Here is a 110,052-nt window from a genome sequence, read left to right on the forward strand (position 1 = left end):
AGGACTGTTGAGATGAAGTAACTTCAGTTGGGGGAAACAGTTAGCAGACTTTTCTGCTTAAGGTATGACTAGCCATATTTCTAACAAGACTGTGTAATGCTGGAAGGCTGTCATTTCCCCTCATGGGGACCGGTAAGCCATTTTCTTAGTCAAACAGAATAAAGGGCTTATTATGGGCTAAAAAACTGGTAGACATTTTTATGGGCTAAATCGATTGCTTTATTTGGGCATTTTATTCATATTTATGCTGACAATTTGCATTTATAAACTTGGGGAACGTTTATTAAACGGCAGGCACTGTGTTAGACACCTTTTCCAGTCAGGGGGCCTTCCTAGTTGTAGACTGAGCCTCATTTTCGCGCCATTACTGCGCAGTTGTTTTTTGAGAGCAGGGCATGCAGATGCATGTGTGAGGATCTAAAAATTGCTGGAAAAGCTTCTAGAAGGCGTCAATTGGTTAAATTTATAAACGGCTCTGGTTCCGTTATTTTAAGGGTTAAAGCTCTGAAATTTGGTGTGCAATACTATTAATGCTTTAAGACACTGTGGTGAAATTTATGGTAATTTTTGAACAATTCTTTAAATTTTAAACAGAAAACACTATTACTGAATATGTGAAAAAAGTATGAAGAGACAGTAACGGTTTTATTTTAAAACGTTTTTTGTGCTTTGTTGACAAGTTTAACATGTCTGTACCTTCAGATAAGCTATGTTCTATATGTATGAAAGCCAATGTGTCTCCCCATTTAAATTTATGTGATAATTGTGCCATAGCGTCCAAACAAAGTAAGGACAGTACTGCCACAGATAATGAAATTGCCCAAGATTCCTCAGATGAGGGGAGTAAACATGATACTACATCATCTCCTACTGTGTCTACACCAGTTTTGCCCACGCAGGAGGCCCCTAGTACATCTAGTGCGCCAATGCTTATTACCATGCAACAATTAACGGCTGTAATGGATAACTCCATAGCAAATATTTTATCCAAAATGCCTACTTATCAGAGAAAGCACGATTGCTCTGTTTTAAACACTGAAGAGCAAGAGGGCGCTGATGATAACTGTTCTGTCATACCCTCACACCAATCTGAAGGGGCCATGAGGGAGGTTTTGTCGGATGAGAAATTTTTCCTGAATCTGAAATTTCTCCAACAAGCTGAACCTGATGTTGTGACATTTAAATTTAAATTAGAACATCTCCGCGCACTGCTTAAGGAGGTGTTATCTACTCTGGATGATTGAGACAACTTGGTCATTCCAGAGAAATTATGCAAGATGGACAAGTTCCTAGAGGTTCCGGTGCACCCCGACGCTTTTCCTATACCCAAGCGGGTGGCGGACATAGTAAATACCTTTTTGTTCCCCCCCTATATTTAAGAAATTATTTCCTATGGTCGACCCCAGAAAGGACTTATGGCAGACAGTCCCTAAGGTCGAGGGGGCAGTTTCTACTCTAAACAAACTTACTACTATTCCTATCGAAGATAGTTGTGCTTTCAAAGATCCTATGGATAACAAATTGGAAGGTTTGCTTAAAAAGATTTTTGTACAGCAAGGTTACCTTCTACAACCAATTTCGTGCATTGTTCCTGTCACTACAGCAGCGTGGTTCTGGTTCGAGGAACTAGAAAAGTCGCTCAGTAGAGAGACTCCATATGAGGCGGTTATGGACAGAGTTCACGCACTTAAATTGACTAACTCTTTTATTTTAGATGCCGCTTTGCAATTAGCTAGATTAGCGGCGAAAAATTCAGGGTTTGCTATCGTGGCGCGCAGAGCGCTTTGGCTAAAGTCTTGGTCAGCGGATGTGTCATCCAAGACAAAATTGCTTAACATCCCTTTCAAAGGTAACTCTATTTGGACCAGAATTGAAAGATTATTTCAGACATCACTGGGGGAAAGGGCCACGCCCTTCCACAAGATAGGCCTTTCAAGGCCAAGAATAAGTCTAATTTTCGTTCCTTTCGCAATTTCAGGAACGGACCGGCCTCTAATTCTGCATCCTCTAAGCAAGAGGGTAATGCCTCACAACCCAAACCAGCCTGGAAACCGATGCAAGGCTGGAACAAGGGTAAGCAGGCCAAGAAGCCTGCCGCTGCTAACAAAACGGCATGAAGGAGTAGCCCCCGATCCGGGACCGGATCTAGTGGGGGGCAGACTCTCTCTCTTTGCTCAGGCTTGGGCAAGAGATGTTCAGGATCCCTGGGCGCTAGAAATAGTTTCTCAAGGTTATCTCCTGGAATTCAAGGAACTACCCCCAAGGGGAAGGTTCCACATGTCTCACTTATCCTCAAACCAAATAAAGAGACAGGCATTCTTACATTGTGTAGAAGACCTGTTAAAGATGGGAGTGATACACCCAGTTCCAATAAAGGAACAAGGAATGGGATTTTATTCCAATCTGTTCGTAGTTCCCAAAAAAGAGGGAACTTTCAGACCAATTTTGGATTTGAAGATCCTAAACAAATTTCTCAGGGTACCATCGTTCAAGATGGAAACCATTCGAACGATTCTACCCACTATCCAGGAAAGTCAATTTATGACTACCGTGGATCTAAAGGATGCGTACCTACATATTCCTATCCACAAAGATCATCATCAGTTCCTAAGGTTCGCCTTTCTGGACAAGCATTACCAGTTTGTGGCCCTCCCATTTGGGTTAGCCACTGCTCCAAGGATTTTCACAAAGGTGCTAGGGTCCCTTCTAGCGGTTCTAAGACCGAGGGGCATTGCAGTAGTACCTTACTTGGACAACATTCTAATACAAGCGTCGTCCCTGTCAAAAGCAAAGGCTCATACAGACATCGTTCTGGCCTTTCTCAGATCACACGGATGGAAGGTGAACATAGAAAAAAGTTCTCTGTCTCCGTCAACAAGAGTTCCCTTCTTGGGAACAATAATAGATTCCTTAGAAATGAGGATTTTTCTGACAGAGGTCAGAAAATCAAAACTTCTAAGCTCTTGTCAAGTGCTTCATTCTGTTCCTCGTCCTTCCATAGCGCAGTGCATGGAAGTAGTAGGGTTGATGGTTGCAGCAATGGACATAGTTCCTTTTGCACTAATTCATCTAAGACCATTACAACTGTGCATGCTCAAACAGTGGAATGGGGACTATACAGACTTATCTCCAATGATTCAAGTAGATCAGAAGACCAGAGATTTACTCCGTTGGTGGCTGACCCTGGACCATCTGTCCCAGGGAATGAGCTTCCGCAGACCAGAGTGGGTCATTGTCACGACCGACGCCAGTCTAGTGGGCTGGGGCGCGGTCTGGGAATCCCTGAAAGCTCAGGGTCTATGGTCTCGGGAAGAGTCTCTTCTCCCGATAAACATTCTGGAACTGAGAGCGATATTCAATGCTCTCAGGGCTTGGCCTCAGCTAGCAAAGGCCAGATTCATAAGGTTCCAATCAGACAACATGACGACTGTTGCGTATATCAATCATCAGGGGGGAACAAGGAGTTCCCTGGCGATGAAAGTGAGCAAAATAATTCAATGGGCGGAGGATCACTCCTGCCACCTGTCTGCAATCCACATCCCAGGTGTGGAAAACTGGGAGGCGGATTTTCTGAGTCGTCAGACACTCCATCCGGAGATCTTTGCCCAAATAACTCAATTATGGGGCATTCCAGACATGGATCTGATGGCGTCTCGTCAGAACTTCAAGGTTCCTTGCTACGGGTCCAGATCCAGGGATCCCAAGGCGACTCTAGTAGATGCACTAGTAGCACCTTGGACCTTCAACCTAGCTTATATATTTCCACCGTTTCCTCTCATTCCCAGGCTGGTAGCCAGGATCAATCAGGAGAGGGCCTCTGTGATCTTGATAGCTCCTGCGTTGCCACGCAGGACTTGGTATGCAGACCTGGTGAATATGTCATCGGCTCCACCATGGAAGCTACCTTTGAGACAGGACCTTCTTGGTCAGGGTCCATTCGAACATCCAAATCTGGTCTCCCTCCAGCTGACGGCTTGGAGATTGAACGCTTGATTCTATCGAAGCGTGGGTTTTCAGATTCTGTGATAGATACTCTGGTTCAGGCCAGAAAACCGTTAACTAGAAAGATTTACCATAAAATATGGAAAAGATATATCTGTTGGTGTGAATCCAAAGGATTCCCATGGAATAAGATAAAAATTTATAAGATTCTCTCCTTTCTACAAGAAGGTTTGGAGAGAGGATTATCTGCAAGTTCTCTAAAGGGACAGATCTCTGCTTTATCTGTCTTACTACACAAGACTGGCAGCTGTGCCAGATGTTCAAGCATTTGTTCAGGCTCTGGTTAGGATCAAGCCTGTTTACAGACCTTTGACTCCTCCCTGGAGTCTAAATCTAGTTCTTTCAGTTCTTCAAGGGGTTCCATTTGAACCTTTACATTCCATAGATATTAAGTTACTATCTTGGAAAGTTTTGTTTTTGGTTGCTATTTCTTCTGCTAGAAGAGTTTCAGAGTTATCTGCTCTGCAGTGTTCTCCGCCCTATCTGGTGTTCCATGCAGATAAGGTGGTTTTGCGTACTAAGCCTGGTTTTCTTCCTAAGGTTTTCTAACAAATATTAACCAGGAGATAGTTGTACCTTCTTTGTGTCCGAATCCAGTTTCAAAGAAGGAACGTTTGTTACACAATTTGGACGTAGTCCGTGCTCTAAAATTCTATTTAGAGGCTACAAAAGATTTCAGACAAACATCTTCTTTGTTTGTTGTCTATTCTGGTAAAAGGAGAGGTCAAAAAGCGACTTCTACCTCTCTTGCCTTTTGGCTTAAAAGCATCATCCGATTGGCTTATGAGACTGCCGGACGGCAGCCTCCTGAAAGAATCACAGCTCACTCCACTAGGGCTGTGGCTTCCACATGGGCCTTCAAGAACGAGGCTTCTATTGACCAGATATGTAAGGCAGCGACTTGGTCTTCACTGCACACTTTTGCCAAATTTTACAAATTTGATACTTTTGCTTCTTTGGAGGCTATTTTTGGGGGAGGGGTTTTGCAAGCTGTGGTGCCTTCCGTTTAGGTAACCTGATTTGCTCCCTCCCTTCATCCGTGTCCTAAAGCTTTGGTATTGGTTCCCACAAGTAAGGATGGCGCCGTGGACTGGACACACCGTTGGAGAAAGTAATTTATCTGGTAAGCATAAATTCTGTTTTCTCCAACATAGGTGTGTCCGGTCCATGGCCCGCCCTGGTTTTTTAATCAGGTCTGATGAATTATTTTCTCTAACTACAGTCACCACGGTACCATATGGTTTCTCCTATATATTTCCTCCTGTCCGTCGGTCGAATGACTGGGGTGGGCGGAGCCTAGGAGGGACTATATGGCCAGCTTTGCTGGGACTCTTTGCCATTTCCTGTTGGGGAAGAGATATCCCACAAGTAAGGATAACGCCGTGGACCAGACACACCGTTGGAGAAATTAATTTATCAGGTAAGCATAAATTCTGTTTTTTTAATCCTGAATGCCGCTCCAGCGATTTTCCTGGCCGTCGGAAGCCTCTTCTTACGTCCAGAAATAATAAATCTGGATTCCAATCACATCTCCCCCTGGGGTGGAGGATCATGGCCTGATGCAATGCCGTGATTGGAGGTAGCCGGATTCATCATTTTGGACTCGCAAAGAGGGCTTGTAACGGTAGGAGGAAGCGCTGCAGCGGCTCACAAGATTAAAAGGTAAGATTTTTGAAGAAAAGGAGTGATGTCAATTTTTATGAATTAAAGTGCTCTTGTTTTTAATGGGTTTATCAAAAACCGTGCACTAATTCATCCAAATTGATCTTCACTTTAAAGGGACACTGAACCAAGTTTTTTTTTTTTTTTTCCTCGTGATTCAGAGCATGCAACTTTCTAATTTACTCCTATATTTTTCTTTGTTCTCTTGCTATCTTTATTTGAATAAGCATCTAAGCTTTTTTTTATCCAAAAAAAGCTTAGATGCCTTTTACTTAAAATGGAATGCTCCAATTTACTCCTATTTTTCTTTGTTCTCTTGCTATCTTTATTTGAAAAAGGCATCTAAGCTTTTTTTTATCCAAAAAAAGCTTAGATGCCTTTTTCAAATAAAGATAGCAAGAGAACAAAGAAAAATAGGAGTAAATTGGAGCATTCAATTTTAAGTAACTTTCTATCTGAATCCCAAAAGAGAAATTTGGGGTTTAGTGTCCCTTTAACAATAGTATTACAAAATAAAGATCAACATATGTACAGTATATACACAAGTGTTACCCAGATGCTGACCCAAAAATTGAGTCTCCTATGGCTTACATTCTTGCTTTTCAAATAAAGATATTAAGATACTAAGAAATTAATAGGAGTAAATTAGAAAGTTTCTTAAAATTATATGCATCTGAATCACGAAAGGGGAAAAAATGGGTTTAATATCCCTTTTAATTGGGGTAATTGTACAGCTGTGCTAAAATGCAGGAAAGTTTTTCTCGATGGGAGATCTCCAGCACTGTGTGTAACACAGAAGGGGACTGGTCTGTGTACACATCCTATAACCCTGCAACATGCACAGCCCTGGGTGCTAATTAGCACTCACAGGTAGCCGTACCATCTCAGGCAGTTAACCCCCATACAAGCCTGGGTGCAAGGCCCATAGGGATAATTACAAAGCAAATTTAATACAATACACAAAGGAAGTATAGCACTCGGCTAAGTTTAAAAGCAAAAATGGAAGTTGGTTACTGCATCTGGCCAAATGGGACAAGCCTAGGTACCATGTCAAGGTCTCTACCAATACCTGGGTCCATAATGCAGCTATAGGCTGCGCCACAAGACTCTACCCTAGTTTTGAAAGCTTCAAGTGCTCCCTAAAACTAACCTTTCCTAATCCCAGTTCCTCTCATCCATTGCTATCCCCTTGAACCCCCTTAGCATATAAGACTAACCTCCCTACTGTTTGGAGGTCACCTTCATAAGAGCTGACTAAAACAGTACAACTCTTGGCAGGGCCTTCTACCCATTTTATCCCTATAAATGTTAACTTGTATATTGTCTGTTTTATAGCGCTGCGGAATCTGTTGGTGCTTATCAAATAAATGAGGTGTGTGTTATTACTCTTTAAAATAGTAATACTCCAAAAGAAACTTTAATAGTTGCTTGTTTTTCTGTCCATTTATTATTGCCTCAGCCTATATATGAGGACATTGGAAAGAATAGAGTCCTATTACTACTCTTATAATAACCAAATAAAATATAGAAAAATTTGAAAAGTATCAAAATACATAACATTTTCTTTGTACCATGGCATATTATATTCACAATATAAAAGTAGTCCCCTCTGATATAATAGTTTCCCAGTGGCTGCTATAAATACAGTTATTTAGTCCATGTCAGCTGAGGGATGTGAGCTGTGCTAGTGAAGGTAGAAATTATTAGTGGTAGGTATAAGTAGAGAATAGGCAAAGGTTAGAAGTGGCTAAAATGGGAAAATAACTTAGACCCTCGCATCCCAGTGTTTTTTATATTGTATAAAACCTAGATCTTTGTTAATTTGAAATTGTGCAGCCTTACGCTTTTATTGGGATTAATTCATAGACTATCATGTGAAACACTGGTGTTTTATTCAGTTTCCTATAGGAGTATTCCTCTGATAGTAGTTCTGTGATGCTATTGATTAACATCTCCTTGTTGGAGTGGGATGTCTTCCAATTTTGTGCTATGATAAATTTAGCACTATTCAGTATGACCATAATAAGTTTAGCTCTAATTTTGCAAATATGACTTATTGGCTTGTTCAGGAGGGCTGTGAATATATCTAATTGAAAATCTCTCTTAGTATAGTTTGAATGCATAGGGTAACTTCTGACCATATATTAATTATAGGACAGTCCCACCATATGTGTTTCATTGTTCGTGTCATATAATATATCTCCTCAAACACTGGTTAGATGCTGTTGGCTAGCTGTGTATTCTAGATGGGCTAAGGTACTATCTGGTGAGCATTTTGTAATTGTATGCTGGAGGAGGCAGATGACTTTGCATATCTACACAAGTGAGATTGGGTCCCACATCTCCATTACTGCAAAGTTTTTAGGATCATCTGGGATAGTTATAAATTTATAGCTAAATTAAATTGTGCATCTTAAAGAGCTTCCTAACAAGCAAAGGTTCTCAAAGAGGGTTAGTTGTCAGGTCAGACTGAGTCTCCGTGGATGGTGATCCAAGAAATCATGAAGTAAGTATTTTAACCATTTTGAGAGTGCCCCCCGGCCAGATCAGAAATATTTTGTTGTGGCTTTAGTGTTCCCTGATGTCATGTGAGTGGTGTGACCCATAGTATCCAGGGATAAGAACTCCTTGAAACACGGCGTTCACGGGGATCGGGATAAGTATTAGGCCAGAGGCAAACTTCAGTCTAGGGGATTAGGGATAGGCCAAGGTCAGGAGCCAGGGAAATAAATCGGTTCCAAATCAGAATGCAGTCTAAAAGGTCAAAGGACATGCAGCAAAAAGCAGTGGTCCAAATTCAGGCAAAGGTCAGCAACAGTATAAGAGAAAAGTAATAGCACACCCAGGAACAGATCTAGTCCTATACACGGGTACTGGCAGGAAGCTGAATTTTATGGAATGTGGATTAGGTAACTGCCTGCAGCTGACAGGCATGTAGAGCTAAAGAGCCAGCCAGTAGGATTTGATCATCCTCACAAAGAACCAGTGGCTCAAGGGAATAAGCCAATGGCCAGAGACTGGAGGTTGCAGGATCAATGTCGCTCAAGCTCTGACAGGGCCCCTCCGGGGAGCACATGGTTTTCCAGGATTGTTACGATAGAAGCCTTTTACCAGAGAGGGTGCGTGTAAATATTTGACTGCTACCCAAGCAGCGTTCAGTAATGGGGTACCCTTTCCAGTGGATGAGAAAAGAGTCCCTGACGCTTACTTTCCACAATACGCTCTACTTCTTATTCTGGGGTACCGGCTACTCTTACCGGTGTTGGTCGATGCACTCTGGGGGTAAAACGGTTAAAAATGTATGGTCGTAGCAGAGACACATGGAAAACTGGGTGTACCAAAAGATACTTGAAATTGACAGCTAAATCTTGGGCACAACTTAGAGGAAACTTTACGTAACCGTAAGTTTTTACTTGATAAACAACCATACTTTGTCTCCGATATGGAACCTTGGGGTCTGACGTCTGTTGATCAGCAGTCTTTTTATAAGAGTTAATCAAAGCCCGTAGAGTCCAACGTATTCGGTTCCAATGTTGAGTGAGTACTGTAAAACGATGATTGGCAGCAGGAGATAAGATCAAAGGACAATTCTATGGAATGTATGATCCCTGTTTTGCACAAGAGAGGAACTGTCTGGGGATCGATAATCCCTGGACCCAGAGGTTGCCCACTTATTGTAGTTACTCTGTAAGGTTGTTACTTTTTTTTAAAGTAGAAATTGATAGATTTTCAGATAAGGTGGCATCCATAAAGATTTCGGCAGCCTCAGGACCAGTAAGGGCCAGAAAAGTATAAGTATTCTCTGCTATGGTAATTGATATGGGTACGAAGAGGTTTTTTTGTTTTGTAAGAGGCAAATTCAGGTATTTGGCTTAATCTTGTTCCTCCAACCAAGATTAAGCCCAATCTTCTAATGGTCTAGTTTGGCAAGTACGCAACAGATGTCCCTTTTAACCCACAATGCAAGCATATTCCTAGGGAATGCCTCCTCTGTCGTTCTGCCTCTTATAGGCAAATAACTCCCAGTTCCATTGGTTCTTCGGTAGTTGTAGTGGAATCTGACGGAGGAGACGGAAACTGTGGAGCAAACCGTATTTGTGGTTTAACAGTTCTTCTTGCTCTTTCCTTTTCTGATTGCCTTTCTAAAAAGCGGACACCCAGTTGAATACAGAGCTTGATAAAACTTTCTAAGGATTCCAGAATATCCAGATGAGTTCATCCTTAATTCTGTCACCTAATTCTTTATGGAAGGCTGCTTTCAGAGCCCCAGGATTCCACTTGGTCTCAGTAGCACAGTATGCTATAGATTTCCACACAATTGCTGCAGATTGAGACTCTTGACGTAGATATAAAAGATGTCTCTGACGCTCTTCCAGGTTTATCGAAGACAGTTTGTGGCCTAGCGACCCAATATTTAACTATACCAAGATATGGAAGTGTTGCTTACCGTTAAGGCCTGCCCCAGTCTCAGCAATACAGGGACAATCTGCTTAATTGCTATCCTCAGGTAGGCTCCAGTATTGTCAAAAACACGGGGAAGAGGACTGTTTGGCTGTAAACGAAAGCTTAGGTACTGATTATGGCGCAGTTTATAGCGCTTCAGTGTCTAGGACCAGAGCTGGGTCCTGTGATGTGCTCCGTAGTGTCGCTGAGTGTCTATCCCATGCATGGGAAACTCTGCCGGTCACAGAGCCTCCGGTAGTACTGGAGAGCAAAAAAATATGTATGAGCAGTTAATGATTTGTTGCATCTGTGGGTACTCTTCCTTATTAGGCTGCGTGTCGGTCCTCTCAGTGGTAGTTTCACCCCTCAAATTGTGACCCACATTAGCATGAAGGGATCCCAGTCACTTCCCACAGCTGTGAGGTTTAAATTGTGGATTTAAAAGTATGTTAGGCTGTTTACGGGAGGTTGGTCAGACAGGAGCTTCAGATATGTGCAGCCGGCTCCGCTCCCCTCCCCAGGAGTGTTTTGTTTTTTTATCACCTACCCTCCTATTTACCAGACCAGAATAATTGTCACACATTTTCATATATTAAATGTTTTCTCAGCTCTGTATCTCCATCCCCATATGTTTCAATTTCAAATGTGAATTCAAGTCCCCTACCCTTCAGTGGAGGAACTATCTTCCATCTAACAAGGCATGTTCTACTCTATAAATCTCCCAGGGAGACATTCTACATCTTTGAAAAAAAAAAAAAAAAAAGCTGACCCTCTCAAAAAGGTGTTTCAATAGTCAAATGCCCCAACATGATTTTCTGACCTAACTTGATAATGGCAGTAAGAGACAAATGCATTCTGTATATGGTATTGATAATGTGCCTTGGAAGTGGCCACAAATCTGAAATGTCCTTTGTTTTTTTTAGATCTGTGCAGTTTGTAAATAATACCAGATAGTGCTTACAATTAATAGACATGGACATGCAAAGGAAAAATCTAACTGTAGCAGTTAGAATCATCATGCCAACAAGTTAGAGTTTCAGGACTTCTTTATATGATGCTGGTAAAAATGAACTAGATAAACTAGACTGTATTTGCTTTTATTTATTTTTTATAACATAGCCTGTAAGTGATGGTTGTGAAACAATTCTCACTTAAAGGGATAGAAAAGGCAAAATTAAACTTGCATGATTCAGATAGAACACATAATTTTAACACACTTCTAAATTCACTTCTATTTTCAAACGTGCTTCATTCTCTTGTTATCCCTTTTTGAAAAAGACTACACACATATCTTGCACTAGAGGGAGCTGATTCTGATTGGTGCCCACACATTTGTTTCTTCTGATTGGCTAACTAGATGTATTCCTTCAGCAAAAGATAACAAGAGAATTAAGCCATTTTGATTATAGAAGTAAATGTGAAGTAAATGTTGTTTAAAATTGTGTGTTCTATTCAAATCATGAAAGAAAATGTTGGGGTTTCCGGTCCCTTTTGGTTGTTATGCCCTTAAGGACCACCCTGTATGTCGCTGCACTCCTGGACTTTTCTCTGCCGCAATATCGCTCAAAAGAGTGAGATTGCGCTATTTCTGCATGCCCGTTGGTGGGTGGGAGCAGCTGCAGGGAGGCCCATCGCTGGACTATTTCCAGTTACTGTGTCGGGAAGGGGGGCGGGAGCACGCATGCGACCAGTCTGCTGAGTCTGGCAGTCCCAAGTACTGCGTGAGGGAGAGGGGAAATAATTGATTTAAAATCGATCTGGGAGGGGGTAGGATATTGAGGGGGGGGGAGGCAGCTACACTATGGGAAAAAAGGGGTACAAAAATTAGCACATTTTTAAGAAACTGGGTACTGGCAGACAGCTGCCACTACCTAGATGGACACAAAAAGGAAGAGGGGAGATGTTAAGAGAGCTGTTTGGGGGGGGGGGATCTAGAGGTTGGGGGAAATCTACACTGCAGAAATATATATATATATCTTTTTATTTTAGTACGGGAGGACTTTCTGCCAGTACTTAAGATGGCGGTGACAATTGTGGGATGGGGGAGGGAAGAGAGCTGTTTGAGAGTGGTCAGAGAGGGATCAGGTGGGAGGCTGATCTCTACACTAAAGTTAAAATTTACCCTACAAGCTACCTAATTAACCCCTTAACTGCTGGACATAATACAAGTGTGGTGCGTAGCAGCATTTAGCTGCCTTCTAATTACCAGAAAGCAATGCCAAAGCCATATATGTCTGCTAGTTCTAAACGAAGGGGATCACAGAGAAGCATTTACAACCATTTGTGCCATGATTGCCCTGTTTGTTCACTTTTTTACAATAATTCACGTGTGGTGCGCAGCGGCATTTAGCGGCCTTCTAATTACCAGAAAGCAATGCCAAAGCCATATATGTCTGCTAGTTCTGAACAAAGGAGATCCCAGAGAAGTATTTACAACCATCTGTAATTGCACAAGCTGTTTGTAAATAATTTCAGTGAGAAACCTAAAGTTTGTGAAAAAGTGAACGATTTATTAATTTGATTGCATTTGGCGTTGAATTGGTGGCATGAAATATACCAAAATGGGCCTAGATCAATACTTTGGGTTGTCTACTAAAAAAAAAAATATAAACATGTCAAGGGATATTTAGGGATTCCTGACAGATATCAGTGTTCTAATGTAACTAGTGCTAATTTTGAAACCAAAAAATGGTTTGGAAATAGCAAAGTGCTACTTGTATTTATGGCCCTATAAGTTACAAAAAAAGCAAAGAAGATGTAAACATTGGGTATTTCTAAACTCAGGACAAAATTTAGAAACAATTTAGCATGGATATTTTTGGGTGGTTGTAGATGTGTAACAGATTTTGGGGGTCAAAGTTAGAAAAAGTGTGGTTTTTTTTCAATCATATTTTATAAAAAAAAATGTTATTGTAAATTATAGGATATGATGAAAATAAAGTTATCTTTAGAAATACAATTTAATAGCGATAAAAACTGTATATAATATGTGTGGGTACAGTAAATGAGTAAGAGGGAAAATTACAGCTAAACACAAACAGCGCAGAAATGTAAAAATAGCCCTGGTCCTTAAAGGAAAGAAATTGAAAAATGGCCGTTTCCTTAAGGGGTTAAGTTGTTATTAGTGAGTTCTGGCTTCCATTTAGCTCAAAGGGACATGAAACCCAATTGTTTCCCATGATTTAGATAGAACACACAATATAAAGAACTGTACTTAAAGGGATAGTCTAGTCAAAATGTAACTTTTATGATTCAGATAGGGCATGTAATTTTAAACAACTTTCCAATTTACTTTTATCATAAAATTTGCTTTGTAATCTTGGTATTCTTTGTTGAAAGCTAGACCTAGGTAGGCTCATATGCAAATTTCTAAGACCTTGAAGGCAGCCTTTTGACAGGTTTTTCACAGCTAGATCTTGCTAGTTCATGTGTGCCATATAGATAACACTGTGCTCACTCCCATGGAGTTATTTATGAGTCAGTTATGATTGGCTAAAATGCAAGTCTGTCAAAAGAACTGAAATAAGGGGGCTATATGCAGAGGCTTAGATAAAAGGTAATCACAGAGGTAAAAAGTATATTAACCCCTTTGCAACCTTAGGGCGTTCTATGCCATCCTAACCGCACTGGACTTTAAAGCCCTTAGGACAGTATAGAACGTCCTAGCAGTTTGATTGTACTAAAGCCAAAGGCTCTTCCTAAATGAGATCATGAGCGGGAGTGCGTTAGATCATGAACGGGAGGGCATGCCTAGCGTCATAGGCACTACCCCCTGACCCGAACACCCATCATTGAAATCACGTGATCGCATGATTTCCTTTTTTATACTTATTTGTTTATTTCAGAAATTTGTTCCGATGTAGACAAGCAAGTACAGGCGGGAGGGGGTAATATAACCGTGTTGGTTATGTAAAACTGGGGAACAGGTAATACAGTGATTATCTATCTTTTGAAACAATAAAAATTCTGAAGTAAACTGATCCTTTAATTCTCCTGGTATCTAATGCTGAATGAGCAGCAGTGCACTAATGGAACACATTGGGTGAGCCAATAAAAAGAGGTATATATGTGCAGTCACCAATAAGCAGCTAGATCTCAGTGCATTGCTGCTACCTGAGCTTATCTAGGTATGCTTATCTACAAAGAATACTAATAGAAACATAGATTTTAAAGGCAGCTAAGAACCATAGGCCAGTGGCGGACCTAATGAACAGAGGGCCCTGGTGCAAGATTTTTTTTTTGGGCCCCTCTATAAAAAAGGTAACTCAATAGTGCATCAGCATACCCACGCCTGCAAGCACACATATACACATGGAAATACACAAACACATACTGTATATTACTATTATTTAGTTTATTATAAATGTTAAACTTTACCATTTATAAAATTATAAGTAACTGTTAATAAAATAATTATTATAAAAACATACACATTTATTTACAATTACACTATCATATACAAACACGCACACACTATAACTATATTTTTATATATATATATATATTTATGTACACACACACCAGCTAGCACATGCAGTTCATTTGTTACCCCACATGCATACAGAAGATCTCTCTTAACCAAAGTTTCAGTGCGTCCACTGTAAAATGCAACAAAGCCGTATTAAAATAAAGTTCAGCTAGAGCATAAACGGCACTCTTCCTGATATGTATATCTAACTGGATCTTATGAAGGAAAGTTCACAGTGGTACAGAGCATGTTTGCAGGTGTTCAAATAACACTGTCGGGGCAGACTTATGTATCAATGTCCCTGTAAAAAAAAAAATCCCCTTTACTCACTCTACACGAGAGAGCTGAACAAATGCCAGAGGGGCCGAGCGTTTCACTCAGCAGGGATTACGGCGTCCTATTCCGTATCAGGTGTACCGCTAAGCCACTGAGCGTAACCAATATTACCTGAGTCCTGCAATGGTTCTTCACCCCCGTGTTATCGTTGGAACAAGATAACCACCGCTCACCACCTTTCCAAGGATATCCACAGTGAAAAAGATCCGGTCAGAGGTAACCATAACCATCTTTAGACTGGGTATTGATTCATTCAGCTTGAGAAAGCCCTCTGTGACGTAGGGTGAAACACGTGTAGCAACAGTCAATATCGGCTTGCTGCCGATTTCCACGCTGTTTGGAATTACAGCGTTTGAATTTAATTGAACTCAGGAAATTACAAGATGAAATTAAATCTAGAAAAAGGAGAAAGTTTTTGAGGGACTTATTGGATTATAAGGAGGGTGTGGTATATGATTATGCTGGACAGAAGTCTGGTACATCCGACTCTGATAAAGCAGGTTCAGAAACAGAAACTAGCAAGTCACCTAGACGTAATAGAGGTAGAAGAAGTGGTAATTTTTTAGGCAACAGGAGAGCAATAGACAAAAGAAGAGAAGAAGGGGTGGCAGGAAACATAGTAAATACTGGTCAAAAACCAACTACTTATGCCCTGAGGAGTCAACAGAGCAACAAAACTCCAAAGTGATACATTCTAATGAGCAGGGTCTTGAGATAGTGAATCTGTCCAATAAAATGTTAAATCAATCACATATTGAAGTTTTGAGTAAGGTCCTTACGTTCTGCCCCAACAATAATTTGGATAAATTCACTGCCAGAAAGGTAGTCCTTAGTACACTTAATATGGGTAGAGCAAAGATAACCAGTTTAAATATGCATGATAGAATAGCTTTGGATTATCTTAATACCCTGTCTGATGAAATATTAGGAGAAGATACTATGGGAATAGGGTTCAGTGATCTTAAGCCCAAATCCTCTTATATGCCGTCATTATCTATGGCAGTGATTTTCAACCTTTTTTTTGCCGTGGCACACTTTTTTCATTAAAAAATCTTGCGGCACACCACCATCCCAAAATTTTACAAAATAACACATTGTAGCTTAATACAGTGTGTGTATAAATATATATATATATATATATATATATATATACACACAAACATACACACATACACACACACTGTACTGTGCTGTCATGCCATGCCTCCAACAAACTATACATGACATATTGACATTCATTCACAAACAATCATAATGATTGTCTGTGAATGAATGTCAATGTCATGGTTGTAAATGATGCCTGATGAGCCTGTCGCATACCTAACAATATTTCAAAATTTGAAAGAGGGAGACCCCCGCACTGGGAAAAGCCCCCCCCCCCCCCCATCAGTCATCATCTCACTTAAAATAAAAAAACGGCCCAGAAAAAAAAAACAAGCAAAATTTAAAAAATATGTCACATTGTTGTCAGTCTGCCGTGGCACACCTGAGGATCTCTCACGGCACACTAGTGTGCCACGGCACACTGGTTGAAAAACACTGTGTTAATAGTTCATGTAATATCGATGATATTCACAAGATTATTTTACTTGGTTGATGTACTGCCATGTCTATTGTCGTCTGCTTCTGGAGAATATTTGAAATTGAAATTGCACTTTCAATTTAAACTGTATGTTTTAAATACCTCAATAAAGAATATATATATTTAAAAAAAGCCCCCCCAAATAAAAAAAACCCTAGCCTAAACTAAACTGCCAATAGCCCTTAAAAGAAATCAGCTCTTTTACCTGTATAAAAAAAATACAAACAACCCCCCAACAGTAAAACCCACCACCCACACAACCAAATCCCCCAAATAAAAACCTATCTAAAAAACCTAAGCTCCTCATTGCCCTGAAAAGGGCATTTGGATGGGCATTGCCCTTAAAAGGGCATTTAGCTCTTTTTTAAGTGCCCAAACCCTAATCTAACAATAAAACCCACCCAATAAACCCTTAAAAAACCTAACACTAACCCCCGAAGATCCACTTACAGTTTTTGAAGACCGGACATCCATCCTCAACGAAGCGGCAGAAGTCTTCATCCAAGCGGCAAGAAGTCCTCAATGAAGCCGGGAGAAGTCTTCATCCAAGCGGGCCGAAGTCTTCATCCAGACGGCATCTTCTACTGGGCTGGGGTGCAGTCTGCAATTCCCTGAAGGTTCAGGGTGTTTGGACTCAGGTGGAGTCTCTACTTCCAATCAATATTCTGGAACTGAGAGCAATATTCAATGCGCTTCAGGCGTGGCCTCAGTTGGCTTTGGCCAAATTCATCAGATTTCAGTCGGACAATATCACGACTGTGGCGTATATCAATCATCAGACTTTTCATCCGGGGAGTGGGAACTCCTCCCGGAGGTGTTTGCCTCATTGATTCGCCAATGGGGCAGACCAGAATTAGATCTGATGGCATCTCGTCAGAATGCCAAGCTTCCACGTTACGGATCTAGGTCGAGGGATCCTCAGGCCGAACTGATAGATGCCTTGGCAGTACCTTGGTCATTCAGACTAGCTTATGTGTTTCCACCGGTTCCTCTCCTTCCACGCGTGATTGCTCGGATCAAACAGGAGAGATCTTCAGTAATCTTGATAGCGCGTGCGTGGCTACGCAGGACTTGGTATGCGGATCTAGTGGACATGTCCTCTCTGCCACCGTGGAAACTTCCTTTGAGGCAGGACCTTCTCATTCAAGGTCCTTTCCAACATCCAAATCTAAATTCTCTGCAGCTGACTGCTTGGAGATTGAACGCTTGGTTTTATCTAAGCAGGGTTTCTCTGATTCACTCATCAATACTTTTATACAGGCTCGTAAGCCTGTCTCTAGAAAAATCTATCATAAGATATGGCGTAAATATCTTTATTGGTGTGAATCCAAGGGTTACTCATGGAGTAAAGAGGATTCCCAGGATTCTGTCTTTTCTCCAAGAAGGATTGGAGAAAGGGTTGTCCGCAGGTTCCTTAAAGGGACAGATTTCTGCTTTGTCAATTTTGCTTCACAAACGTTTGGCAGATGTGCCAGATGTTCAGTCTTTTTGTCAGGCTCTATCCAGAATTAAGCCTGTATTTAGACCAATTACTCCTCCCTGGAGTTTGAATTTAGTTCCTCGAGTTCTTCAAGGGGTTCCGTTTGAACCCATGCATTCCTTAGATATTAAATTGTTATTTTGGAAAGTTTTGTTTTTGGTTGCTATTTCTTCTGCTCGAAGAGTTTCGGAGCTTTCAGCGTTACAATGTGATTCGCCTTATCTTATATTTCATTCTGATAAGGTGGTTTTGCGTACCAAACCTGGATTTCTTCCTAAGGTTGTATCAAATAAGAATATTAATCAGGAAATTGTTGTTCCTTCCTTGTGTCCTAATCCTTCTTCTAAGAAGGAGCGTCTGTTACATAATCTGGACGTGGTCCGTGCCTTGAAGTTTTACTTACAGGCAACCAAGGATTTCCGTCAATCATCTTCATTATTCATTGTTTTTTCTGGAAAGCGTAGGGATCAGAAAGCTACGGCTACCTCTCTTTCTTTTTGGCTGAGGAGTATCATCCGCCTGGCATATGAGACTGCTGGACAGCAGCCTCCAGAAAGAATTACGGCTCATTCTACTAGGGCTGTGGCTTCCACATGGGCCTTTAAAAATGATGCTTCTGTTGAACAGATTTGTGAGGGTGCGACTTGGTCGTCCCTTCATACTTTTTCCAAATTTTCCAAATTTGATACTTTTGCTTCTTCTGAGGCTGTTTTTGGGAGAAAGATTTTTCAAGCAGTGGTGCCTTCCGTTTAGGTCTCTGTCTTGTCCCTCCCTTTCATCCGTGTCCTGTAGCTCTGGTATTGTATCCCACAAGTAAGGATGAAATCCGTGGTCTTGTCGTATCTGGTAGAAGAAAAGGAAATTTATGCTTACCTGATAAATTGATTTCTTCTACGATACGCCGAGTCCACGGCCCTCCCTGTCATTTTAAGACAGATTATATTTTATTTTTACAACTTCAGTCACCTCTGCACCTTTAGCTTTTCCTTTCCCTTCCTAAACCTTCAATCAAATGACTAGGGTTGGAGGGAAGGGAGGAGCTATATATACAGCTCTGCCGTGGACTCGTCGTATCATAGAAGAAATCAATTTATCAGGTAAGCATCAATTTCCTTTTTTAGGTTTCCAGATAGATTCAGTGTCCATGACTCTGTCTTTAATAACAAGAAATATACGGCTAGATTTAGAGTTCTGCGGCCAAAGGGGTGTGTTAGCTACGCATGCTTTTTTCCCCCGCACCTTTTAAATACCGCTGGTATTTAGAGTTCACAGAATGGCTGCGTTAGGCTCCAAAAAAGGGAGCGTAGAGCATATTTACCGCCACTGCAACTCTAAATACCAGCGTTGCTTACGGACGCGTCCAGCTTCAAAAACGTGCTCATGCACGATTCCCCCATAGAAAACAATGGGGCAGTTTGAGCTGAAAAAAACCCTAACACCTGCAAAAAAGCAGCGTTCAGCTCCTAACGCAGCCCCATTGTTTACTATGGGGAAACACTTCCTACGTCTGCACCTAACACCCTAACATGTACCCCGTGTCTAAACACCCCTAACCTTACACTTATTAACCCCTAATCTGCCGCCCACGCTATCGCTGACACCTGCATATTTTTTTTAACCCCTAATCTGCCGCTCCGTATACCGCCGCAACCTACATTATACCTATGTACCCCTAATCTGCTGCCCCTAACACCGCCGACCCCTATATTATATTTATTAACCCCTAATCTGCCCCCCACAACGTCGCCGCCAGCTACCTACAATAAGTAACCCCTAATCTGCCGATCGGATCTCGCCGCTAGTCTAATAAATGGATTAACCCCTAAAGCTAAGTATAACACTAACACCCCCCTAAGTTAAATATAATTTAAATCTAACGAAATAAATGAACTCTTATTATATAAATTATTCCTATTTAAAGCTAAATACGACTGGGAGAGAGACTGGGGGGTGGATTTACCGACAGAGGTGTGGTCAGAAGCAATCCAACACACTAAGTCATCCATTCACTGTATAACACTCTTTGAATTGTTCTACAAGCTGATGACTAGATGGCATTATGTTCCCTCAAAGATACATAAAACTGCCCCATCATTGCCCCTCTGTGGCGTAAATTGGAGGTTCTGTGCCGTCATCTGGGCCTTCTTATGTCCCTGCCCCCAGAATGGCCCTGATCCATGCCGGTCTACGGTCACTCTCTGCATCAAACCGCATTTTGCTGATAACAATCATGATGGCTGCAAAGCTATTAATCGCTAGAAATTGGAAGAAACCTGATTGTCCTAACTGGCAGGCCTTGATTCAACTCATTTCCTATTTTCGCTCCATGGAAAACTATGTATATAACACCCGCCAACTAATAGACCTACATGCTATGACTTGGGGTCCCTGGGACTCACTGGGAGAGGGCAAGATTCTTTCCATTTGAGGGAAGATAGCTGATACCAATTTCAATATGTATTCTGTGGGAGGGGACTGTACTACTCTCCCCCCCTCCCTGTGTCTGGCTTTATTAACTACCCCCCCTTTTTTTTTTCCTCTCTTCTCTTTCTCCTCTTCTTCCCCTCCCCCACTACCCTTCCTGCTCTGTTCTTCTAAGATATTTTCTACCTGAAAAATGCTTATACTGTTCTCTGTCTGCAAACGCCCTACGTCACTCACCTAGAACTAATTTCTGTACCCTAGATACTCGTTGAATATTTATATCTCTAATGTTTATCAACATAGTTAAAAATGTTAAAGTCCTCTTAAAAGGTAAATGAAGATCCATTATGCCCAGGTGCATTACATACTTCAGATAGTTTTTGCCATAAAAATCTACCAATATGTGCCTTAGATGTACAAACTAATTTTCTACCCTAGTCACCGTTGTTGCACGTTATGGTTTGAATCACACAAAAATAGACGTGGGTGTTAGATGATCATTTATCTGTTTTGTATATTTCTCTTACCTATAGTTAGTACCCAAGGCCCAAAAGAGGCCATTTTTATCTTTTCATCTCCATTCTCCTTTATATTGTTTTATTTAAGCAACGGGGTCCTTGAGGGACCTTATTTGAGTTCAGGGGATTATATTTTACAGAAGTTAAATAAAAAATGAGGTATCACTATTACAATTTCATTTATATGTTAATACAGTGATTTTCAACCTTTTTTTTGCCGTGGCACACTTTTTTCATTAAAAAATCTTGCGGCACACCACCATCCCAAAATTTTACAAAATAACACATTGTAGCTTAATACAGTGTGTGTATAAATATATATATATATATATATATATATATATATATATATATATATATATATATATATATATACACACAAACATACACACATACACACACACTGTACTGTGCTGTCATGCCATGCCTCCAACAAACTATACATGACATATTGACATTCATTCACAAACAATCATAATGATTGTCTGTGAATGAATGTCAATATGTCATGGTTGAAAAAAATGACGCCTGATGAGCCTGTTACATACCTCCCAATATTTCAAAATTTGAAAGAGGGAGACCCCTGCACTGGGAAAAGCCCCCCCCATCAGTCATCATCTCACTTAAAATAAAAAAACGGCCCAGAATAAAAAAACAAGCAAAATTTAAAAAATATGTCACATTGTTGTCAGTCTGCCGTGGCACACCTGAGGATCTCTCACGGCACACTGGTTGAAAAACACTGATCTATGGTACCCAGTGTCATGACATTTGTTAAACTAGTGGAGAAAGATCTACAGTTATTATCGACTAAGAAAAATAAAAGGGATAATTTGACTAAAGAACAACAGATGGCGCTGAGTGATCTGATCATGGACCAAAACATTGAGGTGAAACCGTCAGACAAGCGGGGCAACGTTGTTATCCCTAACAAACAGGATTACAGATTAGAGTGTATTAGACAACTTAATAATACTACACAATATGAAAAAATAAAAAACAATCCTATGAGTGAATATAAAGATGAACTTGATAACATTCTTAACAAAGCCCTATTGGATGGTCTGATAAATAAAAAAGAACTATCCTACATGCAGGTTAAATTCCCAGTAACTCCCACTTTTTACACTACACCAAAGATACACAAACAGAAAGTGCCCCCTCCGGGAAGACCAATAGTGTCGGGCCTGGGGGGCCTTACTGAAGGTGTAACTAAATACTTAGACTGGTGCATACGCCCCTACCTTACCTCCTTACCCTCCTACGTCAAAGACACCACTGAAGTCTTGAAAAAGCTGGATGATGTAATATTAACCCTTTAAGGACACAGCTTTCAGTTTGCTCAATTGTTTTATGACGGAAAAATTCTGTCATATGTCCTTAAGAGGTTAACACCAGAAACTATTTTGGTGTCGATTGACGTAGAAGCACTATACTCTTCTATACCCCACACAAAAGGTATTGATACCATCAAAGACATTTTAAACCAAAGAGGCCCTAAATTTACTGATCATACTAATCTTGTAGTGGATCTACTGAGCTTTGTTCTTAATAGGAATTATTTTAAATTTGACGGTAAATTTTACAGACAAATTAGGGGCACAGCAATGGGCGCTTGCTGTGCCCCTACTTATGCGTGTCTGTACTTAGGGAGATGGGAGAATGAAAGTATCTTGGATATTGCCACATAATTTGACCAATTGATCCTATTATGGATTTGCTATATCGATGATGTCCTCCTACTATGGGAGGGCACATCAGATAAGCTGGTTAAATTCATGGAACAATTAAATATCAATGAATGGAACTTGAAATTTACTTATGAATGGAGTTATGAGTCTTTGTCCTTCTTGGACTTAAAAATATCTAAGAGGGACAACAGATTAATAACTGAAACATTTAGGAAAAGTACATAAGCTAATACACTTCTTGAAGCCTCTAGTCATCATCCCCAACACCAAATTAATGCTATTCTCATTGAACAATATTTGAGACAAAAAAAGAAATTGTTCTTCTGATGAATCATTTAAACAGTATGCAGATGATCTAAAATTGAGATTTAAAGCTAGGGGGTACCATAATAAAATTATTAAAAAGGGATACCATAGAGCTAGAGATACCCCACGTGAAAAAATACTGTATGATAAAGTGGACAAACAGACTAGTGCCGAAGTTAGATTCATCAGTACTTTTAATTCTGAATGGGGTGAACTAAGAACATTTTTATATAAACACTGGGACATTCTTACCACAGACTCTGATATACATAAAATTGTCGGGGATCACCCTTCGATGACGGCCAGTCGTGCCCCCTCTATTCAAGATAAATTGGTTCATAGCCATTATAAAGGCAATACTGATTGGTTAGGTAAACACCAAAAGAAAGATGGTTGCTATAAATGTGGCAAGTGCAAAATGTGTAAACACATCTCCAAGGGCCAGGTAATGATTGATACTAGGGGTCACCCACATAAAATTAAAGGCCATATCACCTGCCGCAGTGAGGGGGTAGTCTATGTTGCCATTTGCTCCTGCCCAAGATTCTACGTAGGTAAAACCTATCGTGAGTTTAGGGAACGCATGAAGGAACATAGGAGAGATATACTCAACAAAAAAATTAAAGACAGTGGTGTTGCAAGAGACTTTTTTGAGGTGCATCAAAGCAAAGTGCATGATCTAAAATGTATGGGTCTAGAACTAATTGACATCAATGATAGAGGGGGCGATTGGGATAATCTTTTATTAAAATCGTAGTGTAAATGGATATACAATCTATACTCGTTGCAGCCCAATGGTCTTAATGAAGAATTAAATTTCACCCCTTTTCTAAGTAATTAAATATGGCATATAGAGTATAGTATAGAGTTAAAAGTGGTTAGGATTTACAACCCCCTCTCTATAATGCTATACTGATGTTCTATTGTTAATTATATAGGCTATTATCCCTATGTTTGGATGTCATAAAATTAATGTGTATATACCTTTAAGCATTTTTTTTGCCATTATTATGAGATTAGGCAAGTCAAATACACTTGGAATTACTTTTGCCCATCACGGTTGTCATATGTAGCAACATGTTATATTGTTTAATTCATTATTTTGTTCCTGCCAAGGAGGCTATAATTCTTGAGTTTATATATACTGTTTTATTTCACCTGTTCGGTCTGTGCTTAAATAGGAGCTGAATCTTTAGACCGCATATTGATTCATTCAGCTTGAGAAAGCCCTCTGTGACGTAGGGTGAAACATGTGTAGCAACAGTCAATATCGGCTTGCTGACGATTTCCACGCTGTTTGGAACTACAGCGTTTGAATTTATGGTTACCTCTGACCAGATCTTTTTCACTGTGGATATCCTTCGAAAGGTGGTGAGCGGTGGTTATCTTGTTCCAACGATAACACAGGGGTGAAAAACCATTGCAGGACTCAGGTAATATTGGTAACGCTCAGTGGCTTAGCGGTACACCTGATACGGAATAGGACGCTGTCATCCCTGCTGAGTGAAACGCTCGGCCCCTCTGGCATTTGTTCAGCTCTCTCTTGTGTAGAGTGAGTAAAGGGGATTTTTTACAGGGACATTGATACATAAGTCTGCCCCGACAGTGTTATTTGAACACCTGCAAACATGCTCTGTACCACTGTGAACTTTCCTTCATAAGATCCAGTTAGACATACATATCAGGAAGAGTGCCGTTTATGCTCTAGCTGAACTTTATTTTAATACGGCTTTGTTCCATTTTACAGTGGACGCACTGAAACTTTGGTTAAGAGAGATCTTCTGTATGTGTGTGGGGTAACGAATGAACTGCATATGCTTAATATGGGATTTTTTGGATGATGAATTGTATCATTTTTTGCAAATTATTTTCTAATTTCACAGCAATAAATTACTTTGTTGCATTATCGTTGACAACCGTGTATGAGTGTTTAGTTTTGAGATGCTCACAGTTTCTTCTTTATAGTTATTTATGACTTTATGTGTAGTGCTGGATAAGGTTTACTTTTCTATTCTTCATATTATTCAATATATATATATATATATATATATATATTTTTTTTTGTGTATCTGTGCCTCAAATCAGAGGTAAATTTATGAGTTAAAAAATGAAAATAATAGTATGGGGTATTAACCCCTATAACAAAGCACTTACTTCCGATTACCTCAAACAATCAGTATGAGGTAAGTAGCTGCTGTAAAAGAATAGAGCACTGCTCCCTCTGGTATCCAGACTGTCCAATGTATACGAAGGCAGGGGATCTGGACTGGTCTGCTGTGCTACTCCTGAGGTATGGTAGTATACTTTTCCACTGTACATCCACACTTTAGCCTCTTCTGCGACATCAGCAGTCTTGCTACAGAAGTGGAACTAGCTTTTATCGTCTGACATCAAAATGTTTTCACATAAACGCACTACATCTGGAGAGGCTAAAGTGTCTGCTGTGTTTAAAATTCTGGTGCACGGTGCATACTTAAATACACTTTTGAAACAGCTATAGCTTTTATTTTAAGCATTTTGCTAATGCATGTATATTACAAAATTGCTTTTGTTCAATAATGAAATGCAACTATGTGGTTTCCAATTTTGGCTGAAATATTCCTGGACCCTGGAGGTACTAATGGCAGAACATGCTTGCAGAAAGCCATTTTTTATTACAGGGCAGGGAGGAATCGTAGGCCATATGTAACCCCTTTCCCCTGGGTGCCGCCAAATAAATTCAATCTGTTAAGCAATTTTTTGTGGTGAGCAGGGTGGGTGCCGCAATACCTTCACATTATGCCTGTGCGTCCATTTTGAGTAAGGGTGCTCAATTCAATATATTATGTAGGGAGTTCAATGCACATGCATGATATAGAAGTGGGCGGGGTGATGAGCAGACCGGACAGCAGCTAGAGATAAAAAAAAAAAAAGCAGTACATTTTTAAAAAATGTTCATTAAAACTCTCTGTGGGCCCCTTCCAGCCCTCGGACCCTGGTGCAGTGGCACCGCCTGCACCACTGGTAGGTCCGCCCCTGCCATAGGCCCAACAAGTCTGTCCAAAATGTCATAATAATGTAAACTTATCTATTTTATATGATATCTTTATGTTTATCCCATGCATTCTTGAAGTCCCCCCACAGTGTTTTTCTCATTACCAACCTTTAATGTAAGTTTATTCCATTAATCAATTACCCTTTTTGTGAAGTGCTTCCTCAAATTACTCCTAAACATACTACCCTTCAGCTTGAGATCATGACTCTATGGGGTCAATTGCTTGTGCACATTCGCGGCAAATCGGGCGCTAGCAGGGGGTGCCAATCATCCCAATCGTATCCGATCAGGATGATTGCTGTCTGCCACCTCAGAGGAGAGTGAGTTATGAACGCTGCTTCTTAACTTTTGTTTCCGGCAAGCCTTAAGGCTCGTGCGGAAACTGCTGCATTCGCAGCATGATAAATCCGCCCTTAAGAATGAAATAGCTGTTTAAAATTTCATGCGCTATCTTAATCATTGAAGTTTAATTTTTAATGTCCCATTTGACCCTGGTAAATCATAAATCAGGACAATTTTTCAAGATAGAGGATGTATTAACAGAAACCATAGCCTTGATACACTAGATCAGGGGTTATCAATTGTGGAAATATATTTCCCATGATGCATTTCAGCTGTCTGAGCATCATGGGAAATGTAGTTCCAAAACCTTTGGAAGGCCACACTTGATGATCCCTGCACTAGATTAGTGGTGGGAGCTGTATGAGGCCCATTTAACCCTCCCCCTTGGTTCTCAGCTCTTGCCACACTTTACATACAGAAAACAGTGATCCTTTTCTTTATATGCCAAAATGCTGCACTGTCTGTCCTCTCACCATCCTCTTTTTAATCCAATCTTCAAAGCAGTAATTATAAATGTTAAAAGTACCATATGGCCCTCTCTAGGACTCAGGTGTGCTATGTAGAACCCATTCATTTGTATTGATTACCTATTATTGTAGACCACTTCCTCTAAAACTCATCCTACCCAGATGGGGATTAGGTCGGATAATAATGGATGTGAAGAAAAATAGTGTAAACTTTATTGTCATCTAGGAATACACACAAGTACAACCCCATAGCATGGTGTGAGTGTGATATATTTGTGTGGATACATATTGTGTAAGGTTATGCTGCATTGCTAAACACTATGCACAGCACTTACATTTTCCAATGGCTGGCACTACTCTGTAAATTAATATTTATACATTTTATAGAATCTGTGTATTCTAGATTTTAGACTAACACTTTTTAAATAGAGCAGCCAGCAAACATACTGTAATTTCATGCATACAATATGCTGTCAGAATACTTCTGGCTGTAATGATTCATTCACATTATGCTTGTGCTGATAGGAAACAATCACAAAAAAGCACAATAATGCAAACAGTAAAATCCCCAAAAATATTAACCAAAATTGTTGGAGAGTTTGCATCATATTACATTTTTCTATGTGTTTTACATTTAAATATATGCAAATGTTAGAGAAGTCATTTCTAAGCTCAATATTCAAACTAGAATGGTACAGTAGTTCTATCCTATAACTGTGAGAGTCAAGAATTTCACCGAATTTTTTCAGGAATTAAATTTTATTGTGGGTATTGTAACATCAATTCAGATATAAATGTGTCTGTCTTCCTGTGCCTTTAAAAGTTATCACGTTATCACAGTTAATTAAAGTGACGGTAAACTTTACATCAGGGGTTCCCACACTTTTTTGTGTTGGGATCTACTTTTCAAATGACCAGTTCAACGAGATCTACCGACTAAAAATGTGCTGGCTCCTAAGCTTACATCCCTGCCTTTTCAAAGATATCAAGAGAATGAAGAAAAATTGATAATAGGAGTAAATTAGAAAGCTGTTTTAAATTGCATGTTCTATCTCTAAATCATGGAAAAAAATAAAATGTGTGTTTCATATCCCTTTAAGGTTGCATGATTTAGCAACACATGGATGTGCAAAAGCATAAAGATACAACAGATTAATCCTGACTATAATTCAGGTTAATAGGAGCTCCGAGCAACCTCTTGTGCCATGTTGCAAAACACTCCATTAAATAACAAAGAGGTTAGTGTGAAAACTGCCCTGTAGGAACAGACAATGGCTAAACCCAAAATATCTTTATCCACGGGGGAAGACAGCACACTCTCCAGAGTGGGGCAAGGAAAGAGACTAGCCAGGTCTCCACTGAGCTGCAAACAATCAAATTTTCCAGTCACCAAGTATCTTTTTTTAAAATACCTTTATTTTCTTAAAGGGACACTGAACCCAAATTTTTTCTTTCGTGATTTAGATAGAGCATGAAATTTTAAGCAACTTTCTAATTTACTCCTATTATCAAATTTTCTTTATTCTCTTGGTATTGTTATTTGAAATGCAAGAATGTAAGTTTAGATGCCGGCCCATTTTTGGTGAACAACCTGGGCTGTCCTTGCTGATTGGTGGATAAATTCATCCACCAATAAAGAAGTGCTGTCCAGAGCTCTGAACCAAGAAAAAAAGCTTAGATGCCTTCTTTTTCAAATAAAGATAGCAAGAGAACGAAGAAAAATTGATAATAGGAGTAAATTAGAAAGTTGCTTAAAATTACATGCTCTATCTGAACCATGAAAGAAAAAAAATTGGGTTCAGTGTCCCTTTAAGGCAGGGTCCATCAGTAAGAAAATAAAGGTCTTTTAAAAAAAAATACTTAGTGGCTGGAAAATTTGATTGTTTAAACCCAAAATATATCACACAAATCTCTCAAATGTGTGATCATAAAAACATGAGAAACGGCAGATGAGGGATGGATCAGCGCTCCATAAAAATAGGAGCGGTCTGTGAAACAGATATATTTAAGTGATTAACTATCAGATAAAATGTATTAAAATATGGTTTATTTCACAACGTGACCTAACATACATATACGTGCCTGCACAAACATACAGTGTTAAAAGTTAAATGACAATATACAAAATGCAGTTCATATGTTAAATAACAATATTCATAGGCTAAAATGTCAGAAATGAAAACTTTTGAGAGTGAATGGGAAAGTCAAATTTGGCGATCTCTATTGCAGAATGACCTATGTTCTATTTAAAGGGACAGTCTAGTCCAAAATAAACTTTCAAGATTCAGATAGGGCATGCAATTTTAAACAATTTTCCAATTTAATTTTATCACCAATTTTGATTTGTTCTCTTGGTATTCTTAGTTGAAAGCTAAACCTAGGAGGTTTATATGCTAATTTCGAAGCCCTTGAAGGCCGCCTCTTCTCTCAGGGCATTTTGACAGTTTTTCACCACTAGATGGTGTTAGTTCATGTGTGTCATATAGATAACACTGTGCTTACGCACGTGGAGTTCCTATGAGCCAGCACTGATTGGCTAAAATGCATGTCTGTCAAAAGAACTGAAATAAGTGGGCAGTTTGCAGAGGCCTAGATACAAGGTAATCACAGAGGTAAAAAGTATATTAATATAACTGTGTTGGTTATGCAAAACTAGGAGGATGGGTAATAAAGGGATTATCTATCTTTTAAAACAATAACAATTCTGGTGTAGACTGTCCCTTTAAACTAATTGAGACTTTTTTTAAAGGATCCTATTAAACAGAGGACCAAACAGCTGTAGCGGTGGTACCTTAGAGTGATTAATCTTCGGTTATTTTTTCCTGTTACAGTCTGTGTGACCGAATGTAGGCAAACCTCCTTTTTTGACTAGTTTGCTCTTGTTGCAGTCTTTTGGGATGAGTAAAGGTAATCCTCCTGCTTGTTTTCCAAACTTTATGAATAACAGGTTAGTTTCTGGGCTCTCTGTTGCACCAAAAAACACTTCCGGATTGCAGTATACACAAAGGGACCTTTGTACACCCGTTCTGTCTAGTATACCTTTCCCCATAAGTTGGTTGTACAATTAACTTGGAGAGTAATCATTGGCATAATTAACTGACCATCATATGAACACCACGCATTGAAAGCTATAAATTGGGATCTAAAAACACAGGTTTATCTTGATAAAGGCTGATTCACAGCCGAAACGCGTAGATGCACTTCACCCTATCACCTGTAACCAACTTACGTGGAAAGGTATACTAGAACATAGGTCATTCTGCAATAGAAATTACCAAATTTTGACTTTCCTATTCACTCTCAAACATTTTAGCCTATGAATATTGTTATTTAACATATGAACTGCATTTTGTATATTGTCATTTAACTTTTAACATTGTATGTTTGTGCTGGCACGTATATGTATGTTAGGTCTACTTTGTGAAATAAACCATATTTTAATAAATTTTATCTGATAGTTAATCACACAAAACACTGCATTCAAATGACTGCCACTGACCCCCTTTACTTTGCGCTGCGGGCTTGGCCTGATATGACCCAGTGAGGCTTACACAAATAAATTTCAATAGCGCGCCATGCAGACCATTTCTTACCGGGTCAACACGTTCATTCAGACTTGTTCCTTTAGCATGCACAGCAGCCTCCACCTTTACTTTTTCTATCTATTGATGCTTACCCTCCTAACTATACTATACCGTCATATACATTGAGAGAGTACTCTTTCAACCATGCTTTTGATAGGCCAATTGTGTTGTCGTTCAAATATCATCTACAATGATTGGTTGAAATCAATGTCCCTCAAGATCCAATCCTGTAGCACTTTTCGTGTCCGACCATCAGACTGTTAATGACCTGCCCCTTCACATACTGCGAGAGATAAAGCGGTATCCCTAGCAACCATATTCTACTCAAGCCCCAGTGTTGAGATTGCGTGACTTGACCACATAATTTTGATCACATCGGCCACGATCTACCAGCAGCGCCTTCGGGATCTACTGGTAGATCCGATCTACCTATTGGGCACCCGTGCTTTACATGTTTTAAAGTCAGATCCGGAATCTAAGTAATATTTTACAGGGATTTTAAAGGGATAGTCTAGTCAAAATAAAACTTTTATGATTCAGATAGAGCATGCAATTTTAAGCAACTTTGTAATTTACTCCTATTATCAATTTTTCTTTGTTCTCTTGGTATGTTTACTTTAAAAAGCTGGAATGTGAGTTTAGTAGCCAGACCATTTTTGGTTCAGGACACTGGGTAGCGCTTGTTGATTAGTAGCTACATTTAGACTTCAATCAGCAAGCGCTACCCAGGTTCTGAACCAAAAAGGGGCCGGCTCCTAAGCTTACATTCAAATAAAGATACCAAGAGAACTAAAAAAGATTGATAATAAGAGTAAATTAGAAGTTGCTTAAAATTACATGCTCTATCGGAATCATGAAAGTTAATTTTGACTAGACTATACGGTATAGTCTATACCTTTAATGACGATGCCATTGTAATACTCTGTGCTCAGGCCACCCACATTAAAACTCATATTTTTTGGTGAGCTAACGGTTTGAACTGTTCTCTAATTGACGTTCTAGCCGTGCTGAACTTTTTTTTGTAGCTAGAGGGCTGATTGGAGAATGGTTAAAACTGTTAGCTCAACAAAAATATGAGTTTTGACGTGAGTGGCAGGAGCGCGGGGTATTAGATTTAAAAAGTAAGTTACAGAGCATCTTTATTCAAAGTGATCAATTAACTTAAGTTTTGCTTAGATTCCGTACCTGATTTTAAAACATGTAAAGTTTATAATCACAAATTTTAGGAGGCTTCTAACCTATATGTAAGAAGTGTTTATTAAACTTCACCCATTGATGTGCCAGGTGAGTGATTTGTCTTTTTTTTTTTATGGGTGATTATGCTATAATGACAATGTGACACACTATTTGAACTTTGTTCTCCAGATCACAGCAATGATCAGTAAAATTCCAATATGAAATTAAAAAAAGTTTACAACTCTTCCTTGGTGATCACCCAGATGCTAAAATCTTCAAAGGTTTTACATTTGTAATACATAAAACCTAGTGTGCATTTTACAAATTAAACTGGTATGCGATAGATTTATAATAGTACAAAATCTAGATTTTATAAACAATATCTTGTAGCTATATACAAAATTTACTCTATTTTTTAAGATCAGTTAATGTAAAGTAGATTATCTTCATCATGTATATTTAAAATCGTATAACAACAATCAGTTAAAGGGACAGTCAACACCAGAATTTTTATTGTTTAAAAAGATAGATAATCCCTTTATTACCCATTCCCCAGTTTTGCAAAACCAACACTGTTATATTAATACACTTTTTACTTCTGTGACTATCTTGTATCTAAGCATCTCCTGACCGCCCCTAATCACATGACTTTTAGTTATTATCTATTGACTTGCATTTTAGCCAATTAGTGCAGTGTCTGCCACTAGGCACGGGTGTGATCACAATGCTATCTATATCATGGCCTACATGAGCTTGCTCTCCCCTGCTGTGAAAAGTAAATAAAATAGAGGAGGCCTTCAAGGGCTTAGAAATTATCATATGAGCCTTCCTAGGTTTGCTTTCAACTAGAATACCAAGAGAACAAAGCAAAATTGTTGATAAATGTAAATTGGATAGTTGTTTAAAATTACATGCCCTATTTGAAAAATGAAAGTTTTTTTTGGATTTGACTGTCCCTTTAATTTTTCAGACTGACACCGTTTTAAAACAAAAAATATCGTAAACACTAAGACTTAGTAAATTCAATAAATTCGAAAAACTTGTTATATTAAAACAAACTTCTACCAACCGTAAAATGTAAATGAAAATGTTCTCGCATTATCAGAGATGCAAATGAGTGCACACAAAGAAATACTTTGTCAAAATTGTCAGGTCTGTTGTATGTTAGCAAACAGGAGATTGTTGCGTCTATATTTTAACTTTTTTAAAAAAAATCAAAGTAACTATAACAATTTCGTTGTTGTTTTTGTTAAATGGTCCATAACATGGATGGCCTTTATGAATAATAAACTCTGATTGATACAGCAGTCGGTAAATCACTTTCTAGTTTCCAAATGCCTTGCGCAGGAGGAGAGGAACTCGGATCCCATTGAACTACGTATCCCAGAATGATGTGCGATGTGGATCACGTGTCAGGAGTGGTCGTCACGTGGTGTATGAGTGCAAGCTGCGACTGATCAGGTGAGTGTAATGAAAACCTTTGGTTATACATACCTGCACCGCATACAGGAATAAACACATCGGCACATTATAGACAAAGAAACTGACCCGCAATACCGGTGCACACAGTGACACTTTATGTATAGTCTGTGACTCAACCTTAAAATAGGGAATATAGTACCCACACTATAGCCGGTTCATACACATAGAGGAACACTGTGTGTGTACGCGCTCAACTAAACATGAATTTGCCAAGCAATCAATATACACAATGAAATGAGAATACGCATTAAAAAAAAATCTGATATGCAAAATATACAGAAATAGATAAATACGTTTTGATGTACTATTTGTCCCAAGCAGGAGCTATACACCGAGAAACAAGATGTATACACACAGAGATCCTGGAGAATACAGGAAGATCCTGTATATAGTTAGTCACATAATACCTAAAGACCCGAGACAAAAAAATACCCTTAAACACGTTTAGCAGTTTATCAAAACACTTATCAACAAATGCAATTAAATTTAGTTCATTATTTATTTTGCCACAATTATCTGTGATTTGCAGTTTTTTTCAAATCCTGTGAGAATTGAAAGTGCCTACTCCAAATGTATCACTCTCTAACCCTGTTGATTTCTACATTGTAATTAATCAATGTAGTAACTATGTATATCTCTTCCTTTTGTGACTCCTCGCAGAGGAGGTAAGCAAAGCACATGCTAACAAAAAAACAGCAAAAATGCATTTGAAATGTAGAGTTTGTATGCATAATGTAGAGAAAATGTGTTTTAAATGAGTATTCTGTACTAAACACTGATGTTGAAATGTTTATACCTATTTGAATAGATTTGTATATTTGGCTGCAATTTGGAACTTTTGTATTACTACAAAACTAAACATTTGAAATAAATGGATTCATACAGTTTTTCTTTTAAACATGTTGCTTGTGCATGAACTATAGAAAAAAAAATGCAGATAACATTTTTAATATCAGCTCAAATAACTGTGTGTGCTGGATTTGCAAGTTATGATGATCTGAGAAAATAAATGGAATTTGCTGTACAAATTAATGATGATAATAATAATAGTGATATTCAGCTTACGGTCATGCCATTGTTTAAAGGAACAGTGTGCTGTAACATTGTTTCCCCCTTAATAAGTTTCCAGTGACTAGTGGTACCAGCTGCAGAGTTTACAATGTATGGGACATTGCTCCTTTAGGTATATTTATGTATACGTTTCTGCTAATTAAAACCACAACTAAATTAAATGGGCTGGGTTTGTAGAGAGAGCAGATCTGATTAGATTATCTGTCTTATTATGTACACAATCGCCCTTATCTTTTTTCTCACTGTTTTCTCAAACACCAAATACATAGAGAAAACAATGGAAAATTAACATTTTAGTATCTATATGTCATACATCCACTGGGTGCATAATTTAATTCAAACCTATAGTTTTTCTATAACCAGTACTTAAAGGGACACTGAAGACAATTTTTTTTATTTCGTGATTCAGATAGAGCATGCAATCTTAAGCAACTTTCTAATTTACTCCTATTATCAATTCTACTTCGTTCTCTTTCTATCTTTACTTGAAAAATAAGGCATCTAAGATAAGGAGCCAGCCAATTTTTGGTTCAGTCTCTGGACAGCACTTGTTTATTGGTGGGTGAATTTATCCACCAATCAGCAAGAACAACCCAGGTTGTTCACCAAAAATGGTCTGCATCTAAACTTACATTCTTGCTTTTCAAATAAAGATACCAAGAGAATGAAGAACATTTGATATTAGGGGTAAATTTAGAAAGTTGCTTAAAATTGCATGCTCTATCTGAATCACGAAAGAAAAATTTGGGTTCAGTGTCCCTTTAACTTACTGAAATGTTCCGTATAGGCGGGGATACAACAGGCAAAATCAGCTATTTCAAATTAAAATTAAAACCAAAATAGTATTTTTAAAACTATTTAATACATTTTTGCAGATAAAATACATAGTTGGAAAAATCAAAGTATACTGTATCTTTTAAGTTCTTACTTAAAAGGGACACTGAACCCAATTTTTTTCTTTCATGATTCAGATAGAGCATGCTATTGTAAGCAACTTTCGAATTTACTCCTATTATCAATTTTTCTTCATTCTCTTGGTATCTTTATTTGAAAATCAAGAATGTAAGATTAGATGTCGGCCCATTTTTGGTGAACAACCTGGGTTGTCCTTGCTGATTGGACAGCACCAATAAACAAGTGCTGTCCAGGGTACTAAACCACAAATTGTCTGGTTCCTTAGCTTAGGTGCCTTCTTTTTCAAATAAAGATAGCAAGAGAACGAAGAAAAATTGCTAATAGGAGTAAATTAGAAAGTTGCTTAAAATTGCATGCTCTATATGAATCACAGAAGAAAAAAATTGGGTTCTGTGTCCCTTTAAAGGGACATTTCAGTCAAAATTGAAATGCACATAGATGAATTATATATTTGAAGAAACATATTTGCAATGTACATATATTCTCAAAAATGCATCTAGTAAAAGTTATCACTGTTTTATTGTTTGCTTTTTTCTCTGCACGTGCATGTGAAGCATAGCTAGATATTCTCAGTGCACTAGCACTGTACATACTGCCGCTGTTCAGAGTGCCATTGGGGCTTTTATCATCTCAGCAAATAACAAATTGAATCATTACCAGATGGTACAAACACCTTTGTATCGCTAAGCGAGTGCTGTGTTTAAAATGCTGGTGCACGGTGCATACTTAAATACACTTTTGAAACGGCTATAGCTTTTGTTAGAAGCATTTTTGCTAACACATGTATATTACTGAAATGCATCCATGTGGTTTGCAATTTTGACTGGAATGTCCCTTTAATATTGGCTTAATTTTAGTAGGGTGGTCAGTAAAAATCTGCTGAGTGGTGTGCTCATTAAAAAGGTCCTGGGGGAACATTGCATATACGTAATCCCAAGATAATGATACACACAAACCAAAGAGAGAGATCCAAGAATAAATGCACCTTGTTTCACTTGCACATACGCCTTAGAGCAGTGTTTTTCAACCAGTGTGCCGTGGCACACTAGTGTGCCGTGAGAGATCCTCAGGTGTGCCACGGCAGACTGACAACAGTGTGACATCTTTTAAACTTTGCTTGTTTTTTACTCCCAGTGCAGGGGTAGTTTGTAGGAGGCATGGCATAACAGCACAATACATACAGTATGTGTGTGTTTTTGTGTATGTGTATATATATATGCTGTATTAGGCTACAATGTGTGATTTTTTTTAAAATTTTGGGATGGTGGTGTGCCACAGGATTTTTTTAATGTAAAAAAGTGTGCCACGGCAAAAAAAAGGTTAAAAATCACTGCCTTAGAGATACACACAGATAAGAGGTGCCTCTAATGAGAGTGAAACACACACAGAAGAATCCAGGATTGAAAGAAACAAACACTCACTATTCTAGGACAGACACAGGGCAAGTAACATACATAATACAGATTCCTGGATATTTTTTTCTCACATATATGGTAACTAAACTCTCAGACTTATTAAGAGCCTTCATTTAGTTTTGTTTAGCGTTTTGTTGATTTTGTCATTATTAAAGGGTTAGTCAGCTCCAAAATTGTTGTTGTTTAAAAAAGATAGATAATCTCTTTATTGCCCATTCCCCAGTTTTACACAGCCAACAAAGTTATAGTAAAATACTTTTTACCTCTGTGAATACTTTGTATCTAAGCAACTTCTGACAGCCCCCTGATCACATGGCTATTTATAAATTTTCTATTGTCTTGCATTTTAGCCAATTAGTACTGGTTCATGCACAACTCCACCGGAGAGAGCACAATGTTATCTGTATGGCACAAATTAATTAGCAGTCTCTTGTTGTAAAAAGCATGTGATAAGAGGCTGTCTGTAGTGGCTTACAAACAGGCAGACATTTAGAGGTCTTTGGTTGTGCAAAGCTGGGGAATGGGTAGTAATAGCGTTATCTATCTTTTAAACAATAACTATTTTGGTGTAGACTTTAACTTTAGCCACAAATACTCCATTTGTTTTTAAGGTTATATGTTGTACACTTTGGGCTCGATTTATCAAGCCATGGCGGAAAGGGACGTACATATGTGCCCCTGCTCGCCTCTGCAGGCAGCAATCTGCAGGCAGTATTCAGTATTGAACAAAAGCGCTATTTTGCATTTGTATGCAACACTGCCCCCTACTTGCGCACAGCCAATCACGTGCGGGTAGGAGCTGTCAATCTCCCCAGTCAGATGAGACCGGGGAGTTTGAAATTCTCCACCTAGGCCGCTGCTTGATAAATAAAGACTGCAGGTTCTCTTGTGAGAACCTGCAGTCGTAGCGAGGTGAAGGGCTTGATAAATCAAGCCCTTAACGTCTGATGAAAGGGTGGATTAGATCTTACAGGGGCATTGCAATCAATTTTTATCTTGGTTTCATCTACTCTACAAGATGGCATTTGAGTATATATTTGTTTTTATTTATTTTTAATGCACGCTCCTGTCCTGAATAAATCAGTGATTTCTTATTACACTTGCAGAGATGTCTCTCCACCAGTAATGCAGAGCTGTCCTTACCAACTAGCGAGGAATAGTTAGTAGTGCAAAACTAAAACTGCTGTATCATTATAATTAAAACTTTACATGCTCTAAGTCATTACAGCAAGTCATTTTAAGACTATGTTGAAAAATAAAATGACAGAGGTGCCATAAGGCCTAGTACAGTCTGTACATCAGATAATAAAGTATGATAATACAGTGCACTCACGTGTAATAAAGCACACGGGGTGGGACTGATGAAACAGCCTTACAGCGGAGAAACGCGTTTTGTTTTTATGCCTTTTAATAAACAATAGTTTTATTGGTATCTACTCTTGCTACTGTTTGGTCAGCTTGATGCTGCACTAACCATTATTCAGTCTTGTTCGTAATACCTAAGTGAAGACTGTGATTCCTGGTTCCTGTGAACCATGTATTGAGCACCTGTGTGTGCTTTATTAAACGTGAGTGCACCACTGTATTACCATTCCTTATTATCTGATGTACAGACAAGCAGCACTGGGGGGGGGAAGACAAAACGCATTTTTTTCCTTGCAAGGTGTTTTTAAGGGAGGGACTTGTCTACTAGAAAATAAACTTTATTAGGGGTCTCTAGACATAGCAGACTTTTTTTACAGAGCATAAAATGTCCCATTCTTAAACAAATCCCCATGTATTGTGTTTGAACTTTTTTGTTTGTTTAAAGATCTACTTCTTTGTGGCATGTGATCCTCTTTAAAGAGCCTGTGGCTAGTGAGGGAGCTGAGATTGAGGGATTTAAAACAGCAACCCCCTATCCAGCTCCCTTACCTGCCTGTCATTTAGCTGCCCTGTCCCCACTGTGATGTCACCATGCAGGGGAATCGCTCATCTGGTGCTGTGATCAGCGATTCCCGTTCTCGTCATTCCCAGGCAAGCGGTTAAACAACTTTCTAATTTACTTCTTTTAACACATTTTCTTTGTTCTATTGGTATCTTTTGTTGAAAAGCAGGGACCTAAGCTAAGTAAGGAGCGTTTATGTGTCTGGAGCACTATATGGCAGCAGTTTTGTATTAAAGTGATCCATTTGCTAGAGCACTATACGGCAGCACTATTTCTTGCCATGTAGTGTTGCAGACACCTACCTTGATAACTCTTTAACAAAGAATACCATGGGAACGAAGCAGATTTGATAATAGAAGTATATTGGAAACCTTTTTAAAAATGTACGCACTGTCTGAATCACAAACCACTTTTTGGTTTCATATCCCTTTAATATTAGTGTAAAAAGTTGACTTACTACTTTGCAATAAATCTAGTCGGTTTGTTCAGATGGCTGCCCCTTAGCACAATCAGGATTTTCACCAGACTTGTCAAGTAAGGATGAGTTGACCTATTAGCAGTGATTACTTTGTCAGCAATTTCCATTCCATAAAAGGTTATAATTTCCTGCTTGAAACTGGAATGTGTGCCCTTTGGCTTATTAGAAGAGGAACTTGTAGACAGGCGTGCAATTTTTATTTGACGGCATCAGCAAACATTTCTCTAGTAGTCTAGAAGAGATGCAGGCTCTTGCTATGGTGATACATACACTTACGGACCCTATAGGTTGTACCCGAAACAGTAAATTGTTAGGCAGGGAATAAATATATTTATGTTTGTACTTAAATATGGGTGTGGAACTTTAGAGGATGGTTTGACAGTTTTATTTAATATTTAGGAACTTGCCAAATACTTTTTAGGAGCCAAGCATCTAAAAAGTTAGTAGCCAGCAAGAATATTCTAGGAGCCCTAACTTTCTAGTTGTTAGAATTTGTCAAGCCTTGATCTAGTGGTTTATATTCACTTGTGGCGCTTATTTTTTAATTATGGTTTACTATCATACACCTTACAGGGTAGCAATCACTCTCCCTAGAAGTTTCTCATTAGCAGCGTTATTTAGCCATAATATTGTGAATGTGACAAATCCTCTGCCCACATCATTGTAAACAACTGAATTAAAATGTTTAGCTATGCATAGTTAAACGACTTTGCAATATACTTTAATTATTAGGTGGGCGAGCAACTAAGTTTGTGGCAACCTGTTGTTATTATTATCCCACCACTTTTAAAATGGTCTCATAAAATATAAATCGCTTATTGTAAATGCTTGAAATTTGGTATGTTATTACTACTACTACTACTGCTGCTACAATTCATGCAACATAAACTTTGTAGGTCACATGGTCTGGCAGCCATATTGTTTTTTTGTCACAAATCATTTAAAAATCTTCTGCTCCACAACCGCTAATGCTACAAAGTGAAACTTGCTGTGGTAACTTACATTGTAACTCTGATTCACTCATTTGAAATCGATCGGTCGCATGGTGACCCAACCGATTTTGGCGTTGTTCAAAAAGCATCTAGGCTTTTCTTCTCTGAAACCACTGTTCTTGAAATAGTTCTCTACCAAGTTTGTTAAAATGGCTCTTTTTCAGAAATAAGCATGGCTGAAACAAATCATTAACTTTTCAGTTGTGCGCCAAAAAAAAAATGGCTGCCAGGCATTGTGACCTATATTGCAGAGTATGGTGTTTTATTTTATTTTGTACACATGATTTAAAAAAAAATTACAAATCTCTTTTGTTTCGCAAACCGCTAATAGTAGAGATGTAAAACTTTGTGTGAAATTTTGTACTGGTGTCATTGGTTTGGATCCCTACCAAACTTATTTAAATTGTGATTGTACCGTACTCAAGATGGTTGCCATGTCTAAAATGTGTGCACACTTTATTCAAGTGTAGTCAAACTTGAAAATGTTGTAATAGTAGTAACACAAATACATAGAAATACTCACACTTGGATACACACTCACACAGACACTCACAGAAAAAACTCACAAGGACACTCACAGAAAAAAACTCACAAAGACACCCACAGAAAAAAACTCACAAAGACATCCACAGAAAAAAAACTCACAAAGACACCCACAGAAAAAAACTCACAAAGACACCCACAGAAAAAAACTCACAAAGACACCTAACGGCCTAAACACTAATTTCAAGTTTAGGTGGTTGAGTATTGGGTTGGTGATTTCCAGAAAGGTCTCATTAAGAACAAATTGTAAGATTATTCAACAGGAAGGTCAAACTTTACACACAGGCACCCAGATACCCACAGAAACGCCCACACACACTCAAAAGACTCAGACACCAACACTCACACAAACACACACAGACACATACAAACCTACAAAAACACAAACATACATAGATACACAAACATCCACACAAAAACACACATAAATAACCACAGTTAGACACTCAGACACATTAATTTTTAAGTGAATACAAATGAGCATTGCTTTTGCTATACTGTATAGCAATCATGTTGTCATGCAATAGTGAGGCAGAGAGAGGGAAAGGATAGAAATGGGGGGGGGGGGGTAGAGACACAAAAAGGGAGAGAGAGTGGAGAAAGAAGAGAGCTGAGAAAATAAATAAGATAGTGAAAATATAGTACAGACAGATTGGATAAAGAAGAAAGATGGCATAGAGAGAGAGGGTAGACAGGGAGCAGGGGAAGGGAGATAAGTAAAAAAAAAGCTGAGAGAGTAAGAAGAGATAAAAGAGAGGAGAAAGTGAGGAGGGAAATAAGAAAATAATGAGAGAGCAAGCCATGTATTATTTCTTGTCTTAATTGGGCACAATTTATAGTTAATAAAAATAATTTACATTTCCAGGAGCAAAGGGTTTAAAAAAATACAAAAAACCTGTATCCTGCAGGTAGTGATGCTCAGAGCACCTGTCCAGGTTAGGTCAGAAGCACATGTCAAATAACAGGATACCATTTACAATAAACAGAGATTACTCAGGTCAGCGTCCCCCTGGCCCTTCTTACCTTTAGTTGATTTTTTTTTCTGCACAATGTTCTGTCTCATCTGAGACACTGTAAGTGCCACGTCCGGACAGAGAAGGAGGGGGAGAGGATGTCAGAGGGGGGCCTCATGAAGGCTAAAAACAGTATGGCATCACCCAGTCAGTGACGGGCCCTTCTGGTCACGTGGCCGCCGACTGGAGTCACCCCCTTTCACCCCCTGATGGCGGCCCTGCCAAACATGACTCCTATCCACAAATAATTTTAGAATTGCTACCCAAAAATATTAAGGGCTTGTAATCAGCAAAAAAAAAGGTCTATTGCTTTCCACGACTTCTATAAGAAACAAATTTATATAGTTCTGACACAAGAAACTCATTTAAAAAAATTGAATGAACCTTAATTGTTTACTTTATATTATGATCAGAATGGTCTTAGCTCAGGAGTGTTTATCTCATTTAGACCAGGTACCGCATTTGACCATCTTCAAAACCTTAGTGATATTTTGGTAGGCCTCTTACAGTTATGAATATTTATGCTCCAAACCGACCTGCTCCATCCTTTTTTTCGGAATGCTTTAAACAAATTCATTAACATAGCTAAAGGCCCCATCATTATTGGTGGGTATTTTAACTTTCCCTTATGCCCGGCAGTAGATACCACTTCAGGGAAATCATATATTCGATTACAACAGATTAAAGCCAATTGGTAAGCCCCTGATTGACACATGGGGGGTTACACATCTTACTTTGAGATTATATTTTTTTTTCTAGTCCACAACGAATGTAGTCATGTTTGTATTAAGTGATCAATCCCTTTTGCCCTCTCATATTGGCTCCAAAATATCTGATCCCTTGGTCGGATTTGGGTTTGGTAAAACCCAAATTTTTTCTTTCATTATTTTGAAAGAGCATGCAATTTTAAACAACTTTCAAATTTACTTCTATTATCTAATTTGCTTAATTCTCATGATATCCTTTCCTGATAGGCTCAGTAGCTGCTGATTGCTGGCTGCACATAGATGCCTCATGATTGGCTCACCCATGTGAATTGTCGTTTCTTCAAAAAAGGATATCTAAAGAATGAAGCAAACAAGATAATAGAAGTAAATTGGAATGTTGTTTAAAATTGTATTCTCTATCTGAATCATAAAAGAAAAAAAAAATAGGTTTAGTGTCCCTTTAATTATACTATTTTTTTTTTTTTACAAAAGATGCTTTTTACATCACAAAGTAACATAATTTATGTAAGAACTTACCTGATAAATTCATTTCTTTCATATTAGCAAGAGTCCATGAGCTAGTGACGTATGGGATATACATTCCTACCAGGAGGGGCAAAGTTTCCCAAACCTCAAAATGCCTATAAATACACCCCTCACCACACCCACAATTCAGTTTAACGAATAGCCAAGAAGTGGGGTGATAAAAAAGTGCGAAAGCATATAAAATAAGGAATTTGAATAATTGTGCTTTATACAAAAATCATAACCACCCCAAAAAAAGGGCAGGCCTCATGGACTCTTGCTAATATGAAAGAAATGAATTTATCAGGTAAGTTCTTACATAAATTATGTTTTCTTTCATGTAATTAGCAAGAGTCCATGAGCTAGTGACGTATGGGATAATGATTACCCAAGATGTGGATCTTTCCACGCAAGAGTCACTAGAGAGGGAGGGATAAAATAAAGACAGCCAATTCCTGCTGAAAATAATCCACACCCAAAATAAAGTTTAATGAAAAACATAAGCAGAAGATTCAAACTGAAACCGCTGCCTGAAGTACTTTTCTACCAAAAACTGCTTCAGAAGAAGAAAATACATCAAAATGGTAGAATTTAGTAAAAGTATGCAAAGAGGACCAAGTTGCTGCTTTGCAAATCTGATCAATCGAAGCTTCATTCCTAAACGCCCAGGAAGTAGAAACTGACCTAGTAGAATGAGCTGTAATCCTTTGAGGCGGAGTTTTACCCGACTCAACATAGGCAAGATGAATTAAAGATTTCAACCAAGATGCCAAAGAAATGGCAGAAGCTTTCTGGCCTTTTCTAGAACCGGAAAAGATAACAAATAAACTAGAAGTCTTTCGGAAAGACTTAGTAGCTTCAACATAATATTTCAAAGCTCTAACAACATCCAAAGAATGCAATGATTTCTCCTTAGAATTCTTAGGATTAGGACAAAATGAAGGAACCACAATTTCTCTACTAATGTTGTTAGAATTCACAACTTTAGGTAGAAATTCAAAAGAAGTTCGCAACACTGCCTTATCCTGATGAAAAATCAGAAAAGGAGACTCACAAGAAAGAGCAGATAATTCAGAAACTCTTCTGGCAGAAGAGATTGCCAAAAGGAACAAAACTTTCCAAGAAAGTAATTTAATGTCCAATGAATGCATAGGTTCAAACGGAGGAGCTTGAAGAGCCCCCAGAACCAAATTCAAACTCCAAGGAGGAGAAATTGACTTAATGACAGGTTTTATACGAACCAAAGCTTGTACAAAACAATGAATATCAGGAAGATTAGCAATCTTTCTGTGAAAAAGAACAGAAAGAGCAGAGATTTGTCCTTTCAAAGAACTTGCGGACAAACCTTTATCTAAACCATCCTGAAGAAACTGTAAAATTCTCGGAATTCTAAAAGAATGCCAAGAAAAATGATGAGAAAGACACCAAGAAATATAAGTCTTCCAGACTCTATAATATATCTCTCTGGATACAGATTTACGAGCCTGTAACATAGTATTAATCACAGAGTCAGAGAAACCTCTTTGACCAAGAATCAAGCGTTCAATCTCCATACCTTTTAAATTTAAGGATTTGAGATCCTGATGGAAAAAAGGACCTTGCGACAGAAGGTCTGGTCGTAGCGGAAGAGTCCACGGATGGCAAGAGGCCATCCGGACAAGATCCGCATACCAAAACCTGTGAGGCCATGCCGGAGCTACCAGCAGAACAAACGAGCATTCCTTCAGAATCTTGGAGATTACTCTTGGAAGAAGAACTAGAGGCGGAAAGATATAAGCAGGATGATACTTCCAAGGAAGTGATAATGCATCCACTGCTTCCGCCTGAGGATCCCGGGATCTGGACAGATACCTGGGAAGTTTCTTGTTTAGATGAGACGCCATCAGATCTATTTCTGGAAGCTCCCACATTTGAACAATCTGAAGAAATACCTCTGGGTGAAGAGACCATTCGCCCGGATGCAACGTTTGGCGACTGAGATAATCCGCTTCCCAATTGTCTATACCTGGGATATGAACTGCAGATATTAGACAGGAGCTGGATTCCGCCCAAACCAGAATTCGAGATACTTCTTTCATAGCCAGAGGACTGTGAGTCCCTCCTTGATGATTGATGTATGCCACAGTAGTGACATTGTCTGTCTGAAAATAAATGAACGATTCTCTCTTCAGAAGAGGCCAAGACTGAAGAGCTCTGAAAATTGCACGGAGTTCCAAAATATTGATCGGTAATCTCACCTCCTGAGATTCCCAAACTCCTTGTGCCGTCAGAGATCCCCACACAGCTCCCCAACCTGTGAGACTTGCATCTGTTGAAATTACAGTCCAGGTCGGAAGCACAAAAGAAGCCCCCTGAATTAAACGATGGTGATCTGTCCACCACGTTAGAGAGTGTCGTACAATCGGTTTTAAAGATATTAATTGAGATATCTTTGTGTAATCCTTGCACCATTGATTCAGCATACAGAGCTGAAGAGGTCGCATGTGAAAACGAGCAAAGGGGATCGCGTCCGATGCAGCAGTCATAAGACCTAGAATTTCCATGCATAAGGCTACCGAAGGGAATGATTGTGACTGAAGGTTTCGACAAGCTGAAATCAATTTTAGACGTCTCTTGTCTGTTAAAGACAGAGTCATGGACACTGAATCTATCTGGAAACCCAGAAAGGTTACCCTTGTCTGAGGAATCAATGAACTTTTTGGTGAATTGATCCTCCAACCATGATCTTGAAGAAACAACACAAGTCGATTCGTATGAGATTCTGCTAAATGTAAAGACTAAGCAAGTACCAAGATATCGTCCAAATAAGGAAATACCACAATACCCTGTTCTCTGATTACAGACAGAAGGGCACCGAGAACCTTTGTAAAAATTCTTGGAGCTGTAGCTAGGACAAACGGCAGAGCCACAAACTGGTAATGCTTGTCCAGAAAAGAGAATCTCAGGAACTGATAATGATCTGGATGAATCGGAATATGCAGATATGCATCCTGTAAATCTATTGTGTACATATAATGCCCTTGCTGAACAAAAGGCAAGATAGTCCTTACAGTTACCATTTTGAACGTTGGTATCCTTACATAACGATTCAATATTTTTAGATCCAGAACTGGTCTGAAGGAATTCTCCTTCTTTGGTACAATGAAGAGATTTGAATAAAACCCCATCCCCTGTTCTGGAACTGGCATAATTACTCCAGCCAACTCTAGATCTGAAACACAATTCAGGAATGCTTGAGCTTTCACTGGGACACAGGAAAGAAAAAATCTCTTTGCAGGAGGTCTTATCTTGAAACCAATTCTGTACCCTTCTGAAACAATGTTCTGAATCCAAAGATTGTGAACAGAATTGATCCAAATTTCTTTGAAAAAACGTAACCTGCCCCCTACCAGCTGAGCTGGAATGAGGGCTGCACCTTTATGTGGACTTAGAAGCAGGCTTTGTCTTTCTAGAAGGCTTGGATTTATTCCAGACTGGAGATGGTTTCCAAACTGAAACTGCTCCTGAGGATGAAGGATCAGGCTTTTGTTCTTTGTTGAAACGAAAGGAACGAAAACGATTATTAGCCCTGTTTTTACCCTTAGATTTTTTATCCTGTGGTAAAAAAGTTCCTTTCCCACCAGTAACAGTTGAAATAATAGAATCCAACTGAGAACCAAATAATTTGTTACCCTGGAAAGAAATGGAAAGTAGAGTTGATTTAGAAGCCATATCAGCATTCCAAGTTTTAAGCCATAAAGCTCTTCTAGCTAAAATAGCTAGAGACATAAACCTGACATCAACTCTGATAATATCAAAAATGGCATCACAGATAAAATTATTAGCATGCTGAAGAAGAATAATAATATTATGAGAATCATGATCTGTTACTTGTTGCGCTAAAGTCTCCAACCAAAAAGTGGAAGCTGCAGCAACATCAGCCAATGATATAGCAGGTCTAAGAAGATTACCTGAACACAGATAAGCTTTTCTTAGAAAGGATTCAATTTTCCTATCTAAAGGATCTTTAAACGAAGTACCATCTGACGTAGGAATAGTAGTACGTTTAGCAAGGGTAGAAATAGCCCCATCGACTTTAGGGATTTTGTCCCAAAATTCTAATCTGTCAGACGGCACAGGATATAATTGCTTAAAACGTTTAGAAGGAGTAAATGAATTACCCAATTTATCCCATTCTCTGGAAATTACTTCAGAAATAGCATTAGGAACAGGAAAAACTTCTGGAATAACCACAGGAGATTTAAATACCTTATCTAAACGTTTAGAATTAGTATCAAGAGGACCAGAATCCTCTATTTCTAAAGCAATTAGTACTTCTTTCAGTAAAGAACGAATAAATTCCATTTTAAATAAATATGAAGATTTATCAGCATCAATCTCTGAGACAGAATCCTCTGAACCAGAAGAGTCATCAGAATCAGAATGATGATGTTCATTTAAAAATTCATCTGTAGAGAGAGAAGTTTTAAAAGATTTTTTATGTTTACTAGAAGGAGAAATAACAGACATAGCCTTCTTGATGGATTCAGAAACAAAATCTCTAATGTTATCAGGAACATTCTGCACCTTAGATGTTGAAGGAACTGCAACAGGCAATGGTACATTACTAAAGGAAATATTATCTGCTTTAACAAGTTTGTCATGACAATTAATACAAACAACAGCCGGAGGAATAGCTACCAAAAGTTTACAGCAGATACACTTAGCTTTGGTAGTTCCAGCACTAGACAGCGATTTTCCTGAAGTATCTTCTGACTCAGATGCAACGTGAGACATCTTGCAATATGTAAGAGAAAAAACAACATATAAAGCAAAATTGATCAAATTCCTTAAATGACAGTTTCAGGAATGGGAAAAAATGCCAATAAACAAGCTTCTAGTAACCAGAAGCAAAGAAAAAATGAGACTGAAATAATGTGGAGACAAAAGCGACGCCCATATTTTTTGGCGCCAAATAAGACACCCACATTATTTGGCGCCTAAATGCTTTTTGGCGCCAAAAATGACGCCACATCCGGAACGCCGACATTTTTGGCGCAAAAGGACGTCAAAAAATTACGCAACTTCCGGCGACACGTATGACGCCGGAAACAGAAAATATTTTTTGCGCCAAAAAAGTCCGCGCCAAGAATGACGCAATAAAATGAAGCATTTTCAGCCCCCGCGAGCCTAACAGCCCACAGGGAAAAAAGAGTCAAATTTTAAGGTAAGAAAAAAATTGATTCAAATGCATTATCCCAAATATGAAACTGACTGTCTGAAAATAAGGAATGTTGAACATCCTGAGTCAAGGCAAATAAATGTTTGAATACATATATTTAGAACTTTATAAATAAAGTGCCCAACCAAAGCTTAGAGTGTCACAGAAAATAAGATTTACTTACCCCAGGACACTCATCTACATGTTTGTAGAAAGCCAAACCAGTACTGAAACGAAAATCAGCAGAGGTAATGGTATATAAATAAGAGTATATTGTCGATCTGAAAAGGGAGGTAAGAGATGAATCTCTACGACCGATAACAGAGAACCTATGAAATAGACCCCGTAGAAGGAGAGCACTGCATTCAAAATAGGCAATACTCTCCTCACATCCCTCTGACATTCACTGCACGCTGAGAGGAAAACCGGGCTCCAACCTGCTGCGGAGCGCATATCAACGTAGAATCTAGCACAAACTTACTTCACCACCTCCATAGGAGGCAAAGTTTGTAAAACTGAATTGTGGGTGTGGTGAGGGGTGTATTTATAGGCATTTTGAGGTTTGGGAAACTTTGCCCCTCCTGGTAGGAATGTATATCCCATACGTCACTAGCTCATGGACTCTTGCTAATTACATGAAAGAAATAAACATATCAGATATTTACATCATATCCAACATTTTTGGGTTATCAGGAAAATTCAGTCCTCATTTTTCGACCCCTTGAGTTAAATTGTTCACTCTTGGACCTATGATGGTGTGTGGATTCAAAGCTAGGGGTTTTAATAACAGGAAAACAAAAAAGAAAATATTACATCTCAAGAAGGTTAACATAATAAGTTGAATAAATGAGAAAAGGAGATGCAATTAACAAGACCCTTGCACTCCAACATAAGACATCAACTCCTTCACTAATATACGTGGGTGAGGCATTCAATTATTCGTATTAAGCCCAACTTACATATGACTAGTTTTCATAAGTGATCTATTCAAATAAAAAAAGGTCTAAATTTGTTTGCGACATTTAGCTTTTTATATACATATGAAGGAGTGGGAAACAGTATTGTTCTGCGGCGACATTACTTGGCTGTAGCCAGAAGGCCATGCAATGATATTATATAATTATATAAAGTGGGTAAATACATAACATGATGGGAAGCTCCCAGTTCTTGCATGTAGTGTTTTATTTGCAAAAAATCTTAACAATCCCTCTTGTGCACTGCCTCGGCCACACCAGAGGGAGTGAAATACACATGTATTGTATACGCCATATATGCTCAACAGAAACCAATATCACTTTGTTGACTATATATAGAGGGGTTGGATGTTTCTATATGCCATATGCCCACACTAGGTATCATGTTCAGAGATTATATTATCTGTATGTTGCACGAGTTGTATATGAGCGTACATGCATAAACAGTACAAATTTAAACTAGAATATTAAAGTTATTTCTAAAGCTTTATCTTAGCCCCACGTTATAGATATAATTTCTGTATTTAAATGAATATGGATGTATAAACATAAACAGGACGAGCATAAAAACCAGATAACAAAACAATGATGGTATTGGGTGTATCAGTTATTTTAAAGCTAGAAATTGATTATTTTAAGAGAGAGTACACAAACAATCAACAATAATTCTGTCAGGATAAACAGGGTTATAAGAGTAAATGTGTGCCACTTGCACGTTATTAACCTGCAGAGATTGCTTGCGGACAATACCAGTCCTTTAAGAGTGCCTGTCATTGCTTCTGCTTGTGAACAGTGCGGTAGTCTGGTGTTTGCAAGTGAAGAGGGCCCTGTGTACAGGCAAGTGAGCCATTTTTGCAGACTGGGTTGTAATTTAGGGGTGTCGCTTATTGGTATTTTGAGTGAATGTTCGTATTTTTGTTGATCCGGCGGTATATTGAATGTATCGACCTCCCAAGTGGAGCCTATGTTACTGGCCAGAGTAATACTCAATGCTGCAAGATCTATTGTCTTCGGGTCTGTGGCTCCTCGGGAGTCCCCTCCAAGCTCCCACAGCAGCGCCGCCGCCCCAAAGTACTGTTCAATACCTGATGGCCATTTTAGGCGGCTGTTATTTTTTGGTGTCGATGTTATGGGGAAGGATACCTCTCTTTTATCTACCTTGCTGATTGCTATACCTCCTCTTAAGGTAGGAATCTGTTTTTTTTTCAGATCAGCTATAGGCGCCATTTTGAAATATTCAGCAGTGCCTCACCCCACTGCTACCAATGATGATTGTAAGAGCTGGTTATTTTTATTCTTCTGCCGGTCGTTGTCGTCTTTCGCGTTAGGCTTGTGGTCCTGTGTTATCAATGAGTGTGGTGTTCTCACTGCAAAATTTGGTTGTCTGATCTTGTCCTCTGACGGAGTCTCATATTGTATGTATTCTACCGGCTGTAGTGTCGGTCTTGATTCACTCAGTGTCCGGCGCTGTGATGGTAGTTTGCTATGCTTCATTGGTTTGATTTTGTCTGCCAAAATGAGAAGCTTTTTTTCTGTGGGTGCTCTGTTTATCAGAGCTTGCATCATAGCTTCCAATTTAATAAAATGTGAGTCCAATATGTCACTGAAGTTTTCGGTCCGCATGTTTGCAGATGACCGTTGTATTATCGCCTCTTGAATAGCGCAGATCTCTAAGTATTATTTCTGTGTCCAGTGACTGTGTAAACACAATGGGAGTTGTAAAGGTTATATAGGTGCTGATCTTGCCCAGTTCTGGTCAAACACCCCAGTTTCCTGGGGGGGGGGATGCGCCGCCTGTTAGAATGCCGCTGTACCAGGCCTCAGTTGTCCTTTTCTGACTCCTAGATCATTAATACAGCAGATTGGATGTTGAAAAGTGGTTGCAGGGGTTGTAGGTTACGAAGCCAGTCGTAATTGTTTTTGGATGCTGTGGTTTAACAACGATAATCGGCGGACTATTGTTATTTCTCTTGGAGCTCTAGAAAGTTGTGACCACTCAGAGCCGCTGCATGGACACGCCCCCCTTAATGATACTATTTTTTTTTTACAGATCCTTTAGAAGTTCAATCTCTTACTGAGAAGACAAGTGAGTTTTTTAGTTTTAAGGGACAAAGTCCAAAAAAAACCTGTCATGATTCAAATAGTTATAGTGAAAAAGTGGGGCTATCCCTGATGACCTATCGATTGCCTTCTGTGTAGGTCAAACATGTAATAATGTTCGTCTAAATATAGCTTTACAGCAGCATAACACAAGTCACTGTTGGGCACACATATCTTGACAAATATATAGAAGCGTTCCTCTGTTAGCGTTCAGTCCCCCTCGGTGACAAGCCAATGTAAACCCGCAAAGCAAAGTTCATATAGAAATGTTAGTGCGCTCACCTCGTATCCAAACCAGGCTGGCCTCCGGACCCTTCTCTTATACGGCTAATGCCTGATCGATCCACCGGCCTCAGGGATAGTCACAGCACTGCAAACTTGTGACCACTCCCCACGCTAACCCAGCGTGGCCGCTTAGCTGGATGATACAACTTCAATCAAGCCGCGTTCAGAGGGAAAGGAGGAAGGTGACGTCAGCGGGATGGCTTGTGAGTATCCAATCCGGACCGGCAAAAGGAGGTGTGTGGCCCAAACTTCAATTGGGATTGGATGTATATCCACGGTAACTCCAAAGTGGTTGTGATGGTGCTTGGTAAAAGCTAAATGATGTCTGCTCTATATGGTAACGGACTATCCTGGCTGGTGAAATCACAGGATAAATCAAAAAGATTGATAGACAAACATTGATTACCAGAGAGAAAGTACAAAATAAACCAGAAACAAGGGAAGGTGTTTACTTCGTAACAGGGTATAGTTCTCAATATTCTCAAATTTGTGCAATAATAAAAAAGCACTTTGCACTACTAGTGGCAGATGATGGCTTACAAGATACGGCCAAATTGGGCATTGAATGTTCTTATCGCAAAAACCACACTTTAGGTTCAAGATTGGCACCCACACAGTTGAAACAAATAAGTAACTCGGATTCATCCTGGTTAAGACATCAAGGTATGTTTAGGTGCGGGCGTAGAAAATGTAGGCCCTGTGACTTTGCACAGATCACCACAGACTTTAGATCGTGTGTCACAGGGGAAAGCTTTGGTATAAAATCTTGTCTAAATTGTACCACTGAATGCATTGTATATCTTTTGGAATGCACTCTTTGTTGCAAACAATATGTAGGACTCACTGAAAGGGATGCTAACTCTAGGATCAGAGAACATCTGTCCACACTGTCACTAGGTAAGGCTGCCACACCTCTGGTGCAGCATTTTGCCACCATGCACAATAAAAATGTTAACTCCCTCAGATGGTGTATTATTGAAAGAATAGTAACACCAAAAAGAGGAGGTAATAAGGAACGGATTTTGGCCAAGAGAGAGATGTACTGGATTTTTAAATTGGAGACACGAATCCCTAAAGGTCTTAATTCCAAATATGACCTAATCAATTTTTGGGAATAATTACATCCACCGTACATCTCTCTCTTGTTTCAATGCTGCCAAACTATGTTGATTGTAAATAATGGGCCACATATATTGAATGAATATTTGTGTCACTTAGCTAAGATTGTGTGAGATGAAGTCTGGGCTTAAGTCGCCTCAAGATATATATATTATTTAGCATATATTTTCATATTAGCGATATAGTATACCAAGAGGCTTGGGACCTATTCCAGATTTAGTACCAAATAATTACACAATATTCACAGGTTCCATTGTTCATCTCTATTTCTATCTCTAATTTCTAATTTATAATTCACATTATTCAGGAACAACAAAGATGTATCGCAAATATATATATATTAACTATGTTATGATTATGCAGTGTCTTGGTGTGTAAATTTCTATTCATATATTGACATGTGTAACTGTTTACTTACAACATCAATGTTTAGTATGTGAAGAGGCTCTTATATACATTGGTATACATTAAAATACAGGCCCGTGTCAATTTCAAACATTGTCCCATAGGTGACGTAAAGAGATAGTATATTTCCACCGATATACACATAGTTATAACTACAATGATTATTTGGTTCTAATAGTTGTTCCTGAGTATAATGCCTTGTAACAATTGTATTTGTGAAAGGTCTTAATAATGAGTAAGTGTATTCTTCTCTTTCTTGTTTTTAATTTGAATTTCTGTTAACCAATGATGTCTTAACACGTATTATATAAGGCAGGGGTTACGCCCTACACCTATGGCTATGACTACGGCTAACGCCGAAACGCGTAAGCCAGTTTAGGTAATACACCTACTCTGTTACTCCTGTGTGTTCCTACATTTTAATTATTTCACAATAAAGGATTGAATTTTTATTACGGACTGTCCGAACCTTTTTGATTTATCCTATGATTCAAATAGGGCATGTAATTTTAAACAACTTTCCAATTTACTTTTATCACCAATTTTGCTTTGTTCTTTTGATATTCTTAGTTGAAAGCTAAACCTAGGAGGTTCATATGCTAATTTCTTAGACCTTGAAGGCCACCTAATCTAAATGCATTTTGACATTTTTTTACCACTAGAGGGCGTTAGTTCATGTGTTTCATATAGATAACATTGAGCTCATGCACATGAATTTACCGAGGAGTGAGCACTGATTGGCTAAAATGCAAGTCTGTCAAAAGAACTAAAAAAAGGTGTCAGTCTGCATAAGATTAGAAACAATGTACTTACAGAGGTAAAACATGTATTTTTATAACTGTGTTGGTTATGCAAAACTGGGGTATGGGTAAAAAAGGAATTATCTATATTTTAAAACAACAAAAATTCTGGTGTTGACTGTCCCTTTAATGACCCCAATTCTACCTCTCCAGCAAATAACTGGGAGGCCTATTATGTTAAATCAGGGGGGAAATAATACAGATGACTTTGAAACACCATAAACAAAGAGCTGCGTATTACTCTATGCATTTTTTCTAAAGATAATTTGGTAGAAAGCTCAAACAAAACCCCAGGTCCCTGGAAATTTAAATGGACTTAAAAATGCTGGTAAGGTAGGAAATAAATAAATGCACTCACCAGAGAGCGATAACCTCTACTCATTTTTTTTGCAGAAAGCGATAATGCAGGGCATCTATTATCTAGATCCCTAAGGAAAAAGACAATTCAAAACTATATTCAAAATATTTCAGGACCTAAGGGAGTGCTCGAAAACACTAATGATGGAATTGTAAATGTGTTTGTGGATTATTATACCTCTCTATGTAATATTGGTAACTCTGATCATTCTAAGAAAATAAAATTAATAGAAACTTATTTATCCCAAATGCAGCTTCCTACCTTGTCTGTTAATGATAAGGCGAAATTAGATTCCCCTCTCACTATGCAAGAAGTATTAGAAGCTATTAAATGATTACTGTGTGGCAAAGCTCCTGGCCCAGACGGTTTTACCCCTACATTTTATCATCTGTTTAAAATGCAATCATGCCCACATCTTTTAAATCTCTTTCAATCAATAGATTAAGAAGCCCAATTCTCAAAATCTTTATTGGAAGCATCAGTCTCCTTGATACCAAAGCCAGGTAAACATTTGGATAAAGTTAGTGACTATAGACCTTTTTCCTTATTGAATATTGATATCAAATTGTACACTAAGATATCGGCCATGTGTCTTAACCGACTTTTACCTAACCTTATACTGATCTAGTCGGTTTTGTGTTAGGGAAGGAAGCAAAAGATACTATTCGAGTACTCCAATTACTTAACAATGCTATTGAAAGAAAAACCCTGTTCACACTGCTTTCGCCTGATGCAGAAAAAGCTTTCCACAGAGTGGACTGGAATTTCATGTAGTCTGCTCTGTCTAAATTTGGCTTCTCTCAGCAGTTTATCTCTTGGATCCAAGCGTTATACTTGATCCCTCAGCCAGAGCTTAAGCAAATCATTTACAATACAGTAATGTCCTCTATCATCACTTTTGTTTGCCCTCACTGTGGAAATCTTAGGTACACTTGTTTGGAACAATTCTAGAATAGAAGGGTAAATATTTGGAATATTACCCAGAAATGTCTTCTATTTCCGGACGACATTATCTTTACACTTCGGTCCCCATCGACATCTCTACCTACTTTACTAACCCTACTTAAAAATAATAAACAGGCCTCCAACTTTTCTGCTAACATAGATAAATAGGTTATAACGAATGTTAAAGGGAGAGTCAAGTTTCATGATTCAAATAGGGCATATAATTTTAAACTACTTTCCAATTTTACTTTTATCACCAATTTTGCTTTGTTCTCTTGGTATTCTTAGTTGAAAGCTAAACCTAGGAGGTTTATATGCTAATTTCTTAGACCTTGAAGGCCGCCTCTAATCTAAATGCATTTTAACAGTTTTTCACCACTAGAGGGCATTAGTTCATTTGTTTCATATAGATAACATTGAGCTCATGCACGTGAATTTACCCTGGAGTGAGCACTGATTGGCTAAAATGCAAGTCTGTCAAAAGAACTGAAATAAGGGGGGCAGTCTGCAGAGGCTTAGATACAAGGTAATTGCAGAGGTAAAATGTGTATTATTATAACTGTGTTGATTAAGCAAAACTGGGTAATTAAGGGATTATCTGTCTTTTAAAACAACAAAAATTCTGGTGTTGACTGTCTCTTTAATATGCCGCAAGAAGATATCAGTTTAATCAAATCCAATACCAACTTTTCACTTTTGATAAAACTAGTTGTCTAGGGCTGACCTTAAACCCAACCCCATCAAGATTATATGATCTTAATTTAAATTACCATTCAAGCTAAAATTTTAAGAAACATTCAGACATGGCATAAACAGAGTCACCAATCTTGGATGGGATAGATAGACACAATAACAATGATGATTTTACCTACATTTTTGTTTCAAGTGCTTCCTTTAGCTTTGTCAGGACAGTACCTAGCCTTCCAACAATGTTTCCTTGAAAAGTTTATTTGGTCTAATCAAAGGCCACAAGTCTAACGGCAGACAATGTATCTTAGCAAAGAAGATGGTGATTTGGGAGTCCCTAATCTTTTGAATTATTTTAGAGCAGCCCACCTTGTACGTGTTGTAGCTTGGAACCATGCAAATCCGGCACCAAGCTTTTGGCTAAGAGGTGAAAACGTCACCTCTTAAGCAAAGCAGCAATCTGCCATGGGCTGCCGTAGCAGCTCAGATTTGCGATCACTTGAAACAAATAAAGGAGCTTTCTGCATGAAGTATTTTATACTTAATGAATAAAAGTCCCCTTTATTTGTTTCAATAGTCAATCCTAGCGTTTGTGAAATGCTAGGGTTGACTTTAACTTTAAGGACTTTTAAAACCATTTGAAAATATTTGTACTTCCCCCAACTATATCCAAAGAACATATCCCACTTATATATATTTTAAGGAGTTCCTACCCCCTGGAACATAAACATGTAGATATCTAAGTGGAAGAGAGAACTCAATATTACTTTGTGAATCACAATGGAGTAAAATATTCTGTTCTTTTTAAAAAAAATCAGCTATATCCTCTACTATAGTTGTATCCAATTATAAGATACTTTCCAGATTGTATCTATGGCCTTATAGATTACATAGTATATTTCCTGCAACATCCTCACAGTGGCTATGTGGTGAAAGTGGCACTCTATCTCACATATGGTGGTCATGCCCCTTTTTACAATCATACTGGAAAAAAGTCTCACAAAGTATTAACAACGTTATATGGACTGATAATACTTTCCATCCCTCTTTGGTACTCAATAATTTTCCAAAAATTAGATGCATTTATCACAAGCAATTTTTAATTAATTCTGCAGAGACTTATCCCTAGATTTTTGAAGAAAGTAAAAGTATTAACTTTTTCTCAATGGGTACCAAGGCCGGATTGGCCTACCAGGAGATTTTCCCAGTGGGCTTGCAGCAGCTGGGGCTACAATTTAAAGGGGTAATTAATGCATGCCATTGGGTTGTAGGGTGCCTATATAACAACAATCAATCACTTTTTTAATACAAACTAATAGTAATATAATTCAGAAAAAAATATTGGGGGAAGGAGTATCCCACTAACCCCCTTTGAGAAAAAATAATTGACTCAACGGAAAATAGGTATGGTCTCCAAATTTTCCGGGCTGCTTATTATTCCCAATCCGCCCTTGATGGGTACGTAAGGTCCACCATGTTTTATCTTTAGAAGAAATACACTAGAATTTTATAAGGAAACAAGACTTGCTTTTAATTGGGGACAAAAAAAACATTTGTATGCTAGAGCTTTATTTGTTGTGCTCTTTATTCTCAAATAGTTACATAGTCGTAACTCCCCTTTATATATACAAAAAACACATTATACTTAAAGGGACAGTTTACTCAAAACATTTCTACCCTTTAATTTGTTCCCAATGATCCACTTTACCTGCTGGAGTGTATTAAATTGTTTACAAGTAGCTCCTTTACCCTTATATTGGCATTTGAAATTGTTGATTTAGTATGTGGTATCCCCACCTATTCAGAAAGTTTGTGGCCGCGCGTACCAGCTATAGATAAGCTTTGTAAACACAGCCAGCAGAAGAAATTACACTCCCAGTCGGATATAGCAGAGATAAGGTAATACAATGTTGATTTTCCATTGTTCTCTCAAAGTACTGGTGATTGTTTTAAGGACAGATATAAGATAAAGAAGCAGGTATATGTGCACAATGTGATACAGTAATGAGATCTGATTATACCTACAAGCTCAACCCATTTTATTAGGTTGTGGCTTCAAAACACAAAATCAGAGCTTTAATATACACAAATAAGCCTTAAAAAGCTAATTTTCATACATTTTTACTCTGCAGTTGGTAAAAAAAAAGCAATTGTAAACACATTAAGGGAAAAACTATTTTACAGTATACTGTCCCTTTAAGGAAACACTGATGTTTCTTTCAGGAGTTGGTCAATAATTCCTTCCCTTTAATTTTTGTTAATTTTAATACCATGTTTGAATCTACTATAGATGATTATTCTGATATCATAGAATGAGTCTGCCTGTGTAAACAAATAGTAATATTTGTGATTTGTATTACTGTATTATTTCATTGCTGTTGTTCAATATTGTTTGTCCCTTTTGAAAAATGACATTAAAAAGTTATATAAAAAGCAAAACAAACAAAACCTTGTAACAATTAGATTTTTAGTCAGCTTTGCAATAAATTAACATACTAGGTGATTGTAAACATGTTGTGCATTCATTAACCCTTTGTTGACTGCAATTGTTTTTTTTTTTTAATAGCCAAAGTCCCTCCACAACTTGTTTGGAGAAGCCATTTCTGACTTGTTACTGTATTAGACAATGCTTGCTACTGTCATTTTGTTAGCAAAGCTTGCACTGTTTTGCAGTTCCTTATCTGATCATTTCTGCTGAGGTCAATTAGTGACAGGGTTAGGCTGCAGTGTGCACTTACGATTCTCAGAATTTGAAAACCCACAGTTTTCACATATTACATTTTAAAGTGGGTTTTTTTGTTTGTAAAACTGAAAACTAGCTAGCCGCTTTCCCTTGTTTTAGGAGCCAATTTCCCTATACTAATTACTCTGACACTCTTTTGCATGGTGCTATAAATTATTGTTCAGTACAATTCAGTCCATTCACATTTACAAAACAAAAGACACTGTCATATGATCAGAATTTAAAAAAAACAACACTTAAGTGATAAATAATTTAACCCCTCAGTTTCCAGAGAAGTTGGCAACTCATTGTTTAGCTATGGTCTGCATCCTTTCCGGCTGCTAATGGATTTTATTTACACTGTTATTAATCGCTTGCTATTTTGTGTTCTGTTTGTAGGAAAAGAAAAGTGTGGGCCACACATGCTGGGTCACTTTGACCACGTAAAATGTCTACAGGAAATGTGGCCATCAATGCAGATTATTCATGGGATGCTGGAGAGCGAGCTAGGCTCCTGCAGAGCCCCAGTGTGGATATGGCCCCACAGCCACGGCGGCTAGCAGGAGGGACATCTCCAGCCGGGGCTGTTTTTATAGTGGTGAATGCTGCCCTGGGAGCAGGATTGCTGAATTTTCCTGCAGCATTTAGTGCTGCTGGGGGAGTCACAGCAGGAATATCTTTGCAACTGGTAAGTCAGTGATGAATTTTCTTATACCCCAAAAAGCCCTAGGCACAGATTAGACAACTGCCTGACTTTTGTAAAGTACTTTTTAGTAGATTTTCAACAAATAAAGTTTCAATGCAGAAAGAGCATGTAACAAAAAGAGGAAAGATAATCAAACCCTATCATCATTAAAGGGACAGTTTACTCAAAAATTTTCTCCCCTTTATTTTGTTCCCAATGATCCACTTTACCTGCTGGAGTGTATTAAATTGTTTACAAGTAGCTCCTTTACCCTTTATATTGGCATTTGAAATTGTTAATTTAGCATGTGGTATCCCCACCTATTCTGAAAGTTTGTGGCCACGCGTACCAGCTATAGATAAGCATTGTAAACACAGCCAGCAGAAGAAATTACACTCCCAGTGTGATAAAGCAGAGATAAGGTAATAAAATGTTGATTTTCCATTGTTCTCTCAAAGTATTGGTGATTGTTTTAAGGACAGATATAAGATAAAGAAGCAGGTATATGTGCACAATGTGATACAGTAATGAGATCTGATTATACCTACAAGCTCAACCTATTTTATTAGGCTGTGGCTTCAAAACACAAAATCAGAGCTTTAATATACAGAAATAAACATTAAAAAGCTAATTTTCGTACATTTTTTACTCTGCAGTTGGTAAAAAAAGCAATTGTAAACACATTAAGGGAAAAACTATTTCACAGTATACTGTCCCTTTAACAATTCCAGGTAAGAACAAATGTACCAAGTAATAAAGTTAAATGGGCAATTACTTTAGTGATATAATCTTGTTACAAAATAAGAAAGAAAGAGGTAACAAATTATGAACTGAACAGTGAAAATTAAATATGTTACAATAAACTTAGAGTAAAGTCAAAATTAAACTTTCATGATTTAGATAGAGTATTCAATTTTAAACAACTTTCCAACTTATTTCTATTATCTAATTAGCTTTGTATTCTTGGTATCCTTTGTTGAAAAGCATACATTGCTGCTAATTGGTGACTGCACATAAATGCATCTTGTCATAGGTTCACCCTATGTGTTCAGCTAGCTCCCAGTAGTGCATTGCTGCTCCTTCTACAGGTGGTCGTCATCATTTTTTAGCTTCTCATTATTGAAAACTAAGTGACACTTCCTTAATTTTTATCTCACTTTCATTTAGTTATATCAATATTAAAACGTGCAGTTTTTATTGTAAGCCCACAAACATCATCTCGTGGAGAACCTGTATATTTTCTAGTACAGTTGCTGATTGTCTGTAGTGGCCAGCCAAATGTATAGGAAACAAAATGTAAGATGGTATTGGACTTGGCATTATTATTTAGCTAGCCAGGAGGGCTCCTCTCTGAGAGAAGGTGCCCTTGGGCAGTTCTGTAATAACCTGTGGAGAACCCTTCCTGCAATATGTCAGGAGACATGATGCAACACTTTATAGTATGACCATGATAGCTAGTGCAATAGCAGACGGAGTATATTGTATATTGGCAGGAGGTATGTAAACAGAGCACAACGTAAAGTGTAAACATAAAAATTAATGTTATATGATTCTTCACTATGTGCAGAATTATGTAACATTAACTTAGCGGTACCTGCAAAAAATATAGGGTTTTGTGAGATTTAAGCCCACAAATCTACACTTACCTTACGTTCTTCGTCCAGCCTCTGCTAATCCTGTCTTTTTTAAAAAAAATTTTTTTTAAAGAGAGCAGGCTTGTTGTGCTGGCCATCGGACATTCAGGGCAAATTCCCGGTGTGCTGACCAGTTAGCTGGGCCAACTAGGTTTGCTTAGTCCCACCCACCAGTCAGTCTGAAGCACGGCCTTATAATTAAAGTTCCTTTGTTGCGGTGGGAACTATAATTACCAGCCTGGTCTTTGTATAGAGGGGAGGAGTTTAGATGTGGACCTGAGATTGTGCGGGAGACTCTGAGCGGACTGGCTGTCACCTGCATAGATACTGATATAAAATAAAAAAAGTCCCATATATGTACAGCAAATAAAGTTCAGAGAAAATAATTAGATGATGTGACTGATATATCCCAAATGTGTATAGTAAAAAATATTCAAATTGATGGAAACATTTTTCAAATTGATGACAATTTTGCCAGTTGATGAAGATATGTCCCTCGTGGTGTGTATATTATCAAATATAATTCATTTTAGTGGTACAAAAACGATTAAATAAAAATAAATTGATTAAATAAAAAGTAAAAAAAAAATCCAGAATCGAATACCATATAGGAAACTTGAGCAGCGCCTTCTTCAACGCGAATACATATGGTATTTGATTCTGGATTTTTTTCACTTTTTATTTTTATTCAATCATTATTATTTTTTAACACTAAGATTAATTATATTTGATAATCTACACACCACGAGGGACATATCTTCATCAGCTTGCAAAATTGTCATCAATTTGAAAATTGTTTTCCATCAATTTTAATATTTTTTACTATACACATTTGGGATATATAACAGTAACATCATCTAATTATTTTCTCTGAACTTTATTTGTTGGACATATATGGGACTCTTTTGGACTTTTTTTATTTTATCAGTATCTGGACAGTTAGACCACACTGTTCTGTATGTCTTAGTAGGATCCTTCAGTTCTTTTCCAACATCATTGTTTTTAATAAAACTATTTTATATATATATATTTATAGGGTATGTTGTTGTTAACTTATTTTTTTTATAGGGTATGTTGTTGTTAACTTATTTTTTTTTACTAATTTAGATGTTTAAATGTTATATTTTATATATTGTATACAGTTATAATATAATTATATTTCTTTCATGTAATTAGCAAGAGTCCATGAGCTAGTGACGTATGGGATATACATTCCTACCAGGAGGGGCAAAGTTTCCCAAACCTTAAAATGCCTATAAATACACCCCTCACCATACCCACAATTCAGTTTTACAAACTTTGCCTCCCGTGGAGGTGGTGAAGTAAGTTTGTGCTAGATTCTTCGTTGATATGCGCTTCGCAACAGGTTGAAGCCCGGTTTTCCTCTCAGAGTGCAGTGAATGTCAGAGGGATGTGAAGAGAGTATTGCCTATTTGAATACAATGGTCTACCTCTAGGGATCTATTTCATAGGTTCTCTGTTATCGGTCGTAGAGATTTCTTCTCCTACCTCCCTTTTCAGATCGACGATATACTCTTATATACCATTACCTCTACTGATTCTCGTTTCAGTTCTGGTTTGGCTATCTACTACATGTAGAGGAGTGTCCTGGGGTAAGTAAGTCTTATTTTTTGTGACACTCTGCGCTATGGTTGGGCACTTTATATGTAAAGTTCTAAATATATGTCTATAAACTTATATTTGCCTTGATTCAGGATAATCAGTATTCATTTTCTTTACAGACTGTCAGTTTCATTATTGGGATAATGCATTCAATTATTTTTTCTTACCTTGAATAATTTCATTTAGCCATTTTTTCCTGCATGCTGTTAGGCTTGCAGGGGCAGAAAATGTTTCTATTTATTACGTCATTTTTGGCGCAAACTTTTTTTGGCGCAAACTTTTTTTGGCGCTAAAAATGTTGTCATTTCTGGTGACGTAAATTACGCCGGAAGTTGTATTCTGTTACGCATGCGTATTCAGACTTTTTTTGCGCCAAAAAAATGTGGGCGTTTTTTTTACTCACATTATTTAAACATTTTCTTTTCATTGCTTCTGGTTTCAGTAGCTTATTATTTTGCATTCTTTCCCATTCCTGAAACTGTCATTTAAGGAATTTGATAATTTTGCGTTATATGTTGTTGTTTTCTATTACATATTGCAAGATGTCTCATCCTGACCCTGGATCAAAATCCCCTAATGGACAGACGCTGCCTGATGCTGGTTCTACCAAAGTTAAGTGCATATGTTGTAAACTTGTGGTAACTGTTCCTCCAGCCGTAGTTTATGAAAGCTGTCATGATAAACTTTCCAAAGCTGATTGTGTTTCCATTAGTAATAATCCTTTACCTGTTGTTGTTCCTTCAACATCTACTGTTCAGGATGTTCCTGTTAATGTAAAAGAATTTGTTTCTGATTCTATTAGGAAGGCTCTGTCTGTTATTCCTCCTTCCAGTAAACGTAAAAGGTCTTTCAAAACTTCTCACATTTCAGATGAATCTTTAGGTGAACGTCCTCACTCTGACTTATCTATTTCTGATGAGGTTTTTTCTGGTTCAGAAGATTCTACTTCAGATATTGATACTGATTAGGCTGACCATATGTCCCGTTTTGAAAGGGACAGTACCGTTATTTTATGTTTTTTTCCCTGTCCCGTCGTTTCTTTATTAATAGTCATTTTGTCCCATTTTGAGGGTTATCAGGCCGTGCGGGCAGCGCAAGTGTAATTTTTTATTGCACACACACCACTTAAATTTTTTTAAACTCCCCTCCGGCGGGGAGAGCAGTTTTTTAAAAAACTATTATTTTTTTTTAACTGCAGCTGGGTTGGGTCGCCATGCCCACATGATCCACAGCATGCAGTCTTCATGCAGTCTTAGCAGTCTATGCCGCCCGCGCTCTTCAAAATTAGGGGCGTGTAGGGGCGTGTCATTGATAGGTGCCTATAAAGAGTCAGTGACAGCAGGTCAGTACTCAGTCGTGATCTGTCAGACTGAGCCTAGGAGGGAGACTGGTCACTGGTCAGCGTGAGGGAAGTTAGATTACTAGCTAGCTCAGCTACTTACACTCAGGACAGGCTCAGCACAGGGGTCGGCAGGAGTCGGACTAAAAATATCTGAGATTCAGTCAGTCATCATCTGGATCTGATGTGATGATCAATCATCTGCCTTTAGCGGCTGCCTCACCATCATCTGAATTATAGGCTGACCTGACCATCACCAGACACCAGAGAGATAATTCTTGTTGCCATCTTCTACCTGTTTGTGTCACAGACGTGTGAAGTGAACATACAAACTAGTGTTATGGTCTAATCTGGAAGTAGATCGATTCAACTGTCTACAGTCTATGTTCTGAACTTCAGCTTCTGCAAGAATTGTGCACGGCCAAGATAAGACCAGTGTCTGTGCCTGGCAATCAATTAAATTAAATAAATTTTCATTTATTATATCATATGCTTATTATTATAATGCTGCTGCAGTGCTGGTTGTAGTACAGACGTTATAAAATAACGGTTATTATCAAGTAACTATGTAGTTCCACATTTTTATTAGTTCTTCCACCATTTAAATGTATAACAATGATTTTGGGCAACTCGGCTAAAAAAAATCTACAACTACTATCCAGATATTCAAACCAAACGCAAGTTCAGAGGCTTTTACCCTTTAAAATCAGTTAACATGGGGGAATTTGCCTTGACAACATAGGATAATCTCACTTTTTTAAAGCATGTTTGTTGTTTGTATGATAAATTAAATTGTAATACTTTTTTCACAAGCTTCAGAATCAGTTCTTCTTATTATATAAGCATGTTCTTTTTGATTTTCTTTGTTTAAACAACAAATTGGCTTGGGTATCCATCTTTTTAAAAGTGACAATGAGTCTGATACAAGTTCCGTAATATATATTAATATTAATGAATATTGTGTGTGTGTGGGGGGGGTCATGATGGATGTGATCTAATGGATGGAACCTTCATCTTTAGAATGGTTATTGAATAAGTAATTTTATTTCCCTTAACAACAGTTATAATAAAAAGCATTTTATAGGGTGTCTTTATAAGTCAAAACATTTGTGCTTTATTTTTATATAGATTTGCCAATTTTCTGTGTGCATCAAATTTAAAGTAAAAATAATTTAATATACATGATACATCAGCCCATGGAGTATGAGAAGTTTTATTATATGGCAGACATCCCAAGTCTCCCTGAAGTTGGTGTCCAATATATAACTGGGAGGGGGGGTGGCGGCGCAGTACCGGGAGAAGCCAACTCCCTGAAATGAGTTTTTGCAGGTTGGGATGTCTGATATGGTGTTGAAAGACCGAAATTTTCTGTGTAAATTTGTTTCATCAGATAAATATTCATGGTACAATCATGATGAAATACAGTCCCCCTCTAGCTCTACATCTACCTAAAATTTTTTGTATGAGTTCTTCTGTCACTGAAGGATAATTGTTGGCTCAATAGTTTAAATTCATGTCATAAAAGTTAACTTTTGTTAAAATCTTACTTTTTTTCATATAAATAAAGAATATTAACCCCGTCCCGTTTCTGACCGCTCAATGTCCCGTTTTTGTCTCAAGGAAATATGGTCAGCCTAATACTGATAAATCTTCATATTTATTTAAGATGGAGTATATTCGTTCATTACTTAAAGGGACACTGTACTCAAAAATTTTCTTTCGTGATTCACATAGAGCATGCATTTTTAAGCAACTTTCTAATTTACTCCTATTATCAAATTTTCTTCATTCTCTTGGTATGTTTATTTGAAAAGCAAGAATGTAAGTTTAGATGCCGGCCCATTTTTGGTGAACAACCTGGGTTGTCCTTGCTGATTGGTCAGCACCAATAAACAAGTGCTGTCCATGGTACTGAAGCAAACATTTGCTGGCTCCTTAACTGAGATGCCTTCTTTTTCAAATAAAGATAGCAAGAGAACAAATTAAAATTGATAATAGAAGTAAATTAGAAAGTTGCTTAAAATGGCATTCTCTATCTGAATCATGAAAGAAAAAATGTGGGTTCAGTGTCCCTTTAAAGAAGTTTTGATTGCTTTAGATATGGAGGAATCCAGTTCCTCTTGATACTAAAACTGCTAAACGTTTAAATTCGGTTTATAAACCTCATGTATTAATTCCGGAAGTTTTTACAGTTCCTGATGCTATCTCAGATGTGATTGCTAGGGAGTGGGATAGTCTGGGTACTTCATTTACTCCTTCTCCAAGGTTTAAGAAATTGTACCCTGTGCCATCTGATAGATTGGAATTTTGGGATAAAGTCCCTAAAGTCGATGGGGCTATCTCTACTCTAGCCAAACGTACTGCTATTCCTACGGCAGATAGCATTCGTTTAAAGATCCTTTAGATAGGAAAATTGAATCTTTTTTGAGAAAAGCTTATTTATGTTCAGGTAATCTACTTAGACCTGCTATCTCTTTGGCTGATGTTGCTGCAGCTTCAACTTTCTGGTTGGAGACTTTAGCGCAACAAGTGACAGATCATAATACATATAGCATTATTAAACTTCTTCAACACGCTAATAACTTTGTCTGTGATGCCATTTTTTATATCATTAGAGTTGATGTCCGGTGTATGTCTTTAGCTATTTTAGCTAGACGAGCTTTATGGCTTAAATCCTGGAATGTAGATATGACTTCTAAGTCAACTTTGCTTTCTCTCTCTTTCCAAGGTAATAAATTGTTTGGTTCTCAGTTGGATTCTATAATTTCAACTGTTACTGTGGTACTGGAGGGAAGGGTGCCTTTTTGCCTCAGGGCAAAAAATCTAATTACAGGGCTGCTAATCGTTTTCGTTCCTTTCGTCAGAATAAGGAGCAGAAGCCCGATCCTTCCCCTAAAGGAACAGTTTCCGGTTGGAAACCTAATCCAGTCTGGAATAAATCCAAGCCTTCCAGAAAGTCTAAACCAGCCCCTAAATCCGCATGAAGGTGCGGCCCTCATTCCAGCGCAGCTGGTAGGGGGCAGGTTACGATTTTTCAAAGATGTTTGGATCAATTCAGTTCACAATCTTTGGATTCAGAACATGGTTTCACAAGGGTACAGAATAGGTTTCAAAGTAAGACCGCCTGTGAGAAGATTCTTTCTCTCACGCATTCCAGTCGATCCAGTAAAGGCTCAGGCGTTTCTGAAATGTGTTTCAGACCTAGAGTTAGCTGGGGTAATTATACCAGTCCCAGTTCTGGAACAGGGTCTGGGGTTTTATTAAAATGTATTCATCGTACCAAAGAAGGAGAATTCTTTCAGACCGGTTCTGGATCTAAAAATATTGAATCGTTATTTAAGGATACCAACGTTCAAAATGGTGACTATAAGGACTATTCTGCCTTTTGTTCAGCAAGGGTATTATATGTCTACAATAGACTTACAGGATGCATACCTGCATATTCCAATTCATCCAGATCACTATCAGTTTCTGAGATTCTCTTTTCTAGACAAGCATTACCAGTTTATTGCTCTTCCATTTGGCCTAGCAACAGCTCCAAGGATCTTTTCAAAGGTTCTCGGTGCCCTTCTCTCTGTAATCAGAGAACAGGGTATTGCGGTATTTCCTTATTTGGACGATATCTTGGTACTTGCTCAGTCTTCACATTCTGCAGAATCTCATACGAATCAACTTGTGTTGTTTCTTCAAAGACATGGTTGGAGAATCAATTTACCCAAAGAGTTCCTTGATTCCTCAGACAAGAGTAACCTTTTTAGGTTTCCAAATAGATTCAGTGTCCATGACTTTGTCTCTGACAGAAAAGAGACGTCTGAAATTAGTTTCAGCCTGTCGAAGCCTCCAGTCTCAATTGTTCCCTTCGGTAGCATTATGCATGGAGATTTTAGGTCTCATGACTGCTGCATCGGACGCGATCCCTTTTGCTCGTTTTCACACAAGACCACTCCAGCTTTGTATGCTGAACCAGTGGTGCAGGGATTATACAAGGATATCACAAATAATATCCTTAAATCCCAATGTTCGATCATCTCTAATTTGGTGGATGGATCACCATCATTTAATTCAAGGGGCCTCTTTTGTTCGTCCAACCTGGACTGTGATCTCAACAGATGCGAGTCTTTCAGGTTGGGGAGCTGTATGGGGATCTCTGACAGCGCAAGGGGTTTGGGAATCTCAGGAGGCGAGATTACCAATCAACATTTTGGAACTCCGTGCGATTTTCAGAGCTCTTCAGTTTTGGCCTCTTCTAAAGAGAGAATCGTTTATTTGTTTTCAAACAGACAATGTCACGACCGTGGCATATGTCAATCATCAAGGGGGGACTCACAGTCCTCAAGCCATGAAAGAAGTATCTCGGATACTTGTATGGGTGGAATCCAGCTCCTGTCTAATTTCTGCGGTTCATATCCCAGGTGTAGACAATTGGGAAGCGGATTACCTCAGTCGCCAGACGTTACATCCGGGCGAATAGTCTCTTCATACAGAGGTTTTTCTTCAGATTGTTCGAATCTGGGGTCTTCCAGAAATAGATCTGATGGCCTCTCATCTGAACAAGAAACTTCCCAGGTATCTGTCCATATCCCGGGATCCTCAGGCGGAAGCAGTGGATGCGTTGTCACTTCCTTGGAATTATCATCCTGCTTATATCTTTCCGCCTCTAGTTCTTCCAAAAGTGATCTCCAAAATTCTATTGGAGCATTCATTTGTACTGCTGGTGGCTCCAGCATGGCCACACAGGTTTTGGTTTGCGGATCTCGTTCGGATGGCCAGTTGCCAACCTTGGACACTTCCATTAAGACCAGACCTTCTATCTCAAGGCCCATTTTTCCATCAGGATCTCAAATCATTAAATTTGAAGGTATGGAGATTGAACGCTTGATCCTCAGTCATAGAGGTTTCTCTGACTCAGTGATTAACACTATGTTACAGGCTCGTAAATCCGTCTCTAGAAAGATTTATTATCGAGTTTGGAAGAATTACATCTCTTGGTGTTCTCATAAATTTTCCTGGTTTTCTTTCAGAATTCCTAGAATTTTACAATTTCTTCAGGATGGTTTGGATAAAGGTTTGTCTGCAAGTTCTTTGAAGGGACAAATCTCTGCTCTTTCTGTTCTTTTTCACAGAAAGATTGCTAATCTTCCTGTTATTCATTGTTTTGTACAGGCGTTGGTCCATATCAAACCTGTTATTAAGCCAATCTCTCCTCCTTGGAGTCTTAATTTGGTTTTGACAGCTTTACAGGCTCCTCCGTTTGAGCCTATGCATTCTCTGGACATTAATTTACTTTCTTGGAAAGTACTGTTCCTTTTGGCCATCTCTTCTGCTAGAAGAGTTTCAGTTATCTGCTCTTTCTTGTGAATCTCCTTTTCTGATTTTTCATCAGGATAAGGCGGTGTTGCGGACTTCATTTAAATTTTTACCTAAGGTTGTGAATTCTAACAACATTAGTAGAGAAATTGTTGTCCCTTCATTATGTCCTAATCCTAAGAATTGTAAGGAAAGATTGTTACATTCTTTGGATGTAGTTAGAGCTTTGAAATATTATGTTGAAGCTACTAAAGATTTTAGAAAGACTTCTAGTCTATTTGTTGTTTTTTCTGGTCCCAGGAAAGGTCAGAAAGCTTCTGCCATTTCTTTGGCGTCTTGGTTAAAGTCTTTGATTCATCATGCTTATGTGGAGTCGGGTAAGTCCCCGCCTCAAAGAATTACGGCTCATTCTACTAGGTCAGTTTCTACTTTCTGGGCTTTTAGGAATGAAGCTTCTGTTGATTAGATTTGCAAAGCAGCGACTTGGTCTTCTTTGCATACTTTTACTAAATTCTACCATTTTGATGTGTTTTCCTCTTCTGAAGCAGTTTTTGGTAGAAAAGTACTTCAGGCAGCTGTTTCTGTTTGATTCGTCTGCTTTATAATTTCAGTTTTTTTCATTATAAAGATTAAAACTTTTGATTTGGGTTGTGAATTATTTTTTTCAGCGGAATTGGCTGTCTTTATTTTATCCCTCCCTCTCTAGTGACTCTTGCGTGGAAGTTCCACATCTTGGGTATCTGCTATCCCATACGTCACTAGCTCATGGACTCTTGCTAATTACATGAAAGAAAACATAATTTATGTAAGAACTTACCTGATAAATTCATTTCTTTCATATTAGCAAGAGTCCATGAGACCCACCCTTTTTTTGTGATGGTTATGATTTTTTTGTATGAAGCACAATTATTCCAATTCCTTATTTTTTTATGCTTTCGCTCCTTTTTTATCACCCCACTTCTTGGCTATTCGTTAAACTGAATTGTGGGTGTGGTGAGGGGTGTATTTATAGGCATTTTAAGGTTTGGGAAACTTTGCCCCTCCTGGTAGGAATGTATATCCCATACGTCAATAGCTCATGGACTCTTGCTAATATGAAAGAAATGAATTTATCAGGTAAGTTATTACATAAATTATGTTTTTCTATTCAAGCTCTCACTTAAGCCCATTTGTGGCGCTCCCTTTTTTCTATACAATTATGCATCTAGATTTTTAGGGAATCTGTTTTGGGAGCTTGTGAGTTCCTTTGTTTGTAGGAGCTGGAATGTCACTTTCTTCTATACTTTGTCACCTTCATGTCAACAAAGGATCTGGGAGCTGCTGCATGGTAATTTTGAGGTAGTATGTAGGGTAACAGCCAACTGCCCTTCACCCAGTTACATTTTATCACATATACATTTTAATATAAATTTATATAAATAATCCACAAGTAGGGAAATTTTGCCAGGGTGTCCAGCGAAATCTTAATATACATCCATATGCCCATTGTACATCGCACACAGCATCTGTAAATGGGAGGCAGCACTCACTGAACTTTATTCACACAAGTTCCGCTTCCCATTTACACCCTGTTTGCAATGTATAGTGGGCATATACACACAAATATACACTCACACAGTATATATCAGGGTGGCTGCTCCGGCCCTGAAAGCGAGTCACAAGCGCTCTGTCCTCTCACAGCTATAGCCAGCGCGTTACATTTTGTTCAACAGCGCTATCGGGCACACTGTGTTAGGATAGCTCGCCGGTGATGTGCTTTTCAAAAAGGACAGGATCAGAAGCGTGTGGCGAAGAACGCATGGTAAGTATAGCTTTGTGGGCTTAAATCTCACAAAACTCTTTATTTTTTGCAGGTATTGCAGAATTATGTAATATTCATTTTTATGTTTACTATTCTTTAACCCCTTAATGACCGGATCATTTTTCAATTTTCTTACCCTTAATGACAATGGCTATTTTTACATTTCTGCAGTGTTTGCGTTTAGCTGTAATTTTCCTCTTACTCGTTTACTGTACCCACACATATTATATACCGTTTTTCTCGTCATTAAATGGACTTTCTAAAGTTACCATTATTTTCATCATATCTTATAATTTACTAAGAAAAATGATAAAATATGAGGAAAAAATGGAAAAAAACACACTTTTTCTAACTTTGACCCCCAAAATCTGTTACACATCTACAATCACCAAAAAACACCCATGCTAAATAGTTTCTAAATTTTGTCCTGAGTTTAGAAATACCCAATGTTTACACGTTCTTTGCTTTTTTGGGGGCAATCAATACAAGTAGCACTTTGCTATTTCCAAACCACTTTTTTTCAAAATTAGCGCTAGTTACTTTGGAACCCTGATATCTGTCAGGAATACCTGAATATCCCTTGACATGTATATATTTTGTTTTAGAAGACATCCCAAAGTATTAATCTAGGCCCATTTTGGTATATTTCATGCCACCATTTCACTGCCAAATGCGATAAAAAAAAAAAAATCGTTCACTTTTTCACAAATTTTGTCACAAACTTTAGGTTTCCCACTGAAATTATTTACAAACAGCTTCTGCAATTATGGCACAAATGGTTGTAAATGCTTCTCTGGGATCCCCTTTTTCAGAAATAACAGACTTATATGGCTTTGTGGTTGCTTTTTGGTAATTAGAAGGCCGCTAAATGCCGCTGCGCACCACACGTGTTTTATGCCCAGGAGTGAAGGGGTTAATTAGGGAGCTTGTAGGGTTAATTTTAGATTTAGTGTAGTGTAGTAGACAACCCCAAGTATTGATCTAGGCCCATTTTGGTATATTTTATGCCACCATTTCACCGCCAAATGCGAGCAAATAAAAAAAAAACTTTTAAATTTTTCACAATTTTAGGTTTCTCACTGAAATTATTTACAAACAGCTTGTGCTATTATGGCAGAAATTGTTGTAAAAGCTTCTCTGGGATCCCCTTTGTTCAGAAATAGCAGACTTATATGGCTTTGGCGTTGCTTTTTGGTAATTAGAAGGCCGCTAAATGCTGCTGCGCACCACACGTGAATTATGCCCAGCAGTGAAGGGGTTAAATTAGGTAGCTTGTAGGGAGCTTGCAGGGTTAATTTTAGAGATCAGCCTCCCACCTGACACATCCCACCCCCTGATCCCTCCCAAACTGCTCTCTTCCCTCCCCCACCCCACAATTGTTCCCGCCATCTTAAGTACTGGCAGAAAGTCTGCCAGTAATAAATAAAAGTTTTTTTTTTTTTTTTTTTAAATAAAAATAACATATTTTAGTTGTGATGGACCCCTGCCTTAGCACCAACCTCCCTGATCCCCCCTCCAGCTCTCTAACCCTCTCCCCTACCTAATTACCGCCATCTTGGGTACTGGCAGCTGTCTGCCAGTACCCAGTTTAGCCCCACAAACCAAAGTATTTTAATTTTATTTATAACTTTTATTTTTATTTTTAATTATTTCTGTAGTGTAGCAGCCCCCCCACAATACCCCCACCCCCTCCCCCTCCCAGATCCTTTTATATGTAAAAAAAAAATTAACTTTTTTTCCCCTTCCTTCCTTCATTGGTGTCAAATTGGCTAATGCGCGCACGTGCACGCGCGCATGTGCACGCGCTCCCTCCTCCCACCCGGACAACGGCACCATCGCTACCGGTGCAGAGAGGGCCACAGAGTGGCTCTCTCTGCATCGGAGGCTTGTAAAGGGGTATTGCAGGATGCCTCCATATCGAGGCATCACTGCAATACCCTCAGAGCTGCTGGAAGCGATTGTGATGTTATCGCTTCCAGGTACGTCTATTGTCATTAACAGTTAGTTTTGCATGACGTACCTGGTACGTCAGTTGTCATTAAGGGGTTAAATGACCATTTAATACAGTAGAATTGCATAATCAACAAGTGCATGATAAAAAGACAATACAATGGCACTTAATCTGAATTGTAATTGAGCAGTAGAGTCAAGTTACTTAAATTTGCCGCCCCCTGTATCTTGACAGCCATCAGCCAATCACAGACTTGTATATGTATAGACTGTGAACTCTTGCACATGCTCAGTAGTAGTTGGTGCCCCAGAAAGTGTGTATATAAATAGATTGTGCACTGACATTGTTTAATTTGTACTGTCTCTTTGATTTAAGCAGTAATTGTTTACTAACTCTTGATCTATGAAACTGTAAAATGATCTTAGTGGCAAGTTGCAAGACTTCTGCTGTATGGTGTTACTTATATATTCTGTGTTCTCTGTGCAGGTGCTGCTGGTGTTCATTATCAGTGGGCTTGTCATCCTGGCATACTGTGCTGATGCTTGCAGCGAGCGTACATATCAGGAGGTGGTGAGGGGCGTGTGTGGCCGCACTGCTGGAGTGATCTGTGAGCTGCTCATTGCTGTGTATACTTTTGGGACTTGTATTGCCTTCTTCATCATCATAGGGGACCAGCTAGAAAAACGTGAGTGAAGCAGCAGGATATTCAAGACTCTTAACAAAAGATTGCATATACAGTAACTGTTGATGAGGTTAGGCTGGGACATCCAGTGAAAGGGGCTGGAAAAACAGGAACAGCAGACACTACCCCCCCCTTCATATGAAAAGACAGATTATACGAACAGGAGCTGCAGGAATCTGTAGATATCAGTATACATCTAAAACATTGGGGCTTGGTTAGGCCTGTAGAAATGGATCATCTACAAAACATTAAAGCAGAGAAAAATACTGTATTCCTCTACCTTCTTAATGTTCTCATTTAAAGGGACAGTCAACTCCAAAAATGTTATTGTTTAAAAAGATAGATAATGCCTTTATTACCCATCCCCCAGTTTTACATAACCAACACAGTTATATTAATATACGTTTTACCTTTGTTATTACCTTGTATCTAAGCCTCTTTTGATAGCCCCCCAATCACATGGCTATTTATTATCTATTGATTTGCATTTAAGCCAATTAGTGCAGCGTCATCCACAACCCACGGGAGACAGCACAATGTTATCTATTTGGCCCACATGGATTAGCAGTCTCTTGTTGTGAAAAGGGGCTGTCTGTAGTGGCTTAGAGACAGGCAAACATTTAGAGGTTTAAATGTTGGTTGTGCAAAACTGGGGATAGGGTAGTAAAGGCGTTATCTATCTTTTTAAACAATAACAAAAAATGGTGTTGACTTTACCTTTAAGTAAGGTTGCCACCTCAGCCATGTTTTCTTGGACACTTATGAGTTACACATGCTGCAGGGTGTGCAGGAAGGAATATGAATAGGGCTGTCCAGAAACACAATACATGTTCATTCCTGCACACCCTGCAGCATGCATAACTCATAAGTGTCCAGGAAAACCCTAGACTTAAAGGGATACTGAACCCACATTTTTTTATTCTGGGATTCAGATAGAGCATGCAATTTTAAGCAACTTTTTAATTTACTCCTATTATCAATTTTCTTTGTTCTCTTGCTATCTTTATTTGAAAAAGTAAGTCCAGAACCCTGGACAGCACTTGTTAATTGGTGGATGAATTTATCCACTAATCAGCAAGAACAACCCAGGTTGTTCACCAAAAATGGGTCGGCATCTAAACTTTCTTGCTTTTCAAATAAAGATACAAAGAGAATGAAGAACATTTGCTAATAGGAGTAAAGTTGCTTACAATTGCATGCTCTATCTGAATCAAAAAAAGAAAAAAATTGGGTTCAGTGTCCCTTTTACTACTAAAATTTGGCTTAAGAAGATGTAATCTAGTCGAAAGTATTTGCGGTGTGCTGTAGAAAAAAATGTGTGGTCAGCTGTAATACCATATAAAACCTTCCAAGTGTCTAATAAGTTGTGTCCTGCCACGGTCTTTAGAATTGAGTTAACTTTTCTATTCATTCTTTGTTGAGCGTCGGTAAGTGGAGTGTTTGGAGTTTGGGTCTGTGGATATAGAGAAACATTGAAGTCGCCTGCTAGAAAAATCATAGCTGTATTCCAACTAGTGAGGAGGTAAGATAGATTAGAAAAAAACTGCTCTTGGTGCTCGTTTGGGGCATGTACATTGCAAAAAAACACTTCTATCTCATTGATAATGCCTTTAATAATGAGGTATCTACCCTCCCTGTCTATGATGGAGTCAGTATGATGAAAGTTCAGAGAGGTGTGTAAAAGAATAGACACCCCTCTTTTTTTCTGATTGACAGTCGAGTGGTAGTGTAGAGGGAACTGTCTCTCCCAGTACTTAGGTACCTGCGAGGACATGAAATGAGTCTCTTGCAGAAAGATAACGTTAGCTCCTAGGAGTTTGTAATGTGACAAGGCCTTTCTTCTTTTCATATCAGAATTGAGGCCTCTCACATTATGTGAGATGAGAGTGATATTAGTACTAGCCATCTAAGTGTTTAGTAGGTAGCCTAGAGTCCCTATGTGTTAGTGTGAATTGATTTATTGATTCAAAGGCTCCTATAGGGATTTCTGCCCAGGGATTTCTGCCCAGCTTCCACGTGACAGGAGCATATGTGGTCTCTTCGGAGATGAGGGTAAGGGAGAGGGTAGAGAGGAAGAGAAGAATATAGTCTGACAGAGGAGAAGAAAAAAATGAAACAGGTTAATCATATTGTACATCATATTATCAACCCAAGTAATTAAACCTGATACTAAAAACAAAAAAATTGTTTCTTGACAAAACATAACTAACTCTAGGGGAGCTAACAGGGTCTGGGGAGGTGCCACCTATTGTCTCACAAAATGCTTAAGGCAAACAGGTAGAGAGAGATTATTGGAGGAGAATAATAACATCAATGCAAACCCAAGTCCCAGACTATCTGCTTCGGGAGGAATGAGAGATTGAGTATCCGGCATGGGAGTTGGCCCATATTTACTAAATGTAATATTAACCTTACTATGAAAGTAACTGTTTACTGGAGAAATAACATATCACTAACAAATGGTGACTTCAGTCTTAGGTTCCAGAGTTCTTGGTGTTAATCTTCACACCACACAGGCCGAGTTCACCAGTGCTGAACAAGGAGGAAGCAAACTTGAAGATTCAGGTTGAACTGGTCAAGTATTCTTAGATTTTTCTTAGGAATCTTAGCCCACTGAGATCTCTGTGACTTCAGGGGTATCCTTTGTGGTTTGGGTGTCTCCATAGGTGATGAGGGTCCTTGTAGTGAGGGTATTTCCAGATCCAAGGCTGCACAGATGTCTGGAATCCCTTCTGCATCTCTGATTGTCAGTAATTTGTTGTCCTTAGTTATGTGTAGGGCGAATGGGTACCCCCACCTATACTGGATCTGATTTTTCCGTAGAAGAGTGGTGAGGGGTCTCAGGGTCCCCCTTCTTTGTAAAGTTCTGGTACTTAGGTCTTGAAAGAAATGGACCACATTACCCCTAAATTTGAAGGTAGGTTGCTTTGCTTATCTTTTTCAGGGAATCTCAGAAAAGCCACAATAACATCCCTCGGCGGCAGATCAGCTCTAGGTTTGGGTTTGAGAGCTCTGTGTGCCCTTTCTATTTCTATTTCTGTGGACGTATCTACTCCAGTGATCGCACAAAATAGCTGGTGAAGGTAGGAAGGCAAGTCTTCAAATGTTACTGACTCTGGGATAACTTAGAGACGGATGTTACATCTCCTACTCCTGTTCTCCATGTCCTCTATCTTATCCAATAGTTTGTTAACTACCAGATGTTGTTGTGAGACCTGTTGGACCGCCATCTCTACATCCTCTACAATGTTATCATTGTTATCTTCCAGGGTTTCTACCCTTGCGCCTAAGTCTGATATATCTTTCTTAATATAGTTCAAGCTTTCGTTCATTGAGGTATGCATGGCATCCATTTTAGCCCATAACTTGTCAAAGCTGCTGGTGATATCCTGCTTGGATACAAGTAGATGTAAATCAGCTCTGGTAAGGGGAGTGTTATCATCTGTGGGATTAGACTCTGTTGGTGTAGCTTCAATTATTGCCCTGATTTCAGTGGTGTGCTCTACAGGAATGTCACCCTGGGTTTGTTTAAAGTAGGAGGTGACAGGATTATTTCCCCCCCCCCCGTTTCTCTGACTTATTCAGTCTCTTTGCGGCCATTTTATTGCTTTGGCGTGTGTTTTCTGTGGGGGTTTACCCTTTAGTGGTGGCAGGAGGGTTTATATCAATATAATTATGTCTCCTCTTTCCTGGGCTTATAATGTGTGCTTAGTTCATCTGAGTGTAATAGCACCAACATCCACAAGATGGCAGGCTTGTATTAGAAAAGAGAATTTGCTGGGAAAAAACAAGTCTGGATGTAGATAGATAGAAGGGAAAAACCAAAAGGGAGTAGTGGTGTTCTAAATTCCTTCACAAGTTTCAGTATTCTGGGGCTACTTTGGAACCTGACAATGTGCTTGGGTCTGTTTATTGCACAGGGTACTCTCAGCTAACCCTTACCAGGTGTCCTGATGATATAGAAGGGAGCCATATAACTGACCATATCTGAAAAATGTGAGCTCCTGCAATATATGCCACGTGGAGAGTGGTACCATTTATACATTCATATATTCAGATTCAATTTCTATAAGTCTTGCTGCTTGTTATCTGCCATTAATATGAGGGGATATATAAGTTCAGCTTCTTCTATGCCCCACCGCATTACCACTCATTACAGGCTAGATTTTTCATAGGACTGAGCTGTAAATATGTGCGAGATCTCTTTGCTGATACTTTTGCAGCCCATGCGCTCGCTAATGCCCTGCGGCCTGTACGCCGCTCATCAGGTAGTCTGAGGGTTAGTGAATGAGGGGTGCGGTATGTGGTAACATGTCACTTACTCACTCCTTGTTGGAAAAAATCCCCCTCCTGATTTGGGGATCGCTAAGATGCGCCGGCTGACTGTGACCTGGTTTGGTCGCGCTGTGCTGCTGAGTCAGCTCCGGTGTAGAGGGAAGATGGCGGATGTGGCGAGTCTCTTGCGCCCTCAGTGGGGGGCCGTAGCTAAAGATCCGAGGTATAAAAAGATGATTCCCCGCTGCACCTCTTTTTCATAGTGCTGAATGTCCTCTTTGCACTTCACTAGATTTGATTTTAAGCTAGTGGTGGCTCCTCTCCCCTGACTGAGACACAGAGCTTCAGGGAAAAGCCTCCATCATGGCTGCAGGCAAACTCCGCCCCCCTCAGTGTCCCTTTTAAGGGGCATTGTACACTATATTTTTCTTTGCATAAATGTTTTGTAGATGATCCATTTATATAGCCCATCTGGGAGTGTTTTTGTAACAATGTATAGTTTTGTGCATTTTTTTAATGACATTGTGCTGATTATCAGACTCCTAACCAAGCCCTACAGTAACATTGTGCTGCATTTACAGACTCCTCTTGGTTCATATTTATGTTATCTGTATTTTCATAAGCAGGGGAGGGTGAGTGTCTGCTCTTCTGTTTTTCTCCCAGCCCCTTTCACTGGGTGTCCCAGCCAAACCTAACCGGGATCTTTTAAGTAAGTTTTTAAAGGTTTATACTAGATTTTAAGATCAGTATCTGTGCATATTCTTCTTTATTGTAGTGTCTATTACATTCAGAGATATGAAAATTTGTGTATACTGTCCCTTTAAAGGGACATTGTGCTCTAATAGTGTCTCCCCTTTTAATGTGTTGTCAATGGTCCATTTTACCTTCTGTATTAAAGTAATTTTGCAAATAGCTGCTTTACCTTTATTTATTATTTGAAAAACTTTTGCCTGTTATATCCTCACTTAAACTGAAAATTTGAGTAACAAACATTTTCTCTGTAGAAAAGATGTGTAAATAGAAGACCATAGCACTGATTCATTTACCAGAGGGTGGGAAGGTGTGAGGGAAAGAGAGATTTTGTAGGTGAAATTGCTGCTTGTGTTAATTCACCCCCAGCCATAATTAGCCTTTCATTACCAAACAGAAATGGCATTAGCAGGTTCAGCCCATTGTTATGGGCATGTCCTAGGCAATGGTTTTTAATGAAACAAACAGATATTTCAAATACAGAAATAAACAACAAGAAACATTTCCCCATACATTTAATACTCTGCAGTAGATATAACAAGTTATTTGGAACACTTTAAGAGGAAACACATTTTCTTTCTTATGACACAGTGAGTCCACGGATCAGCAATTACTGTTGGGAATTTCACTCCTGACCAGCAGGAGGAGGCAAAGAGCACCATAGCAAAGCTATTAAGTATCACTTCCCTTCCCACAAACCCCAGTCATTCTCTTTGCCTTAGGTGCAAGGAGGAGGTGAAATTTAGGTGTCTGTCAAGATTCTTCAATCAAGAGTTTATTATTTTGGAAGTCTGGGCAAGTTTGCTCTGATCTTCTCTGACATGCTGGGTTTAGCTGTACTCCACATTAGTCTCTTCAGTAGGGCTGTGGTAGCTTTTAAGCAGTTAGGAACTTGTGGGGTAGGCCTCACTGTGTTTTCCTAACAATTTTGCTGCCCTTCTATAATATGCCAGTGTAGGCTTACTCTGGTCATTATTTTTCATTTGCAGGACACTGTGAGGAGCGGCTTCCTCCCATTCCTGGAGCTGTCTCCCTGTTGGACAGGCAAAAGGTGTAAGGTAAGTGCCATTTTTATCTTAAGAGAGCCCTGGCACTTAAGCTGATTAAGATTTCTATCTGCACCTTTTCTGGGACAAGTATCCTCCTGAGTTCGGGAGGAGTTGCACAGGCTGGCAGGGCACTGTGGACATAGTTTTAAGAAAGGAGTTGTCTCTTACAGCTAAGCTAAAAAGTGAGACTTTTATGTCAGTAATAATTTATTGGTGGCTCAGTTACAAGGGTTGCTTGCCCTGTGTGCTCGTTATTCTAGGGTGTATGTCATACGGTCTCTGGTCCATTTTTTTCACTTAGTATGCAGACCGGACCGTAATGCTGTGATGACGTCATGGGGGCGGGTCCTTCTTTCCCGAGACGCAGCGCGCCCTTTCTCTTGGGGCCTTTTCCCTTTCCTCTTTGAGAGTTTGCCGACTGTGTCTGTCTCCTTCTCGGCTCCTGTCTGTCCGGAGTGTAATTAGGAAGCACTCCGTTTTCAGTTAAGAGGCCAGGTAAGCACTGCAGCGTAGAAATTTAGGGTGGCCCTTCTGTAGTTTTTCCTGCTCATAAATTGCGAGTGCTGCCTTTTATTAATAAGCGGTAGTTGTTAAAGTGACAGTTCCGTTTTTTTGCGTTGTTTAAAAAAAAAATACACCATATTGTTCCGCATATAGGCCGCACTTTTTTCCCTTGATTTGTAGCTTTAAATGTGCAGTGTGGCCTATATGCGGGGTGCGGCCTATAATCGGGTGCTTATCGGCAAATTTGTACTTGCGCAGTACAGCCGAACTTCCGGTGCACCCTGTGGCCTTATGGGGATTGTAGTCCGCTGGAGTTGGATAGTTTTGCAACATTTTGCAAAGGTAATTGGTTTGGATAATGAGCAGGACGCGCATATGCAGGAGCCACCACTGTGAAGGTGTGTAATGATGCGGTAATGCTGTGTAATACCGTGCTGAGCATAGTGTAATTTGGAGCTTGGGCTTATGAGGGAGGAAGTGAGTGGAGCACACAATGTCTCATATGAGTCCGTTTGGCTACTGATATTGTCAGGTAAGAAAGTGCTTTTATCCCCATCACATCGTACCTGCTAAAAATTTACCAGTACATACAAAATTATTTAATATGTTAAAATAAAAAAAAGGAAAGATGCTGTACTCCTTAGTACTGGTAATTTCAAATGTGAAAAAAGCCTTTATTCAGCCATTACAGCTTTAATGGCTGAATAAAGGTTTTTTTGACATTTGAAATTACTGAGGAGTGCAGCATCTTTCCTTGTTTTTCTTTTTTCTATACTCTTGGGGCAGTGTAAAAGTATCCCCTGGGAGCTGACACCCTGCATTGGGACTCATTGCTTGCACATTGTGTGTGTTTTCTTTAAATTTTTTATTTCTTCAAAATGGCACCCAAACTTTAAGGGTGCGGCCTATAATCAGATGCGGCCTATATGCGGCACAATACGGGTATATTTTTTTCAATTCCGGGTATATTCATTATCTGCTATATGGACCTAGAGCCTATATCTGCTCAGGACTGCAAGCTTTGTTAAGAGGCCCCAGTTGAACCACCCTTACCCTTCTGTAGTTCTTGTGTTGATAGAACTTAATTACACAAAGATAAATTGTTTGATTCTGAGCCGCCATTCTCTCAAGGGGATGCTGTCCATGCTATGCCACAGCCTTCCCCACAAGTGTCCCAAACTGTACCGTCATCTCTCACAGTGCCCTGCACTTCCTCATTATCTCCTGATGGAGTATTTTGAAAGCTGAGATTGCGGCCCAGGTATCCTTGGTGGTATCTGAGGCGCTAGCGGCCATCCCTATGCTGCAAGGGAGGCGTAAGAGGAAGATGGTTGAGTCGGACAGTAGAGTATCTGATCCGTCTCAGCCTACCCAAGTTGCTCTTTCCCATAGGTCGGAAGAGGAAGATACTCCGAAAGCCTCTGAGGGTGAACTCTCAGACTTGGATAGTGTAAATCCTGCTTCTGATGCTGAAGTGGTTTCCTTTAGATTTAAGCTTGAGCACCTCCGTGTTTTACTAAAGGAGGTTTTAGCTACCTTGGACGACTCCAATACGCCTATCGTTGTCAACCCTAAGTCAAGAAAATTAAATAGATACCTTGATGTCCCCTCTCCTGGGGAGGTGTTCCCAGTACCAGACCATGCCATAGAGATTATTACCTGGGAATGGGAGAGGTCAGGTATACTTTTTCCCCCCTCTCCTGTTTTTGGTTTGATGCTTTGTCTGAGTCTTTGCAAGCTGAAACCCCTCTGAGTTTCAGGACAGGATAAAAGCTCTAAAGTAAGCTAATTCCTTTATCACTGACGCTTCTTTGCAGGTCATTAAGTTGGGAGCCAAAATATCTGGCTTTGCTATCTTGGCGCGTAGAGCGTTATGGCTAAAATCTTGGTCTGCTGATGTTTCTTCCAAATCTAAACTTTTGGCTATCCCTTACAAGGGAAAAACCTTGTTCGGACCAGCATTGGCAGAAATTATTTCTGATATCACGGGCGGTAAGGGCTCCTTTTTGCCTCAGGATAAGAAGAACAAAATGAGGGGACAGGCTAATTTTCGTTCCTTTTGTAACTTCAGAGGTAAGTCTTCCCCTTCCTCTACCAAGCAGGAACAATCCAAGCCCTCTTGGAATAAGGAGAAACAATCCAAGAAACTCGCAACTGAATCCAAGTCAGCATGAAGGGGTTGCCCCAGATTCGGGATCGGATCAAGTGTGGGCAGACTCTCTCTGTTTGCGTAGGGGTCGGAGTAAGATGTCCCAGATTCCACCTCTCAAGATTATCTGTAGACAAGATAAAAAGAGAGGCACTCTTGAAATGTGTGCGGGACCTTTCCCTCTTGGGAGTGATAGTGCCTGTCTCAAGTCAGGAACAGGGTCTCGAGTTTTACTCAAACCTGTTTGTGGTTCCCAAAAAAGAGGGAATTTTCAGGCCCATTCTAGATCTAAAGTTACTAAACAAGTTTCTCAGAGTGCCTTCCTTCAAGATAGAGACTATCCGCTCCATTCTGCTCCTGATTCAAGAGGGTCAATTCATGTCAACCATAGATCTGAAGGATGCGTACCTGCACGTTCCTATTCACAGGGATCTTCACAAATATCTGAGGTTTGCCTATCTAGACAAACATTTTCAATTTGTAGCGCTTCTATTCGGCCTTGCCACAGCTCCCAGAATTTTCTCAAAGTTCCTGGGAGCTCTACTGGCAGTAATTCGGTCTCAGGGAATTGCAGTGGCGCCTTATCTGGACGACATTCTGGTTCAGACGCCATCCTTTCAACTAGCAGAAATTCATACAAAGTTGGCTTTTCTTTGTTCCCATGGTTGGAAGATCAATCTGGGGAAAAGTTTGCTTGTTCTGGCTACAAGAGTGACCTTCTGTTGTAGCCGGAACAAGCAAACTTTAGGAACCATTATAGATTCTCTTGCTATGAGGATTTTTCTGACTGAGGTCAGAAGAGCCAAGATTCTGTCAGCTTGCCTGTCCCTACAGTCGGCGGCACGACCATCAATAGCCCAATGCATGGAGGTAATCAGGTTGATGGTGGCTTCCATGGACATAGTTCCGTTTTCTTGGTTCCATTTGAGACCTCTGTAGCTATGCATGCTCGCTCAGTGGAACGGGGATGGGATTATACAGATCTATTTCAGAGAATAGTTCTGGATCAATCAACAAGGGACTCCCTTCCGTGGTGGCTGTTGCAAGAACATCCATCCCAGGAGACGTGTTTTCAGAGACCCTCTTGGGCAATTGTGACCACGGATGCCAGCCTGTCTGGTTGGGGAGCAGTCTGGAACTCGTTGAAGGTGCAGGGACTTTGGTCTCAGGAGGAATCTGCTCTCCCCATAAACATTCTGGAGTTGAGAGCGATCTTCAATGCCTTGATGGCTAGGCCTCAGCTGGCCCTAGCCTATGTACACCATAATCTCTGTGGTGTACATCAACCACCAAGGGGGAACTCGGAGTGCCTTAGCCATGAAGGAGGTGGCACGGATAATCCAGTGGGCGGAGGTTCACAATTGTTGTCTATCTGCCATCCACATTCCAGCAGTGGACAATTGGGAAGTGGATTTTCTGAGCAGGCAGACTTTCCATCCCGGGAAGTGGGAGCTCCATCCGGAAGTGTTCTCCAGGTTAACAACCAAATGGGGGTTATCAGAATTGGATCTGATGGTGTCCGTTCAGAACACCAAGCGCCCAAGATACGGCTCGAGGGATCCTCAAGCTTGTCTGATAGGCACCCTGGCAGTTCCTTGGAACTTCAGGTTGGCTTATATTTTTCCTCCGTTTGCTCTCCTTCCACGATGCATCGCTCGGATCAAGCCGGAGAGAGCATCAGTGATTCTTATAGCTCCTGCGTGGCCTCGCAGGATCTGGTATGCGGATTTAGTAGAAATGTCATCTCTACCTCCGTTGAGACTTCCGTTGAGGAAGGACCTTCTTCAGGGGCCCTTCCACCATCCAAACCTTGTTTCTCTGAAGCTGACTGCTTGGAGATTGAACGCTTGATTTTAGCTAAGCGTGGATTTTCTGAGTCGGTCATTGAGACCATGATTCAGGCTCGTAAACCTGTCACTAGAAAGATTTACCATAAGATATGGCGTAAATATCTTATTGGTTTGAGTCTAAAGGATATTCTTGGAGTTGGGTTAGGATCCCTAGGATCTTGTCTTTTCTCCAGGAAGGCCTTAAGAAGGGGTTATCTGTCAGTGCCCTTAAAGGTCAGATTTCTGCTTTATCTATTCTGTTGCACAAACGTCTGGCGGACGTGCCGGATGTTCAATCTTTTTGTCAGGCTCTGGTCAGAATCATGCCTGTGTTTAAATCATTAGTTCCACCTTGGAGTATTAATTTGGTTCTTAAAGTTTTACAACAGGCTCCATTTGAGCCTATGCATTCCGTAGATATTAAATTATTATCTTGGAAAGTTTTGTTTCTTGTTGCTATTTCTTCTGCTTGGAGGGTCTTTGAACTCTCCGCTTTGCAGTGTGATTCTCCTTATCTCATATTTCATGCAGATAAGGCATTCTCCGTTCCAAGTTTGGTTTTTGGTTTTCTTCCAAAGGTTGTTTCGGACAGAAATATTAATCAGGAGATTGTTGTTCCTTCTCTCTGTCCTAATCCTTCTTCTCATAAAGAGCGTTTGTTGCAAAACTTAGATGTTGTTAGGGCTCTTAAATTTTATCTGCTGGCTACGAAGGACTTTCGTCAGTCTTCTGCATTGTTTGTTTGTTTTTCGGATAAACTTAAGTGTCAGAAAGCTACTACCACTTCTCTTTCTCTCTGGTTGAGAAGTATTATTCGTTTGACATTTGAGACTGCTAGACAGCAGCTTCCTGAGAGAATTACAGCTCATTCCACCAGGGCGGTGTCTTCCTCTTGGGCCTTCAAGAATGAGGCTTCTGTAGAACAGATCTGTAAGGCTGCGACTTGGTCTAATTTGCACACTTTTTCTAAGTTCTATAAATTTGACACTTTTGCCTCGGCTGAGGCTTCTTTTGGGAGAAAGGTTTTGCGAGCTGTGGTCCCTTCTTTTTAGTGTCCCTCCCTTATCATCTGTAATTGCTGATCCGTGGACTCACCGTGTCATAAGAAAATAAAATTTATGCTTACCTAATAAATGTATTTATTTCTTGACACAGTGAGTCCACGGCCCTCCCTGTTCATCTGTGTCCTCTAGCTTGCATATTGATTCCCAACAGTAATTGCTGATTAGTGGACTCACCGTGTCATAAGAAAGAAAACAAAATTTATGCTTACCTAATAAATTTATTTCTTGACACAGTGAGTCCACGGCCCTCCCTGTTTTTTTTTCAGACAGTTTTGTTTATTTAAACCTCAGGCACCTCTGCACCTTGTGTTACTTCCTTTCTCTCCTTTTCCTTCGGTTGAATTACTGGTGTTTGTGGGAAGGGAAGTGATACTTAATAGCTTTGCTGTGGTGCTCTTTGCCTCCTCCTGCTGGTCAGGAGTGATATTCCCATCAGTAATTGCTGATCCGTGGACTCACCATGTCAAGAAATAAATACATTTATAAGGTAAGCATACATTTTGTTTTATTGTACTGTGTCTGTTTAATAGATGTTCTTCTCAGCTGTTCTATAACTTAGTGTCTTTTTGTGTATTGCTTGTACAGTTTTAAGTGCAATCATGCACATCTCAGAAGCGAGCAGTATCCCGTGGTATGCAGATAGGAAATTCACCATCTCTCTTACTGGGTTCCTGTTCGTCCTCCCTTTGTCCCTCCCTCGTGAGATCAGCGTACAGAAATATGCCAGGTAAAGACACAAGCTAGAGTATGTGTTTTTGTTCCTTTCTCCCTGGCATTCTGATATAACCTGGGTGCTGTGTCTGTGTTCCTTTCTCTTAAGTTGCCAATTTTATAATCTTGCTAATGCTTCTCTATACTGCCTCTTGTTTCTTCTCCCTTAAAGGGACATACGTGTAAAAAGAAAATAGTCTCTATAGTGCACTATTGCTTAAATATAACAATTTATTTAAAGGGAAATGAAACCCAACATTTTATCTTTCATGATTCAGATAGAGCATGTAATTTTAAACAACTTTCTAATTTACTTCTATTATTAATTATTCTTTTGGTATCTTTTGTTAAAAAGCAGGGAATTATGCATAGGAGCTGGACAATTTTTGGCCAAAATTTTCCAGATGTCTTCCTAGGTATCTCTTCAACACATAGGGCTAGATTTATTATAGCTGAGGCGTACAGGGGCGCGTATACGCGCCCCTGTACGCCTCAGCTCGCCTGTGGCTTGGCGAAATTACCCGCAGGTATTTGGCATTACACACAAGCGCAATTTTGCGCTCGCGTGCAATCCCGCCCCCTGCCCGCGCACAGCCAATCACGCGCGGGCAGGAGCTATCAATCTCCTTGGTCGGACTCGACCGAGGAGATTGAATTTCGCCAGTTTAGAGGTGGCGAAGAGCGTTATCAAGCAGCGGTCTGGTGACCGCTGCTTGATAAATCACGGCAAGTTCTTGTGAGAACTTGCTGCCGTAGGGCTACCGTAGGGGCTTCATAAATCTAGCCCATAATATGATGGGCACAAGGTAAATTTAATAATAGAAGTAAATTGGAAACTAGCTATATTAGATAATACAAGTACATTTTTCATTTGTATGTCCCTTTTAACCTCTAAAATGGTTAAACACATATTTAAAGTCCTATCCAGAGCAGCAATGAGGTACTGGGACCTAGCTGAACATATCTGAGCCAATGACGATAGACATATGTGTGTACCCACCAACCTGTCTAGATTTTGCTTTTTAACAAAGGATACCAAAAATAAGTACATTTGATAAAAGTAACATCAAAAATGTATGTAAATTTAATTTGGACATTCATGTCCCATTAAGGAATCTTCTTGGTATGCCTTGTTGAAAAAGACTACGCACATATTCAGCTGCTGCTGATTGGTGCCTGCACAGATTTATCTCTAGTGATTGGCTAACTAGATGTGTTCATCTAACTGCCAGTAGTGCAATGCTGTTCCTTCAGCAAAGGATATCAAGAGAATGAAGCAAATTTGATAATAGAAATAAATTGGAAAGTTGTTTAAAATTGTATGCTGTATACAAATTGTGAAAATAAAATTCCCTGTCCCTTTAATCTAATTACTTCATTTAATCTGCCGATTTACATTCATTTTCCAATTTAAAGGACTGTTTCCTATATTGACTTTTCATCTATTCTCTGCATCCATCCTTCAGTTCCTTGGCCCCATATGCTCCTTTATCCCCCTTCTGTATGCTGCTCTTGCGTAGCCTCACATTGCCACTTACATTTATTCATATTTTTGTCTCTCGCAGTTTTCTCAGTGTTCTAGGTACATGTTATGTTACCATCATAGTCCTAGTCCGATGTATCTGGCGGAGCAGTGACAATCCGTCAAATGACATGCCACCCAGGTAAGCTTGGAATCTGTTCTCCTGAACAAGTTTGTGCAGATTCCTTCCCTTGCTCTGTAATGTTGAGGGTATAATATGGTGTGTGGTCCATATAGGGGTCTGTCTTGCAGTATTCTCTAGTTAGGTTTAATAACTTCCTATATAAAGTGGTTAGATTGTATACAATGGAGATTATGTGCTAATTAGAAATAAACCAGGCAAGTAACACTATATAACTACATTCACACTAGAAAACACAGATCTGCATAAAAAGATCGGATTCATCTACGGACAACTAAAGTAAAAAAATGCATAAACGTTTTAAGGGGGTTACATTTGTGTTCAATGCCCTTTTTAAATATGTACAGAAGCTAAATACAGGTATGCCCCGCTCATACAGCGGGTTAGGGACCGGAGCCCCGCTGTAAAGTGAATACCGCCTTAAAGTGAAACAAGGCAGCTGCAGCTTTCACATCACTTGCCAGTGTGTTTACAAACTTGAAAACATGTTTGAACCAACATATATTGGTGTTCCGTTTAGTTTAACACTAGCACAGCACAGCATTCAATTAGTATTCAATAAATACTGCACCTGTAAAATAGTGACAATTACTGTAGTACAATTTGCCAGACTATAGCACTGAGACACAGATTGCACTGTAATGCTGTAAACCGAGTGAACTGTGTATAACAAAATGATGCCAGTCACTTTTCTCGCAATCTGACACTGATTACAGCGCTGTTTCAAAATCCTTGGAGGTTGAACTTTAGCTCTACAAAGCGCTATATTAGCGAATCGCTGTAAAGTGAAGCTCTGTAAAGTGAGGTATACCTGTAAGTCTTGCCCAGGTAATGTTTTTCTAGTTGGCTTGTTTTTTTTATAGACTTCTTAGTTGATTTATTTGATTATTTTGCTTTTCTTCTCAGTCCCTCCTCTTGGCTTGCAGTGTTCAATGCTGTACCAACTATCTGCTTTGGATTTCAGGTATATAGATATTGTATGTATATCCAAACATTACTTACTCTGGGCCAGATTACCATTCAAGTGTTGTTATTCGCGAGCGATAAGGGGTTTATCACGGGTGTTTACACACGATGGAAATAGCATGGGTATTACAAGTTGAAAGTATGCTCGCTTGAGTGCAATTGAATTCAACACGTGTCAGGTTATCGCAACCTCAGAGCTCTGGTTAACTGTTACATTTGAATAAAATAAAAAGTGTCACAAAAAAACATCAAAGATACATTCCATAGTACATTTACACCCATAATAACACTCTCTTCTAAAATTATTTTAAAAATTGCAATAAAAAGTTATAAGGGCTCAAAGATATGAGGTCTTAGGTGTTAGGGAAAAAAAAGGCTGTAAAGGGCTTTAACATAGAGATACATTCATATACATGTACTGTATATTTACTGTACTTGGTGTTTTACTGTATATTTATTGTACTTGGTGTTTTACTGTATATTTACTGTACATATTTAACATTCAAATGTTCTTCACTTCCTTTTTTTATTCTTAAAGGTACATGAAATCCAAAACATTTCTTTCATGATTTAGGTAGAACATACAATTTTAAAATACTTTCCAGTTTACTTCTAATATCTAATTTCCTTCATTCTCTTTGTATTATTTGTTGGAGGAGCAGCAGTACACTACTGGTTTCTAACTGAATACATGGGTGAGCCAATGACAATCGGTATCTATATGCAGCCACCAATCAGCAGTTGGAACTTAGGGTCTGTGCTACTTCTGAGCTTTCCTAGATAAACCTTTCAGTAAAGGATAACAAGAGAAGGAAGCAAATTAAATAATAGAAGTAATTTTGAAAGTTGTTTAAAATTGTATGTTCTGTCTAAATCAAGAATCTCTAATTATGATTTTACTGTCCCTTTAAATACACATTTCTATATATGTGTGTATATACCTATACCTGCATATCTATTTATATATATATATATATATATATATATATATATATATATATATATATATATATATATATATATTACATGAACAGTATAGAAATATATATTTAATAATAAAAAGTACATTCTTTTCTCTGTGAAGAACGTAGAAATGTAAAATATTTGTATTGCACATCGCATTTCTCAATTTAGATCTTAGCATGAGGATTCTTAAGGCTTGTTATTGAAATATTGCATATAAAATATTAATACAAATTAATATAAATTATTAAAAATTAATAAACATACTGTGAATTATAGACATATTATATATTTTTTAATAATATAGAAATATGTTTTTTAAGAATAAAAGGGCATTATCCTGTAAGTGATGGACATTGGAATGTGAAAAAACAGAATTTATGCTTACCTGATAAATTACTTTCTCCAACGGTGTGTCCGGTCCACGGCGTCATCCTTACTTGTGGGATATTCTCTTCCCCAACAGGAAATGGCAAAGAGTCCCAGCAAAGCTGGTCACATGATCCCTCCTAGGCTCCGCCCACCCCAGTCATTCGACCGACGGACAGGAGGAAATATATATAGGAGAAACCATATGATACCGTGGTGACTGTAGTTAGAGAAAATAATTCATCAGACCTGATTAAAAAACCAGGGCGGGCCGTGGACCGGACACACCGTTGGAGAAAGTAATTTATCAGGTAAGCATAAATTCTGTTTTCTCCAACATTGGTGTGTCCGGTCCACGGCGTCATCCTTACTTGTGGGAACCAATACCAAAGCTTTAGGACACGGATGAAGGGAGGGAGCAAATCAGGTCACCTAAATGGAAGGCACCACGGCTTGCAAAACCTTTCTCCCAAAAATAGCCTCCGAAGAAGCAAAAGTATCAAATTTGTAAAATTTGGCAAAAGTGTGCAGTGAAGACCAAGTCGCTGCCTTACATATCTGGTCAACAGAAGCCTCGTTCTTGAAGGCCCATGTGGAAGCCACAGCCCTAGTGGAGTGAGCTGTGATTCTTTCAGGAGGCTGCCGTCCGGCAGTCTCATAAGCCAATCGGATAATGCTTTTAAGCCAAAAGGAAAGAGAGGTAGAAGTCGCTTTTTGACCTCTCCTTTTACCAGAATAAACAACAAACAAGAAAGATGTTTGTCTGAAATCTTTAGTAGCCTCTAAATAGAATTTTAGAGCACGGACTACGTCCAAATTGTGTAACAAACGTTCCTTCTTTGAAACTGGATTCGGACACAAAGAAGGTACAACTATCTCCTGGTTAATATTTTTGTTGGAAACAACTTTCGGAAGAAAACCAGGCTTAGTACCCAAAACCACCTTATCTGCATGGAACACCAGATAGGGCGGAGAACACTGCAGAGCAGATAACTCTGAAACTCTTCTAGCAGAAGAAATTGCAACCAAAAACAAAACTTTCCAAGATAATAACTTAATATCTACGGAATGTAAGGGTTCAAACGGAACCCCTTGAAGAACTGAAAGAACTAGATTTAGACTCCAGGGAGGAGTCAAAGGTCTGTAAACAGGCTTGATCCTAACCAGAGCCTGAACAAATGCTTGAACATCTGGCACAGCTGCCAGTCTTTTGTGAAGTAAAACAGATAAAGCAGAGATCTGTCCCTTCAGAGAACTTGCAGATAATCCTTTCTCCAAACCTTCTTGTAGAAAGGATAGAATCTTAGGAATTTTTATCTTGTTCCATGGGAATCCTTTAGATTCACACCAACAGATATATTTTTTCCATATTTTATGGTAAATTTTTCTAGTTACAGGCTTTCTAGCCTGAATCAGAGTATCTATTACAGAATCTGAAAACCCACGCTTTGATAAAATCAAGCGTTCAATCTCCAAGCCGTCAGTTGGAGGGAAACCAGATTCGGATGTTCGAATGGACCCTGAACAAGAAGGTCCTGTCTCAAAGGTAGCTTCCATGGTGGAGCCGATGACATATTCACCAGGTCTGCATACCAAGTCCTGTGTGGCCACGCAGGAGCTATCAAGATCACCGAGGCCCTCTCCTGATTGATCCTGGCTACCAGCCTGGGGATGAGAGGAAACGGTGGGAATACATAAGCTAGGTTGAAGGTCCAAGGTGCTACTAGTGCATCTACTAGGGTCGCCTTGGGATCCCTGGATCTGGACCCGTAGCAAGGAACCTTGACGTTCTGACGAGACGCCATCAGATCCATGTCTGGAATGCCCCATAATTGAGTTATTTGGGCAAAGATTTCCGGATGGAGTTCCCACTCCCCCGGATGGAATGTCTGACGACTCAGAAAATCCGCTTCCCAATTTTCCACTCCTGGGATGTGGATCGCAGACAAGTGGCAGGAGTGATCCTCCGCCCATTGAATTATCTTGGTCACTTCTTTCATCGCCAGGGAAGTCCTTGTTCCCCCCTGATGATTGATATATGCAACGGTCGTCATGTTGTCTGACTGAAACCTTATGAATTTGGCCTTTGCTAGTTGAGGCCAAGCTCTGAGAGCATTGAATATTGCTCTCAGTTCCAGAATGTTTATCGGGAGAAGAGACTCTTCCCGAGACCATAGACCCTGAGCTTTCAGGGATTCCCAGACCGCGCCCCAGCCCACTTGGCTGGCGTCGGTCGTGACAATGACCCACTCTGGTCTGCGGAAGCTCATTCCCTGTGACAGATTGTCCAGGGTCAGCCACCAACGGAGTGAATCTCTGGTCTTTTGATCTACTTGAATCGTCGGAGACAAGTCTGTATAATCCCCATTCCACTGTCTGAGCATGCACAGTTGTAATGGTCTTAGATGAATTCGTGCAAAAGGAACTATGTCCATTGTTGCAACCATCAATCCTATTACTTCCATGCACTGCGCTATGGAAGGACGAGGAACAGAATGAAGTACTTGACAAGAGCTTAGAAGTTTTGATTTTCTGACCTCTGTCAGAAAAATCCTCATTTCTAAGGAATCTATTATTGTTCCCAAGAAGGGAACTCTTGTTGACGGGGACAGAGAACTTTTTTCTTTGTTCACCTTCCATCCGTGAGATCTGAGAAAGGCTAGGACGATGTCCGTATGAGCCTTTGCTTTTGACAGGGACGATGCTTGAATCAGGATGTCGTCCAAGTAAGGTACTACTGCAATGCCCCTTGGTCTTAGAACCGCTAGAAGGGACCCTAGTACCTTTGTGAAAATCCTTGGAGCAGTGGCTAATCCAAATGGAAGTGCCACAAACTGGTAATGCTTGTCCAGAAAAGCGAACCTTAGGAACTGATGATGTTCCTTGTGGATAGGAATATGTAGATACGCATCCTTTAAATCCACGGTAGTCATAAATTGATTTTCCTGGATAGTAGGTAGGATCGTTCGAATAGTTTCCATTTTGAACGATGGTACCCTGAGAAATTTGTTTAGGATCTTTAGATCCAAAATTGGTCTGAATGTTCCCTCTTTTTTGGGAACTATGAACAGATTGGAATAAAATCCCATTCCTTGTTCTCTTATTGGAACTGGATGTATCACTCCCATCTTTAACAGGTCTTCTACACAATGTAAGAATGCCTGTCTCTTTATTTGGTTTGAAGATAATTGAGACCTGTGGAACCTTCCCCTTGGGGGTAGTTCCTTGAATTCCAGGAGATAACCTTGAGAAACTATTTCTAGCGCCCAAGGATCCTGAACATCTCTTGCCCAAGCCTGAGCAAAGAGAGAAAGTCTGCCCCCCACTAGATTCGGTCCCGGATCGGGGGCTATCCCTTCATGCTGTTTTGGTAGCAGTGGTAGGCTTCTTGGCCTGCTTACCCTTGTTCCAGCCTTGCATTGGTTTCCAGGCTGGTTTGGGTTGTGAAGTATTACCCTCTTGCTTAGAGGATACAGAATTAGAGACTGGTCCGTTTCTGCGAAAGGGACGAAAATTAGGCTTATTATTAGCCTTAAAAGACATATCCTGTGGGAGGGCGTGGCCCTTTCCCCCAGTGATGTCTGAAATAAACTCTTTCAAATCAGGTCCAAATAATGTTTTACCTTTGAAAGGAATGTTAAGCAATTTTGTCTTGGAAGACACATCCGCTGACCAAGACTTTAGCCAAAGCACTCTGCGCGCCACGACAGCAAACCCTGAATTTTTCGCCGCTAATCTAGCTAATTGCAAAGCGGCATCTAAAACAAAAGAGTTAGCCAATTTAAGTGCTTGAACTCTGTCCATAACCTCCTCATACGAAGATTCTTTACTGAGCGATTTTTCTAGTTCCTCGAACCAGAAACACGCTGCCGTAGTGACAGGAACAATGCATGAAATTGGTTGTAGAAGGTAACCTTGCTGTACAAAAATCTTTTTAAGCAAACCCTCTAATTTCTTATCCATAGGATCTTTGAAAGCACAACTATCTTGGATAGGAATAGTAGTGCGTTTGTTTAGAGTAGAAACCGCCCCCTCGACCTTGGGGACTGTCTGCCATAAGTCCTTTCTGGGGTCGACTATAGGAAATAATTTCTTAAATATAGGGGGGGGGAACAAAAGGTATGCCGGGCCTTTCCCACTCTTTATTTACTATGTCCGCCACCCGCTTGGGTATAGGAAAAGCGTCGGGGAGCACCGGAACCTCTAGGAACTTGTCCATCTTACATAATTTCTCTGGAATGACCAAATTGTCACAATCATCCAGAGTAGATAACACCTCCTTAAGCAGTGCGCGGAGATGTTCTAATTTAAATTTAAATGTCACAACATCAGGTTCAGCTTGATGAGAAATTTTTCCTGAATCTGAAATTTCTCCATCAGACAAAACCTCCCTCATGGCCCCTTGAGATTGGTGTGAGGGTATGTCAGAACAGTTATCATCAGCGTCCTCTTGCTCTTCAGTGTTTAAAACAGAGCAATCGCGCTTTCTCTGATAAGTAGGCATTTTGGATAAAAGATTTGCTATGGAGTTATCCATTACAGCCGTTAATTGTTGCATGGTAATAAGTATTGGCGCACTAGATGTACTAGGGGCCTCCTGTGTGGGCATAACTGGTGTAGACACAGTAGGGGATGATGTAGTATCATGTTTACTCCCCTAATCATCTTGGGCAATATCATTATCTGTTGCATTACTGTCCTTACTTTGTTTGGACACTATGGCACAATTATCATATAAATTTAAATGGGGAGACACATTGGCTTTCATACATATAGAACATAGCTTATCTGATGGTACAGACATGTTAAACAGGCTTAAACTTGTCAACAAAGCACAAAAAACGTTTTAAAATAAAACCGTTACTGTCACTTTAAATTTCAAACTGAAAACACTTTATTACTGAATATGTGAAAAAGTATGAAGGAATTGTTCAAATTTCACCACAGTGTCTTAAAGCATTAAAAGTATTGCACACCAAATTTCAGAGCTTTAACCCTTAAATTAACGGAACCGGAGCTGTTACATTTAACCCCTATACAGTCCCAGAATGAGGCTCTGTCTATAACTAGAAAGGCCCCCATCTGAAAAAGGTGTCCAACACAGTGCCTGCCGTTTTTCTAAACGTTCCCCAAGATTATAATACCAATAATTAGTTAGAATCTGCATAATATGCCTAGTAAAGCAATTGTTTTAGCCCAGAAAAATGTCTACCAGTTTTTAAGCCCTTTTTGAAGCCCTTTATTCTTTTATGTTTAACTAAGAAAATGGCTTACCGGTCCCCATGAGGGGAAATGACAGCCTTCCAGCATTACATGGTCTTGTTAGAAATATGGCTAGTCATACCTTAAGCAGAAAAGACTGCTAACTGTTTCCCCCAACTGAAGTTACTTCATCTCAACAGTCCTGTGTGGAAACAGCAATCGATTTTAGTTACTGTCTGCTAAAATCATCTTCCTCTTACAAACAGAAATCTTCATCCTTTTCTGTTTCAGAGTAAATAGTACATACCAGCACTATTTTAAAATAACAAACACTTGATAGAAGAATAAAACTACATTTAAACACCAAAAAAACTCTTAACCATCTCCGTGGAGATGTTGCCTGTGCAACGGCAAAGAGAATGACTGGGGTGGGCGGAGCCTAGGAGGGATCATGTGACCAGCTTTGCTGGGACTCTTTGCCATTTCCTGTTGGGGAAGAGAATATCCCACAAGTAAGGATGACGCCGTGGACCGGACACACCAATGTTGGAGAAATGTAGAGTAAATATACAGTAAAACACACAAATACATATGTATATAAATATATAAGTGCATTGGAGCCCTTTGCACTTAAGTAGCTGAAAACACGTAAAACCCTTTTACTGCAATATTCATATTTAATAAAGTGTTTAACCATCTATCTATCTTACCAAAAACATCAGATCTATGTATTTATGAATAAATAAAACAAATTCTGCTATGTGAAAAACAATGTAATGTAAAATATTTATATTTTATGTCTGGTTAGCACACTTGGTTAAACGCGATCGGGATTAGGCACGAGTAGGGTGTTAACTTTCCCCCCCTACGTTTCGTGCTCCGATGAAGTCTATGGGGGGAATACGTTAACGAGATTGCGATATTGTAAGTTCGGATTTTAACGCATGGTTGGAAACTTTTCACTTAGAACATGTAATACACACGTTATCTGACGCACGCAAAACACTTCTAGCGGAGTTAGCACGTGAGCAATAATTAACGCTCAACTCCTATTCTGGCCCCTCTGTCTTCTTGCACTTCTTTCTTCATTGTTTTCTATCATACCTTCCTTTCCTGCTTTCTTCATTGTTTTCTATCATACCTTCCTTTCCTGCTTTCTTCATTGTTTTCTATCATACCTTCCTTTCCTGCTTTCTTCATTGTTTTCTATCATACCTTCCTTTCCTGCTTCCTTCATAGTTTTTTTTACTATCACACTTTCCTTTCCTGCTTTTAATTCTTTCGGCTCTGTTTTGTATACTATCATTGCGCTTTTGTCTTTGCCATGTTCTTCTGCCTTAGTCTTTCTTTGTCCTTGACAGTGCCATGTGAGCAGCGTTCCTGTGTACGGCAGCTTACAGCATCAAGACATCAAACGCTGGGGATACATTGTGACGGTGGCAATGTTCATTGCTCTGTGTGTGTACACTGGGACAGGTCAGGATCTACATTAATGCGTTCTATCAGCCTGTATGTCTTACAGTGTTGTCACTTATTATGGCAAATAGCATCAGGTCAAGTATGCTTGCAATGTATTACTGAATTTCTTTATGTTCCATTCCCAATCAGTGTGTCCTCAATTCAGGTGAAATCATTTTTGTCTTTCTTCTTTTTAAAAGTTAATAAGCTGTGTATCGCTCTTTTAGTTTCTCTCTTCTTCTTCACCCCCCTCTCTCTTTCTCTCTCCTCAAAAAACACATCTTAAAGAGATAGGAAAGTCAAAATTCAACTTGCACGATTTGTGCAGAGCATGCCATTTTAAGACACTTTTAAATAAACTTGATTTTTGAAATGTGCATTTGTTCTCTTGGTATCCTTTATTTGAAAAAGAAAAGACACATATCCTACAGTAGTGGGAGCTATTTGCTGATTGGTGCCTGCACACACTTGTGTCTTGTGATTGGCTAACTAGACGTAATCAGCTAGCTGCCAATGTTCCTTCAGCAAAGGATAAGAAGAGAATGAAGCAAATTTGACAATAGAAGAACATTGGAAAGTTGATTAAAATTGTATGTTCTATCCGAATCATGAGGGTTTTGGGGTTTCCTGTCCCTTTAACACAGAGGTCGCATTTACATTGCTGTTAACCAATTTAAATAGTGTCAATTGTTTTCAGCGTACATACTTTTTTTAAATTATGTTTTACAAATGCACAACATTTTTACCAGGTGTTCAGTGTAACCACTATTTTAATTTCAGAATAAAATTGGTGTCTCAAAGTATGTTGCTAAGCTGATGGTATAAATGTGTTTTGTGCTGTCTACTTTCACCTGTGCTTGTCTCACTGGCAACAGAAATATATGTAAATAGATTTTCTAGGGGCAACCCTGCTATTGAGTGAACAAGATGTGCTCAGCTGAAGCTCCGTTAAGGCCTTTACAACAACTCTTTAAAGCTTTAACTCCAGGACACCACGGTCCCGAATTTAGGAAGCGTTTATATAAGGCATCCACACTGCATTTTTAGGAGGTGAGGTGGTGCTCAGAGATTTCCAATATCGGCTGTGGTGGGAGAGTGCGTAGTTGCGGCCTGCAACACCTAGGTGCTAAAGCGGCGCTCTCCATACTGCTGCTCTAGACGCATCCATTACGTGTGGGAATCATCACCTGCCACAGGCTCCACTGCAGAGTGGCCAAATAAGCCCACATCACATTTTATGTATGGGAACTGTCTAACAAGACTAAGCCGGATAAGTTTGGGACTGCAGTTCAACAAATTACAACTTTGTTGGGAAACAGTGAGTCACAACTGTTTCTCCTATACATTTAGCATTGCTGCTTCCTTTTCTCTTGTTAAGTGTATTCAGTCCACGGGTCATCCATTACTTATGGGATTATATCTCCTTCCCAACAGGAAGTTGCAAGAGGATCACCCAAGCAGAGCTGCTATATAGCTCCTCCCCTCACATGTCATATCCAGTCATTCTCTTGCAACTCAACTAGATAGGACGTTGTGAGAGGTCTGTGGTGTTTTTATACTTAGTTTATTTCTTCAATCAAAAGTTTGTTATTTTAAATGGCACCGGAGTGTGCTGTTTGTTCTCAGGCAGTATTTGGAAGAAGAATCTGCCTGCGTTTTCTATGATCTTAGCAGAAGTAACTAAGATCCACTGGCTGTTCTCGCACATTCTGAGGAGTGGGGTAACTTTCAGAAAGGGAATAGCGTGTGGGGAATCCTGCAAACAAGGTATGTGCAGTAAATTATTTTTCTAAGGAATGGAATTGACTAAGAAAATACTGCTGATACCGATGTAATGTAAGTACAGCCTTAAATGCAGCAGGGACTGGTATCAGGCTGATGAATGTATGTACAATAAGTAATTTCTCCAACATTGGTGTGTCTGGTCCACGGCGTCATCCTTACTTGTGGGAATATCTCCTCCCCAACAGGAAATGGCAAAGAGTCCCAGCAAAGCCGGCCACACAGTCCCTCCTAGGCTCCGCCCACCCCAGTCATTCTCTTTGCCGTTGCACAGGCAACATCTCCACGGAGATGGTTAAGAGTTTTTTTTGGTGTTTAAATGTAGTTTTTTATTCTTCTATCAAGTGTTTGTTATTTTAAAATAGTGCTGGTATGTACTATTTACTCTGAAACAGAAAAGGATGAAGATTTCTGTTTGTGAGAGGAAGATGATTTTAGCAGACAGTAACTAAAATCGATTGCTGTTTCCACATAGGACTGTTGAGATGAAGTAACTTCAGTTGGGGGAAACAGTTAGCAGACTTTTTTGCTTAAGGTATGACTAGCCATATTTCTAACAAGACCATGTAATGCTGGAAGGCTGTCATTTCCCCTCATGGGGACCGGTAAGCCATTTTCTTAGTCAAGCAAACAGAATAAAGGGCTTAATATGGGCTATAAAACTGGTAGACACTTTTATGGGCTAAATCGATTGCTTTATTTGGGCATTTTATACATGTTTATGCTGATAATTCTCATTTATAAACTTGGGGAACGTTTTTTTAACGGCAGGCACTATGTTAGACACCTTTTCCAGTCAGGGAGGGCCTTCCCAGTTGTAGGCTGAGCCTCATTTTCGTGCCATTACTGCGCAGTTGTTTTTTGAGAGCAAGACATGCAGATGCATGTGTGAGGATCTGAAAGTAGCTGGAAAAGTTTCTAGAAGGCGTCACTTGGTATCGTATTCCCCTCTGGGCTTGGTTAGGTCACAGCAAAGGCTATAGCTGGGACTGTATAGGGGTTAAATTTGTAAACGGCTCCAGTTCCGTTATTTTAAGGGTTAAAGCTCTGAAAATTGGTGTGCAATACTCTTAATGCTTTAAGACACTGTGGTGAAATTTTGGTAATTTTTGAACAATTCCTTCATACTTTTTCACATATTCAGTAATAGTGTTTTCTGTTTAAAATTTAAAGAGACAGTAACGGTTTTGTTTTAAAACGTTTTTTGTGCTTTATTGACAAGTTTAAGCCTGTTTAACATGTCTGTGCCTTCGGATAAGCTATGTTCTATATGTATGAAAGCCAATGTGTCTCCCCATTTAAATTTGTGTGATAATTGTGCCATAGCGTCCAAACAAAGTAAGGACAGTACTGCCACAGATAATGAATTGCCCAAGATGATTCCTCAGATGAGGGGAGTAAACATGATACTACATCATCTCCTACTGTGTCTACACCAGTTTTGCCCACGCAGGAGGCCCCTAGTACATCTAGCGCGCCAATGCTTATTACCATGCAACAATTGACGGCTGTAATGGATAACTCCATAGCAAATATTTTATCCAAAATGCCTACATATCAGAGAAAGCGCGATTGCTCTGTTTTAAACACTGAAGAGCAGGAGGGCGCTGATGATAATTGTTCTGTCATACCCTCACACCAATCTGAAGTGGCCATGAGGGAGGTTTTGTCAGATGGGGAAATTTCAGATTCAGGAAAAATTTCTCAACAAGCTGAACCTGATGTTGTGACATTTAAATTTAAATTTGAACATCTCCGCGCACTGCTTAAGGAGGTGTTATCTACTCTGGATGATTGTGACAACTTGGTCATTCCAGAGAAATTATGCAAGATGGACAAGTTCCTAGAGGTTCCGGTGCACCCCGACGCTTTTCCTATACCAAAGCGGGTGGCGGACATAGTGAATAAGGAGTGGGAAAAGCCCGGCATACCTTTTGTTCCCCCTCCTATATTTAAGAAATTATTTCCTATGGTCGACCCCAGAAAGGACTTATGGCAGACAGTCCCTAAGGTCGAGGGGGCAGTTTCTACTCTAAACAAGCGCACTACTATTCCTATCGAGGATAGTTGTGCTTTCAAAGATCCTATGGATAAAAAATTGGAGGGTTTGCTTAAAAAGATTTTTGTACAGCAAGGTTACCTTCTACAACCCATTTCGTGCATTGTTCCTGTCACTACAGCAGCGTGGTTCTGGTTCGAGGAACTAGAAAAGTCGCTCAGTAGAGAGACTCCATATGAGGAGGTTATGGACAGAGTTCACGCACTTAAGTTGGCTAACTCTTTTATTTTAGATGCCGCTTTGCAATTAGCTAGATTAGTGGCGAAAACTTCAGGGTTTGCAATCGTGGCGTGCAGAGCGCTTTGGCTAAAGTCTTGGTCAGCGGATGTGTCACCCAAGACAAAATTGCTTAACATCCCTTTCAAAGGTAAAACTCTATTTGGACCAGAATTGAAAGAGATTATCTCAGACATCACTGGGGGAAAGGGCCACGCCCTTCCACAAGATAGGCCTTTCAAGGCCAAGAATAAGTCTAATTTTCGTTCCTTTCGCAATTTCAGGAACGGACCGGCCTCTAATTCTGCATCCTCTAAGCAAGAGGGTAATGCCTCACAACCCAAACCAGCCTGGAAACCGATGCAAGGCTGGAGCAAGGGTAAGCAGGCCAAGAAGCCTGCTGCTGCTAACAAAACAGCATGAAGGAGTAGTCCCCGATCCGGGACCGGATCTAGTAGGGGGCAGACTCTCTCTCTTTGCTCAGGCTTGGGCAAGAGATGTTCAGGATCCCTGGGCACTAGAAATAGTTTCTCAGGGTTATCTTCTGGAATTCAGGGAACTACCCCCAAGGGGAAGGTTCCACATGTCTCACTTATCCTTAAACCAAATAAAGAGACAGGCGTTCTTACATTGTGTAGAAGACCTGTTAAAGATGGGAGTGATACTCCCAGTTCCACTAAAGGAACAAGGAATGAGATTTTATTCAAATCTGTTCGTAGTTCCCAAAAAAGAGGGAACTTTCAGACCAATTTTGGACTTGAAGATTCCAAACAAATTTCTCAGGGTACCATCGTTCAAGATGGAAACCATTCGAACGATTCTACCCACTATCCAGGAAGGTCAATTTATGACTACCGTGGATCTAAAGGATGCGTACCTACATATTCCTATCCACAAAGAACATCATCAGTTCCTAAGGTTCGCCTTTCTGGACAAACATTACCAGTTTGTGGCCCTCCCATTCGGGTTAGCCACTGCTCCAAGGATTTTCACAAAGGTACTAGGGTCCCTTCTAGCGGTTCTAAGACCGAGGGGCATTGCAGTAGTACCTTACTTGGACGACATTCTAATACAAGCGTCGTCCCTGTCAAAAGCAAAGGCTCATGCAGACATCGTTCTGGCCTTTCTCAGATCACACGGATGGAAGGTGAACATAGAAAAAAGTTCTCTGTCTCCGTCAACAAGAGTTCCCTTCTTGGGAACAATAATAGATTCCTTAGAAATGAGGATTTTTCTGACAGAGGTCAGAAAGTCAAAATTTCTAAACGCTTGTCAAGTTCTTCATTCTGTTCCACGTCCTTCCATAGCGCAGTGCATGGAAGTAGTAGGGTTGATGGTTGCAGCAATGGACATAGTTCCTTTTGCACAAATTCATCTAAGACCATTACAACTGTGCATGCTCAAACAGTGGAATGGGGACTATACAGACTTGTCTCCAATGATTCAAGTAGATCAGAAGACCAGAGATTCACTCCATTGGTGGCTGACCCTGGACCATCTATCCCAGGGGAATGAGCTTCCGCAGACAAGAGTGGGTCATTGTCACGACCGACGCCAGTCTAGTGGGCTGGGGTGCGGTCTGGGAATCCCTGAAAGCTCAGGGACCTATGGTCTCGGGAAGAGTCTCTTCTCCCGATAAACATTCTGGAACTAAGAGCGATCTTCAATGCTCTCAGGGCTTGGCCTCAGCTAGCAAAGGCCAGATTCATAAGATTCCAATCAGACAACATGACGACTGTTGCGTATATCAATCATCAGGGGGGAACAAGGAGTTCCCTGGCGATGAAAGAAGTGACCAAAATAATTCAATGGGCGGAGGATCACTCCTGCCACCTATCTGCGATCCACATCCCAGGTGTGGAAAACTGGGAAGCGGATTATCTGAGTCGTCAGACATTCCATCCGGGGGAGTGGGAACTCCACCCGGAGATCTTTGCCCAACTAACTCAATTATGTGGCATTCCAGACATGGATCTGATGGCGTCTCGTCAGAACTTCAAGGTTCCTTGCTCCAGTTCCAGGGATCCCAAGGCGACTCTAGTAGATGCACTAGTAGCACCTTGGACCTTCAACCTAGCTTATGTGTTCCCACCGTTTCCTCTCATTCCCAGGCTGGTAGCCAGGATCAAACAGGAGAGGGCCTCGGTGATCTTGATAGCTCCTGCGTGGCCACGCAGGACTTGGTATGCAGACCTGGTGAATATGTCATCGGTTCCACCATGGAAGCTACCTTTGAGACAGGACCTTCTTGTTCAGGGTCCATTCGAACATCCAAATCTGGTCTCCCTCCAGCTGACGGCTTGGAGATTGAACGCTTGATTCTATCAAAGCGTGGGTTTTCAGATTCTGTGATAGATACTCTGGTTCAGGCCAGAAAAACCGTAACTAGAAAGATTTACCATAAAATATGGAAAAGATATATCTGTTGGTGTGAATCCAAAGGATTCCCATGGAATAAGATAAAAATTCCTAAGATTCTCTCCTTTCTACAAGAAGGTTTGGAGAAAGGATTATCTGCAAGTTCTCTAAAGGGACAGATCTCTGCTTTATCTGTCTTACTACACAAAAGACTGGCAGCTGTGCCAGATGTTCAAGAATTTGTTCAGGCTCTGGTTAGGATCAAGCCTGTTTACAGACCTTTGACTCCTCCCTGGAGTTTAAATTTAGTTCTTTCAGTTCTTCAAGGGGTTCCGTTTGAACCTTTACATTCCATAGATATTAAGTTACTATCTTGGAAAGTTTTGTTTTTGGTTGCTATTTCTTCTGCTAGAAGAGTTTTCAGAGTTATCTGCTCTGCAGTGTTCTCCGCCCTATTTGGTGTTCCATGAAGATAAGGTGGTTTTGCGTACTAAGCCTGGTTTTCTTCCAAAGGTTGTTTCTAACAAGAATATTAACCAGGAGATAGTTGTACCTTCTTTATGTCCGAATCCAGTTTCAAAGAAGGAACGTTTGTTACACAATTTGGACGTAGTCCGTGCTCTAAAATTCTATTTAGAGGCTACAAAAGATTTCAGACAAACATCTTCTTTGTTTGTTGTCTATTCTGGTAAAAGGAGAGGTCAAAAAGCGACTAATACCTCTCTTTCCTTTTGGCTTAAAAGCATCATCCGATTGGCTTATGAGACTGCCGGACGGCAGCCTCCTGAAAGAATCACAGCTCACTCCACTAGGGCTGTGGCTTCCACATGGGCCTTCAAGAACGAGGCTTCTGTTGACCAGATATGTAAGGCAGCGACTTGGTCTTCACTGCACACTTTTGCCAAATTTTACAAATTTGATACTTTTGCTTCTTCGGAGGCTATTTTTGGGAGAAAGGTTTTGCAAGCCGTTGGTGCCTTCCGTTTAGGTAACCTGATTTGCTCCCTCCCTTCATCCGTGTCCTAAAGCTTTGGTATTGGTTCCCACAAGTAAGGATGACGCCGTGGACCGGACACACCATTGTTGTAGAAAACAGAATTTATGCTTACCTTATAAATTACTTTCTCCAAGGGTGTGTCCGGTCCACGGCCCGCCCTGGTTTTTTAATCAGGTCTGATGAATTATTTTCTCTAACTACAGTCACCACGGTACCATATGGTTTCTCCTATATATTTCCTCCTGTCCGTCGGTCGAATGACTGGGGTGGGCGGAGCCTAGGAGGGACTGTGTGGCCGGCTTTGCTGGGACTCTTTGCCATTTCCTGTTGGGGAAGAGATATTCCCACAAGTAAGGATGACGCCGTGGACCGGACACACCGTTGGAGAAAGTAATTTATCAGGTAAGCATAAATTCTGTTTTTCTAAGGAATGGAATTTGACTAAGAAAATACTGTTAATACTGAAGTATTGTATAAGCCTTAACTGCAGTAGAAGCGACTGGTAGCAGGCTTATTAATAACACTATCTAACTTTTAAAGTGTATGTTTAAAACGTTTACTGGCATGTTAATCGTTTTTTTGTGAGGTACTTTAGTGATAAATCTTTTGGGGCATGATTTTCCACATGGCTGTTGTTTATTTCTACATAGAAACGGTTAACTGAGGTTTCCCACTGTTGTAATAGGAGTGGGAGAAGCCTATTTTAGCGTTTTTTTGCGCAGTAAAAATTCAGTTTTCAGTCTTCCTGCTTCTTCCTCCTTGATCCAGGACGTCTCTAGAGAGCTCAGGGGTCTTCAAAAGTCATTTTGAGGGAGGTAATCAGTCACAGCAGACCTGTGACAGTGTGTTTGACTGTGATAAAAATGTTAATTGTTAAATTATCCGTTTTTGGGTATTAAGGGGTTAATTATCCATTTGCTAGTGGGTGCAATACTTTGCTAACTTAATACATTTACTGTGAAATTTTGGTTGCTATAACTGATTTGGTTCATTGTTATTTCAACTGTGACGATTTTTTTGTGCTTCTTAAAGGCGCAGTAGCGTTTTTTATATTGCTTGTAAATTTATTTGAAAGGATTTTCCAAGCTTGCTAGTCTCATTGCGAGTCTGTTTAAACATGTCTGACACAAATGAATCTGTTTGTTCACTATGTTTGAAGGCCAATGTGGAGCCCCACAGAAATATGTGTACTAAATGTATTGATGTCACTTTGAATAAAAGTCAATCTATATCTGTAAAGAAATTATCACCAGACAACGAGGGGGAAGTTATGCCGACTAACTCTCCTCACGTGTCAGTACCTTCGCCTCCCGCTCAGGAGGCGCGTGATATTGTGGCGCCAAGTACATCAGAGAGGCCCATACAAATCACTTTGCAAGACATGGCTGCTGTTATGACAGAGGTATTATCTAAATTGCCTGAATTAAGAGGCAAGCGCGATAGCTCTTGGTTAAGGACAGAGCGCGCTGATGATGTGAGAGCCATGTCTGATACTGCGTCACAATTTGCAGAACATGAGGACGGAGAGCTTCATTCTGTGGGTGACGGATCTGATCCAGGGAGACCGGATTCAGAGATTTCTAATTTTAAATTTAAGCTTGAGAACCTCCGCGTATTGCTAGGGGAGGTATTAGCAGCTCTGAATGATTGTAACACGGTTGCAATTCCAGAGAAAATATGTAGGTTGGATAGATACTTTGCGGTACCGGTGTGTACTGACGTTTTTCCTATACCTAAAAGGCTTACAGAAATTATTAGCAAGGAGTGGGATAGACCCGGTGTGCCCTTTTCCCTACCTCCGATATTTAGAAAAATGTTCCCAATAGACGCCACCACACGAGACTTATGGCAGACGGTCCCTAAGGTGGAGGGAGCAGTTTCTACTTTAGCTAAACGTACCACTATCCCGGTGGAGGATAGTTGTGCTTTTTTGGATCCAATGGATAAAAAATTAGGTTACCTTAAGAAAATGTTTGTTCAACAAGGTTTTATCTTACAGCCCCTTGCATGCATTGCGCCTGTCACTGCTGCTGCGGCATTCTGGTTTGAGTCTCTGGAAGAGGCCATTCGCACAGCTCCATTGGATGAGATTATGGCCAAGCTTAAAGCACTTAAGCTAGCTAATGCATTTGTTTCTGATGCCGTTGTACATTTAACCAAACTAACGGCTAAGAACTCCGGATTCGCCATCCAGGCGCGCAGAGCGCTATAGCTTAAATCCTGGTCAGCTGACGTGACTTCTAAATCTAAATTGCTTAATATTCCTTTCAAAGGGCAGACCTTATTCGGGCCCGGCTTGAAAGAAATTATTGCTGACATTACTGGAGGTAAGGGTCATACTCTTCCTCAGGACAGGGCCAAATCAAAGGCCAAACAGTCTAATTTTCGTGCCTTTCGTAACTTCAAGGCAGGAGCAGCATCAACTTCGTCCGCTCCAAAACAGGAAGGACCTGTTGCTCGTTACAGACAGGGCTGGAAAGCTAACCAGCCCTGGAATAAGGGCAAGCAGGCCAGAAAGCCTACTTCTGCCCCTAAGACAGCATGAAGAGAGGGCCCCCTATCCGGAAACGGATCTAGTGGGGGGCAGACTATCTCTCTTCGCCCAGGCGAAGAGATGTCCAGGATCCCTGGGCGTTGGAGATCATATCTCAGGGATATATTCTGGACTTCAAAGCATCTCCTCCACAACGGAGATTTCATCTTTCAAGGTTATCAGCAAACCAAATAAAGAAAGAGGCATTTCTACGCTGTGTGCAAGACCTCTTAGTAATGGGGGTGATCCACCCAGTTCCACGGACGGAACAAGGGCAAGGGTTTTACTCAAATCTGTTTGTGGTTCCCAAGAAAGAGGGAACCTTCAGGCCAATCTTGGACCTAAAAATCTTAAACAAATTCCTAAGAGTTCCATCATTCAAAATGGAAACTATTCGAACCATCCTACCCATGATCCAAGAGGGTCAATACATGACCACGGTAGACTTAAAGGATGCCTACCTTCATATACCGATTCACAAAGATCATTATCGGTACCTAAGATTTGCCTTCTAGACAGGCATTACCAGTTTGTAGCTCTTCCCTTTGGGTTGGCTACGGCCCCGAGAATCTTTACAAAGGTTCTGGGCTCACTTCTGGCGGTTCTAAGACCGCAAGGCATAGCAGTGGCTCCGTATCTAGACGACATCCTGATACAAGTGTCAAGCTTTCAAATGGCCAAGTCTCATACAGAGATAGTTCTGGCATTTCTTAGGTCGCATGGGTGGAAAGTGAACGTGGAAAAGAGTTCTCTATCACCACTCACAAGAGTCTCCTTTCTAGGGACTCTTATAGATTCTGTAGAGATGAAAATTTACCTGACGGAGTCCAGGTTATGAAAGCTTCTAAATGCTTGCCGTGTCCTTCATTCCATTCCACGCCCGTCAGTGGCTCAGTGCATGAAGTAATCGGCTTAATGGTAGTGGACATAGTGCCATTTGCGCGCCTGCATCTCAGACCGCTGCAATTATGCATGCTAAGTCAGTGGAATGGGGGATTACTCAGATTTGTCCCCTCTGCTAAATCTGGACCAAGAGACCAGAGATTCTCTTCTCTGGTGGCTTTCTCGGGTCCATCTGTCCAAGGGTATGACCTTTCGCAGGCCCAGATTGGACGATTGTAACAACAGATGCCAGCCTTCTAGGTTGGGGCGCAGTCTGGAACTCCCTGAAGGCTCAGGGATTATGGACTCAGGAGGAGAAACTCCTCCCAATAAATATTCTGGAGTTGAGAGCAATACTCAATGCTCTTCTAGCTTGGCCTCAGTTAGCAACACTGAGGTTCATCAGATTTCAGTCGGACAACATCACGACTGTGGCTTACATCAACCATCAAGGGGGAACAAGGAGTTCCCTAGCGATGTTAGAAGTCTCAAAGATAATTCGCTGGGCAGAGTCTCACTCTTGCCACCTGTTAGCGATCTACATCCCAGGCGTGGAGAACTGGGAGGCGATTAGCTAAGTCGCCAGACTTTTCATCCGGGGGAGTGGGGAACTTCATCCGGAGGTCTTTCGCTCAACTGATTCATCGTTGGGGCAAACCAGATCTGGATCTCATGGCGTCTCGTCAGAACGCCAAGCTTCCTTGTTACGGATCCAGGTCCAGGGACCCCGGGAGCGGTGCTGATAGATGCTCTGACAGCCCCTTGGGTCTTCAACATGGCTTATGTGTTTCCACCATTTCCGATGCTTCCTCGACTGATTGCCAAGATCAAACAGGAGAGAGCATCAGTGATTCTGATAGCGCCTGCGTGGCCACGCAGGAACTGGTATGCAGACCTAGTGGACATGTCGTCTTGTCCACCGTGGTTTCTACCTCTGAGGCAGGACCTTCTAATACAAGGTCCTTTCAAACATCCAAATCTAATTTCTCTGAGGCTGACTTCATGGAGATTGAACGCTTGATTCTATCAAAGCGTGGCTTCTCGGAGTCAGTTATTGATACCTTAATACAGGCACGAAGCCTGTTACCAGGAAAATTTACCATAAGATATGGCGTAAATATTTATATTGGTGCGAATCCAAGGGTTACTCATGGAGTAAGGTTAGGATTCCTAGGATATTGTCTTTTCTACAAGAAGGTTTAGAAAAGGGTTTATCTGCTAGTTCGTTAAAGGGACAGATTTCTGCTCTGTCTATTCTCTTACACAAACGTCTGGCAGAAGTTCCAGACGTCCAGGTTTTTTGTCAGGCTTTGGCTAGGATTAAGCCGGTGTTTAAGACTGTTGCTCCTCCGTGGAGCTTAAACTTGGTTCTTAAAGTTCTTCAAGGGGTCCCGTTTGAACCCCTTCATTCCATTGATATTAAGCTTTTATCTTGGAAAGTTCTGTTTTTGATGGCTATTTCCTCGGCTCGAAGAGTCTCTGAGTTATCGGCCTTACATTGTGATTCTCCTTATCTGATTTTCCATTCAGACAAGGTAGTTCTGCGTACTAAACCTGGGTTATTACCTAAGGTAGTTTCTAACAGGAATATCAATCAGGAGATTGTTGTTCCATCATTATGTCCTAATCCTTCTTCAAAGAAGGAACGACCTTTTGCATAATCTGGACGTAGTCCGTGCCCTGAAGTTCTATTTACAGGCAACTAAAGATTTTCGTCAAACTTCTTCCCTGTTTGTAGTGTACTCTGGTCAGAGGAAGAGGTCAAAAAGCTTCGGCAACCTCTCTCTCCTTTTGGCTTCGTAGCATAATACGTTTAGCATATGAGACTGCTGGACAGCAGCCTCCTGAAAGAATTACAGCTCATTCCACTAGAGCTGTGGCTTCCACCTGGGCCTTAAAAATGAGGCCTCTGTTGAACAGATTTGCAAGGCTGCAACTTGGTCTTCACTTCACACTTTTTCAAAATTTTACAAATTTGACACTTTTGCTTCTTCGGAGGCTGTTTTTGGGAGAAAGGTTCTACAGGCAGTGGTTCCTTCCGTTTAAGTTCCTGCCTTGTCCCTCCCATCATCCGTGTACTTTAGCTTTGGTATTGGTATCCCATAAGTAATGGATGACCCGTGGACTGAATACACTTAACAAGAGAAAACCTAATTTATGTTTACCTGATAAATTTATTTCTCTTGTAGTGTATTCAGTCCATGGCCCGCCCTGTCTTTTAAGGCAGATTTAAATTTTAATTAAAACTCCAGTCACCACTGCACCCTATGGTTTCTCCTTTCTTGTCTTGTTTTGGTCGAATGACTGGATATGACATGTGAGGAGAGGAGCTATATAGCAGCTCTGCTTGGGTGATCCTCTTGCAACTTCCTGTTGGGAAGGAGATATAATCCCATAAGTAATGGATGACCCGTGGACTGAATACACTACAAAAGAAATAAATTTATAAGGTAAGCATAAATTATGTTTTTCCCTATATGTCCACACTTCTTGTTTTTGTATGGGCTATAATATTGCCAGATTGTCCCAACACACAAGGCCCTTGTTTCTGCTATTTGAACACTGGCCTCACAGAGCTCTTAAACCTGATAATAATATTGGAATCATATCTTGCCATCTTATCTAAATTCTGTACACTTCTCTCTGCATACATTTCCAACAGAGACTGCGTTATGCAGTATATGCTTATGTCTAGCATGGGGGGCACCTGGGCCTCTGCTATTCCTTTGTTTTTCACTGACTACATTTCTTACTATACTTTCCTATATGAGCATTGTTATTTGGGATCAAACTTAATTTTTATACTTGTCCCGTAACCTAGTATTTTATAGCACATATTAAAACAGCCGTTCTCCCTAAGCGGACAGTTGAAAATCACTCTTTAACCCCTCACTATCTCCTGCTGAGGACCAATTTGGAGGGGGAACTTACAAACCCAGGACTCATCCAGTGACAGATTTAGTACCACATCAATTCAAGACATGGAGGATCACTCACACTGCAACAAGTTGTCATCAGAGGTGTCCCTAAAACGATCCTCCCAGGAGATTTGACCTTGTACATTTCTAACCT

General features: G+C 39.7%; 1 protein-coding gene across 1 annotated transcript; it reads left to right on the forward strand.

The window, feature by feature from the left end:
- The first annotated feature begins 32,753 nt into the window (after window positions 1-32,753).
- Window positions 32,754-96,188, forward strand: SLC38A7 (solute carrier family 38 member 7). Its single transcript, XM_053719508.1, has 7 exons — window positions 32,754-32,976; window positions 58,578-58,866; window positions 73,005-73,203; window positions 85,406-85,547; window positions 87,097-87,195; window positions 88,102-88,159; window positions 96,057-96,188. The coding sequence occupies exons 2-7, from the start codon at window positions 58,627-58,629 to the stop codon at window positions 96,186-96,188; spliced, it is 870 nt and encodes a 289-aa protein (XP_053575483.1). The 5' UTR covers window positions 32,754-32,976; window positions 58,578-58,626.
- Window positions 96,189-110,052: the final 13,864 nt, after the last annotated feature.

Source organism: Bombina bombina, chromosome 1, assembly GCF_027579735.1.
Source record: "Bombina bombina isolate aBomBom1 chromosome 1, aBomBom1.pri, whole genome shotgun sequence".
NCBI classification, from domain to species: domain Eukaryota; kingdom Metazoa; phylum Chordata; class Amphibia; order Anura; family Bombinatoridae; genus Bombina; species Bombina bombina.

What these genes read in the sequence shown, in the direction of transcription:
- SLC38A7 (XM_053719508.1), top strand. Translation starts at nt 58,627, where the DNA reads ATGTCTACAGGAAATGTGGCCATCAATGCAGATTATTCATGGGATGCT. An exon ending in CAGGAATATCTTTGCAACTG is followed by an intron (nt 58,867 to 73,004) that starts GTAAGTCAGTGA and finishes TTCTCTGTGCAG; the next exon opens with GTGCTGCTGGTGTTCATTAT. An exon ending in AGCGTACAGAAATATGCCAG is followed by an intron (nt 85,548 to 87,096) that starts GTAAAGACACAA and finishes TGTCTCTCGCAG; the next exon opens with TTTTCTCAGTGTTCTAGGTA.